This window comes from Salmo salar, chromosome 01 (genome assembly GCF_965601325.2).
Source record: "Salmo salar chromosome 01, fSalSal1, whole genome shotgun sequence".
Classification (NCBI taxonomy): domain Eukaryota; kingdom Metazoa; phylum Chordata; class Actinopteri; order Salmoniformes; family Salmonidae; genus Salmo; species Salmo salar.
This window is the reverse complement of record NC_138291.1, coordinates 50,324,079-50,468,257: the sequence shown is the minus strand read 5'-3', so window position 1 is coordinate 50,468,257 and position 144,179 is coordinate 50,324,079. Positions and strand designations below refer to the sequence as shown.

General features: G+C 42.4%; 1 protein-coding gene and 1 non-coding gene across 2 annotated transcripts; one reads left to right on the top strand and one right to left on the bottom strand.

The window, feature by feature from the left end:
- The first annotated feature begins 35,241 nt into the window (after positions 1 to 35,241).
- On the top strand, positions 35,242 to 35,316 carry trnaa-ugc (transfer RNA alanine (anticodon UGC)). The gene has a single exon. It is a non-coding gene; the product is annotated as a tRNA-Ala (tRNA).
- A 23,348-nt stretch (positions 35,317 to 58,664) lies between these two features.
- LOC106604225 (stromal cell-derived factor 1) lies at positions 58,665 to 100,749 on the bottom strand. Its single transcript, XM_014198685.3, has 4 exons — positions 100,587 to 100,749; positions 78,917 to 79,034; positions 75,058 to 75,141; positions 58,665 to 63,628 (listed from the first exon to the last, which is right to left on the bottom strand). Exons 1-4 carry the CDS (start codon positions 100,651 to 100,653, stop codon positions 63,601 to 63,603), a joined length of 297 nt encoding a protein of 98 aa, XP_014054160.1. The 5' UTR covers positions 100,654 to 100,749; the 3' UTR covers positions 58,665 to 63,600.
- Between the last annotated feature and the right edge of the window lie 43,430 nt (positions 100,750 to 144,179).

The following is a 144,179-nucleotide window of genomic DNA, read 5'->3' as shown; positions in this document are numbered from 1 at the left end:
AATTTCAGTTTATGTGACAAAACAAGCAAGTTGTCACATCCTGACCAGTAAAGGGGTTATTTGTTATTATAGTTTGGTCAGGACGTGGCAGGGGGTATTTGTTTTATATGGTTCGGGGTGTGTGTGTATGTAGAGGGGTGTTTGGTTTATGTATTCCGGGGTTTTTGTCATTGTTCTATGTTAGTGTATTTCTATGTTCTGTCTAGACATTTCTATTTCTATGTTTAGGTAATTGGGGTTGGGGCCTTCAATTGGAGGCAGCTGTCTACCGTTGCCTCTGATTGAAGGTCCTATAAATAGGAATGTGTTTGTCATGGGATTTGTGGGAGGTTGTTCTTTGCATAGCTGTGTGTTGCCTGCAAGACTGTTTGTCGTCCGTTTATCGTTTTCTTGTTTTGTTTATTAAGTGTTCACATTAAAAGTTAAATATGAGCACTCAACCCGCTGCGCCTTGGTCCATCCATTACGACGACCGTTACAGAACCTCCCACGGACCAAGCAGCGGGCCCAGGAGGAGGAAGGATCCTGGGCCAGGGAGAAAAGAGAGTGGAGGACATCGTGGACATGGGAGGAGATAATGGCAGGGGACAAGACCCTGCCACAGAGATAGGTGGAGACAGCAAGAGAGGAACGGAAAAAGTGGAACGAAGACTGGGACTGTTACAGGGGTACACGGTTGGCATTTAAGCCTGAGAGGCAGCCCCAATAATTTTTTGGGGAGGGGCACACGGGTAGTTTGGCGGGGCCAGGATTAAGCCGCAAGCCAACTCCCCGTGCTTATTGGAGGCAGCCTATTACTGGTCAGGTCCCGTGCGTTGGAGTGATGTGCACGGCGTCAAGGCCAAGCATTTACAGGCCGGTGTGTGCGGTGCCAGCGCCCTGCATTTGCCAGGGGGAAGCGGGCATCCAGCCAGTAAGGGTGGAGCCAGTACTGCGCTCGAGACTGCCAGTGCGCCTTCACGGTCCAGTGTATCCTGTTCCCGCTCCTCGCACTAGCCGTGAGGTGCGTGTCTCCAGTCTGGCACATCCCAAGCCAGCACCACGCACCAGGCTTCCAGTGCATCAGCCCAGTCCAGTACATCCTGTTCCCGCTCCTCACACTAGCCTTGGGGTGCGTGTCTCCAGTCTGATACCTCCAGTACCAGCCGCACGCACCAGGCTTCCAGTGCGTCAGCCCAGTCCGACCCATCCTGTTCCTGCTCCTCGCACTAGCTCTGGGGTGCGTGTCTCCAGTCTGGTACCTCCACTACCACCCCACGCACCAGGCCTCCAGTGCGTCAGCCCAGTCCAGCTCGTCCTGTCCCTACTCCTCGTACTAGCCCTGTGGTGCCTGTCCTTAGTCTGGCGCATCCTAAGCCAGCACCACGCACCAGGCCTTCCGGCAACAGTGCCTCGTCCAGAACTTCCGGCAACAGTGCCTCGTCCAGAACTTCCGGCAACAGTGCCTCGTCCGGAGTGTCCGGCAACAGTGCCTCGTCCGGAGTGTCCGGCAACAGTGCCTCGTCCGGAGTGTCCGGCAACAGTGCCCCGTAGAGAGATTGCCCACTGTCCGGAACCAAGTGAGACGGCCCACTGTCCGGAACCAAGTGAGACGGCCCACTGTCCGGAACCAAGAGAGACGGCCCACTGTCCGGAACCGAGTGAGTCGGCCCTCCAGTCCGGAGCTCCCAGAGTCGGCCTACAGTCCGGAGCTCCCAGAGTCGGCCTCCAGTCCGGAGCTCCCAGAGTCGGCCTACAGTCCGGAGCTCCCAGAGTCGGCCTACAGTCCGGAGCTCCCAGAGTCGGCCTACAGTCCGGAGCTCCCAGAGTCGGCCTACAGTCCGGAGCTCCCAGAGTCGGCCTACAGTCCGGAGCTCCCAGAGTCGGCCTACAGTCCGGAGCTCCCAGAGTCGGCCTACAGTCCGGAGCGCCCAGAGTCGGCCTAGAGTCCGGAGCGCCCAGAGTCGGCCTACAGCCCGGAGCTCCCAGAGTCGCCCTACAGTCTGGAGCTCCCAGAGTCCAGTCCAGGGTCTACAGTGACAGGCTTCAGGTCGAGGTATTCAGTGGGGGTGGACTGGTCAGATAGGGGACTAAGACCTAAGTCTAAGCCACCTCCACTATAGGAGGTTTGGGGAGGGGGGGTGTAGCACGGGAGTCGTCGGTGACGGCAGCCACCCTCCTTTCCCTCGCTTTAGTTTAAGGGGTTTCTTTTTGTAAGATTTTTTTTTTTAGGTGCATCCGGGGTCTGCACCTTTGGGGGGGTACTGTCACGTTCTGACCAGTAAAGGGGTTATTTGTTATTACAGTTTGGTCAGGACGTGGCAGGGGGTATTTGTTTTATATGGTTCGGGGTGTGTGTGTATGTAGAGGGGTGTTTGGTTTATGTATTCCGGGGTTTTTGTCATTGTTCTATGTTAGTGTATTTCTATGTTCTGTCTAGTCATTTCTATTTCTATGTTTAGGTAATTGGGGTAGGGGCCTTCAATTGGAGGCAGCTGTCTATCGTTGCTTCTGATTGAAGGTCCTATAAATAGGAATGTGTTTGTCATGGGATTTGTGGGAGGTTGTTCTTTGCATAGCTGTGTGTTGCCTGCAACTGTTTGTCGTCCGTTTATCGTTTTCTTGTTTTGTTTATTAAGTGTTCACATTAATAGTTAAATATGAGCACTCAACCCGCTGCGCCTTGGTCCATCCATTACGACGACCGTTACACAAGTATAGTGTAGAGGATATATTTTCCATAACCAAAAATATTGTATTTTCAGCTGTTTGAAGCTGGTGTACAAAACCGAAAGTAAAAAAACTAAAACAAAGCTTAAGAATGGGAGGCATAGAAATAGTGCACATAGAACATATCTACCAGTCCTTAGACTTGCGTTCAATAAGAACGACAGATCCATAACACACATTACTACTTGGTACCCTGAGCTACATGTATGGAAAGCACTTCAATAAAGTTATTGATAGGACAGACAGGTGAGAAGGGACAACCAACTTCAATAAACTGTCAAGTTGATGATTAATAGACTGTGGTGTGAGATACAGTGGTTCTAAAGTGAAACACTCTTATTGTTCCTACTCTGTGGCTGACCTGGAGAGATTAATCTAAACAACCTTCCTGCATATAGCTCATATCATGCCCCCATCCACTTTGATGGGGCTGCAGTGGAGAGGGTTAAAAGCTTGAAGTTCCTCAATGTGCACATCAAAGAGGACCAAACATTGACCCATCACAATGACACCGTTGTGAAAAAGCCTCTACTACCTCAGGCCACTGAAGAGATTTGACATAGCCCCTCTGATCCTCAAGAACCTCTACAGATGCACCATCGAGAGCATCATGTCTGGCGGCATAACCACCCTGTATGGCAACTGCACTGCCCTCAACTGCAAGGCTCTACAGATGGTGATGCGGACGGCCCAGTCCATCACTGGGGGCAAGCTCCCAGGCCTGGAAGATATTTACACCAGGTGGTGTCTGAGCAAGGCCCGGAATATTGTCACGGACTTCAGTCACCCGAGCCACAGACTGTTCACTCCTTTACCATCTGGTATTGGGGCATCAGGTCTCAGGCCAACTCACACACATGGTCAACGCTTCTGTATTTGTTACAATTTATGTAAGCTGCTCAGTCAAGACTCTGTTCACTTTATCACTTGTAAATAACAGTCATACTGTATCTTATTGTGTAAATATTCTACCACAACCAGTTGTATTACTATGTATACTACTCTTTATTACTTACTTATATATTTTAGTTTGCAATTGACTTTGATATTTTAAGTTTAATTATTGATATTGTACTGCACTGTTGAGGAGAACTTGCGAGTAAGAATTTCACTGTACTGTGTACACCTGCTGTATCCTGTGCACGTGACTAACACACTTTGATTTGATTAAAGACTCTCACCAAACAATGTTACGTTGTCATGACAAACTGACAATGTAAGCTTTCAGTGAGAAACCCATTTTGATTGGTACAAGCAGTGGAGGCCGCTGAGAGGCAGAAGGCTCTTAATAATGGTTGGAATGGCACAATTGGCATAGAAACCATGTGTTAGATACCATTCCACTCCAGCCATTACCACGAGCCCGCCCTCCCCAATTAAGGTGCCACCAACCTCCTGTGGTACAATGTAAGTTGCTTACACTGTAATTTCAGCATCAGTAAATTGTGACAACGTTATGTATTTAACTTGTTATGGATAGGGGGCAGTATTTTCATGGCCGGATAAAAAACGTACCCGATTTAATCTGGTTATTACTCCTGCCCATAATCTAGAATATGCATATAATTAGTAGCTTTGGATAGAAAACACTCCAAAGTTTCTAAAACTGTTTGAATGGTGTCTGTGAGTATAACAGAACTCAAATGGCAGGCCAAAACCTGAGAAGATTCTGTACAGGAAGTACCCTGTCTGACCATTTCTTGACCTTCTTTGTCATCTCTATCCAAAACAGAGGATCTCTGCTGTAACGTGACACTTTCTAAGGCTCCCATAGGCTCTCAGAAGGCGCCAGAACGTTGAATGATGACTCTGCAGTTACTGGCTGAAAAACAGTAGCGCATTTGGTAAGTGGTCGATCTGAGAACAATGAGACGGGGGCGCGTGTGCACATGAAGAGTCCATTTTGAATTTTCAGTCTTTGAACGAAAACAATGACTCCCGGTTGGAATATTATCGCTATTTTACGAGAAAAATCTCATAAAAATATATTTTAAACAGTGTTTGACATGCTTCGAAGTACGGTAATGGAATATTTTGAAATTTTTTGGCACGATACGCGTCCGCGCGTCACCCTTCGTTACCCTTCGGATAGTGTCTTGAACGCACGAACAAAACGCCGCTATTTGGATATAACTATGGATTATTTGGAACCAAAACAACATTGGGTGTTGAAGTAGAAGTCCTGGGAGTGCATTCTGACGAAGAACAGCAAAGGTAATCCAATTTTTCTTATAGTAAATCTGAGTTTGGTGAGTGCCAAACTTGGTGGGTGTCTAAATAGCTAGCCATGATGGCCGGGCTATCTACTCTGAATATTGCAAAATGTGCTTTCACCGAAAAGCTATTTTAAAATTCGACACCGCGATTGCATGAAGGAGTACTGTATCTATAATTCTTAAAATAATTGTTATGTTTTTTGTGAACGTTTATCGTGAGTAATTTAGTAAATTCACCGGAAGTTTTTGGTGGGTATGCTAGTTCTGAACGTCACATGCTAATGTAAAAAGCTGGTTTTTGATATAAATATGAACTTGATTGAACAAAAGATGCATGTATTGTATAACATAATGTCCTAGGAGTGTCATCTGATGAAGATCATCAAAGGTTAGTGCTGCATTTAGCTGTGGTTTTGGTTTTTGTGACATTATATGCTAGCTTGAAAAATGAGTGTGTGATTATTTCTGGCTGGGTACTCTCCTGACATAATCTAATGTTTTGCTTTCGTTGTAAAGCCTTTTTGAAATCGGACAGTGTGGTTAGATAAAGGAGAGTCTTGTCTTTAAAATGGTTTAAAATAGTCATATGTTTGAAAAATTGAAGTTTTCGGATTTTCGAGGAGTTTGTATTTCGCGCCACGCCCTATCATTGGATATTGGAGCGGTGTTCCGCTCGCGGAACGTCTAGATGTAAAAGGTTTTAACTCTTAGTGCGAAGATCAAATTCGACAACATTCGGTGATATTGGAGCGCGCCAAATTCAAAATACAAAATCGTAATATTAAACATTCATGAAAATACAAGGGTCATACAGGATTCTTTAGCTTAGAATCGTGGTAATCTAACTGCGTTGTCAGATTTCAAAAAGGCTTTATGGCGAAAGCATAGCATTCGATTGTCTGAGGACAGCGCCCCATGTCAACATATCTTTCAAACCAGCACTGGCAACACAAAATCATAAATAGCGATAAAATAAATCTCTTACTTTTGAAGGTCTTCCTCTGGTTGCAATCCCAAAGGTCCCAGCTACACAATGAATGTTCGTTTTGTTCGATAAAGTCCTTCTTTATATTCCAAAAATGCTGTTTAGTTGGCGCAATTGAATTCAATAATCCAGTCCTTCAGCATGCATACAGGATTCCAAAAAGTTACCAGCAAAGTTCGTCCAAACAAGTCAAACAATGTTTTTTATTAATCCTCAGGTTGTCTAATATCTAAATAATCAGTAATATTTCAGACAGAGAATAGTATGTTCAATAGCAAAGGAAAAGAACGAAGAGCATGCCCACATTCACGCGCGCAAAAAGACTACTTTTGCCCTCAACTTGGAACGACAACAAATACTTCTTCATTTAAAAAAAAAACAAGCCTAAAACCTTGTGTAAAGACTGGTGACATCTAGTGGAAACCATAGTAACTGTAATCTGGGAGGCGGAAATTAGATCTTTCAATAGCATTGCATTGGAAGTCATTCCAATTTCAAAAGAAAACATTTCCGGGTCGATTTTCCTCGGGTTTTTGCCTGCTATATCAGTTCTGTTATACTCACAGACATTATTTTAACAGTTTTAGATACTTCAGATTGTTTTCTATCCAATTCTACCAATTATAGGCATATCCTAGCTTCTGGGCCTGAGTAACAGGCAGTTTACTTTGGGCAAGTCAGACAGGCGGAAATTCAGGAAACTAGTCATACTCGCAGAGAGGTTAAAGTTGCCTATTCTTCATTTGCTAACCAGCATTGCAGGTATTTGGTTATATTGGACTGGCTATTTTTGCACTAGCAAAATGAGTCCACCAAGCCCACCTGTTGACTTCGGTCCACTCCTGGTCCACTCTCATGGCACTGAAGGAGATGGCTGCCGTTTTACGATCCCGTAACCAATTGTGTTTTTTTGCGTTATTTGTAACTTATTTTGTACATAATGTTTCTGCCACTGTGTCTTATGACTGAAAAGAGCTTTTTGATATCAGGGCAGCGATTACTCACCCCGTACTGGAGGAATTCTTCTTCTTCAATGAGTTGGACGAGAAGGATTTACTTCAGACACCCGACAGGGCCCTCATCCACATAATTCGCAGGAGGAAAAGAAGGAGATATCGTTTGCTAGTGCCTTGTAAGGATCCGTCGCTGAGAGGGTCATCTACCTTTTCCATCGGTCCTATTAGCCAACGTACAATAAATCAGTAATAAAATAGACAAACTACGAGCACGTACATACTACCAACGGGACATTAAAAACTGTAATATCTTATGTTTCACCGAGTTGTGGCTGAAAGATGACATGATTAACATACAGCTGGCGGGTTTTAAGCTTTTTCAGCAGGATAGAACAGCGGCCTCTGATAAAACAAGGGGTGAAGGCCTATGTATATTTGTAATCCACAGCTGATGCATGAAATCTAAGGAAGTCTCAAGGTTTTGCTCGCCTGAGGTAGAGTATCTCATGATAAGCTGTAGACCCCACTATTTACCAAGAGAGTTTACATCTATATTTTTCGTAGCTGTCTATATACAACCGCAGACCGATGCTGGCACTAAGACCGCATTCAATGAGCTGTATACGGCCATAAGCAAACAGGAAAACGCTCATCCAGAGGCAGCGCTCCTAGTGGCCGGGGACTTTAACCTGTTGGGTCTAGGGGGCAGCATTTGCACGTCTGGATAAAAAAAATGTACCCGATTTAATCTGGTTACTAATCCTACCCAGTAACTAGAATATGCATATACTTATTATATATGGATAGCAAACACTCTAAAGTTTCCAAAACTGTTTGAATGGTGTCTGTGAGTATAACAGAACTCATTTGGCAGGCAAAACCCTGAGACATTTTCTGACAGGAAGTGGATACCTGATGTGTTGTATTGACTTTAAACCTATCCCATTGAAAAACACAGGGGTTTAGGAATATTTTGGCACTTCCTATTGCTTCCACTAGATGTCACCAGCCTTTACAAAGTGTTTTGAGTCTTCTGGAGGGAGATCTGACCGAACAAGAGCCATGGAACGATGATGGCCCATTAGACACCTTGCGCGCGAGTTCATCTTGGGTACCCTCGTTCCAATACGTTATAAAAGAGTATGCATTCGTCCACCTTGAATATTATTCATGTTCTGGTTAAAAAAGGCCCTAATGATTTATGCTATACAACGTTTGACATGTTTGAACGAACGGAAATATATTTTTTCCCCTCGTTCATGACGAGAAGTCCGGCTGGCTTACATCATGTGCTAACGAGACGGAGATTTTTGGACATAAATGATGAGCTTTTTTGAACAAAACTACATTCGTTATGGACCTGTGATACCTGGAAGTGACATCTGATGAAGAGAATCAAAGGTAATGGATTATTTACATAGTATTTTCGATTTTAGATCTCCCCAACATGACGTCTAGTCTGTATCGCAACGCGTATTTTTCTGGGCGCAGTGCTCAGATTATTGCAAAGTGTGATTTCCCAGTAAGGTTATTTTTAAATCTGGCAAGTTGATTGCGTTCAAGAGATGTAAATCTATAATTCTTTAAATGACAATATAATATTTTACCAATGTTTTCTAATTTTAATTATTTAATTTCTGACGCTGACTTGACTGCCGGTTATTGGAGGGAAACGATTTCCTCAACATCAATGCCATAGTAAAACGCTGTTTTTGGATATAAATATGAACTTGATAGAACTAAAAATGCATGCATTGTCTAACATAATGTCCTAGGAGTGTCATCTGATGGAGATTGTAAAAGGTTAGTGCATCATTTTAGCTGGTTTTATGGTTTTGGTGACCCTGTCTTTGACTTGACAAAACATTACACACAACTCTTGTAAATGTACTGTCCTAACATACTCTAAATTTATGCTTTCGCCGTAAAACCTTTTTGAAATCGTAAAACGTGGTTAGATTAAGGAGATGTTTATCTTTCAAATGGTGTAACATAGTTGTATTTTTGAAAAATTTGAATTTTGACATTTATTTGGATTCAAATTTGCCGCTCTTGAAATGCACCTGCTGTTGATGGAGTGCACCACGGGTGGCACGCTAGCGTCCCACCTAGCCCCAAGAGGTTAATGCAGGGGAAATTAATTCCGCTTTACCTAATCTCTACCAAGAAATCCTGCTATATCCTCCGACGAACAATCAAACAGGCAAAGCGTCAATACAGGACTAAGATTGAATCGTACTACACCGGCTCCGACGCTCGTCGGATGTGGTAGGGCTTGCAAACTATAACAGACTACAAAGGGAAGCACAGCCGTGAGCTGCCCAGTGACATGAACCTACCAGACGAGCTAAATCGCTTCTATGCTCGCTTCGAGGCAAGTAACACAGAAAAGTGCATGAGAGGACCAGCTGTTTCCAGACGACTGTGTGATCATGCTCTCCGTAGTTGATGTGAGTAAGACCTTTAAGCTTGAAAGGGCTGGTAACTGTGACAGCATGGAATTCAAATGAGGAGATAGACAGATGGGTCAGGGGAGAAAGAGAGAATGTCCACTTGGGAGAGATGAGGATTCCAGTGCCACCACCCCGCTGGCTCGATGCTCTAGGGGTATGCGAGAACACGTGGGCAGACGAAGAGAGAGCAGTAGGAGTAGCAGTGTTATCTGTGGTAATCCATGTTTCCGTCAGCGCCAGGAAGTCTAGGGACTGGAGGGTAGCATAGGCTGAGATGAACTCAGCCTTGTTGGCTGCAGACCGGCAGTTCCAGAGGCTGCCGGAGACCTGGAACTCCACGTGGGTCGTGCGCGCTGGGACCACCAGGTTAGAGTGGCAGCGGCTTTATACTCCTTTATGCAACCGCTGTGTCAGATTTTAAAATAGCTTTACAGAGAAAGCACATTTTCAATATTCTGAGTACATAGCTCGCCATCACAGCAAGCTATACAGACACCCGCCAAGTTCGGGGTCACCTAAACTCAGAATTGGTATTATAAATATTCTTTTACCTTTGCTGATCTTCATCAGAATGCACTCCCAGGACTGCTACTTCCACAAGAAATGTTGTTTTTGTTCGAAATAATCCATATTTATGTCCAAATACCTCCGTTTTGTTCGTGTGTTCAGGTCACTATCCAAAGGCATAATGCGCGAGCGCAATTCGAGACACAAAAAGTCAAAATGTTCCATTACCGTACTTAGAAGCATGTCAAACGTTGTTTAAAATCAATCTTTATGGTATTTTTAACGTAAAATTGCAATAATATTCCAACCGGACAATAGCGTATTCATTCAAGGAGAATAAGAAGGAACAGCGCGCTCGTGGGACCGCACATAACCAATCTCTTTGTCCCCAGGCAGTCCACTCAGTGACTGAGCTCCTATTATCTGCCCAGTGACAGGAGAATGTTGAAAGAACTTTCTGAAGGCTGTTGACAGCCAATGGAAGCCTTAGGAAGTGCAACATGACCCCACAGACACTGCAATTTCGTAAGGGACTAGAAAGAAGAACTACAATTCCCAGATCCTCCACTTCCTGGTTGATTTTTTCTCAGGTTTTTGCCTGCCATATGAGTTATGTTATACCTAGATACCATTCAAACAGTTTTAGAAACTTTAGAGTGTTTTCTATCCCAATCTACTAATAATATGCATATTCTAGTTTCTGGGCAAGAGTAGTAACCAGTTTAATTTGGGTACGTCTTTCATCCGGCCGTGAAAATACTGCCCCCTATCCTTAACAGGTTTTAAGTTGGAGGCGTGCGTGGCCATGCAGTCATGGGTAAACAGAGTGCAAGAAGGGGATGAACACGCACTGTGTTGAGGATCAGCAAAGTGGAGGTGTTGTTGCCTACCTTCACCAACTGGGAGCAGCTCGTCAGGAAGTACAGGACCCAATTGCACAGGGCGGGGTTCATACCCAGGGCTTAATGTTGAGTTACTACGTTGTTGAAGGCTGAGATGTAGTCAATGAACAGCATTCTTATGTATTCCTCTTGTCTAGATGGGATAGGGCAGTGTGCAGTGTGATTGGCGATTGCATCATCTGTGGATCTATTGGGGCGGTATACAAATTGCAATGGGTCCTAGGTGTTGGGTAAGCTGGAGGCCATATGATCCTCAATAACTAGCCTCTCAAAGCACTTCATGATGACAGCGAGTGCTATGGGACAATAGCCATTTAGTTCAGTTACCTTCGCTTTCTTCAGTACAGGAACAATGGTGGACATCTTGAAGCAAGTGGGGACAGCAGACTGGGATAAGGAGAGATTGAATATGTCTGTAAACACTCTAGTCAGCTGGTCTCTGAGAACACGGCTAGGGATACCATCTGGGCCGGCAGCCTTGCAAGGGTTAACACGCTTAAATGTCTTACTCACGTCGGCAAAGTCCTTGGGAGCGGCCCGGATCGGGGGCATTGTGTTATCCTCAAAGCTGGCGAAGGAGGTGTTTAGCCTGTTAGGGCTAGGGGGCAGTATTTACACCGCCGGAAAAAAAACGTACCCGATTTAATCTGGTTACCACTCCTACCCAGTAACTAGAATATGCATATACTTATTACATATGGATAGAAAACACCCTAAAGTTTCTAAAACTGTTTGAATGGTGTCTGTGAGTATAACAGAACTCATTTGGCAGGCAAAAATGTGAGAAGGTTTCATTCAGGAAGTGGCCTGTCTGACAAGGTGTCGTTCTTCTTGTCTCTGTTTATTGAAGAGTGAGGATCTTAGCTGTCCCGTGACACTTCCTACGGCTGCCATAGGGTCTCAGAAGGCGGTAAAAAGCTGAATCGTGGCTTTGCAGGCTCTGGCTGAAAAAAAGTAGCGCGTTTGGGTAGTGGCTGGTTACAGTACTGTGAGACTCAGGCGCGTGCCCGCGTCGACCGAAAGCTTTGTTTACTTTCCTCTGTCTAGCTAAATGGACATTCCCGGTCGGAATATTATCGCTTTTTTACGAGAAAAATGGCATAAAAATGGATTTTAAACAGCGGTTGACATGCTTCGAAGTACGGTAATGGAATATTTAGATTTTTTTTCTCACGAATTGCGCCATGCGCACGACCCTGATTTACCATTTCAGATAGTGTCTGGGACGCACGAACAAAACGCCGCTATTCGGATATAACGATGGATTATTTTGGACCAAACCAACATTTGTTATTGAAGTAGCAGTCCTGGGAGTGCATTCTGACGAAGACAACAAAAGGTAATCAAACTTTTATAATAGTAAATATGATTATGGTGAGTGCTAAACTTGCCGGGTGTCTAAATAGCTAGCCCGTGATGCCTGGGCTATGTACTTAGAATATTGCAAAATGTGCTTTCACCAAAAAGCTATTTTAAAATCGGACATATCGAGTGCATAGAGGAGGTCTGTATCTATAATTCTTAAAATAATTGTTATGCTTTTTGTGAACGTTTATCGTGAGTAATTTAGTAAAATGTTAGCGAATACCCCGGAAGTTTGCGGGGGGTATGCTAGTTCTGAACGTCACATGCTAATGTAAAAAGCTGGTTTTTGATATAAATATGAACTTGATTGAACAAAACATGCATGTATTGTATAATATAATGTCCTAGGGTTGTCATCTGATGAAGATCATCAAAGGTTAGTGCTGCATTTAGCTGTCTTCTGGGTTTTTGTGACATTATATGCTAGCTTGAAAAATGGGTGTCTGATTATTTCTGGCTTGGTACTCTGCTGACATAATCTAATGTTTTGCTTTCGTTGTAAAGCCTTTTTGAAATCGGACAGTGTGGTTAGATTAACGAGAGTCTTGTCTTTAAATAGCTGTAAAATAGTCATTTGTTTGAGAAATTGAAGTAATAGGATTTTTAAGGTTTTGAAAATCGCGCCACGGGCTTCAACTGGCTGTTACGTAGGTGGGACGAATTCGTCCCGCCTAGCCCAGCGAGGTTAGCTTGTCCGGGAGCAAGACGTCAATGTTTGCGACGTGGCTGGTTTTCCCTTTGTAATCTGAGATTGTCTGGAGTCCCTGCCACATACATCTTGTGTCTGAGCCATTGAATTGCGACTCCCCATTGTCTCTGTACTGATGTTTGCCTGTTTGATTGCCTCTCGGAGGGCATAACTGGACTGTTTGTATTCAACCATATTCCCAGTCACCTTGCCGTGGTTAAATGCGGTGGATCGCGCTTTCAGTTTTGCCCGAATGCTGCCATCTATCTACTTTTTTTGGTTAAGATAGGTTTTAATCGTCACAGTGGGAACAACATCCGCTATAAACTTCCTGATGAACTAAGTCACCATGTCAGTGTATACTTTTATGTTATTCTCAGAGGCAACCCAGAACATATGTCAGTCCACGTGATCAAAGCAATCTTGAAGCATGTTGCTTGGGAGCTAAAAACAGTCTATCGGCACCATCTTGTTCCGTTACTGAATTATCTCTGATAAATGATTTGGACAAAACCAAACCACGGTCATTCTACCGGCATGTCACATTTGTTAAAACTGTTTAGGCCTTTACTTAATAAGAATCTGACCCCTGTAATTGTCATATTCGTGTATGTAGGTGGCAGGGAAGTCAGGCGCAGGAGAAACCAAATTGGTTAATCTGGAGTATTTAATGAAAAAACAAACTCCAAAACCAAAGTCCAAAATAAATGGCTAAAGTATACCCGTCGCACACCGATACACAAACCCAGGTAACATAACATCACAAACAATCACCGACAAGGACATGAGGGGAAACAGAGGGTTAAATACACAACATGATTAATGGGATTGGAAACAGGTGTGTAGGAAGACAAGACAAAACCAATGGAAAATGAAAAACTGATCAATGATGGCTAGAAGACCGGTGACATCGACCACCGAGCATCACCCAAGTAAGGAGGGGCATTGACTTCGGCAGAAGTCGCGACAGTAATATAATTAAATCCTCTTTGAATTTATTATGTTATATTATATTTTGTGAATCTTTGAGCATTTCCCAGACAAATCGCTAGCAATAAAGTGCAGATGTCCAAACTGATATGTAAATGTGGGAGTTTTCTGTAAGCATGAACGAGGCCACTGGCCAATATAATGTACAATACTTTTATGTGGCATCCGACCACACCCACATGAAAAATACAACAGTTTACTATAAAATACTACAGTACTTAATATAGAATTTTGTAGTAAATTGTAGTATACTGTAGAATACTATACTACACACTGTAGTATCCCTCGATCATGTGTAGTATTTACTACAGAATGTTGTATTATACTGTAGAATACTATAGTAAATATTAGAGTATTATTCACAAAAAACACTAGTAAATACTACAGTAATGTCTGCAAAAACACTACAGTCTGCAAAAACACTACACTTTTTTAACTATAGTAAATACTACAGTATTTAATAGGCATATATCCTGCCTATTGCCCTCCCCCATATCCAGATTTGTTCCAGCCATAAGTGAGAAACGTACATGCCAAGTATAGACCATATATTGTGTTCCATACAGGTTATAGAAAAGAGCAGAAGCTCTGAACTATCCGTTCAGACTCCAATCCAACCTACAGGTTATGGAAAATTAGCTATTTTAGTATTTCAGTAGGTTCCCTTAAGGAGAAAGCCTCCACTTCTACATCAAAGATAATAAAATAAAAACACTATAGTAAATACTACAGTTATGTCAGCAAACTGACATACTACAGTATACTGCAATCCACAAAAACAGAACATGAATTACTCTAGTATATACTACAGTTTTCATTTACTACAGTTAACTGTAAATGCCACAGTATACAGTACTTCAGTGAATACTACAGTAAAGTCTGCAAAGACACTACAGTGAATACTATAGTATTTATACCATAGTATACAATAGTGTTTTTTTCATATGGGCAGTGCTAGTAGGCACTGGGTTTCTAATAAAGACCATGAGGAATTGTAAAGGTATTGTTGTTTTTTGAGTGGGCTGGACATTGGCCAAATGTATACGCTTTCGTTGTCAGGATTCATTTACACTTCAAGGATATGCTTGTAACATGCGTCTTCGACTACCTCCGGAGGTGGTCAGGAAAATCTAATCACAATTATTTCACAATGCATCTTGATTGTCTACACCTGTAGACAAATGTGGGTACAATCAGAATGTGGACAAGATCTGGACAACAGACGCATGTTTGAACCAGGTATAAACAGGGCTTTAGGTCTAGGCCAGTCTGTAGGGAGAGACCGGTCTGTCACGCCCTGACCTTAGAGATCCTTTTTATTCTCTATTTTGGTTAGGTCAGGGTGTGACTAGGGTGGGTACTCTAGTTTTGTATTTCTATGTTGGCCTGATATAGTTCCCAATCAGAGGCAGCTGTATATCGTTGTCTCTGATTGGGGATCATATTTAGGCAGCCTTTTCCCACCTGTTGTTTGTGGGATCTTATTTTGAGTCAGTGCATGTAGCACATCTGTCGTCACGGTTTGTTTGTTGTTTCTTTTTTTTTCTTTTATTTTCACAAAAATAAAATGTGGAACTCCGAGCACGCCTTGGTCCTTCTCTACACACAAATGTGATATGGTCGGGGGTGAGATACTGAGACACAGACAGGAAGACATTCAAACCAAGTTATCCATATTCACTATTTAGCACTATTTAGCAAAGGCTCCATGATTGACCATCTCCAGACATCTAGTTATCAGATGTCAAGGGCCATTATTCTGTGTGAGTGCCCATTCCCTAAAAATTAAAGTGAAAGCTGCACACTCTTGGAGCTCCGATGCAATAACTTATTTTTCACCTACGTTTCAACAGCCAAGGTATCTTCATCAGGGTCCCATTCTCTGTCATTAGAGTCAACTACATGACAGTACAATCATAATATAAAAACTATTTTCATAGACTGTTAGGAAGTAATGACTTCCTATCTTTATGAAGCACTCTATATCCAGAAGGACAAAGATACTCCTCTGATAATTACTTTCATGTAAAGCACATTCCACTGACAGGAACATGTTTTCAATGCTGTCCCGAAGACGTGTTGCCAACATGGGGACAAAATGGCCTGTACAACAACAACCTACTGTAACCTACTGTAGTAAGGGGTTCGACCTGTGGACTGAAGAATGGTTCAGAAATAGAAAGAGCAATGAGAAGTTTGTCAATTTTTGACTGAAAAAATGATGACCTTTCCCACTTAGCTTCAGACCCATACATGTCACAGCGTGGGAGGAAGAGAGAATGTTTTGCTTTGGACTTGACCCTGAACTCCCCACCACCCTCATTTCTCATTCCCCTAAACATCACCTATTTATGCCTGGTCCTGTGAACCTCTCACCCCATGCCCCTAATCCTGTTCTGACCTTAGTATTGTGTACTCAACAGGAAATCAAGGCAACTCCTTGAGGTCCAGGGTCCAGCTTTCCACAACATCTAGTCAAAACAAAATCGTAAACTGTTTGTAACTAATTTCCTCCCCCATCAGGGACTGTTCACATTGTGCCACCCAGACTACTGTCTAGACTACCTGAGTGTAACACCACAGCTCTGTATGAAGGAAGTAAAATATATGCTGAAACAGGGACCACACTGTTGCAGAAATGCACACACTTAAACGCACAAACACGTGCACCTACACACACTCTTGCATACACACACACAAAACATGCATGCACACACACATTAGCAGAAATAGAGCCATTCTCCTGTGGTGTGTGTGTCTCAGTGCTCTAAAATATCTTATTTCAAACAGGGATATTTTTATGCTCTTATAAGGTCCGGAACATCCCATAAACATAATGGCCTAGTCAGAAAGGGCTCACTGTTAAACAGTTGTGTTCAGCTTCGTTTTCCACTGCGGACCACATGATTGTAATTAAATCCAGAACAATCACAAACAATAGAGCAGTTCTATTGAATTGTGTTCCAGACAGCTCTATTGGGCAAAGTAAATACCTAACATACCTGCAAAACCACACAGCTACAACATACACACCACCAGAGAAATGACTCAGGCTGTTTCAAAGACTACAGAAAACTGACTTGAAAAGTCCAAAAGAATTAAGAAACAGACGGTAACATTGTGACTATAACTACTGTTCCCTGAAGCAGGGAAACGAGGTACAACATACTATGGGGAGTTGCACTTTCGTGACTTCGGTTGAAGGATCTACTCTGAACAAAAATATCAAATGCAGCATGCAACAATTTCGAGTTACAGTTCATATAAGGAAATCAGGCATATTAAATTAATTAATTTGGCCCTAATCGATGGATTTCACATGACTGGGAATACAGATATGCATATGTTGGTCATAGATACCTTAAAAACAAAGGTAGGAGTGTGGATCAGAAAACCAGTCAGTATCTGGTGTGACCTCCATTTGCCTCATGCAACACGACACTCCTTCGCCTAGTTTATCAGGCTGTTGATTGTGGCCTGTGGAATGTTGTGCCACTCCTCTTCAATCGCTGTGCAAAGATGCTGGATATTGGCACGAACTGGAACACGCTGTTGTACACGTTGATCCAGAGCATCCCAAAAATGCTCAATGGGTGACATGTCTGGTGAGTACTGCATGCAGGCCATGGAAGAACTGGGACATTTTCAGCTTCCAGGAATTGTGCACAGATCCGTGCGACATGGGGCAGTGCATTATTATGCTGAAACATGAGATGATGGCGGCGGATGAATGGCACTTCAATGGGCCTAAGAATCTCATCACAGTATCTCTGTGCATTAAAATTGCCAAGGATAAAATGTAATTGTGTTTGTTGTCCGTAGCTTATACCGGCCCATACTATAACCCCACTGCCACTGTGGGGCACTCTGTTCACAATGTTGACATCAGCAAAATGCTCATCCACACAATGCCATACACGCCATCTGCCATCTGTTCAGTACAGTTGAAACTGGGATTCATCCGTGAAGAGCACACTTTTCCAGTATGTCAGTGGACATCGAATGTTTCTGAAATTCTTGTGCAGAAATTCTTCGGTTGAACAAACCCAGAGTTTCATCAGCTGTCCAGGTGGCTTGTATCCAATGATCCTGTAAGGTTAAGAAGCCGGATGTGGAGGTCCTGGGCTGGCGTGGTTACACACTTCTCTAAAACAACGTTGGAGGTGGCTTATGGCAGAGTCAACATGTCAATTGCACGCTCCCTCAACTTGAGACATATGTGCCATTGTGTTGTGTGAAAAAACGGCACATTTTAGAGTTGCCTTTTATTTTCCCCAGCACAAGGTGCACCTGTGTAGTGATCATGCTGTTTAATCAGCTTCTTGATATGATACACCTATCAAGTGGATGGATTATCTTGGTAAAGGAGAAATGCTCACTGACAGGGATGTAATCAAATTTGAGAAATAAGCCATTTCTGCATATAGAACATTTCTGGGACCAACACATTACATTTTGCATTCATATTTGTTTTCAATGTAGAACATGAAAAACGGTTTGGTACTAGAATTTTTGCTACTTTCGGTACATCTGTCAAATGTGTCTCAGATGTCAACGGTCTATCAACTCAGCCGATGTCCCCTTTATAGCGCAAAGCACCATGCCTGCTCCGATTAGACAGCACTGGGAGTCTGGGCTGCATCATGTTAACAACCCACTCATGCTGCACAGAAGTTAAGGCACTTGAATAATCCGACACGGCATGTAGAAATATTGAAATTGTTAATTACTATTCGCAAAACAATGTCTACACACGCTAGAACACTTTACAATGCAAGAAGATACCCGGGAGCTTCCAGCTTTGTATGCTAACTTTTCTTACAGTTGAAGCTACCATCAATACCCTGGTACTTTGTTTTTGATTATATGCAAATCATAATGCAAAATATGCTGATATCAAAGCTGATTACCACCAAAACTTTATTCATTCACTTAATCAGTCTCTCTCTCACATTTCTCCCAAACTGACTCTCCCACCCCCCCTTGCCTCGTGAAATGAATGATGTCATTACTGATTATAGAGACAGCACACACTTTTATAAAACAAGCTACTTATATGCAAATATTTTTTATTAGTAGATTAAAATAAGTCCCACATGGAAGGGAAAGACATTGTCATCTATATCCCTATGAAATCAGCCAAAACAAGCGCAATACCTCAATGCATGCACACACTACTATTGAATATGCATTTATTTGAATGGCCTAGGCTACATCTTGACTTACTCAGTTTATCAATAGAGATTTACCATTCAAATAAATGATTACCATTATGTTGTTATGTAGTTAGATTGGTAAAAACAAAGACAAATGGATATATGATTGTATAATTGATTCATTAATGCACAGGTGTCAAACTGTGCATTATGTAGTTTATGTGTCGGGGGGCTAGGGTCAGTCTGTTACATCTGGAGTATTTCTCTTGTCTTATCCGGTGTCCTGTGTGAATTTAAATATGCTCTCTCTAATTCTCTCTTTCTCTCTTTCTGTCTTTCTCTCGGAGGACCTGAGCCCTAGGACCATGCCTCAGGACTACCTGGTATGATGACTCCTTGCTGTCCCCAGTCCACCTGGCCGTGCTGCTGCTCCAGTTTCAACTGTTCTGCCTGCGGCTATGGAACCCTGACCTGTTCACCGGACGTGCTTGTTGCACCCTCGACAACTACTATGATTATTATTATTTGACCATGCTGGTCATTTATGAACATTTTAACATCTTGACCATGTTCTGTTATAATATCCACCCTGCACAGCCAGAAGAGGACTGGCCACCCCTCATAGCCTGGTTCCTCTCTAGGTTTCTTCCTAGGTTTTTGGCCTTTCTAGGGAGTTTTTCCTAGGGAGTTTTTCCTAGCCACCGTGCTTCTTTCACATGCATTGCTTGCTGTTTGGGGTTTTAGACTGGGTTTCTGTACAGCACTTTGAGATATCAGCTGATGTACGAAGGGCTATATAAATACATTTGATTTGATTTGATTTTGAAACTCATTGCATGTAGGGCCGAGGGTCTGTGGGTTTTTTGCTCCTCCCTTGTACTTGATTGATGAGTTAAAGTCACTAGTTAGTAAGGAACTCCCCACGACTGGGTGTCTAGGATGTAATTGAAAGGAAAAAACTAAAACCTGCAGACACTATGCCAGGTATCATCAACTAGATTCAGCCGAGGGACAATTTTTTCTTGCGCGGATGGTCGGGGGGCCGGACCATAATAAAACAAATATTTTTAGATTGCAAATTGACCGCAAGAAGCCTAAACAGATGTAATATTTGACTTAAACATAATCATTTCAAACCTTGATTACATTTGGGGATATTGCCCTGCGTAGGGTGCCGTCTTTCGGATGGGGCTTTAAAATGGGTGTCCCAACTCTCTGTGGTCATTCAAAATCCCATGGCACTTATTGTAAGAGTAGGGGTGTTCCAGTGGTGTAGTGGTGCCTGGAGAAGTGGCTATACTCTAATTTTGAAACAAAAAAAAATGGCTGCCTGGCGAAGAAAAGGCGCCCTGTGTGAAAAATTATATGAGAAACAGTGACATACACTCTGAATGACCTAAACTTATGAATCCCATATTGGTCTTTCAGTCAGGCCAAACCAAGCTGTACTCTGCAATATGCTAATAGTATGCCTACTATTGAAACAGAAATTTGTGCCAATTTTTCAGGTTTTCATTCTCAAAGTTACACTTTTTTTATAGACAAAACACCTAATTGTATTTTCTACACCTATAACAATGCTTAAACCACATCAGGAGACCACTTTTGAGGTCTGTGAAAAATCAAAGAAATGTAGATTCTGGAGAGTAGTTACCCTTTAATTGAAGTGAGCAGGCACCTACCACTATTGTTTGATTAGCATTGTTTCCGTAGCACATGAGATGATGTTTGCAAAATAAATGGCCACTGGATTGATGCAAATAATCATCATGATATCATTCTGAAAGGTAGGCATGGGCTACAATCTAGCAGAAGATGATTAAGTCTATGGCATTGCTATATTTTTCCTGTTCCTTAATTGTTTGAAACCTGGATGTTTGACTTCATATTATGAGGCATGTCTTACCTTGCTTCAAAGAAGCCTATAGCCAAAATCCCACCATAGAAACATGGAAGCAATACTTTTTTATAGACTTACTCAAATGCGTTCTCCTGTTCTATTGGTTTTCTTTCAACTTTCTTCATTGTCTAGCAGTCAAAGGAATTACCCTAATCATATTAGAGACCCACGATAGTTTTTGAATCTTTAAATCCCCCCTCTTTCTAACGGATATTTCCATCTCAGTCCATGAAACTGCTTGCATGTGCGATGTGCATTTTAGAATGGTGTTTTCCCACAAATTGCATATTGGAACATTCACGCTTAAGCCTACTGCCGTGTGTACATTGCTGCGCCTAAAATGTGAAAAAATAATAGTTTATCAACATTTTAAGCTAAATATTCCGATCTGTTTTTTCAGCCCTATAAATTTATACGGTGTATAACTCCACTACACTACTTTGATATGTATCAGTGGTGATTAAGTGAGAATACACAATGCCCACTGAAAAATAAGTGGGTATATTGTGTATACCTGCATATACCCTCCACTACACCACTGGGGTGTTCACCCGGGTGTCATGACTAAATTCCCAACCTGGCCACATTCCATCATGGCCACCTAAGCATCCCCCTCATTCCTAATTGGCATACTGTATATCACTCCTCACCTCTCCACCTAATTGCTGATGTGTGGTGAGCATTCTGGCACAAAAAATGGTTGCCATGCATCACTGAGGTGGGTGCTACACATTAATGGTGGATGAGGTGAGTTTCCCCCTAGTATGTAAAGCGCTTTGAGTACCTACTTTGGTACAAATCACTTGGAGCTGGCCGCCAGTTAGGGAACCCTGCACTAGGCCCACCATGGAATGAGTATGACCCCAATGCGTACATGACTGTCTGAAAAATGTAGACATAAAAAATTTGAAATGTAGTAATATTGAACTCAAAAGATGGCAACAATTTGGCACAATTTTCATGCAGAAAATCTCTTGTTTTCACAATGAACACACTGCCATTCAAATATGCACACTGACTCATCACATGGGCAAACACCCGTCACACAGTTTTACAATTAGCAGTCAGAGCTTTAGCATAAAAGGGCAACAGGTGAGCTCTTCTGTTTTGGAGCAATGGATGCCAACATTGGAAACAGAGGCAGAGCCAGAGGAGTGAGAGTAAGAGGAGGAGGACGGGGAGGACAAGGACGAGGACGAGGAAGGCCAAGGACCGAGCCACTTTGGTTGATCATGTGGTCAACCACGGTCTAACAATGAGGGAGGCTGGGCAAAGAGTACAGCCAAATTTGAGCAGGTACACTGTAGCATCCATCATCCGGACATTCCGAAATGAGAATAGGTAAGAAATCTACTCTCACTAGAAAATTGCAGTACTGCATATCAATACAGTACTCAATGAGTACAGTAGTGAGCTAGAGGTGGCTGCAGTGGAGCACCAGTTCATCTTCATTGATGAGGTTGGATTCAACCTCACAAAAAGACGAAAGAGGGGAAAGAATATCATCGGCCAGCGTACCATTATTCAAGTCCCTGGCCAGCACGGAGGGAACATCATAACGTGTGCAGCGATTACCCACCACGGCGTCATCCATCACCATGCTACCCTTGGCCCCTACAAGACCCCCCATCTGATCACATTCCTGGACACCCTACACAACACACTCATTCCACCAGATCAGGTAGATGGCCCAGAGCAGCTCAGGTACGTTGTCATTTGGGACAACGTAAGTTTCCACAGGGCTGCTCTGGTTCGTAACTGGTTCACTGCCCACCCACGCTCTTTAGTTGTTTATCTCCCTCCATATTCTCCATCCCTCAATCCTATTGAGGAATTCTTTTCTGCCTGGAGATGGAAAGTGTATGACCGAAATCCACAAACGCGTATACCTCTTCTCCAAGCTATGGAAGACGCATGTGGAGACATATCAGCTGATGCTTTTCATGGCTGGAATCGCCATGCTAGGCGATATTTCCCCCGCTGCTTGGCCAGGGAAAACATTGCTTGTGATGTGGATGAGGTGCTGTGGCCAGACCGCAACAGAAGAGAGGATGTTGTTGTTTTTTACTGTAACTGTATACATTACATTCTTCTGTTTTGTATGTAGACCACTGTATGTGCAACTTTGTGTTGGTTGGGAATGGGATGTACACTGTGTACATTGTTTTTGTGGGAAAAATAAATATATTTGTTACCGTGTATTTGTGTGTTCTGAGTATAAAAACAATATTCTCAAATATTTTACAACACACTTATGTATGTACTGTCTGTAGTAATGGCAACACTGAACCAAAAAAAGGTCTAAGTCATTATGATGAATGGAGAAGAAGTGTTTTCCATTTATCATAGTGTTTTACATTGAGCAAATCAGTGTTCAACTGGTTCTTATAAATGTCTATTCATATGATGGTTTGTGTGTGTCATTTGAAAACAAAATACCATTTTGATAAGAAATAACATTGCTTTGAATGTAAAGTTTCATTTTGCTGGAGAATTGAGGGGTTTTGCCCATTGTGTGTGTGTTTTTTGATTTGTGTGTAGAGTTCTGAGAATATGAGGCATGCTTTCAGAAAATGTGTGTAAACAATCGAGAAACTGTAATATGCCTTCTTTTTTGCAGTGGTGTCGTTTTGGTATTGAGTATCATGATGGTATCGAGAATCGTGATATTCAACCTGGTATCGGTATTGTCACGTTCTGACCAGTAAAAGGGGTTATTTGTTATTGTAGTTTGGTCAGGAGGTGGCAGCGGTGTGTTTGTTTTGTGTTGTTGGGGTTTTTTGGGTATTGTTCTAGGTTTTGAATTTCTATGTTCGTATTTCTAGTATTTGTATTTCTATGTTAGTTTTGGGAACGACCTCGAATTAGAAGCAGCTGGTTGTCGTTGCTTCTAATTGGAGGCCATATTTATATGGGTTTACTTTCTATTGTGGGTGTGGGTGATTGTTCCATGTATAGGCAAGGTTACCTTACAGGACTGTCGTGCATTGTCTTGTCTTGTTTTGTTTCAGTGTTCACGTATGAATAAAATTATAAGTACGGACACTTACCACGCTGCGTATTGGTCCAATATTTCTTACTCTTCATCAGAAGACGAAACGTATGACAGGTATACTAATGCAAATCCATATGTTACATGTGGTTACGTTTATGCAACCTGCTCCTTAATAGTGGCTTCCCCAATTGAGCCCAAAAAGCAGTCAATAACTCAGGAGGGATTCCATCGCAGCCTGGTGATTTTTCTATGTTCATGTTTTGTACTGCCTCTTTAAGCTCAGCCAAAGAGATTGGAGCATCTAGTTGAGATGTTGAAGGATTAGAGCGATGTCAGAGTGTAAATTATTTGGTGCAATTGTTATTGTTATATTTAACCTGTGATGAGTACAATTCAGAGTAAAAAGCATCAAATGTATTGTTAATTTGCTTTTGGTCTGTATGGACTATACCCTCTGTTGATTTGACTGCTGTAACGTTTGCAAAGCCCTTCATAGCCAGTAACCGACTGGGGAAAGCGCTGTTGAAGTAACCATTTTGCAGAGTTTTGTGACTAATAAATTCTGCGCGTCGACTGAAGCCTTTAATTGCATCCTAAAGTATACGTGGATCGTCAATGAATTCTGCAAGATCTATTGCAAATGTTTGAAACTCTCATTTTGTAGGACAGTTGTATTGAAGCGCCAGCGAGCTGCATGGTTCCTGTCAGTGCATAAATCAGTCATACACAAAACTATATTATGGTCTGACAGAATATTTGTGGCTAGCATGAAGGTTCCTGTCTTTTTTAGTGGCTAAACCAACAAGGCTAGTAATTTAACAATTTTATTTGTATTTATAGATGGCATACACGTTTGTTATTAAGGCACATGAAAATGTACATGTTCCAGAAGGCATTTCTGCCCCCCCAAAAAAATATTACCTTAAAATGCCTCTACGTGCAGCATACGCCTAGCTTCTTGAAACGGTTCACATTTGGTATATTTTCTGTTTGGACATTGTAAAACAGATTCTTTGACATAGAAATACAGTACCTTTGGAAAGTATTCAGACCCTTTGACTTTTTCCACATTTTGCTATGTTACAGCCTTACTCTAAATCTTCATCAATCTACACACAATACCCCATAATGACAAAGCAAAAACAAGTTGAGAAAATGTTGCTAATTTAAAACAATGTTCAAACTGAAATGTCACATTTACATAAGTTTTACATACTGACCCTTTACTCAGTACTTTGTTGAAGCACCTTTAGCAATGATTACAGCATCGAGTCTTCTTGGGTATGACTCTACAGTCGTGGCCAAAAGTTTTGAGAATGACACAAATATTAATTTTCACAAAGTCTGCTGCCTCAGTTTGTATGATGGCAATTTGCATATACTGCAGAATGTTATGAAGAGTGATCAGATGAATTGCAATTAATAGCAAAGTCCCTCTTTGCCATGCAAATGAACTGAATCCCCCAAAAACATTTCCACTACATTTCGGCCCGGCCACAAAAGGACCAGCTGACATCATGTCAGTGATTCTCTCGTTAACAGAGGTGTGAGTGTTGACGAGGACAAGGCTGGAGATCACTCTGTCATGCTGATTGAGTTCGAATAACAGACTGGAAGCTTCAAAAGGATGGTGGTGAATGGAATCATTGTTCTTCATCTGTCAACCATGGTTACCTGCAAGAAAACACTTGCCGTCATCATTGCTTTGCACAAAAAGGGCCTCACAGGCAAGGATATTGCTGCCAGTAAGATTGCACCTAAATCAACCATTTATCGGATCATCAAGAACTTCGAGGAAAGCGGATCAATTGTTGTGAAGAAGGCTTCAGGGCACCCAAGAAAGTCCTGCAAGCGCCAGGACCGTCTCCTAAAGTTGATTCAGCTGTGGGATCGGGGCACCACCAGTACAGAGCTTGCTCAGGAATGGCAGCAGGCAGGTGTGAGTGCATCTGCATGCACAGTGAGGCAAAGACTTTTGGAGGATGGCCTGGTGTCAAGAAGGGCAGCAAAGAAGCCACTTCTCTCCAGGAAAAACATCAGGGACAGACTGACTGGACTGATTTTCTCTGATGAATCCCCTTTCCGATTGTTTGGGGCATCCGGAAAAAAGCTTGTCCGGAGAAGACAAGGTGAGCGCTACCATCAGTCCTGTGTCATGCCAACAGTAAAGCATCCTGAGACCATTCATGTGTGGGGTTGCTTCTCAGCCAAGGGAGTGGGCTCACTCACAATTTTGCCTAAGAACACAGCCATGAATAAAGAATGGTACCAACACATCCTCCGAGAGCAACTTCTCCCAACCATCCAGGAACAGTTTGGTGACGAACAATGCCTTTTCCCGCATGATGGAGCACCTTGCCATAATGCAAAAGTGATAACTAAGTGGCTCGGGGAACAAAACATAGATATTTTGGGTCCATGGCCAGGAAACTCCCCAGACTTTAATCCAATTGAGAACTTGTGGTCAATCCTCAAGAGGCGGGTGGATAATACAAAAACCCACAAATTCTGACAAACTCCAAGCATTGATTATGTCAGCATGTGGCCCAGAAAATCATTGACAGCATGCCAGAGGGGATTGCAGAGGTCTTGAAAAAGAAGGGTCAACACTGCAAATATTGACTCTTTGCCTCTCCTTCATGTAATTGTCAATAAAAGCCTTTGACACTTATGAAATGCTTGTAATTATACTTCAGTATTCCATAGTAACATCTGACAAAAATATCTAAAGACACTGAAGCAGCAAACTTTGTGGAAATTAATATTTGTGTCATTCTCAAAACTTTTGGCCATGACTGTACAAGCTTGGCACATCTAAAGAAAGATGTGTATCCATAGAGGTACTATATGTATTCTTATTCAGTTCCTTTGTGTTTATCCTCCTGGACATGAGGAGTTTTTTAAATCTTGCACAGTGTTGGAAGCCCGGCTGACATTGTAAATAATAATTTGTGTAATAATAATGGACTCGTCTGGATAAATAAAATGTTTTAAAAGTATAAGAATTATTATTTTTATTTTTTATTTTTTCACAGTTAACTGTTATTACCACCCGTATAACCCTTGTGTGGTTTTGAAGTGATGTGAGATGGCCGCTATGAGGCAGCTGGTTCTGAGCCAGAGAGACAACAGACACTCCAGTGTTTCAGATAGTCCATTATAAATAAAAAGAGACCTGGGTTTTCTGAAATGTCCTGAAGCTACCCCAGGCTCTTTTCTATTGTTTTGCAGTATAATTAACCACTATCTCCATTAGCCTAATGTTCTTATAACTTGAACAGGCAGAGGAGAAATGGATTGCTTGTTCCTCCACAGTTCAGGTTTAGTTAGTTAGTTAAACAATTAAAAACAACACTTGTTACTCCACAGTTCAGGTTTAGTTAGTTAGTTAAAAATTATTTCAAAATTATTAAGAGTTATTAAGCGTCACTTAGGCAAGTTCATAAGCATGTGCCTCTCAGTGTGGGGTCCCACCTGCTCACTGACTAAGACACTTACTGTAGGTTCCATCTGGTATCTGTTGTTGGGATGCAGAATATTTTCTGAGTGTAAATATTTAAACGTTAAACTGACAACTCTCTGGCGTGTTGAGAAAGATGAGACACGTGTGTTCACTATTTAGGTTTCTCCTTTGTGTTCTAATATTCCCCTCTCCTTCTGCTCATCACTTGATATTTGCTGGTGAGTTTGTGAGTGCCTAAAGTGCTGATTTTGCTGACATGGCTCTCTAAAGAATAATTGAGCATAATGTCTATCGATAATGTTTTTGATTGTTTGTAAGATTGTTTCCTTTGATTTCAAATGAAATACTCTGATTCTCTCTCTTCCCTCCTCTCCCTCCCTATCTCTCCCTCCATCTCCCCTGGCTCCCCTCCAGGGCATCTCTCTCTCTGTGTCTCTCTGTATATTTCTCTCTCCCATCCTGTTTTCTGAATGGAGACTCTAATGCTAATGTTAGTGGCCATGGTCTGATGCAGAAATCACACACATGCTTAGTCGTGTTGAGTAACGTGTAAGGAAATGTTCTAAACACAGAAACTCTACACCTAGGCTTATTCTGATTGGTGCACATATGAGGGGGACCGATGATGTGTCATAGGACAAGAGGAAGTCACACAGCGTGGGTGTTGGAGTATATCCTTGGAATGACTCTAGACGCCTGGTTCAACAAAATGTGTACATGTCTGCTTGTCCTGAAACAAGTGTCACATTTCTGTATCAACAAAGTAAAATGTAGGCAAGGCTGAAAAAGTAAGCAAGGCTCTCTCTCTCTCTGTGTGTGTGTGTGTGTGTGTGTGTGTGTGTGTGTGTGTGTGTGTGTGTGTGTGTGTGTGTGTGTGTGTGTGTGTGTGTGTGTGTGTGTGTGTGTGTGTGTGTGTGTGTGTGTGTGTGCGCGCATGCATGTTTGTGTGCATGTGTGTACGCGGGAATGTTTGTTTGTGTGTGAACTTTAGTATAAACCACTTCAAACCCTTAACGCATCACCTCCATTTGATAAGCCTTCACATGGTCTGCTACCTTGATTACTCGCAGCACTTCTGATGAAGTGGGCGAAATATATAGCAACACAGAGAAATATAGAGCAGCACATTATTATTTATAGCAACACTTTTCCCGCCTGAATGAGATGCACACTTTACTTACTCTAGATAGGGGAGATGTATGGCAGTGTAATGTTGAGAATATATTGTTTGCACCATTGCCTCTCTCCATCTCCTAGCTACGTTTCAGATTTTTTTGTTGACATTTCAAAAGTTCTCATTGGTAATAGGTAGGTGATGGTACGTGGGACACATGATGTCATCACGTAACTAAAGCTCAACTCTGCATTTCATTCTAAATGCCTACTACTTGCTAAATCAAATTGTGGCGGTCAAGAATCCCGCTTCCTGAGTCTGTTTTCTACCTGAGCTGCCTGTTTTTCTGTTTTGGAGTGGTTTCCTGAGGGTTCTGAACACACCCTGTCTGGTTGCCGGGCGACGAAGCTAGGCGGGAGATCTCTTGATTAACCGCACCTGCATCTCATCAGCCATCTGCACACCTGGTCCTGATCATCACCTCTTCTCTTCATAAGCTCTGACCTGACATCCATTCCCTGCCGGATCGTTAGCAATGAACAGTATGTTGTATCAGCGTATCAGCCTCATGTTTCCAGAGTTAGTTTTGTTGTTTTGTACTTTTTGCCGGTTACTCACTCCCGTTTACTCTGTCTACAGTCATCCTCCCGGAACATTCAACCCCCTTGCCTGGTCGTCGGTGTTATCAGTGACATCATTGGATCTGCCTACTCACTCTCATCAACTCACCTCCGCTGCTGCTCCGTCTCCTGGATTATTCTATTTTTCACCACGAGTCTGTAAATAAATACTCACCTTCATTTACTCACCTTGTCCTGGTCTGCTTCTGGGTTCAGCTTTAGAGAATCGTGACAGTGGCATTCTTGCATTCTATCCATGCTGGCTTTTGCAGGCTACCTGAGACTTGAAACAGATACGTGGGAGGGCATACAGGCTGTCGCCACTTTATTCATGCGCAATTTGGCTAAATGGATAATGGAAACACTTCAACCACTTGGTGTGATGTCAGTGACACAAGACAGTTCAACTGAAACACACCGTAGGCAATTGTCGCATCTATTTTCAATTATTCTGCAATCATAATTTATTAAAAAAACACATTTTCCATTTGTCGCAATGAAAGTTAGACAAAAGAAAAATCCACCCCTGTTGAACAGATCTTTAGAACATTTCTCCTATAGCTGCCATTTCCATTACACATCGCAAAGTTTGGTAGAATACACCTGGGTCAATGGAAACTCTCTCTGCTGTAAGTCATTCTTACTGGGACATAAAACATTGAAAGGACATGTCTGAATAGTTAGAGCTCTCATTGTGATAGAAGAAAGGTTTTAGAGGGGTTGCAGTTCTACCATGTAAGGTTGTTTTACATTAATAAAAACGGAATAAACAGCCAATTAACTTTAACAGTGGAGTCAGTGTGTGGTAGACGGGGAGTATTTAGGAATGTTGGTCTCTCTCATTTCCATCCAAGCTACTTCTACTCACAGAAACAGGGTGACATTTTCATAGTCCAAAATAATTGTGCAAAGTGCACAATTTACAATAAACCTCATGATACTATATTATTATATTATTACTTTTATTCAACAACTGTCACACCCTGACCTGAGAGCCGTTTTTCTCTGTTTGGTTAGGTCAGGGTGTGACATGGGGTGGGCATTCTATGTGTTATATGTCTGTTGTCTTTTTCTTTGATTGGCCTATTATGGTTTCCAATCAGAGGCAGCTGTCTATTGTTGTCTCTGATTGATGATCATACTTAGGCAGCCCTTTTTCCCCTCCTTCAGTGTGGGATCTTGTCTTTGTGTTGCATGTGTTTGCACGCCTAGCTTTTTGTTCGTTGTATTGTTTATTCTTTTTGCTGGTTCACATTGAAAATAAAGTATGATGAACCCAACTCACGCTGCGCCTTGGTCTACCTTTAACGATGAACGTCACAGAAGATCCCACCACAAAAGGAACAAGCAGCGTGGTCAGGAGGACTGGATCAAGCATCGTGCCTGGGAGGAGATGGCATCCTGGTCTCTGGAGGTGTTGGAGGAAAGGATAGACTGGACTTGGGAGCAGGTATTGGAGAGATACAACAGCCTGCCGGGGAAGCAGGTGGAGGCAGTGAGGGAGTCACAGCAACGACGGAAGCCCGAGAGGCAGCCCCAAAAATGTTTTTTGGGAGGGCACACGGGGAGATTGGCAGAGTCAGGGTGGAGACCTGAGCCAACTCCCCGTGCTTACCGTGGGGAGCATATGAACAGTCAGGCACTGTGTTATGCGGTGATGCGCACCGTATCTCCGGTGCGCACCGTATCTCCGGTGCGCATTCATAGCCCGGTGCGCTCTGTGCCTGTGCCCCGCATTTGCCAGGTTAAACTGAGCCAGGAAGGATTGTGCCAGCTCAGCGCTCCTGGTCTCCAGTATGCCTCCTCGGTCCAGGATATCCTGCTCCAGTTCTACGCACTGTGTCGCCAGTGCGCCTGCACAGCCCAGTTCGTCCTATGCCCGTGCCCCGCACTCGCCAGGCTAAAGTAAGCATACAGCCAGGACGGGTTGTGCCAGCCCTAAGCTCCAGACCTCCAGTGCGCCTCCACGGCCCAGTATACCCTGTGCCTGCTCTGCGCACCCAATCTCCAGTGCGTCTCCCCAGTCCGGCGAGACCTGTTCCAGCTCCACGTAAGAAGCCTCCAGTGATGATCCATGGTCCGAAGCCTCCAGTGATGATCCATTGTCCGAAGCCTCCAGTGGTGATCCGTGGTCCGAAGCCTCCAGTGGTGGTCCGGAGCCTCCAGTGGTGGTCCGGAGCCTCCAGTGATGATCCGTGGTCCGGAGCCTCCAGTGGTGGTCCGGAGCCTCCAGTGGTGGTCCGGAGCCTCCAGTGGTGGTCCGGAGCCTCCAGTGATGATCCGTGGTCCGGAGCCTCCAGTGATGATCCGTGGTCCGGAGCCTCCAGTGATGATCCGTGGTCCGGAGCCTCCAGTGATGATCCGTGGTCCGGAGCCTCCAGTGATGATCCGTGGTCCGGAGCCTCCAGTGATGATCCGTGGTCCGGAGCCTCCAGTGATGATCCGTGGTCCGGAGCCTCCAGTGATAATCCGTGGCCCGGAGCTTGTAGGGATCATCCATGGCCTGGAGCCTGTAGGGATGATCCATGGCACGAAGGCTCCAGTGATAATCCATGGCCCAGAGCCTCCAGCGGCGGTCCGCGGTCCGGAGTCTCCACGGTCCGGAGTCTCCAGCGGCGGTCTGCGGTCCAGAACCTCCGGCGATGATCTACGGTCCGGTTCATCCAGCGACGATACACGGTTCAGAGCTTCCGGCGATGATCCACGGTCTGGTTCCTCCGGCGACACAAAAGCAGAGGGATCAGTGGGCGGAGTGGGGGCTACGCCCCGAACTGGAGCCGCCACCATGAGTAGATGCCCACCCGGACCCTCCCCGATAGGTTCAGGTTTGCGGCCGGGAGTCCGCACCTTTGGGGGGGAGGGGGGGGGGAGGTACTGTCACGCCCTGACCTGAGAGAGCCGTTTTTCTCTGTTTGGTTAGGTCAGGGTGTGACATGGGGTGGGTATTCTGTGTTATATGTCTATGTTGTCTTTTTCTTTGATTAGCCTAGTATGGTTTCCAATCAGAGGCAGCTGTCTATCGTTGTCTCTAATTGGGAATCATACTTAGGCAGCCCTTTTTCCCTCCTTCAGTGTGGGATCTTGTCTTTGTGTTACATGTGTTTGCACGCCTAGCTTTTTGTTCGTTGTATTGTTTGTTTTTACTGGTTCACATTGAAAATAAAGTATCATGAACCCAACTCACGCTGCGCCTTGGTCTACCTTTAATGACGAACGTCACAACAACATGAGTTGTAAAGAGGTAAATATATTTCCCATTGCTCAATTTACAAAACTAGCTAAATAATTGCCTCCTTATAATGCACATTGTTCTTCCAGAATATCAAATTAAATCACACTGGAAGGTTAACTGAGTTTTTTTGCAAAATGTTTCACCATGAAAATGTTGCCCACTGTGTTAATGCTGAGTATTAAACTCCGTCTCTTTTGAGCAGATCTAATAAAGGTAAAATAAAAAAAAGATCAAAATGTTTTCAAATTCTCACAAACATCCACAAGCACATGCAATATTCAACATATCCAGTAAACTAAATCGCGTAACCTTCTTACAAGCTCACAATATGTTTGTCACGTGTGCTACCTCTGCGGCCTCTAGGTCACCAGGCTGCTGATTATTGTGCACACCTGTCACCATTGTCACCCGGATCAGCGCCTCATGACACTCACCTGGACTCCATCACCTCCTTGATTACCTGCCCTATTTATGTCACTCCCTTTGGTTCTTTCCCCAGGCATTATTGTTTCTGTTTCAGCTTCATATCTGTGTGCTGTTAGTGTTTCTTGTTTTGTATTGCATTCTGTTTATTGAATAAATGATTCACGCCCTGAACTTCCTTCCCGACTCCCAGAGCACATCGTTATAGAATAGCACCTCACCAAAGGGAAGCATCAGGGAGTTTTTTGTGTGTTGGTGATGTTGGGTCTGTGTTCCGCTGCCAGAGCAACCGAGGATGCCTCAGCCGGCTCTTTAGGCTTTCATGCCTCAGCCGATACATCGGGGTGTCAAGACTTGGTTGGCGGGTCAAGCGTCTGTTGCCGAGGATGCCTCAGCTAGCTCGTAAGGCTTTCATGCCTTAGATAGCTCGTCAGGTTTTCAAGACTCGGTAGGCTCGGCAGACTCCCATGCCACAGCTGGCTCGCCAGGCTCCGGAGCTTCAAGCTGCTCGTCAGGTTCCTGTGCTTCGTCAGGTTCCGGTCCGCTCCTGATCCCCAGGAAACATCCCTCTTCCAGGTAGAACCCTTTTGGGTTTCTTCTATGGGAACAGCCAAAGAACCCTTTCAGGTTCTAGATACACTCTTAGAAAAAGGTGCTAAGTATTTACTTGTATTTTTATTTCACCTTTATTTAACCAGGTAGGCAAGTTGAGAAGAAGTTCTCATTTACAATTGCGACCTGGCCAAGATAAAGCAAAGCAGTTCAGCACATACAAAAACACAGAGTTACACATGTAGTAAAACAAACATACAGTCAATAATACAGTAGAAAAATAAATCTATATACAATGTGAGCAAATGAGATGAGATAAGGGAGGTAAAGGCAAAAAAGGCCATGGTGGCAAAGTAAATAAAATATAGCAAGTAAAACACTGGAATAGTAGATTTGCAGTGGAAGAATGTGCAAATTAGAAATAATAATAATGGGGTGCAAAGGAGCAAAATAAATACAGTAGGGGAAGAGGTAGTTGGTTCGGCTAAATTATAGATGGGCTATGTAAAGGTGCAGTGATCTGTGAGCTGCTCTGACAGCTGGTGCTTAAAGCTAGTGAGGGAGATAAGTGTTTCCAGTTTCAGAGATTTTTGTAGTTCGTTCCAGTCATTGGCAGCAGAGAACTGGAAGGAGAGACGACCAAAGGAGGAGTTGGCTTTAGGGGTGACCAGAGAGATATACCTGCTGGAGCGCATGCTACAGGTGGGTGCTGCTATGGTGACCAGTGAGCTAAGGCATGGCTTTACCTAGCAAAGACTTTTATAGATGACCTGGAGCCAGTGGGTTTGCCGACGAATATGAAGCGAGGGCCAGCCAACGAGAGCATACAGGTTGCAGTGGTAGGTAGTATATGGGGCTTTGGTGTCAAAACAGATGGCACTGTGATAGCAAATTGGATGAAGTCTGAGCAGAGTGTTGGAGTGTTGGATTTTGTAAATGACATCCCCGAAGTCAAGGATCAGCAGGATAGTCAGTTTTACGAGGGTATGTTTGGCAGCATGAGTGAAGGATGCTTTGTTGTGAAATAGGAAGCCCACTCTAGACTTAATTTGGGATTGGAGATGTTTAATGTGAGTCTGCAAAGAGAGTTTACAGTCTAACCAGACACCTACGTTTTTTTAGTTGTCCACATTTTCTTTGTCAGAACCGTTCCGAGTAGTGATGCTGGACGTGCGGGCAGGTGCGGGCAGTGATCGGTTGAAGAGCATGCATTTAGTTTTACTTGCATTTAAGAGCAGTTGGAGGCCACAGAAGGAGAGTAGTATGGCATTGAAGCTCGTCTGGAGGCTAGTTAACACAGTGTCCAAAGAAGGACCAGAAGTATACAGAATGGTGTCGTCTGTGTAGAGCTGGATCAGAGAATCACCACCAGCAGCAAGAGCGACATCATAGATGTATACAGAGAAAAGAGTCGGCCCGAGAATTGAACCCTGTGGCACCCCTGCAGAAACTGCCAGAGGTCCGGACAACAGGCCCTCCAATTCGACAAACTGAACTCGAGGCAGTCATTTAAGAAACCAAGGCTATTGAGTCTGCCGATAAGAATACGGTGATTGACAGAGTCGAAAGCCTTGGCCAGGTCAATGAATACAGCTGCACAGTATTGTCTCTTATCGATGGTGGTTATGATATCGTTTAGGGCCTTAAGCATGGCTGAGGTGCACCCATGACCAGCTTGGAAACCAGATTACATAGCGGAGATGGTACGGTGGGATTTGAAATGGTCGGTGATCTGTTTGTTAACTTTGCTTTCAAAGACCTTAGAAAGGCAGGGTAGGATAGATATAGGTCTGTAGCAGTTTGGGTCTAGTGTCTTCCCCTTGAAGAGGGGGATGAGCACAGCAGTTTTCCAATCTTTGGGGATCTCAGACAATACGAAAGAGGTTGAACAGGCTAGTAACAGGGATTGCAACAATTTTAGCTGATAATTTTAGAAAGAGCGGGTCCAGATTGTGCAGCTCTTTCAGGACATCAGCTATCTGGATTTGGGTGAGGGCGAAATGGGGTAGGCTTTGGCCTCCCTGTGGCTCAGTTGGTAGAGCATGGTGTTTGCAACGCCAGGGTTGTGGGTTCGATTCCCACGGGGGGCCAGTACAAAAGAAAATAAAAAAATGTAATAAAAAAAAGCATGAAATGTATGCATTCACTACTGTAAGTCACTCTGGATAAGAGCGTCTGCTAAATGACTAAAATGTAAAATGTAAAAATGTAAGTTGCTGTGGGGGGTGCAGGGCTGTTGACCAGGTTAAGGGTGTCCAGGTGGAAAGCATGGCCAGCTGTAGAAAAATGCTTATTGAAATTCATCAGGGGTGACAGAGTTTCCTAGCCTCAGTGCATTGGGCAGCTGGGAGGAGGTGATCTTTTTCTCCATGGACTTTAGTGTCACAGAACTTTTGGAGTTTGTGCTGCAGGATGCAAATTTCTGTTTGAAAAAGCTAGCCTTTGCTTTCCTAACTGCCTGTGCATATTGGTTACTAACTTCCCTGAAAAGTTGCATATCACGGGGGCTATTTGATGCTAATGCCATATGCCACAGGATGTTTTTGTGCTGGTCAACGGCAGTCAGGTCTGGAGTGAACCACGAGCTATATCTGTTCCGGGTTCTAGATTTTTTGAATGGGGCATGCTTATTTAAGATTGTGAGGAAAGCACTTTTAAAGAACAACCAGGCATCTTCTACTGACGGAATGAGGTCAATATCCTTCCAGGATACCCGGGCCAGGTCGATTAGAAAGGCCTGCTCACTGAAGTGTTTTAGGGAGCGTTTGACAGTGATGAGGGGTGGTCGTTTGACCGCGGACCCATTACAGATGCAGGCAATTAGGCAGTGATTGCTGAGATCCTGGTTGAAGACAGCAGAGGTGTATTTGGAGGGCAGGTTGGTTAGGATGATATCTGAGGGTGCCTGTGTATACAGATTTGGCGTTGTACCTGGTATGTTCATTGCTAATTTGTGTAAGATTGAGGACATCAAGCTTAGATTGTGGGATGGCCGGGGTGTTAAACATGTCCCAGTTTAGGTCACCTAACAGCACGAGCTCTGATGATAGATGGGGGCAATCAATTCACATATGGTGTCCAGGACACAGCTGGGGGCAGAAGGTGGTCTATAGCAACGGTGAGAGTCTTGTTTCTGGAAAGGTGGCTTTTTAAAAGTAGAAACTTAAATTGTTTGGGCACAGACCTGGATAGTAAGACAGAACTCTGCAGTAGATTGCAACTCCGCCCCCTTTGGCAGTTCTATCTTGTCGGAAAATGTTATAGTTAGGGATGGACATTTCTGGATTTTTAGGCCTTCCTAAACCAGGATTCAGACACAGTTGGACATCCGGGTTGGCAGAGTGTCCTAAAGCAGTGAATAAAACAAACTTAGCGAGGAGGCTTCTAATGTTAACATGCATGAAACCAAGGCTTTTACGGTTACAGAAGTCAACAAATGAGAGGGCCTGAGGAATGGGAGTGGATTAACCTCTACATTGCAGGGCCTGGATTAACCTCTACATCACCAGAGGAGCAGAGGAGGAGTAGGATAAGGGTACGGCTAAGGGCTATAAGAATTGGTTGTCTAGTACGCTCGGGACAGAGTAAAAGGAGCAGGTTTCTGGGCACGGTAGAATAGATTCAATGCATAATGTACAGACAAAGGTATGGTAAGATGTGAATACAGTTGAGGTAAACCTAGGCATTGAGTGACGATGAGCGAGGTATTGTCTCTAGAGACATCAATTAATCCAGGTGAGGTTACCGCATGTGTGGGAGGTGGGACAAGAGGGTTAGCTGAGGCATATTGAGCAGGGTTGTAGGCTCTACAGTGAAATAAGACAGTAATCACTAACCAAAACAGCAATGGACAAGGCATATTGACATTAGGTAGAGGCATGTGTAGCCGAGTGATCATAGATTTTAATGAGTAGCTGGACGGGCTGGAGACACGGCGATTCAGACAGCTAGCGGACCGGGGCTAGCAGGCTAGCAGAAGGGCCTTAGAGGGACGTCGCGACGGAAGAAGTCTGTTGTTGTAGCCCCCTCGTGCGGTTACGTCGGCAGACCAGTCGTGATGGATCAGCAGGGTCCGTGTAGTAAAAGGGTCCAGGCCAATTAGCAAAATAGGTATAGTAGCCCAATAAATTGACTGATGGACCACTTCAGCTAACAGTCCGGTATGCTCTAGACAGCTAGCGGGCAGCGGCTAGCAGGCTAACCGATGGGCATTTAGGGGACGTCGCGACGGAGGCTGTTGAAAAAACCCCGGATAACATCGGTAGTCCAGTCATGATGGATTGGCGGGGCTCCGTATCAGCAATTAAAGGGATCCAGGCCAATTGGCAAAATAGGTATTGTAGCCCAAGGATGGACCTCTTCAACTAGCCGGGAGATGGGCCTAGCATAGGCTAGCTCCAGGCTAATTGGTGTTTGCTTCGGGACAGGGATGGTAGCCAGGAGAAGCCAATTGGATAGCAGCTAGCTAGCTGCGATGATCCAGGTGAAGAGGTTCAGAGCTTGCGGTAGGAATCCGGTGATATGGAGAAAAAGGAGTCCGATAAGCTCTGGGTTGAAACACGCTGTACAGACTGGCAGGAGTTGTCCTGGCTGAAGGTTAGCTGATGACCGCTAGCAGTGGCTAGCTGACTAGATTGATAGATTGTGTAGTGTGTAGATTGATGATTAATGTAATAGTTTGATTAAAACATTTACAGGCTTTGCAAGAATAATAATCATGTTTACATGGACATCTCAAATCAGGCCACCTGATGGGCCTTTGGTGATTTTCTGTATTTATCAATCAAAGTAAACTTTTGGTTTTTGGGAATCTAATTTGATTCTGAGTTCGGACATGTATGTGAAAACAATTTCTAAGATACATACATTCAGTTTTTCTGAACTTGCAAAAAAGAGGGAGGTTCTAACACTTTTGGAGAACAAATACAACTGGAACTCTGATTGTACTTGCTTCCCGACTCCCAAGTGTACATGTTACAGAGAGTGAAAATGTATAAATAAATGAACATGGAACAAAACAAGAAACACGAAAAGCGTACAGATATGAAATAGAAGCAGAGTGAATAACGCCTGCGGAAAGAACCAAAAGGTGTGACAGATATAGGGAGGTAATCAGGAAGGTGATGGAGTCCAGGTGAGTCTCATGAGGCGCAGGTGCGATGGTGACAGGTGTGCGTAATAATGAGTAATCTGGGGACAATGAGCGCCAGGTAGGAGGAGCGGGAGTAGACATGACACCAATTAAGCTGCTTACACGTCCTAATAATTCTAAAGATTGTTCAGAAATCCAGGTGATTTAATTGTTGTATGCTTACAATTATGACCTAACACCAATTAAGATAAGCAGAGTAAGGTGTTTACATGACTAATGCCATACTCGGCCTACTGCTATAATCCGTTTAATATTGAATTATTTGTGTGCATGTTACACTCATTGTGATATAATAACATTGACTTTAGATGTAGTATAACGTTAGCTAGATAGCTAAGATTGAGGGGAGACCACCGGATTTTAGCATTGCTAGGTATTTTTGACAAACTTTGCTAGCCAATACAATATTGCCATCTATCTAAAGTAAATTTGACGACATCATAATGTTGGCAAAGTTGTTTCCTACTAATTATTTGCCTACTTTAGCAATTTCAGCATATTTCCAGGCCACTATAGTGTAATTTGAATGACTGGGCACCACTCGTCTTTAGAATCTTCACAACAATGGCTTGACTCGACCGAGTGATGGAGGTGCAACCCATAAATAGTGTATATTTGTATTGATTATGGATCCCTATTAGCATACTCTTCCTGGGGTCCAGCAAAATGAAGGCAGTTGTATATAGTAAATAAATTACATTACATTTCACAACACATTAAGTGTGTGCCCTCAGGTAAATACTCTACTACCACATACTGTATCTACAACACAAAATCCATGTGTGTGTGTATAGTGCATGTTTTCTTGTGTTTGTGCATGTGTGTGTCTCTTCAGTCCCCACTGTTCCATAAGGTGTAGTTTTCTGTTTTTTTTATCAGATTTTACGGCTTGCATGAGTTACTTGATGTAGAACAGAGTTCCATGTAGTCATGGCTCCATGTAGTACTGTGCGTCTCCCATAGTCTGTTCTGGACTTGGGGCCTGTGAAGAGAACTCTGGTGGCATGTCTTTGTGAGGTATGTGTGTCTGAGCTGTGTGCTAGTAGTTTAAACAGAGCTCGGTACATTCAACATGTCAATACTTCTCAGTCTCTTCATCTCAATTTCTACATTATTCAATACAAGATTTAATTTGTTTAGGGTTTAGTTAATGATTTGTCCCAAAAACAATGCTTTTAGTTTTTTAAATATTTAGGAATAACTTATTTCTTTCCACCCATTCTGAAACTGAGTGCAGCTCTTTTATAACCTGTTATGGCTAGGGGGCAGTATTTTCACGGCTGGATAAAAAACGTACCCGATTTAATCTGGTTACCACTCCTACCCAGTAACTAGAATATGCATATACTTATTACATATGGATAGAAAACACCCTAAAGTTTCTAAAACTGTTTGAATGGTGTCTGTGAGTATAACAGAACTCATTTGGCAGGCAAAAACCTGACAAGGTTTCAGGCAGGAAGTGGCCTGTCTGACAAGGTGTCGTTCTTCTTGTCTCTGTTTATTGAAGAGTGAGGATCTTAGCTGTCCCGTGACACTTCCTACGGCTCCCATAGGGTCTCAGAAGGCGGTAAAAAGCTGAATCGTGGCTTTGCAGGCTCTGGCTGAAAAAAAGTAGCGCGTTTGGGTAGTGGCTGGTTACAGTACTGTGAGACTCAGGCTCGTGCCCGCGTCGACCGAAAGCTTTGTTTACTTTCCTCTGTTTAGCTAAAAGGAGATTCCCGGCCGGAATATTATCGCTTTTTTACGAGAAAAATGGCATAAAAATGGATTTTAAACAGCGGTTGACATGCTTCGAAGTACGGTAATGGAATATTTAGATTTTTTTTGTCACGAATTGCGCCATGCGCATGACCCTGATTTACCATTTCTGATAGTGTCTGGGACGCACGAACAAAATGCCGCTATTCGGATATAACGATGGATTATTTTGGACCAAACCAACATTTGTTATTGAAGTAGCAGTCCTGGGTGTGTATTCTGACGAAGACAACAAAAGGTAATGAAACTTTTATAATAGTAAATATGATTATGGTGAGTGCTAAACTTGCCGCGTGTCTAAATAGCGAGCCCGTGATGCCTGGGCTATGTACTTAGAATATTGCAAAATGTGCTTTCACCAAAAAGCTATTTTAAAATCGGACATATCGAGTGCATAGAGGAGGTCTGTATCTATAATTCTTAAAATAATTGTTATGCTTTTTGTGAACGTTTATCGTGAGTAATTTAGTAAATTCACCGGAGGTTTGCGGGGGGTATGCTAGTTCTGAACGTCACATGCTAATGTAAAAAGCTGGTTTTTGATATAAATATGAACTTGATTGAACAAAACATGCATGTATTGTATAACATAATGTCCTAGGGTTGTCATCTGATGAAGATCATCAAAGGTTAGTGCTGCATTTAGCTGTCTTCTGGGTTTTTGTGACATTATATGCTAGCTTGAAAAATGGGTGTCTGATTATTTCTGGCTTGGTACTCTGCTGACATAATCTAATGTTTTGCTTTCGTTAAAAAGCCTTTTTGAAATCGGACAGTGTGGTTAGATTAAGGAGAGTCTTATCTTTAAAATGCTGTGAAATAGTCATATGTTTGAAAAATTGAAGTTTTTGTATTTTTGAGGAATTTTTAATTCGCGCCACACCTATCATTGGATATTGGAGCAGGTGTTCCGCTAGCAGAACGTCTAGATGTAAGAGGTGTTGTAGTGATTTCACTTGCTGTGATATCTGACGTGTTGAGTCATCACCATACGTAGACACACAGGCTTTACTCAGAGCCAGTTGCAGGTTATTAGTAAAGATTGAAAAAGGTAAGGGGCCTAGATATAGGTGATGTAAAACCAGAACACATACACTTTTCCAGCAGCAGATAATGATCAATAATATCAAAAGTCTAACAAAACAGCTCCCACAATCTTTTTATTATCAATTTCTCTCAGCCAATTATCAGTCATTTGTGTAAGTGCCGTATGTTTAAGGCCCTTCCCTATAAGCGTATTGAAAATCTGTTGTTAATTTTTTTATTAAATGAATAGCTTTTTTTTGTGGGTAGATCAGCTTTAATATTATATTCACTACCGGTCAAAAGATTTAGAACACCTACTCATTCAAGAGTTTTTCTTTATTTTGACTATTTTCTACATTGTAGAATCATAGTGAATACATCAAAACTATGAAATAACACATAGGGAATCATGTAGTAACAAAGTGTTGAACAAATCAAAATATATGTTATATTTGAGATTCTTCAAAGTAACCACCCTTTGCCTTGACAGCTTTGCAATCTCTTGGTATTCTCTCAGCCAGCTTCACCTGGAATGCTTTTCCAACAGTCTTGAAGGAGTTCCCACATATGCTGAGCACTTGTTGGCTGCTTTTCCTTCACTCAGTGGTCCAACTCATCCCAAACCATCTCAATTGGGTTGGGGTCGGGTGATTGTAGAGGCCAGGTCATCTGATGCAACACTCCATCACTCTCCTTCTTGGTCAAATAGCTCTTACACAGCCTAGAGGTGTGTTGGGTCATTGTCCTTTTGAAAAATAAATGATAGTCCCACTAAGCGCAAACCAGATGGGATGGCGTATCACTGTGGTAGCCATGCTGGTTAAGTGTGCCTTGAATTCTAAATAAATCAGTGTCACCAATAAAGAACCATCACACCTCCTCCATGCTTCACGGTGGGAACCACACATGCTGAGATCAACCATTTACCTACACAGGGAGACAAATTCCCCTTTCAGCAGGACAATAATGTAAACAAAATGCCAAATATACACTGGAGTTGCTTACCAATATTGACATTGAATGTTTTAATTACAGTTTTGACGTAAGTCGGTTTTGAATTAAATCGGCTATGGCAAGACTTGAAATGCTTCAGTCTGGTTTTAGAACCCATCATAGCACTGAGACTGCACTTGTGAATGTGGTAAATTATCTTTTTATGGCATCAGACCGAGGCTCTGCATCTGTCCTCGTGCTCCTAGACCTTAGTGCTGCTTTTGATACCATCGATCACCACATTCTTTTGGAGAGATTGGAAACCCAAATTGGTCTACATGGACAAGTTCTGGCCTGGTTTAGATCTTATCTGTCGGAAAGCTATGTTTGTCTCTGTGAAGGGTTTGTCTTCTGACAAATCAACTGTAAATTTCGGTGTTCTTCAAGGTTCCGTTTTAGGACCACTACTGTTTTCACTATATATTTTACCTCTTGGGGATGTCATTCGAAAACATAATGTTAACTTTCACTGCTATGCAGATGACAGACAGCTGTACATTTCAATGAAACATGGTGAAGCCCCAAAATTGCCCTCGCTGGAAGCCTGTGTTTCAGACATAAGGAAGTGGATGGCTGCGAACTTTCTACTTTTAAACTCGGACAAAACAGAGATGCTTGTTCTAGGACCCAAGAAACAAAGAGACCTTCTGTTGATACTGACAATTAATCTTGATGGTTGAACAGTCGTTTCAAATAAAACTGAAGGACCTCGGCGTTACTCTGGACCCTGATCTCTCTTTTGATGTACATATCAAGACTGTTTCAAGGACAGCTTTTTTTCCATTTACGTAACACAATCTGAAATTTTCTGTCAAAATGATGCAGAAAAATGTATCCATGCTTTTGTTACTTCTAGGTTAGACTACTGCAATGCTCTACTTTCCGGCTACCCGGATAAAGCACTAAATAAACTTCAGTTAGTGCTAAATACGGCTGCTAGAATCCTGACTAGAACCAAAAAATGTGATCATATTATTCCAGTGCTAGCCTCCCTACACTGGCTTCCTGTTAAGGCAAGGGCTGATTTCAAGGTTTTACTGCTAACCTACAAAGCATTACATGGGCTTGCTCCTACCTATCTTTCTGATTTTGTCCTGCCGTACATACCTACACATACGCTACGGTCACAAGACGCAGGCCTCCTAACTGTCCCTAGAAATTCTAAGCAAACAGGTGGAGGCAGGGCTTTCTCCTATAGAGCTCAATTTTTATGGAATGGTTTGCATACCCATGTGAGAGACGCAGACTCGGTCTCAACCTTTAAGTCTTTATTGAAGACTCATCTCTTCAGTAGGTCCTTTGATTGAGTATAGTCTGGCCCAGGAGTGTGGAGGTGAACGGAAAGGCACTGGAGCAACGAACCGCCCTTGCTGTCTCTGCCTGGCCAGTTCCCCTCTCTCCACTGGGATTCTCTGCCTCTAACCCTATTACAGGGGCTGAGTCACTGGCTTACTGGTGCTCTTCCATGCCGTCCCTAGGAGGGGTGCGTCACTTGAGTGGGTTGAGTCACTGACGTGGTCTTCCTGTCTGGGTTGGCGCCCCCCCCCCCCTTGGGTTGTGCCGTGGCGGAGATCTTTGTGGGCTATACTCGGCCTTGTCTCAGGATGGTAAGTTGGTGTTTAAAGGTATCCCTCTAGTGTTGTGGAGGCTGTGCTTTGACAAAGTGGGTGGGGTTATAACCTGCCTGTTTGGCCCTGTTTGGGGTATTATCAGATGGGGCCACAGTGTCTCCTGACCCCTCCTGTCTCAACCTCCAGTATTTATGCTGCAGTAGTTTGTGTGGGGGGGCTAGGGTCAATCTGTTATATCTGGAGTATTTCTCCTGTCTTATCCGCTGTCCTGTGTGAATTTAAGTATGCTCTCTCTAATTCTCTTTCTTTCTCTCTCTCGGAGGACCTGCGCCCTAGGACCATGCCTCAGGACTACCTGGCATGATGACTCCTTGTTGTCCCCAGTCCACCTGGCTGTGCTGCTACTCCAGTTTCAACTGTTCTGCCTGCGGCTATGGAACCCTGACCTTTTCACTGTGGTAACTATTATTTGACCATGCTGGTCATTTATGAACATTTTAACATCTTTGCCATGTTCTGTTATAATCTCCACCCGGCACAGCCAGAAGAGGACTGGCCACCCCTCATAGCCTGGTTCCTCTCGGGTTTCTTCCTATGTTTTGGCCTTTCTAAGGAGTTTTTCCTAGCCACCGTGCTTCTACACCTGCATTGCTTGCTGTTTGGGGTTTTAGGTTGGGTTTCTGTACAGCACTTTGATATATCAGCTGATGTAAGAAGGGCTTTATAAATACATTTGATTTGAAAATGGCTGTCTATGATAAACAAACTTGACAGAGCTTGAAAAATTCTTAAAAGAATGTGCAAATATTGTACAATCTAGTTTTGCAAAGTGATTACAGACTTACCCAGAAGTACTCACAGCTGTAGTTGCTGCCATAGGTGACTAACATGTATTGACTCAGGTGTGTGAAAAGTTATGTAAATGAGAATTCTGTTAATTCAAAAAAAAAATATTCTCCATGTTGAATTCCAGCTGTAACGAAATAATTGTGGAATAAGTCAAGGGGAATTAATACTTTCTGAAGGCACTGTAGCTAAAATGTTCCATATTGTGATTCGAACACACAGCCAAATGTTTCTTAAAACCTCTTTGGGGTAGGGTGAAGTATTTTCATGTCCGGATGAAAAGCGTGCCCAAAGTAAACTGCCTGTTACTCAGGCCCAGAAGCTAGGATATGCATATAAGTGGTAGATTTGGATAGAAAACACTCTAAAGTTTCTAAAACTGTTAAAATAATGTCTGAGTATAACATAACTGATATGGCAGGCGAAACCCTGAAGACAACCCATCCCCAAAAAATAATATTCAGCCTATCACTGTTTCCAATGGATTTCATGTTTATTATGAGGCTAAATCCTCCCAGATTGCAGTTCCTAGGGCTTCCACTAGATGTCAACAGTCTTTAGAACGAGTTTCAGGCTGTTTTTTGGAAAAATGAGCTAGAAGTTGTAGTTTTTCAAAGTGGCTCCCATTTTGGCTGTAGTGTTTCCATGCGCGTGGATGAAAGTGCGTTCTTTGTTATTTATCTCCGGTAATGAACAAAATATTCTCTGTCTTAAATTTTATCGTTTATTTACGTATTAGGATACCTGAGGTTTGATTATAAACGTTTTTTGGATAAGTTTATTGGTAACGGTTGGGATTCATTTTGTATGCATTTTGAAGGAGGGAAACAATGGATATAAAGGACTTTATCGAACAAAAGGACTATTTCTGATGTAACTGGGACCTTTTGGAGTGCCAACAGAAGATGATCTTCAAAGGTAAGGCATTTATTATATTGCTATTTCCGACTTTCGTGTCGCACCTGCCTGGTTGAAAAATGTTTTTCATGCTATTGTATGCGGGGCGCTGTCCTCAGATAATTGCATGGTGTGCTTTCACCGTAAAGCCTTTTTGAAATCTGACACAGCGGCTGGATTAACAAGTTAAGCTTTTTTGATATATTACACTTGTATTTTCATGAATGTTAAATATTTATATTTCTGTAATTTGAATTTCGCACTCTGCAATTTCACCGGATGTTGTCGAGGTGACCCGCTAGCGGCACGTCTAGCCGTAACAGGTTTTAAACTCGTGAATGTAATGATATCGTCTAAGGACCAGACATTGAAATGGGTTTATAATATGTATTGAGGAAATGGAATGAATGAGAATTCAAAATGGGAGTGAGACTGAACCAGGTGAGGTAGAGGGCTGCAGATGAAGGATCTGTGGGGTGGACTCTAAAGTTTGGCTTGTAGTCTCAGGTAGATGTCATCATCAGGCTGTGGTAGTTAGGCTGTTGTGGTGAGATCCTTGGTAGAATATTGGATAGAAAGGGGCTAAGGGGATGCGGGCTGCAAAACTTTGAGGCTAGCAACGCAACATGCACTGCAGAAAATTGAGGAGGAATGTTAGTTTGGTCAGATTTAAGTAGAGTGTCAGTGTTGTTTAAGGAGAGAGAGGACAGGTGTGGAGGCTGATTAGCAATGAGTTGCTGCAAATGTTTGTTAAGGATCTGCTTTCAAAGCAACTAGTTAAAGTGTTGCAAACAGACGTGGAGGCTGATTGCAATGAGTAGCAGCTGGTGCTTGTTGAATTGCTACAGATCTGCATTCAAGGCAACTAGTTAAAGTGGCCACATTTAAGTCTTGTTCTCTCTACTGACCTTTTTTAAATTCTTAACACTATTATCTGTTGTTGTTGAGGTAAAGTGTGGCTTTCATTTGTGCCATGTATAATAGATTGTTTGTGGTGAGGTTATTTTGTTTTCTCCTGCATGTTGTGATAGATCAAGGCTCTCCAACCCTGTTGCTGGAGTGATACCATCCAGTAGGTTTTCGCTCCAACTGTAATCTAGCGCACCTGATTCTAATAATTAGTTGTTTGATAAGCTGAATCAAGTTAGTTACAACTGGGGTTGGAGTGAAAACCTACAGGAGGGTTGCTCTCCAGGAACAGGGTTGGAGAGCCCTGTGATAGATGTTATTCCAGAATAAACAGAGATCCAGTGAGGTCAGCCAGGAGAATATAACTAAAAGATGTTACAACTAACAGACTTGGCTGCAGGCTACCGGGTGGAAATACATTTCAGGTTCTTTTGATACACTTTTACATGTGTTACTATTAAGAGAGTGTTATGAGAAGGCTATGACTGTTATGGGTAATGTTGGGAAAAGCAGGTATAACCATGACCAGGTGTAACCATGGGGCAATGGATGCTGGAGGTCTAGAGATAAAAGGATGTGTAGCAGGCTGCTGAGGGACGTGGGATAGTGTTTGGACCTGCATGTGCCATGTTTGTTGCCTTGGCTCACGGTTGGCTCAGTGTTCCCAGAGTTTCTGATTGATACTGGAATTTTGTCTATGAACTGGCTATGTGAAGTATCATGTTGGACAGAGCAGGTTTGGATCTGATTTTGACTAATACCCAGGCCTCTGTTTTATTTTTGAGCAACACACACAGGAAACTTGAAATGTCTAAATGTTGATTTGTACACAGGACAAATGTGACAATGTTATTACAGTAATGTGCTGCATAGTGTGAATCACAAGCGGAGGAATGTAGGTAACTTTCATCTAGACACGCAGTGGTTAAAGGACATATGAGGGTGAATGATGCTGGAAGTCAAAACGTTGTCAACCATGTGAATCATATGAATAAATGTGTTGGTTTCTTACCACACAAGGTTTAAGAACACCAATCTAAGGAGAGGAGTAAAGATTTATCAGAGACCTCCCTGTCAGTCTCTGGACCGTGTGTGTGTGTGTCCGTGTATGCGTCCGTCTGTACGTATGTGTGTGCATATGTGCGTGAATCACCAGGGGTCTCAGACAGGTGCCAAAACTCCATGGAAAGGGGTTCATTAAAACTATGGCTTCAATACGTCACATTATCAAGTCCAATCTCCAGATGTACTTATGGTCATTTTGAGGGACCAGAGACATGGAATGAGACAGGGGTACTTTAACTTCAGTGGGCCCTACAGATAGAGCCCTCCCACTGGACACTGAGTCACCTCAAACAGCCAATGTCCCTGCTTCATCTTAAACTACATCTCTACACTGCTCCTAGTCAGTGAATGGAGTTGTGGGTTTGGATAAGCCGTCTGAATCACACCAAAGGAATCTGGGCCTCCACGCCACCTTTGTACTGAGACCAGGCCCCATGGTGTCACGTATGTGTGTGTGTGCTGAGACCGTGGAGACCGTACTCTGTGTGTGTGTGTGTGTGTCTGTCTTAATATCTGTATCTTTCTGTGTTTAGTTGGATGGCGTGAGGTCTCATAACCCAATTGCTCATACTATACTTACTCTGAAGGGTTATTAACACATGAAAAGTAGACAGGCTGCAGGAGGGCTATTTTCTCCTGTTTAGGAGGCCCCTCTATTAGATCCCCTTTCACACACACACACACACACACACACACACACACACACACACACACACACACACACACACACACACACACACACACACACACACACACACACACACACCACACACGGACTCGGACTCTGCTCACTCTTCACATCCGTCTCTGTAACAAACTCTAGAGACATTCAGCTGAATTATTTTGTCATGAATGTGATTTATGTCCTAGTGGGTCACTGGCTGTGCGAATGCAATTAACGCTACACACACACACATATACAGTCTCAATTCTGTACAATCAGTGTGGGTCAATAAAGGTTGATTTAGTAACTGCACAAGCACACATACTTACAGACAGAAACTTACACACACACACACAGATGTAAATTTGATATCTCCTCCATTATAAAAAACCCCTCTCGTAATGAATTCCCCTGTGTGCTTCTACACATCTGGGAACCTTTTAGAGCCTATGATAGATGGAGTGAGCCAGCTAACTGAGTGTGTATGCTTTATTTGTCCTCCATTCCTGTCATTCCACACATTTTAGATGACAAATCTATCCTTTGTCCCTGTGTCACTAAGTCCTAATCATTACAATATGAAAAGTACCTGTTACTTTCCCGATTCATGTTTCCAATACATAAGATATAGAAAGCCTCAGTCAGATAAATGTATAACATTTTTAGAGTAGAACATTGAGATTAATGTTCATAAAAACTTGCTTATCAAACATCTGTATGTCATGTATTGTACCTCTGCCCAGCTGCTCTCTGGTTTCAGGCCATGGCTTTGGAAAGGCATCATTTTTGTTGGTTGATTTTAACAGTTTAAGATTATCACATGGGCCAAGGAATACAAAACATACACATTCTGCCAAGATGAATCCAGGCCACAAATATACCTGCCTCTTTTTTTTGGTAAGTTTTTCTCTTTATTTTTTACAATATAAAAGACCGCATACAAACATCAACGACATCACCCCCCCACCCCCCCCAACCATAGCGCCTCTTACCAGCCTCCACTAACCGGTTTCATCAGAAGTCTCCGATCAAAGAGACTATCGTTCTGCCTCAGTTCCCCCACTCAGTGTTCCAAGGTCAAACCTGTTTACTTTGTGTTTGTAATGACCAGGGGTTCAGTTAAATGTCCAGTGCAGTCACAAATGTGATTCTCCTATGTTTTATACACTGGCTTCAGAAAGTATTCACACCCCTTGACTTTTTCCACATTTTGTTGTGTTGCAGCTCGAATTTAAAATGTATTACATTTAGATTTTGTGCCACACAATACTCCATATTGTCAAAGGGGAATTATGTTTTTAGACATTTTTACAAATTAATAGTATTCAACCCCTTTGTTATGTCAAGCCTAAATAACTTCAGGAGTAAAATTTGCTTAACAAGTCAGATAATAAGCTGGATGGACTAACTGTGTGCAATAAGCATGATTTAGCCACAAAGGATCATTAGCTTCTTTAAAGCTGTGAGTTGTTTCACATCACAAGCATGTAGGCCTATATGCCTAGTTGGGAACCCTGTAATTTGGGCAGCGCGCATGGCAATAGGCCTAGCTATAGGCATAGCTATCTAAAATATGTGTGAAGATAATGTGTCTTCAGTATAATTTGAATTTCACGAGTAAAAATTTGCTTAACAAGTCACATAAGTTGCATGGACTCACTCTGTGTGCAATAATATTGTTTAACATGATTTTTGATATATTCAGTGCATTCGGAAAGTATTCATACCCCTTGACTTTTCCACATTTTGTTACGTTCCAGCCTTATTCTAAAATGTAGTAAATTGCCCCCCCCCCCCCCCAATCTACACACAATAATTCATAATGACATAGCAAAAACAGGTTTTTCAAGCATTTATGCAAATGTACCAATTGTTTTGTTGTTGAAATATCACATTAACATAAGTATTCAGACGCTTTACTCAGTATATTCTTGAAGCACCTTTGACAGCAATTACAGCCTCGAGTCTTCTTGGGTATGACGCTACAAGCTTGGCACACCTGTATTTGGAGAGTTTCTCCCATTTTTCTCTGCAGATCCCCTCAAGCTCTGTCAGGTTGGATCGGGAGCGTCGCTGCACAGCTATTTTCAGGTCTCTCCAGAGATGTTCGATCGGGAGAGTCTGGCGTCTGGCTGGGCTACTCAAGGATATTCAGAGACTTGTCCCAAAGCCGCTCCTTGGCTGTGTGCTTAGGGTTGTTGTCCTGTTGGAAGGTGAACCTTCGCCCCAGTCTGAGGTCCTGAGCGCTCTGGAGTCATTTTTCATCAAGGATCTCTCTGTGCTTTGCTCTGGTCATCTTTCCCTCGATCCTGACTAGCCTCCCAGTCCCTGCCACTGAAAAACATCCCCACAGCATGATCCTGCCACCACCATGCGTCACCGTAGGGGTGGTGCCAGGTTTCCTCCAGACGTGACGCTTGTCATTCAGGCCAAAGAATCTTGTTTCTCATGGTTTGAGAGTCTTTAGGTGACTTTGGCAAACTCCAAGTGGCTGTCATGTTCCTTTTACTGAGGAGTGGCTTCCGTCTAGCCACTCTGGAGTGGCTAGACGGAATAAAGGCCTGATTGGTGGAGTGCTGTAGAGATGGTTGTACTTCTAGAAGGTTCTCCCATCTCCACATAGGAACTCTGGAGCTCTGTCAGAGTGACCATCGGGTTCTTGGTCACCTCCCTGACCAAGGCCCTTGCCCCCCCATTTCTGAGTTTGGCCGGGCGGCCAGCTCTAGGAAGAGTATTGGTTGTTCCAAAATTTCTTCATTTAAGAATGACGGAGGCCACTGTTTTCTTGGGCCTTCAATGCTGCAGAAATATTTTGGTACCCTTCCCCAGATCTGTGCCTCGACACAATCCTGTCTCGGAGTTCTACAGACAATTCCTTCCACCTTATGGCTTGGTTTTTTCACTAACATGCACTGTCAACTGTGGAACCTTATATAGACAGGTGTCTGCCTTTCCAAATCATGTCCAATCAATTGAATTTACCACAGGTGGACTCCAATCAAGTTGTATACACATCTCGATGAATGAATGAAACAGGATGCACCTGAGCTCAATTTAGAGTCATAAGACCCTAGCAAAGGGTCTTATGTAAATAAGATATTTCATTTTTTTTGTTGTAATAAATGTGCTAGCTGTGTTTGCTCTACTGTTGTCTATAAGGGCACGAGGCGAGACCCAGATGCAGACACAGGAGGCAGATGGTTAGTCTTTGTAGTTTATTTAGAATCCAAAAGGAGTAGGCAAGAGTGGTCGTGGACAGGCAAAAGGTCAAAACCAGATTCTGAGTCCAAGAGGTAAAGAGTCGACAGTAGCTATCACTGCATGTGGTGCAGCTCATGAGACCGCTGCAATCAATTTCAGTCAACGTGTTTATTTATCTGCAGCAGTAGGTTCAGGCTCTGATTTATTAGCCATGTTCTAATCCTGTGTCATGCATTTTAAATAGGTGGTCCTGCCTGTCAGTCCATCTTTGCATTATCGTAGTATTATTCTAGTGACTGTTCTTATTTTATCATATGGTATTGTAGCAATGACTTCATTCTAGTCATCACGAATTAGTACTGTCATTAATTAATCTTCTGCTTGCATTTTGTTGTCTTAGTTCTATCATATATTTTAGGCTGCAACTCTTGTGTGGTGAATGCTCGCACAGTGATATTCTTTGCTTCATTTTCTATACACAGTATACCTAATGGCATGGCTGCACGTGCATGGTTAGGTTCTGTATCCATCACCTTACAGAAGTGAATGCTTGTGCTAATTCATGCATTGATTGTTATGTTCTGTATCATCTGCACATAGTCGTTATGGCATGGTTGCTATTATTGCTATTGCCAATAGAACACAGTGAGGTGGTGGTGACAGAGGCCAACACTAGCTATCCCTTCCACAGCATCTGCTTGGAGCATTGCGGTACGACGGCACACCATTTTAGGGTGGTAGTAAGCAAGTTTACGTGCGTTATCATGCATGCTTGTACATAGTGCATGCATTTTATACCCTGAAGCAGCTCACTCGGCTACAGTGAGTAGCTACTTGAATGGCGTTAGTCTTGTCAGTTAAGGAATACCTAGGATAGGATAAAGTAATCCTTCTAACCCCCCCCCCCCCCCCCCTTAAAATATTTAGATGCACTATTGTAAAGTGGTTGTTCCACTGGATATCATAAGGTGAATGCACCATTTTGTAAGTCGCTCTGGATAAGAGCGTCTGCTAAATGACTTAAATGTAAATGTAAATATGCAGGCTTATTCTAGTATGGGGTCTATTTCTCTCATTATGAGGTCATTTATTGTTCTCTCGTGGCTTTTCGGAATATTCTGTTAATTAACCTTCAACTCAGGTCAACTATATTGTAGGTTTTGATTATCTGGTCACTATCTGTGTATGCTGTGCATGCTGCAGATGCAGAGCATTTTAGTAGGACTTTAGATAGTGATGGTGGATTAGGCTATTTAGATAGTAATGGTGGTTACGTAGCTAATGTTTAGTTGCGTTTTTTGGGGGGGTATACTGTATGTTTTATGCTATGTGATGGTCATGTCATGGCTGAGCTGTGCCGCTCTGCAGCAGTCTACTGTATGCTCTAGTCTCTGTACAATGTATTCTGATATATAACAATGTATGCCTCTTCTGTTCCAATTTCAGTCAGGGAAATGCAGCCTTATCATGCTCCGATAGTAGGGATTCAGTTCATATTGGGCGTCAGGACCCTTCAGCGTGCAGTCTTCTCAGGAATCCATCTGTCTGCCTACTCTTCATAGTCTATGGAGAAGCAACAAACACGCATATCAAGTATCTCTCCTGTCTCAGTAGCACAAGTTTGAGTTAAGGCAGCGGTGTTGGGTTAACATTACACTTTTCCAGAGGCAGTCCATATGATGGCTTTTTGGGTTCTTCAGTCTGGAATGCACTCACTGTTCCTTCCCTTTAATTTTGCATGATCTTTTAAGTTCTGTTTGCACATGTTAAATGTATTCTCATACACCAAGACGTCAGGGCTTCAGGCAATGTCAAAAGATTATCCATCACCCTCACTCTATTGCAAAAAAATGGGTTCACATTAAGGAACGGGTGTTTTGGCTTCTATAATGATATTTTATTTAAGGCAGTCTGTTTTACGTGTTTTTACAGTTGGGGAATACACTTCGTATTCATTTCTATTTAATCATAAGATCTCACGATTCCTGATTTAATTATGCACACTCACATGTTCACCGTGTTGGTAAAACGTTCTTAAACTGATTGGAAGGGTAAAGATACTCCAGTTGTCATTGCTCAAACTAACACTACTATCTGTCCTCTTTTGTTAAACTACCTGCAATACTGACCACTGGCCATGCCGGGCGATCCATTAATCAACACTGATGTGGCAAACCAATGACGAGATACTGGATTTCATCACGCTCTGTCTTCTCTGCCAACGCTGTGGGCTATCTCCTGAGCTATACGGAGCCAATTCATTTTGCAGCGGCGCTGCTTCAACAGCTTCTATATCTGTCCCTGCATCCACACTGAAGATCATGGGGAGTTGATCCTCTGCTTCCTACGAATTATATATTAGATTAAATGCAAAGGAGATTTTGGATGCCCAAAAGTGAGTTAATCTGCGACTTCCTTACAATATATATATATATATATATATATATATATATATATATATATATATATATATATATATATATATGTCAGTGTTCAGGCCAAAGTTAATAGCATTGCTTTGGTGGTTATCATAATAAAGCTATATGCAGCCCATTCATTTCGCATCGGCGCTGCTTCAACAGCTTCCTTATCTGTCCCTGCATCCACACTGAAGATCATGGGGCGTTGGTCCTCTGCTTCCTACGAACGCTATTTTAGATTAAATGCTGTGGTGGCTAATTTCTGCATTACCAAATGAGGAGAGTTACAAACTTCACACACCAGTCAGAGTTATACTTAAACTACATCTTTAATATACATCAATGTATATGTATGCTTAATTGAACATGCGTTACCCTTAGATACAATTATCGTGGTATCATTACTAGACCAATGTCCAACAAATATGAGATAGCTTTTTCTCCTTTGGATTGTTCCTGTTACCCCACTAAATGTAAAAAAATTCTGTCGCAAATGTAGTACATTTCTCAGCGTAAGGAATCAGTGATATTTAATCCCAGGCTGTCACGGTTGTCGTCGGTGAAGGAGGACCAAAACGCAGCAGGTATGTGCAGGCTCATCTTGATGTTTATTTGCTTTCAAAATGAACGTACAAAAATAACAAAACACGAACGATCAACAAAAACAGTCTGGTAAGGCACAAGGCGAAACACAGAACAATCTCCCACAAAATACAAGACAAACACACCCAACTAATATAGGACTTCCAATCAAAGGCAACACCAAACAGCTGCCTTCAATTGGAAGTCCAACCCCAATTAACTCAACATAGAACCAGACACACTAGACTAAACATAGAAATACCTAAACATAAACCAAAACCCGGAAATACTAAATCAAACACCCTTTTAACAAACACACCACCCCGAACCACATAAAACAAATACCCTCTGCCACGTCCTGACCAAACTACAATACTAATTAACCCTTATACTGGCCAGGACGTGACACAGGCATTTAATAAAAATGTAGACGTGTTCTCCTATGTCTCCTTTAACATATATACTTTAGTTGACTTCCATCCGTCCCGGAAGAAAGAATCCTACTCAAACACATCAGATAATACAATGTTTAATTAAGTGCAATCAACACCCAAAATAAACAGTAAACAATAAACAAACCCATAACCCCTTTCCAGTAATCAAATCATTTCAACCTGTTGCATAAATTTAGTAAAAACAAACATTTTGTTTAACAAATCTAAAACCTTTAAAAAGTTGGTGCTGTCTCATCAGCGTAAGAGTCAAAACTAACTTTTTTCCACATTGTCGTGTCTTTGGGTACCATTAAACGGAAGACATGTTTATCAATTAACTCCCTGTAATTATTATCATGCGATTAAACTGATTAATCGTTTAATTGTAATTAACTAGGAGATCGGGGCACCAATGAGAATATTCAGATTACAAAGTTATAATTTTCCTAACATAACTTTCCTATATTATTATATAGGCCGATTATCTTCTGGTTTAAATGGTGTATTTTACCTCTAGTCCAGTCTCATTCCAAACGTCGTAAATTGTTGTATCTGCACGAATCCCGTCTTTACTAAAATCATCCATACATCAATTGTCTTAAAATCATTTATTTACTACACTAAGTAATTAACAGAAAAACATACAAACAGTCATTATCGTCACAAAGGATTGGTAGAGGAATGTGCCCTTGTGGGCTAAACAGGCAGGTCGGCCTGTTGAACAATGGGTCATAAACGGTCTGCTGAGAAGTTACACAGAGTTCATTAATATTAACAATTGACAATTGAAGGCTCACTCATTCGGGAACAATTGCAATCAATATATATTTACGCTCAGTGTGTCATTCTGATGGAGAGTTTTGTCTGCGTTCTCTCTCTCTCTCTCTCTCTCTCTCTCTCTCTCTCGGTTAGAAATGGATCTTTCAGAGCGACATTCATTAATGTCGTCATAGAATGGTTGTTTCGTTGGTCTTCGCGTTCGATGATATAATTTACTTAGCTGCAGACTAATAATTAATATCAAAGACTTGTTCTTATTCTGTCGGTATCAATAGTCTAAAAGTTAACCACGTGGTATGGTTCACTTTCAGTAGAGGAATTGGAAGGTAAAACCTATTAGCCATGAGTGGAGGCCTGGTCTGGAGAAATGTAAATCAGGGGGTGTTTTATAGTGCCCATAGAACAGGCTTGTCAAATGACGCCTGGTCCTGTATGGGTCCCTGGGGGCGTGCCTATGACTGAGTTAGATTTGGTTACAGAAATACAATTCTATCACATTACATCAGTACATAGCATCATCGTCTTACAAAAGCTTTATCCTTATTAATACATTCTATACAACCATTATGATGCTATTATATAAACAGTTTTATGGTAATATGGCTATATTGTCTCTTCTGAGTATCACAAAATTGTACCAAGCGGATCAGTTCGTAGCTGGATTCTTCACCAATCTTCCATACCTTCTCCAGAACACAAAATGTCGCTTGGCTCTCCAATTCTATGAGTTGGAAGAATTTCCTGTGTCTCTCTATGGGCCATGTGGCCAGAGACTCTCCTGGAATTTTATAGTTTTTACAACCCTTTACACACAGGGTGGATTGGGGGGGGGGGGGGGTGGTAGGTTGGGTGGTGGTGCAAAAGGGAGGGGTCAACTGTCCTCCCTGTACCAAAAGAGGCCAACGTCATGACAACATCTACAATGTTTTCATTCCCCAAAGGTCAATACTGTTCAACTCGTACATTACTGATCTTCCTTCTGTCTGTACAGGGTCTGAAGTTCCAATGTATGCAGATGATACAGTGATAAATGCATGCAAATAACAAACTACCCAAGAACTCACTACTGTAATGGTTAAGATGACAAAGTTGCTCAGGGACCCATGTTTGTATCTCAATAATAAAAAATAAAAAACACAGTCTGCATGTTCCTCACAAAGAAAACAACTGATGCCCCTGAGACAGATGTCTATGTATCAGGGAAAAAGTTCCAGTTGGTATCTGATTTTAAGTTCCACGGCATCATACTTGATTCCAACCTGTCTTTTAAAAAGCAAATTAAAAAGGTAATTCAAATAACCAAATTCAACCTAGTTAATTTCCAAAACATATGAAATTGTTTTACTACAGAGGTAACAAAACTATACTTCAAATCTATGATACTCCCCCACTTAACATACTACTTTACTAGTTTGGCCCAAGCTTGCTTTGCAACATTAAAACCCATTCAGTCTGTCTGCAAACAGGCTCTCAAAGTGCTTGATAGGAAGCCCAATAGCTATAGAAAGCATAAGCTCCTGAGTTGGAAAAATATCTTGTGCAATACACTGTCTTGTATTCAAGATCCTAAATATCCAGGCTCCCCCTCCACTCAGTACTTTTGTTAAACAGAAAACCCAAACCTTATGGCACCTTTAGTCAATCTGCTTTCAGTGTGAGAGCTTCCCATGTCTGGAATACCCTGCCATTAGACACACACACACACACACAACTGTGATTAATTTGCACTGTCACTGTAAAAATAAAAATAAACTCAAACTGCAATCCACTTTAATAACCTGACATTGTTCCACGTAATGGAAACAGATTATAATGTTAGAATACATTAACTTCCTGTTCAAATTCACTGGTGTTTGTAACTCTCCTCATTTGGTAATGCAGAAATTAGCCACCACAGCATTTAATCTCTGTCAGTGCTATCTCATAGAGGCCCATCCTCAGTAGAACACACACACACAATAGTTAACAGAATACTCTATTCTGTCGAATATTACAACCATTATAATACAATAGAAGCATTTTTACAAAATCTTGCAATTTTCCACGACAATGCAAAGGAGATTTTGGATGCCCATGAGTGTTCATCTGCGAGTTCCATGCATTATATACAGTATCAGTAAAAAGTTTGGAGACACCTACTCTTTCCAGGGTTTTTATTTATCATGTATTAACCAAACAAGTGTTAAACAAATCAATGTATATGTTATATTTGAGATTCTTCAAAGTAGCCACCCTTTACCAAGAGTGTGCAAAGCTGTCATCAAGGCAAAGGGTGGCCACTTTGAAGAATCAGAAATATTAAATATATTTTGATTTGTTCAATACTTTTATGGTTACTACATGATTCCATATGTTATTTCATAGTTTTGATGTCTTTCATATTATTCTACAATGTAGAAAAAAGTACAAATGGAGAAAAACCCTTGAATGAGTAGGTGTGTCCAAACTTTTGACCTGTACTGTATATGTCTGCCCAAAGTCAATAGCATTGCTTTGGTGGTTATCATAATAAAGTTCAGTGCATTTAACTACAGGTGGTTGGCTGGGTGCTTAGGTTGTTTGTTCGATAGTATATATATATTTCATGTAGGCCCACAGTTGATTAGGCTACTCATATTTAGCGAGCGCCCCTAGCGGTGCGTCTCTAGAGCGGCTGTGTTCACACTGCTACATTGCTAAATTGTAATTATTTCGCCACTATGGCCTTACCTCCCTAATCTTACTTCATTTGCACACACTGTATATAGACTTTTCTATTGTGTTATTGACTGTACGTTTGTTTATTCCATGTGTAACTCTGCATTTGTGTCGCACTTCTTTGCTTTATCTTGTTCTCAACTTTTTATTTCACCAGGTAGGCACCAGGTAGGCACCTGGCAAGATGGGCAGATAGTTAACACATACTGCGCTCACTGCTTGTAGGCTATTTTATATTCAAGCTTTGCTTGGGCAGTGAGTTACCCTGAAGGAGCAGAACCTATTTCATCAAGATTTGCATGAAAAGAGCAGGTGTTCATAATGTTTTCTACACTCAGTGTAGATTAATAATGGCATGAAAGCAACTTAATTTGAGTGTTGCCAATCACCCCCCCCCCCCCCCCCCCCCCCACACTTACTTAAAAAATAATATGCAAACATAGAAATGTATATTTTTTATTCATGGTTAAAAGACTACATTTAACTCAACAATATACAGTTTAACATTGAAATGATGTTACATCTAGCTCCTTCATAAGAACGTTGTGTGTTTGATGTATAAAAGAGTACATGTTTGACCTATGGAAAGATAAAGGTTCAAAATGAAAATGTGATGCATCTCATGCTTAGATTATTTATATGAAAAAGTACATTAAAAGTACAAAAAAATGTAAAGTAAAAAAGTACAAAAACAACAGTTGACTAATGTGGATCTTGTTCTTCTTCTCATTATCACATTCTAAAGTTATGTATTGTTGCAAACTACTTTATTGAGGGATTTTTTGTTGTTGCTATGACTGTGATATCTGGTTGTGTAACCCAGCTATCTTAAAGGTCGACTTTGGGCACAAAAAAACGGTCCAACTCCGCTCCTTTCTCCATTTTAAAAACAGAAATGGGGTGTGCCTTTGGTGCGTGACGACCAATATAGCTAGTTTGTTAGCTAAGGTAGCCTCTGTAGCTAGCCAGTAACTTCTCCAGTATGTGTTGATGTAATTTCACAGGATTTGTTTTTGGATGGAAGCTGTAGAGATCGGTAAAAAATATCACTTCTGTAGCCAAATATCTTATTCATCAAGTTTTTTCAAGCATTAAATGACCTGGTATGATGGTGCGTTGATCAATTAATTGTTTAGACATTTTTATTTTATTTTGCCCAAAGTCGACCTTTTAAGACTCTGGATAAGAGTGTCTGCTAAAGGACTAAAATGTAAATGAAAATTAATGAATATGTTGGACATAAAGTGCATCGATATCCAAAATAAAATACAGTATATGACATTAATAGGTAGCCAAGCCACTAGATAAGGGATGGGCAACTTTGATGGGGGTGGGGGCCACACATTTTATTTTTACTCATCATGAGGGAACATAGTGGCTCGTGGGTCTGCATACCCTCATTTCATGCAATTCTACTTATTTCGCTGTGGGGCGGAGAGGAATTAACAGATTTACAGCTAATTTCCTGCAATAGGGTATGCAGTTTTTAGTATTATAACTGATGATCAATGGGCCCCACCCCGGTCTGTAATACGACCATGCTTACTACAAGTTTAGATAGCTGGCTGCCAGACTAACTTAGCAATAATTTAAAAAAAATTTAAGCGCTGACATGGGCTAACTGAGTGACTGCTAATGCACAAATTTCGAAATTGCACATTGTGTATGCTATTATTCTAACTCTCAACAGTGAGTTGAGACCCCAACTGAGTCCACCCCAATTAAAAAATGTAATCAAATTATTGGTCTGCAGGGCCCGTCCCTGCACTACTTCTACTATTACTATACTGCTACTAATACTATCACACTACAACTGCTGATGAGATTATGACTTGTTCTATATTACCTCCTATAACATTGATTTTCATAGTGTGTGGTTTGCTAAATATGATACTTTATAAATTCCATAATGTTTCATGACACATTTACATGGTAGTCTGGCTGACAACAAACATGATTTGGTTAACCCACTGCATGTGTTTGAGATTTTCATACAGTAATGTACTCTGGTCAATGTCAGAATTAAAGGGAAACCTGAACTACAAAATAATTTGTCATCTGAGTGAACTATCCCTTTTAAGTAATCTGGGTGAGCTATCCCTTTAATGTAATATGGATGCACTGTTATTTTAACAATCTGGGTTAACTGTTCCTTTAATAAAATCTGGACATACTGCTCCTTTAATGTTTCCCGAACTGTGACGGAGCTACGGACCGCTACCCTCTCATTGATCGCTCAATTAGCAGAGTTCTGACTCCAGATGTTCTAGAAATTTCAGAGAGATCGGAAATGCAACAGCAGCATATTATTCCACATTATCTCTCATTGACCATGTTCCCCTAACAGCTAAAACAGCCCACACGTACACGTACATACGCCCACACACAAACAAACACACACATGCAGTGACCGGGTCATACATGGTCTCACTACCAGAGTCACAGTTCCACAGTTATCAACCAACTGTTGGCACCAAACATGACAACAACATTGTAATTATAATTCTAACTAGAGAGTCATTATCTTGGAACTTTTAATGCCAATGTGTCGCTGACTGAAATTCTAAATCTCCAAGGAACTTTGGCAAACTGTGTATACCTGTGTCTCTTCTGAAGCTGCTCGGAGAATAACATCAAGATTTTTCACATTATGACTGTTTATATAAAATACTTCAACATGCAGCATGGCTGGAAACAAAACAAAAAGTATTGGTTGATTGGGTACTAGAACTGGATGTCCAATCACTCTGTGTGTAGACATAGGCAGACATAGGCTCAATCCCAATACCACCCTATAGCCCTCCCCCTCCATTTTGTGCAATCCCTCAATCCTCATCGAGTCGTAGTGCTGTCCCAATTCAACTTTAAGGGAGGGGTAGTGCCTTTTCAGCCCTCTAGTTTGGGGTGGCAGGTAGCCTAGTGGTAAGAGTGGTGGGCCAATAACCGAAAGGTTGCTGGATCAAATCCCTGAGCTGACAAGGTAGAAATTTGTCATTTTGCCCCTGAACAAGACAGTTAACTCACTGTTCCCCGGTAGGCTGTCATTGTAAATAAGAATGTGTTCTTAACTGACTTGCCTAGTTAAATAAAAATTATATAGTTGGCCCTCCAAATGAAGGAAATTGAGATGCATGATTACTTCATAATGAATCATGCAAAACATTTACAGTTCAGAGAAATATGTTAGTTAATCTAGAGACAAGTGATTATGCATATTTTTAGTCAAAGTTAACTCACGAAAATCTACTTATTAACAAGCTAACATTATCCAACTAGCTATACATTTAGCTTGCTATATGGGCGTTTGACATTTGTATGAATTGTAATTTGTGTTTAATGTTTTAGGGAATCCTGAGCAATCCAGCCTGTCATTTTGTGAAATCCAGCTGATGTAAAGAATCTAGCTAGCTAACTAACTACCTAGCTAACTTTGCTGCAAATTGAATGTAGAATTTTTGTAATTTTGTCTTTATTAAAAAATATTTCAAAGTCAGTCCCTTTATTGTAGTAACGTTAACGTTAGAGATTGAAGATATTTGCCAATGCAGGTAACGTGGCAGCAGGGCTTGGAACCGGTTCAGGGAACAGAACTGAAAAGTGGAGAAAATAAGTCAAGAAGCATAAACGAAACCTGGAACGAAAGTGATCCATACTGTTCCGAAACAGAAACATTTATTTTAAAAGCATTGGAACTGGTTAATAACGTTATTTACATTCCAAGCATTTTTTTTATAGTCCCACAACAAAGTGCCTGTGCAAAGCCCTCTCTCTTTCACTTATTTCAGTGTCTGCCTGCAAGCCAAAAATATTTGTGTGTGCTTGAGCTACCTGCCACTCACCCCACCGAAGCATAGACTACTGCACTGACATTACAAGCTTGATTCAGAAGATAGGGAGAGAGATTTTTAATTAGCTAGAGAATTGGTAAACTTTTTCAATGCTAGTTAAGGATACTATATGCCTAGTTATCATGTTTTATCAACTACAGAAAGATAAGACGTGTTTTTAATTCTGATGCCACTCTGCACACACAAGCGTGTTAGCTAGCTAGCTCAAAGGACATTCAATGTTTGTCCATAGACGTCGTTCCCGCTAGACATAATTCTGTGGAGATAATATAAATCAAAGAAAGGAACGATATAAATCGGTCCTTTCTTTTGGTTCAAACCGATTCAGAAATGTATTTTTCCAGTCGGAACAGTGGAACGAAACAAAAAAAAATGGTGGTTCAGAACGAAGAGATTAGAAAATAATTTTGGTTCCAGCCCCTGCGTAGCAGTAGCTAAATATTTTCTTCCTTATTGTGTAGTGGAGGATAAAAATACCTGTATGCTATGGATGTGTAGCTATGTAGCCGATCTGTGTATGGACCCTGAAAACGTTTGGTATAAATATTAGTTCAGAACAGTAGTTTTAATTGTTCTAGCTAAAGTGCCTTCACTGGTAATGACTGTGAAGGAAATGTGACTGTTAAACCGCTATGGAATAAAAGTCCTGCTTCTGTACTACTTCACATTGAACTGCAGCAAGAGGATGGGTACATTACGGGCACATTGTTGTTCTGCTGTTCTCATTTGTTGCTCATATGGTAAGTACATATTTGTTGCATGAGAAGTATAAGGAAAGTTATTACTGCAGCCAGTATAGGCATTCTGAAAAACACAAGGTTCATCGTCAATGACTTGCGTGGTGTCAGTGGCCATTTCTGATGTAGCGATGTCCCATTCCCAAGTGTTGTTATAGCTCTCACTACCACTAGTTGCTCCATTTTTGATTGCCAATCACCCACCAAGGGACACTCGAAAATGAGGGGGACGGTTAAGGGATTGAGCCATAGTATGTTCTAGTGGCTCTGCCATGCATGTGTGAACACCTCCATGCACCTTGGATCTTTCCCAGAATGTACTGTTGAACCTTGTACACTCCCCAGGACAAGCTGATATAGTTGGATTGTGAGGCTTGAATCCTGTCATGAATCCTCCCTCTCTCACCATCTCAGCCCCATCAATGCCTACTTTAAGACCAGTCCTAACTCCTAAATGACAGAGAAGCCAGTGGCCAAAACAGCAACAAAAAATTGCTGTTTACTGATGAAATAGGATAATAAAAAAATGGTATATACATAATTGATAAAAACATACACTCACACAGATATAATTGCACTTGGCGCTAGCAGGGGTGGAGTCCATAAGGGCTGCCGGTGGTGATGGTAACATAGGTAACAGACGTGGTGGTTTTGGAAAGCCGTGGGTTGGATGGTTCCGCGATGGACAGGCTAAGTGCTGTTCAGCGTGCGTGACGGGAGAGTACATGTTACATATTACAAGCTACACGTCTCATGTTACATATCTGTTGGTAGGTCTTCCTGCAGGCTCTCTAGTTGGTCTGCTTGGATTTCTTGATCCTGAAAGAACAAAACAGAGTATGAATATAAGACAGTTAACAGAGCCATCGATTTGTCTGTTCCCTCCCTGTGAGTTCAGGTCAAGCACTTGACTGTTGCGCCACTGTATTTAGATTAATGACTATTTGTTTTAGTTTGAGTCTGCCTCCCAGAGTTATACTTGTCACATCTGCTCCTGCTACGCCCTCTGGTGTCCTCTTGACCTGCAGCTCTCGCTTTCGCTGGGATTGTGTGGTTGGAGACAGGTGTGCTGGAGTCGGAGCAGATCCATAACAGCTGCAAATCGTTCCATAAATCATGATCTCTACAAATGCTCATTCCTGCCAATTCCACTCTGCCAGATTGTAATCACTGCTCAGTCAGTCATTATCCTAGCCTTTGTTAGTTCTGAAGATCCTGTTGCTTTGCTGTGCTTTTCCACAACTCACCACCCAACCACCTTGCCCTGGATATCATTCACCACCACTACCTTGGATTCCCCTCAGGACCTGTTCAACTCAGCCAACTCCAACCTCACTCTACACTTATGGTTTTTCTGCAACTCATGAGCTACCCCGGTTCTGCACTCCATATTTCTCTGTGTACAATAAACATTTTGGTTCATTCATCCTGGCTTCCTCTTCTGAGTCCGCTCTTGGGTTCCCCCATTTTGCTTCGTGTAACAATACTGAGGAGAACCAGGAAGGTACTGTCTCTCTCTGCCAAACCTCCTCTGTGATAACTACTGCTGTGGTCCACGGCCAAACACTCCTGAGTGTGTGTTTGTGTGTGTCATGTATTAATAAAAAAATTACTTGTTTCAATACAATAAAAAACGGAAAAGTGGTGCATTCATATGTATTCACCCCTTTGCTATGAAGCACCTAAATAAGATCTGGTGAAACCAATTACCTTCAGAAGTCACATAATTTGTTAAATAAAGTCCACCTGTGTGCAATGTAAGTGTCACATGATCTCTGTATATATACACACCTGTCCTGAAAGGCATGCAATACCACAAAGCAAGGGGCACCACCAAGCAAGCGGTACTATGAAGACCAAGGAGCTCTCCAAACAGGTCAGGGACAAAGTTGTGGAGAAGTACAGATCAGAGTTGGGTTATAAAACAATACCAGAAACTTTGAACATCCCACAGAGCACCATTGAATCTATTATAAAAAAATGTAAAGGATATGGCACCACAACAAACCTACCAAGAGAGGGCCGCCCACCAAAACTCATGGACCAGGCAAGGAGGGCATTAATCAGAGAGCCGACAAAGAGACCAAAGATAACCCTGAAGGAACTGCAAAGCTCCAAATCAGCGGAGATTGGAGTATCTATCCATAGGACCACTTTAACCCGTACACTCCACAGAGCTGGGCTTAATGGAAGAGTATCCAGAAAAAAATAAGCAAACACGTTTGGTGTTTGACCAAAAAGCATGTGGGAGACTCCCCAAAGATATGGAAGAAGGCACTCTGGTCAGATGAGACTAAAATTGAGCTTTTTGGCCATCAAGGAAAATACTATATGTGGCGCAAACCCAACACCTCCCATCACCCCGAGAACACCATCCCCACAGTGAAGCATGGTAGTGGCAGTATCATGCTGTGGGGATGTTTTTCATCGGCAGGGACTGTGAAACTGGTCAGAATTGAAGTAATGATGGATGGTGCTAAATACAGGGAAATTATTGAGGTAAATCTGCTTGTCTTCTAGAGATTTGAGACTGGGATGGAGGTTCACCTTCCAGAAGGACAATGACCCTAAGCATACTGCTAAAGCAACACTTGAGCAGTTTGAGGGGAAACATTTAAATGTCTTGGAATGGCCTAGTCAAAGCCCAGACCTCAATCCAATTAATATTGGACTTAAATATTGCATGTTCATCAGCGGAACCCATTCAACTTGAAGGAGCTGGAGCAGTTTTGCCTTAAATAATGGGCAAAAATCCCAATGGCTAGATGTGCCAAGGTTTATAGAGACATACCCCAAGAGACTTGCAGCTGTAATTGCTGCAAAAGGTGGCTCTACAAAGTATTGACTTTGGGGGGGGTGAATAGTTATGCATGCTGAAGTTATTTCTTGTTTGTTACACAAAAAACATATATTTTGTATCTTCAAAGTGGTAGGCATGTTGTGTAAATCAAATGATACAACCCCCCCAAAAATCTGTTTTAATTCCAGGTTGTAAAGGCAACAAAATAGGTAAAATGCCAAGGGGGTGAATACTTTCGCAAGCCACTGCACCTCAGTCAATTGGGCTCACAGGGAGAAAGAGAGATGACACAAAGTTGTACTGCTGCTATACAAGCTGCCAAAGAGCCCACTACTATTAAAGAACTTCACTCCTTCATGGGTTTGTGCAACTACAAAAGATGCTGGGTGGACTCCTTCGCCGAAATTGCACAACCCCTTTATGACGTCCTCAAGGGAAACCTTGATTCAAAAGACTCTGTAGCCTTCATGGAAGAACAGAACGAGGTTTATGGCAAACTTAAAACTAGCTCTGTCATCAGTGCTGGCTTTGGGCATTCTGGACCATTCAACATTTTTGTGGCTGAAAAAGATGACCTCAGTGCTGACACAAGACCATGATGATTGTCAGAAACCTGTAGGCTACTATTCGAAGAAACTGGATGATGTGGCATTGGGATGGGGTCCCTGTCTCAGAGCTATGTAGGCTACTTACGTCGCTGTGTCGATGGTGGCATCTTATCATCAAGTGTCCACATGCTGTTCATACTCGAGCTGCACAGGTCACAGCTGCTCGTTGGAATAAGTGGTTGACTGTGTTGGAAGGTCCTAACATCATCATACAACGTGGCACACCATGTAATCCAGCACCTCCGATGCTTCCTCCAGATACCACATTACTTGAACACGACTGTTGCGAGTTGGTTTTGGATCAGTTCTCTGATGGGTTTACTAAGAGTCATCCATTGGAAACCCCTGAGTTTATCTTATACACAGACGGTTCAAGCATTGTGGAGGGGGGTGTGAGGAAGTCAGGCTGGGCAGTTACTACAATGGACAATGTGATAGTGACAGGCACATTACCTGCAGGAACATCAGCACAGGTGGCGGAATTGGTGGCTTTGACTGAAACATGCAAACAGGCTGAAGGAAAAACAGCTAATATCTACACAGACTCAAGGTATACTTTCGGCGTTACCCATGATTTTGGAAAAATATGGAAAAACATCACTGGGATCTCCTGTGAAGAATGGACCAGAGGTGATGGCTCTACTGAATGCTCTCCAGTTACCTGGACAAGCTGCGATTTTGAAAATGAAAGCACGTGGAAAAATCTTTACAGATGAGAGTAAAGGTAATGACCTGGCTGACAGAGCTGCCAAGGCGGCTGCCAAGAGAACACCTCTGTCACCTAAACTGATTAGGAAATACACCTTGGATGTATTGCCTACGGTCTTATGTAGTATACGGGCAACACATAACAAAACCACAGGGTTGAGTCCGTTTGAGGTCATCAAAGGTCGACCCATGTCGCTACCAGGCACGTTATATTTGAGAAAGGCAGACATACACTTTCAGTGTCACAATGCTTAACTATTGCATACAACTATCTAATGCAGTAGGGGAAGCAGACAGACAAGTAAAAGGGGCGTGGGGAATAACTCCCGAGGGGGGACATGATGTAGTGCCAGGACAGTGGGTGATGGAAAAAAACAGACAAATTAGGGCCAAAATGGGAAGGTCCTTATCAGGTTTTGCTCATAATAAAGGTTAGCAGTGAAAGTCCAGGTAAAATCACGATGGATGCATGTCACTCAATGCAAGGTGGATCGTTTTGATGACAAAGGGGAACCTGGAGAATAAAGAACTGATTGATTAGCAGTCGGGGGCCAATCTCAGGGGAAGAAGCATAGTAAGATGATCAGAACCTGATAAGCTTCTATGTTGTACACCGCAGTCTTCATATTAGGGATATCTAGGTGAAATGTAAAAAAAAAATCCTGAAAATCAGGACATGCTTACTTAGGGAAATCTATGTGAAATATCAATTTCTCTTGAAATCAGGACATGTTACCTTCACTTTTTGTTTCCTTCATTACAGGTTATGAGAATCTACTGTCTGAAGCTGAAGCAATGTTCCTTGACCCAAGGACTGTACTTGAAACGATACAAGATCACCGGTGAAGTGTTCATTAGAGACATCCTTATCAACCAGTGGAACGGAAGAAGGATTTCTCACTTCCGGCAGACTGTCATAACATAATCTCTAATAGTCATCTATGTGGGACTGATACCGGTGCAGAACAGTTGATCATACTTAAAGGACTCTGTGAATGATTACCTTGCCAATAGGACTATTGAATATTATTGTCTTGTAGACAACACATATTTTTGTGAGTTTCCTCCTAATACAGGATGTGGTAGGAATCGTAAGGGTCATTACACCTGTTAATACCTATTTTCTAAAACTTTGTGTGAAATCTATTTCTTATTGCAACAGCAAGTAAAATATGCCCTTTGTGTTTTACAGAAATGCAAGGTGTTTAATGTGATTGATTTTATGCTCACTGCTAATGTTTTTTATACTGCCTATCTTTTCTAAAAATACATTTTAAGTATATTTCTTTTTAAAATGGTCTAGTGTAAGAATATTCAAAGATATATACACAGCCCAGAGGACTAAAGGTCGAGAGGGAATTAGCAATCAATGGAAATAGTTGTTTTTCTATAATAGGGAATTAATGGTCAAAGGAAATAATAGTTTTTCTGTAATGGGGAACGCAAGATTAATGGGTAAGGGACACGGGAGGAATTTCAGTCCAGGACTCATAGCTACATGTTCTCATTGGTCCGAATTGTCTATACATTGAGCCTGAAATGGGATACTTGTTATTTGGCCATTGGCCCAATTTTACTGCAAGGAATTCTAATTGGTCAACCACAAACTACATCCTGTCTCTTTGTTCAGAGGAGAAAAAACTGGGGACAGGGAAGAATGACCATCTACTATCTACTTTCCAGCATAACAACTATGATTTGTTCTCTTTGAATAAAAACATTTTTCTCCCCCTGGTTTACTTTGGGGTCTGTGATGTTGAAGAATAACATCAATTGCTAACAATAGTGAAGACATCAACACTATGAAATAACACACATGGAATGATGTAGTAAACAAAAAAGTGTTAAACAAATCAAAATATATGTTATATTTGTGAATCTTCAAAATAGCAACCCTTTGCCTTGATGACAGCTTTTACACTGTTGGCTGGCATTCTCTCAATCAGCTTTATGAGGTAGTCACTTGGAATGCATTTCAATTAACAGGTGTGCTTTGTTAAAAGTTAATTTATGGAATTGCTTTCCTTTTTAATGCGTTTGAGCCAATCAGTTGTGTTGTGACAAGGTAGGGGTGGTATACAGAAGATAGCCCTATTTGGTAAAATACCAAGTTCATATTATGGTAAGAACAGCTCAAATAAGCATAGAGAAAATACATCAGTCAATCCGGAAAATGTAAAGAACTTTGAAAGTTTCTTCAAATGCATTCGCAAAAACCGCCACAGGAAAGGAAACCCCCAGAGGACCGCCACAGGAAAGGAAGACCCAGAGTTACCTCTGCTGCAGAGGATAAGTGGATTAGAGTTACCAGCCTCAGAAATTGCAGCCCAAATAAATGCTTCAAGTAACAGACACATCTCAACATCAACTGCTCAGAGGATACTGCGTGAATCAGGCCTTCATGGTTGAATTGCTGCAAAGAAACCACTACTAAAGGACACCAATGAAGTTTAAGTATGTAGTACGCTAGTATCGGTATTTGGACACGACCAGAGACTGACCTTGACACCCAGACTGATACTGTATCTCAAGATGTCCTAGTCAGTGAGAGCATAATAAACCATTCTTCTAGCTGTCATCAGTCGTGTGCTGGCACATCCCTGTAACTGTCCTGTCTATTCATCTAAGTGTTTTGTATTTGAATGACCGCAAACAGATTGAGATATGCGTGACTAACTTAAAAGTCAGTGTTAATCGTGCACTGATGTCAGTGGGGTGCGTCGGAAATTAAGAACACGTATTCCCGATGATACAGTCAACCGAGTTCAAAGTAAAGGAAGGCAAAGTCCAGAACACATATACATAACATAGATGTCAGGTAGCTATATTTATAACATAGATGGTAACTGAATAACTGCAAACATGCGTGATGAACTTGGCATTTTGCATAAATCATGCACTGATGTCAGAGCAAGATTTGTGCTCAAGTTTGAGGAAGTTTGAATTATGTGGGTGCGTCTCTAATTAGTATTCCTCTCTTAACCCCTACAGAGGAATCAAACATATACATTGGGGTCCAAAATTATTGACACCCTTGTATTGACACCCTTGATAAAGAGCAAAAATGAATGTATAAAATAAATAATGAAAATACTGAGCTTTATACCATGGCATTGTTAAATATTCATTTCTGATTGGCTTGAAGGAAATTCTAGTGTGTGCATTATTTCCCTCTAACACACGGCATATCAGCACAATAGAATTCAATGGCTATAGTTAATTCTTACTTGTTTTGTTTAAGCTGCTTTTGAAAGCCAATGTCGATTTTTATTTTTAATTTTTGGGGGGTTATCGAAATCAATTTTCATAATTCGGAACTCCAATTTGAGCAGCAGCAGCTGAAAAATGAGCTCCTACAAATATTGAAATTTACATGGTTTTTAGAGTGAAGTACATCGGAAAAAAGCAAAAGAAAACTGCAAGACTAAATAGGAGAAAAAACAAGCAACAAACAAAGATAGGCTTTTGAAAAATAACTATTTTTCATAAAATTGTAGTTATCTTAGCTAGCTGAATTGTTTACCAGTTGCTAAGCAGTTGCTAGGGACTCTTTTGGAAGAAGCTAGCTAGCTAACGAAGAACAACAAAGAATATCTAGTTAACAGAAGAAAAGAAAGAGAAAATCAGGACAGAAGAAAAGGGATATCAAAGTGAAACAGTTCTCTAAAGACACAAGAGACAATAATACAAGAAACAACACTTCTGTAGCTTGTCAACTATGTGTCTGTCTATCCCTGTTCCCTCCCCTCTGCACAGGCCATACAAACGCTTCACACCGCGTGGCCGCTACCACTCTAACTTGGTGGTCCCAGCGCGCACGACCCACGTGGAGTTCCAGGTCTCCGGCAGCCTCTGGAACTGCCGGTAAGCAGCCAACAAGGCTGAGTTCATCTCAGCCTATGCTACCCTCCAGTCCCTAGACTTCCTGGCGCTGACGGAAACATGGATTACCACAGATAACACTGCTACTCCTACTGCTCTCTTTGTCTGCCCACGTGTTCTCGCATACCCCTAGAGCATCGAGCCAGCGGGGTGGTGGCACTGGAATCCTCATCTCTCCCAAGTGGACATTCTCTCTTTCTCCCCTGACCCATCTGTCTATCTCCTCATTTGAATTCCATGCTGTCACAGTTACCAGCCCTTTCAAGCTTAACATCCTTATCATTTATTGCCCTCCAGGTTCCCTTGGAGAGTTCATCAATGAGCTTGACGTCTTGATAAGTTCCTTTCCTGAGGATGGCTCACCTCTCACAGTTCTGGGTGACTTTAGCCTCCCCAACTCTACCTTTGACTCATTCCTCTCTGCCTCCTTCTTTCCACTCCTCTCCTCTTTTGACCTCACCCTCTCACCTTCCCCCCCCTACTCACAAGGCAGGCAATACGCTTGACCTCATCTTTACTAGATGCTGTTCTTCCACTAATCTCATTGCAACTCCCTTCCAAATCTCCGACCACTACCTTGTATCCTTTTCCCTCTTGCTCTCATCCAACACTTCTCACTCTGCCCCTACTCGGATGGTATTGCGCCGTCCCAACCTTCGCTCTCTCTCTCCCGCTACTCTCTCCTCTTCCATCCTATAATCTCTTCCCTCTGCTCAAACCTTCTCCAACCTATCTCCTGATTCTGCCTCCTCAACCCTCCTCTCCTCCCTTTCTGCATCCTTTGATTTTCTCTGTCCTCTATCCTCCAGGCCGGCTCGGTCCTCCCCTCCTGCTCCGTGGCTCGACGACTCACTACGAGCCGAGCGGAAATGGAGGAAAACTCGCCTCCCTGCGGACCTGGCATCCTTTCACTCCCTCCTCTCTACATTCTCCTCTTCTGTCTCTGCTGCTAAAGCCACTTTCTACCACTCTAAATTCCAAGCATCTGCCTCTAACCCTAGGAAGCTCTTTGCTACCTTCTCCTCCCTCCTGAATCCTCCTCCCCCTCCCCCCCCTCCTCCCTCTCTGCGGATGACTTCGTCAACCATTTTGAAAAGAAGGTTGACAATATCCGATCCTCGTTTGCTAGGTCAAACGACACCGCTGGTCCTGCTCACACTGCCCTACCCTGTGCTTTGACCTCTTTCTCCCCTCTCTCTCCAGATGAAATCTTGCGTCTTGTGACGGCCGGCCGCCCAACAACCTGCCCACTTGACCCTATCCCCTCCTCTCTTCTCCAGACCATTTCCGGAGACCTTCTCCCCTTCCTCACCTCGCTCATCAACTCATCCTTGACCGCTGGCTACGTCCCTTCCGTCTTCAAGAGAGCGAGAGTTGCACCCCTTCTGAAAAAACCTACACTCGATCCCTCCGATGTCAACAACTACAGACCAGTATCCCTTCTTTCTTTTCTCTCCAAAACTCTTGAAGGTGCCGTCCTTGGCCAGCTCTCCTGCTATCTCTCTCAGAATGACCTTCTTGATCCTAATCAGTCAGGTTTCAAGACTGGGCATTCAACTGAGACTGCTCTTCTCTGTGTCACGGAGGCTCTCCGCACTGCTAAAGCTAACTCTCTCTCCTCTGCTCTCATCCTTCTAGACCTATCTGCTGCCTTTGATACTGTGAACCATCAGATCCTCCTCTCCACCCTCTCCGAGTTGGGCATCTCCGGCGCGGCCCACGCTTGGATTGCGTCCTACCTGACAGGTCGCTCCTACCAGGTGGCGTGGCGAGAATCTGTCTCCGCACCATGCGCTCTCACCACTGGTGTCCCCCAGGGCTCTGTTCTAGGCCCTCTCCTATTCTCGCTATACACCACGTCACTTGGCTCTGTCATATCCTCACATGGTCTCTCCTATCATTGCTATGCAGACGACACACAATTAATCTTCTCCTTTCCCCCTTCTGATAACCAGGTGGCGAATCGCATCTCTGCATGTCTGTCAGACATAGTGTGGATGACGGATCACCACCTCAAGCTGAAGCTCGGCAAGACGGAGCTGCTCTTCCTCCCGGGGAAGGACTGCCCGTTCAATGATCTCGCCATCACGGTTGACAACTCCCTTGTGTCCTCCTCCCAGAGTGCTAAGAACCTTGGTGTGATCCTGAACAACACCCTGTCGTTCTCCACTAACATCAAGGCGGTGACCTGATCCTGTAGGTTCATGCTCTACAACATTCGCAGAGTACGACCCTGCCTCACACAGGAAGCGGCGCAGGTCCTAATCCAGGCACTTGTCATCTCCCGTCTGGATTACTGCAACTCGCTGTTGGCTGGGCTCCCTGCCTGTGCCATTAAACCCCTACAACTCATCCAGAACGCCGCAGCCCGTCTGCTGTTCAACCTTCCCAAGTTCTCTCACGTCACCCCGCTCCTCCGCTCTCTCCACTGTCTTCCAGTTGAAGCTCGCATCCGCTACAAGACCATGGTGATTGCCTACGGAGCTGTGAAGGGAACGGCACCTCCATACCTTCAGGCTCTGATCAGGCCCTACACCCAAACAAGGGCACTGCGTTCATCCACCTCTGGCCTGCTGGCCCCCCTACCTCTGAGGAAGCACAGTTCCCGCTCAGCCCAGTCAAAACTGTTCGCTGCTCTGGCACCCCAATGATGGAACAAGCTCCCTCATGACGCCAGGACAGCGGAGTCAATCACCACCTTCCGGAGACACCTGAAACCCCACCTCTTTAAGGACTACCTAGGATAGGATAAAGTAATCCTTCTAACCCCCCCCCCCCCCCCCCTTAAAAGATTTAGATGCACTATTGTAAAGTGGTTGTTCCACTGGATATCATAAGGTGAATGCACCAATTTGTAAGTCGCTCTGGATGAGAGCGTCTGCTAAATGACTTAAATGTAATGTAAATGTAATAATAGCAAGCTAGGACTGATGGTTTGGTTACCATGGCAACTACTGTAGCTATCTAGTAAACTTGCTAGCTACTTCAGTAGATGTTGAATCAATCAATCAATCAAATTGATTTATGAAGCCCTTTTCAGCCGATGTCACAAAGTGCTATACCTTAAACCCAGCCTAAAACACCAAACAGCAAGCAATGCATATGTAGAAGCACGGTGGCTAGGAAAAACTCCCTAGAACATATTTATACCGGCAAATTAAGACATTTCTAAAGGCAAATGTATTAAATTATAGTATAAAAGGGACAATCAACTCAGGGTTCTATGCGATCTCTGGAAACTAATGCAACTACGTGGAAGGTCAGTTCCACTCTGCTAGCGTGTCGTTGGACACACCTTCCACGTCGTTCATTATTTTCCATAGAACGCATAGCCCCTCATTGATTATCCCTTAAATAGTGCATGCAACAACAAAAAAAGAGGTGAAATAATATTATTTTGTACTAATACAATTGCTCAGAGAAAGATATTTTGTTTAACAAAATTATTGACACCCTGTTTCCATTACCTTTCAAGGGACCCAGGACCAGTAGAAGCAAATAACCCCATAACATCAAAGATCCACCACCATATTTTACAGTAGGTACCCAGCAAACCAAAATTGTTTCTGTGAAAGTTCCCAGAACGTTCGTTATTTTACAGCAAATGTTTTCATAACACAAAAACTGTTCAGGTGTGCTGGTGATTGTACAATGTTTGTATAAAACATTTGCCTGACGTTGCAAGAACATTTTCAGAACACATTTAGTCTGTTCTTTAAAAGGTTCACAGAATGCTTCATTAGGTTGTGGGAAGAGTCTGGTGGGAACATTTAGGGGACATCACGAACGATATCTTCCCAAAACACAAAAACTGTCAATTTGTGTGGAGGATATTGTTTATTTTAGGGTGCAAAAACATGTGTTCAAGCTATCCTGAATGTGACCAGTCCATCTGATTTAGTTAAATGTAAAATGTATTACTATTTTTGTAGAGCAGTCTGTGGCTGAGAGCCCAATCCTAATCATTTCATATTTGCACACATAACTCTGACTTTCCCCTGAATCATGTAGCCTAGGCCTATGAATGTCAATGGCAGACGTCCGTGAAAATGGGGATTTACACACGTATGCAGATCAAATCCAGATTCGGCCATGAGCGTGTACTACTTTACTACCATATGAATTGGAGAATAGGGTGAATGACATTTTCAGGAAGACTGTAATTTTCTGTTACTCTCAGATACCGTGTAACTGTGTAGACATGCAGAGAATACTTTTTAGGTTATAGGTTCTCTCAAAGCGTTTCTTACTTGTTGAGGGCGTTCTTCAGGTACTGCTGTAGCCACTTGGTCTCAGGGTTGATACAAATCTCCTTGTGGTTCTTCAGCTTGGCACTAAGAAGAGAAAAAAGTGAGAGGGGTAAGATTAATTGAGAAAGAAGAGAGGGATGAGATTGACAGTTTCTGGTGCCCTGTTCAATTCCAGCACAGACTGCCTCAATCTCACCTCCATTAAATCCACATTTATGTGCAGTAACATGGAAAGCTGTACATATGCACTGTAGAGGAGAGCTTGAGAGTAAGAATTTTACTGCCCGTTTTACTGCACCTGTATCCTGTGCACGTGACCAATAAACGTTGATTTGATTTTATAGCTAACATCTACATGTGCTTATCTCTTAAACCAACCCTTGAGCAACTGAGCTGCATTCAGACTTGGAGTTCTGAATGGGGGAGATATCTCTCTACATTAGCCATGGTTCTCGATCTCTATATACAGTAACTGACTTAGTCAATAAACGTTAGTGTTACATGAATTGGCTTTCGGAGATTATTTTATTTTATTTATTATTTTAGATTATTTTATTTTATTTTCAAATAGACAGGTATAAATAGATCTTATCTATTTTGCTAACTTTCTATTAAAATGTACTATACTGAGATCATTTCCTTCAATCGGGATATGAATACCGAATAAATCCACATCACCGTCTGACCATTTTATTGGTAAACGACACGGTAATGTAATTTTTTTTATTTTTTATGATCCAATATGTAATATAGTTCACTTGTCATAATTTGGTTTTAATCCAGAGAGGTTAGAAAAACTATCTAGATCCTTGATGAGGCTGTGGAGGGATCCAAATTGTGGATTTAAAAGAAAACATGAATCATCAGCATACAATGACACCTTTGTTTTTAAGCCCTGGATTTCTAGACCCTTGATTTTATTGTTGGATCTGATTTTAATAGCTAACATTTCAATGACCATAATAAATGTAAATATGCCGATAGTGGACAACCTTGTTTTAATCCTCTTGACAGTTTAATACGTTCTGAGAAGTAACCATTATTTACTATTTTAGACCTAGGGTTACTATACATAACTTTAACCCATTGTATAAGAGATTCCCCAAAATTTTTATATTTCAGGAATTTATATATGAATTCCAGTCGTACTTTATCAAAAGCCTTTTCAAAGTCAGCTATTAAATCCCAGATTTTTAATAGTGTTCTATTGTTTACAGTACTTGTCTTATATTATCTCCAATGTATCATCCATGTAGAAAACCTGTCTGATTAGGATTAATAATTTCAAACAATTTTTTTTTTTTAATCTATGTGCATATATATTTACCACTTGGGTCATGTTTCAGTAATAATGAAATCAGACCTTCTTGTTGAGTATCTAATTATCTACAATTTTATAGGAGTGGTTAAAACATGCTAATAACGGTCCTCTGAGTACATCAAAAAAGGTTTGGAATAGAGTGGCATGTGAATAGAGTGGCATGCACACTCTTTGTTGCCAAGAGTGTGCAAAGCTGTCATCAAGAATCTCAAATATAAAATATATTTTGATTTGTTTAAAAAAAAAAGTGGTTACTACATGATTCCATCTGTGCTATTTCATAATGTTGATGTCTTCACTATTATTCTACAATGTAGAAAATAGTAAAAATAAAGAAAAACCCTTAAATGAGTAGGTGTGTCCAAACGTTTGACTGGTACTATATATATTAAAAGATGTTTCATATGTTAATTTATTTCCACAATTAACTAATAACATGTGTAATAATGTAGGCAGGAGGATTTGTTCCCAGGATTGCAATTATTATTTTGGCAAACAATTATTGTGATTCATCCTATATTGTCCCTGACATCATTACCCCATAGCAACAGATGTGGGATACATATACACACACACACTCTCCACCCTTCCCCCATAAACAACCACAAGCTCAGATGTTCAACAGTTGTTCCATCCCCGAGCCCAACTCAAGAAAATACATGATGTGCGAATGCATATACACTTGTAGCTGATTGAGACGGCATGCAAAATTTGGCAAGTATGGGAAGATTTGATTAACCAATGCCAAGTCCTAGGTGATGAGCTCAGATACACCCCCTTCCCTTGAAACACACACACACGCTGGTACCCCATTTTGACTATTTCCCCAAGCATCTCTGTGCAGACAGAACTTTGATACATTTTTGCCACCAGGGCCACAATAATTTGCCCCCTCTCTGATTATCTGAGTGTGACCTCCTCCCCATGGGTTACTGCAGTTATTGTTGCCAGCACTGCTATGTTGTCCCCTTGATCGAGGCACTTAACCCCCCACAACAACAGTTCCCTGGGCGCCCTGCGTGGCAGACCCCCGCACCTCTCCAAAAACCTGTGTATGTATGTGTGTCTTTCGGATGGGTTAGAAGCAGAAGTCAATTTCAGTTGGACCTTGTGTGCAAATGACCAATAAAGTGATCTTAATCTTATAATGTTGAGCAGTACCAGACCCTGTGAGTTAGGAGTTAGAGAAAAGCCAGTGCGTGAGAACACAGACCAATTATTTAGAGAAAAACAAAACTGCATCCAATTCTCAACCCCCCTCACTCACACACACACTCACTCTTTTTCACAAAAATGCTTCCTGTGGATGTGTTTAATTATGTGTGCATGGCTTACAGAATGGACAATGAGATGGGCATCAGCAGTGTGTGTGTGTGCGTGTGTGCCTCCTTTCACTGGCTGTCAGCTCCATGAGATTAATGGTATGAAATGTCCAAACAGAAGGAGAGACCTGTCACCCCTTTCAGAGCCAGAAGGTCTTGGGTGTGTGTGTGTGTGTGTGCATGATTTTTCAAAATGTCGAGTTTTTGTAAGACCCCAGGACATGGGGAGATGGCATCAAATCTGTCCACTACGGGCAACATTTAAAAAAAATTGTGGTGAACCTGGGTCTATAAAAGAACAGTCAGCTGCTTAGACCACCGGTACATCCATCCATAAGGACTTTGCAAACAATGGAGTTGTTTTTCTGAACTTAAGCAATCAGAATGAATGCCTGAATAAAATTAACCCTATCCCAAACCTTAACCCTAACCAAATGGAATTAATGCCTGACTGTTAACCAATCGGAATTAATGCCTTTCTGTTTTACTTAAAGCTGCAATATGTAATTTGGGCGACCCGACCAAATTCACATAGAAATGTGAGTTATAGATATGTCATTGAAAGCAAGTCTAAGAAGCGGTAGATCTGGTCTATGTGCACAGTTTCTATGCTGCCCATGCTTAAGTTTAATTTTTGCGTCTTTTACTTTCGGTCGGTTTTGTACACCCACTTCAAACAGCTGAAAATACAATATTTTTGGTTATGGAAAATATATTTCACAGCTGTTAAGATGGTACAATGATTCTCCACACAATGACTGCTTTTTTTTCACATAAACTGAAAGGAGGCAAACTATTAGAATTTTAGCAACCAGGAAATGGCTTAGCAATTTCTGCATATTTCATCTTTAACGAAGTCAGAATCAATGCCTAAATCAAGGCATTGGTCACAACGGGACTCCCATGTTGAAATAAAGGTAAAACAAAAACAAAATAAATCAAAGATGGTCACTAGGTGCAACAGTGAGCACTACTATCATGAAGTAGGCTTGGCTTTTGCTAGGGTGTTGTGGGTGGCAGATGGGCGGATGCTGGATTCAAAGGTCATGTGTTCAATCCCAGTGACAGGCACTGCGGTATCAACAAACACTTCAAATTTTGACGTTTGGTGCAACTTCAAATGTTGACGTTTGGAGAAATGTCTATTTTGCAGTGAGACTCTGACAGCTTGTTGTGTGATCTTGTCCATACATGTCTGTGTTGGGGAGGTACTCACATCACTTGGAAGGGGCAGTTGGGTGTGTGTAGGAACTTTAGTTCTCGGATGTTGCGCTGGGGGACGGTGTTGACAGTAGAACGACACCAACACCTCTCCACCAGACTGATGGGCTTAGCTGAAAAGGGGGTTGAACAGAGAACATGAATGTAATGTAATGTAATGTACAGTAACATGAATATAATATCCCTAAACTACACATTTTTGCCATGGGGAGTAGAGAAATTGTTGCAGTTTTAAAGCAAACTTTCTGCAATTCTACACATTTTTGTCACAGGGCGGAGAGAAATTAAGCAGTTTTAAAACTAATTTCCTGCAATTCGACACATTTTGTCAAGATTTATGCCATCTTAATGATATCTGGGTGAGAGGGATTAACCAAATCAAGGGGGGCCTCCTGGAGGTCAGGGCCCCTGGACACATGCCCTGCATGCTCGTTTAGATAACTGGCTAGACTAATTTACCAATCCCAAAAAAGTATAGCTGGCATGGCTAATTGAGTGACGGTCAGTGACTGACTTAACAAGAGAAAAATTGCTGATGCACAACCAAATTTGTAACTTGCACCTTGTGTATTCTACTATTCTAACACACAACAGTTATGATCAGAACCTGAATCAGTTCCTAAAATATATACAGTACCAGCCAAATGTTGACACACCTACTCATTCAAGGGTTTTTCTTTATTTTTACTATTTTCTACATTGTAGAATAATAGTGAAGACATCGAAACTATGAAATAACACATTGGAATCATGTACTAACCAAAAGTGTTAAACAAATCAAAATATATTTTAGATTTTAGATTCTTCAAAGTGGCCACCCTTTTCCTTGATGATAGCTTTGCACATTCTTGGCATTCTCTCAACCAGCTTCACATGGAATGCTTTTCCAACAGTCTTGAAGGAGTTCTCACATATGCTGAGCACTTGTTAGCTCCTTTTCCTTCACTCTGCAGTCCAACTCATCCCAAACGAGTTGAGGTTGCGTGATTGTGGAGGCCAGGTCATCTGATGCAGCACTCCATCCCTCTCCTTCTTGGTCAAATAGCCCTTACACACCCTGGAGGTGTGTTGGTTCATTGTCCTGTTGAAAAACAAATGATAGTGGGACTAAGCGCAAACCAGATGGAATGGCGTATAGCTGCAGCATTCTGTGGTAGCCATGCTGGTTAAGTGTGCCTTGAATTCTAAATGAATCACTGACAGTGTCACCGGCAAAGCACCCCCACACCATCACACCTCCTCCTCTGTTATTCACGGTGGTAACCAAATGTGCAGAGATCATCCATTCACCTACTCTGCGTCTCACAAAGACAAAAATTCAAAAATTTGCACTCATCAGACCAATGGACAGATTTCCACCGGTCTAATGTCCATTGCTTGTGTTTCTTGGCCCAAGCAAGTCCTCTTCTTATTATTGATGTCCTTTAGTAGTGGTTTCTTTGCAGAAATTCGACCATGAAGGCCTGATTCACAGAGTCTCCTCTGAACAGTTGATGTTGAGAGGTGTTTTTTACTTGGACTCTGTGAAGCATTTCTTTGGGCTGCAATCTGAGGTGCAGTTAACTCTAATGAACTTATTCTCTGCAGAAGAGGTAACTCTGGGTCTTCCTTTCCTGTGGCGGTCCTCATGAGATCCAATTTCATCATAGCGCTTGATGATTTTTGCGACTGCACTTGAAGAAACTTTCAAAGTTCTTGACATTTTCCAGATTGACAACCTTCATGTATTAAAGTAATGATGGACTGTCGTTTCTCTTTGATTATTTGAGCTGCTCTTGCCATAATATTTACATTACATAATTACATAATTACATAATATGGACTTGGTCTTTTACCAAATAGGGCTATCTTCTGTATACTACCTCGGATTGGCTCAAATGCATTAAGAAGAAAATAAATTCCACAAATTTACTTTTCACAAGGCATGCCTGTTAATTGAAATGCATTCCAGGTGACAACCTCATGAAGTTGGTTGCGAGAATTCCAAGAGTGTGCAAAGCTGTCATCAAGGCAAAGGGTGGCTACTTTGAAGAATCTCAAATATATTTTGATTACTACATGATTCCATATGTGTTATTTCATAGTTTTAATGTCTTCAATATTATTCTACAATGTAGAAAATAGTAAAAATAAAGAAAAACCCTGGAATGAGCAGGTGTGTCCAAACTTTTGACCGGTACTGTACATATATTTATTTTTTGTCAGGGGGTCCCTAGCAGCCGGGGGCCCTAAGCAACTGCTTAAGTCAATGAGAAACATCTACAGTAAGAGATAAGTGGAGAATATAAATACAACCTCTCATTGTCTCAGAAACCAGGAGAGAACCCAAGGCCTAGTCAAATAATACTATCAGAGATGAGCAAGGCAACATGAGTACCCCCACTGTCAAGTAGAACATGGAGAATGTTGATATACTAAACCCCTCACTTTCTTACTTTCTCTCTCACACGTATATTATGCAGTGAGTGTGTTTGTTTAGTAAATCATGTTGTTTGGTAGGCTTTGTATTTTCTTTAACTTGGTGATGCGGTGGATGTTTGAAATCATTTAACAGAATGTCCCAATATCAGACCGACAGTAGGCTACTGTTCTGTGGTTAATCATACCATTTTCTTGACAAGGACATTTAGATTTGTGATTAGAAATACAAAGTCGATAATTTACTAAACAACATAAACATATTGTGATAAATAGGCTTTAATAGCCCATTATTTGTTGAACATTTCTGAAGTTAAAAGGTAATTTAATGAGAGTAGGTCTAGTCCTAATTCAATTTCATACCACATTAAGCTCAGTGTTTAGGGCGTTCACACAGCTCTAGAATGTAGAGAATAACGGGGCAATTCAATAGCGATACTATGAAAGTAATGTCAAAACATTGTTTTCTTTTGCCCTATGTCATTATAAATCACATTGAATGAATCATTAGATTGTTCTCTACAATATTAGGACAGCAGAGTCAATCACCACCTTCCGGAGACACCTGAAACCCCACCTCTTTAAGGAATACCTGGGATAGGATTAAGTAATCCTTCTACGTTGCAAACTTCTCTTGCTTGGCTAATCATTTGGACCAACGACAAATATGGCCACGGGGATTCCCCCAATGGCATAAGGCGAGGGTATGTCTTTTATGAGTTTGAAAGGGCTAAACTAGCATGTCTGTTTGGTTACCATGGCAACTACTGTAGCTATCTACTAAACTTACTAGCTACTTCAGTGGATGTTCAACACATTTCTACCGGCCAATGTTTTCAATTATAACCATTGTATGAAAGAGATCAACTCGGCGCTCTATGCATTCTCTGGAAAATAATGCAACTCCGTGGAAGGTCAGTTATTTTCCATAGAACGCATAGCCCCATGTTGATTATCCCTTACATGACCAATGCTAGTTTAGACCGTGCCGCTCTTTGTTGTATCTCTTCTACATTTGTGCTTGGGAGGTGGTACCATTTGGAGGTATTTCCGCAGGATGGACAAATCAAAATTAACTTAATAACCACATCATTTTGATCTCCAGATCCTTGTCTGTCATTGGCTATATTGGCAATCAATATCCGCCGAGAGGGGCTATTTCTATGGCGATTTAAAGGGAAAGAGTCAGAAATACACAATGAAAACAGGAACATATCGTCTTTGCGGAGGTTGGATATTGAAATTCAGTCTGTTAGCTTTGTAAATAAACATATATTTAGTCCCTATTTTGTTTGTATTCTGCAGATTTCATTTTGAAAACAGGGGATTTTTCTATCACAAAACTGCAGCCAATAGCTTGTCTATTGACGTTCGAAGGGCTCCTGGTGGCGCAGCTGTCTAATTTGTTCTTAACTGGCTTGCCTACTTAAATAAAGGTTCAATAAAAAACATTTTAAAAGTTAGCAGCATTCTGCCGTGGTGTAGCGCCACAGAGTTCTATAGAGAAGTGACCACTTTTTGATCATGTCCGTGATAGACATTCCATTCACTCCAAACATGCAAAATTCTCAGAGTATATCGTCTGGAACTTTTGAACCATTCACTGAGTATACCCAGTGTTGCCAACTAATTTTCAGGGCAAGTTGCTAAATGACGTTGTGATGTCATTGAGTGATAACGTAAAACTGCGTCATTACGTAGAATACACAATAACGTTTAATTTATTTTATTTTTTTATTTCACCAGGTAGGCAAGTTGAGAACAATTTCTCATTTACAACTGCAACCTGGCCAAGATAAAGCAAAGCAGTTCGACACATAACAACACAGGGTTACACATGGAGTAAAACAAACATACAGTCAATAATAAAGTAGAAAATTAAGTCTATATACAATGTGAGCAATTTTTTGTATTTATTTGTTTCACCTTTATTTAACCAGGTAGGCAAGTTGAGAACAAGTTCTCATTTACAATTGCGACCTGGCCAAGATAAAGCAAAACAGTTCGACAACATACAACAACACAGAGTTACACATGGAGTAAAACAAATATACAGTCAATAATACAGTAGAAAAATAAGTCCAATGTGAGCAAATGAGGTGAGATAAGGGAGGTAAAGGCAAAAAAAAGTCCATGGTGGCAAAGTAAATACAATATAGCAAGTAAAACACTGGAATGGTAGATTTGTAGGAGAAGAAAGTGCAAAGTAGAAATAGAGATAATGGGGTGCAAAAGAGAAAAATAAAATAAATAAATACAGTAGGGGAAGAGGTAGTGGTTTGGGCTAAATTATAGATGGGCTATGTACAGGTGCAGTGATCTTTGGGCAGGCTTCTACACTCTCTTTATTGAAAACTGAGGATCTCTGCTGTAACGTGACACTTCCTACGGCTCCCATAGGCTCTCAGAAGGCGGCAAAAAGCTGAATGATGTCTTTGCAGCCCCTGGCTGAAAAACATTAGCGCATTTGGTAAGTGGTCGATCAGAGGACAATGAGACTGAGGCGCGTGCACGAGGCGACACCATGTTTTTATTTTCTCTGTCTTTGAACGTAAACAGGGTTTCCCGGTCGGAATATTATCGTTTTTTTACGAGAAAAATAGCATAAAAATTGATTTTAAACAGCGGTTGACATGCTTCGAAGTATGGTAATGGAATATTTAGACATGTTTTGTCACGAAACGCGTCGGGCGCGTCACCCTTCGGATAGTGTCTTGAACGCACGAACAAAACAGAGGATATTTGAACATAACTATGGATTATTTTGAACCAAAACAACATTTGTTATTGAAGTAGAAGTCCTGGGAGTGCATTCTGACGAAGAACAGCAAAGATAATCCAATTTTTCTTATAGTAAATCTGACTTTGGTGAGGGCTAAACTTGGTGGGTGTCTAAATAGCTATCCCGTGATGGCTGGGCTATCTACTCAGAATATTGCAAAATGTGCTTTCACCGAAAAGCTATTTTAAAAAAATCGGACATAGCGATTGCATAAAGGAGTTCTGTATCTATAATTCTTAAAATGATTGTTATGTTTTTTGTGAACGTTTATCGTGAGTAATTTAGTAAATTCACCGGAAGTTTGTGGTGGGTATGCTAGTTCTGAACGTCACATGCTAATGTAAAAAGCTGGTTTTTGATATAAATATGAACTTGATTGAACAAAACATGCATGTATTGTATAACATAATGTCCTAGGATTGTCATCTGATGAAGATCACCAAAGGTTAGTGCTGCATTTAGCTGTGGTTTGGGTTTATGTCACATTATATGCTAGCTTGAAAAATGGGTGTCTGATTATTTCTGGCTGGGTACTCTGCTGACATAATCTAATGTTTTGCTTTCGTTGTAAAGCCTTTTTGAAATCGGACAGTGTGGTTAGATTAACGAGAGTCTTGTCTTTAAAATGGTGTAAAATAGTCATATGTTTGAGAAATTGAAGTAATAGCATTTCTAAGGTATTTGAATAACGCGCCACGGGATTCCACTGGCTGTTGAGTAGGTGGGACGATTTCGTCCCACCTACCCTAGAGATGATAAGGGAGGTTAAGGCAATAAATAGGCCATGGTGGCGAAGTAAATACAATATAGCAATTAAAACACTGGAATAGTCGATTTGACAGTAGATGAGTGTGCAAAGTAGAACTACTGGGGTGCAAGGAGCAAAATAAATAAATACAGTAGGGGAAGAGGTAGTTGATTGGGCTATTTATAGATGGGCTATGTACAGGTGCAGTGATCTGTGAGCTGCTCTGACAATTGGGGCTTAAAGCTAGTGAGGGAGATAAGTGTTTCCAGTTTCAGAGATTTTTGTAGTTCGTTCCAGTCATTGGCAGCAGAGAACTGGAAGGAGAGGCGGCCAAAGGAGGAAATGGCTTTGGGGGTGACAAGTGAGATATACCTGCTGGAACGTGTGCTACGGGTGGGTGCAGCTATGGTGACCAGCGAGCAGAGATAAGGCGGGACTTTACCTAGCAGGGTCTTGTAGATGACCTGGAGCCAGTGGGATTGGCGACGAGTATGGAGCGGGGGCCAGCCAACGAGAGCGTACCGGTCGCAGTGGTGGGTAGTATATGGGGCTTTGGTGACAAAACGGATGGCACTGTGATAGACTGCATCCAATTTGTTGAGTAGGGTGTTGGAGGCTATTTTGTAAATGACATCGCCAAAGTCGAGGATCGGTAAGATGGTCAGTTTTACGAGGGTATGTTTGGCAGCATGAGTGAAGGATGTTTTGTTGCGAAATAGGAAGCCAATTCTAGATTTAACTTTGGATTGGAGATGTTTTATGTGAGTCTGGAAGGAGAGTTTACAGTCTAACCAGACACCTAGGTATTTGTACACTGCTCAAAAAAATAAAGGGAACACTTAAACAACACAATGTAACTCCAAGTCAATCACACTTGTGTGAAATCAAACTGTCCACTTAGGAAGCAACACTGATTGACAATACATTTCACATGCTGTTGTGCAAATGGAATAGACAACAGGTGGAAATTATAGGCAATTAGCAAGACATCCCCAATAAAGGAGTGGTTCTGCAGGTGGGGACCACAGACCACTTCCCAGTTCCTATGCTTCCTGGCTGATGTTTTGGTCCCTTTTGAATGCTGGCGGTGCTTTCACTCAAGTGGTAGCATGAGACGGAGTCTACAACCCACACAAGTGGCTCAGGTAGTGCAGCTCATCCAGGATGGCACATCAATGCGGGCTGTGGCAAGAAGGTTTGCTGTGTCTGTCAGCGTAGTGTCCAGAGCATGGAGGCGCTACCAGGAGACAAGCCAGTACATTAGGAGACGTGGAGGAGGCCGTAGGAGGGCAACAACCCAGCAGCAGGACTGCTACCTCCGCCTTTGTGCAAGGAGGAGCAGGAGAAGCACTGCCAGAGCCCTGCAAAATGACCTCTAGCAGGCCACAAATGTGCATGTGTCTGCTCAAACGGTCAGAAACAGACTCCATGAGGGTGGTATGAGGGCCCGACATCCACAGGTGGGGGTTGTGCTTACAGCCCAACACCATGCAGGACGATTGGCATTTGCCAGAGAACACCAAGATTGGCAAATTCGCCACTGGCGCCCTGTGCTCTTCACAGATGAAAGCAGGTTCACACTGAGCACGTGACAGACGTGACAGAGTCTGGAGACGCCGTGGAGAACGTTCTGCTGTCTGCAACATCCTCCAGCATGACCGGTTTGGCAGTGGGTCAGTCATGGTGTGGGGTGGCATTTCTTTGGGGGGCCGCACAGCCCTCCATGTGTTCGCCAGAGGTAGCCTGACTGCCATTAGGTACCAAGATGACATCCTCAGACACCTTGTGAGACCATATGCTGGTGTGGTTGGCCCTGGGTTCCTCCTAATGCAAGACAATGCTAGACCTCATGTGGCTGGAGTGTGTCAGCAGTTCCTGCAAGAGGAAGGCATTGATGCTATGGACTGGCCCGCCCGTTCCCCAGACCTGAATCCAATTGAGCACATCTGGGACATCATGTCTCGCTCCATCCACCAACGCCACGTTGCACCACAGACTGTCCAGGAGTTGGCGGATGCTTTAGTCCAGGTCTGGGAGGAGATCCCTCAGGAGACCATCCGCCACCTCATCAGGAGCATGCCCAGGCATTGTAGGGAGGTCATACAGGCACGTGGAGGCCACACACACTACTGAGCCTCATTTTAACTTGTTTTAAGGACATTACATCAAAGTTGGATCAGCCTGTAGTGTGGTTTTCCACTTTAATTTTGAGTGTGACTCCAAATCCAGACCGCCATGGGTTGATAAATTGGATTTCCATTGATTATTTTTGTGTGATTTTGTTGTCAGCACATTCAACTATGTAAAGAAAAAAGTATTTAATAAGATTATTTATTTCATTCAGATCTAGGATGTGTTGTTTAAGTGTTCCCTTTATTTTTTTGAGCAGTATAGTTGTCCACATATTCTAAGTCAGAACCGTCCAGTGTAGTGATACTGGACGGGCGGGCAGGTGCAGGCAGCGATCAGTTGAAGAGCATGCATTTAGTTTTACTTGTATTTAAGAGCAGTTGGAGGCCATGGAAGGAGAGTTGTATGGCATTGAAGCTCATCTGGAGTTACTCAAATTGACTGGCCATCTCGGCAAAAAATACGATTTGACATTTGTTCAGGTACAGACTCCCACTCTTTGCTGTACTTCTGGCTGTACAATTTTGATTGAGACATGTTGATTGATGTTGTAAGTTCTGTTCACGATCAAACATTCGTGACCAACTATTTTCATTGGGTTTGGCTTGTCGAACCCGTACTACTGCTGCTGCAGTCAGCCAACAATTATTTGCAATTTGCTGAAATTGCTGCTGGCCTGCTGCTGCCTGTGCACGAGCTGAGCGCCTGCTGCTGACATCACTCACAATGCACTTTTGCAGCCAGGCACGTGTGTTGTGACTGAGTGTGTGACAGAGTAAATCTTTTTTGTGTTATTTAGAGGGAAAATGCGTTCATTTTAGCATTTGAGTCACTTTTCAAAAGTTACTAAAAGTTCCAAATACATTTTTTAAAGTAACTAAATTTGTTGCTAGGTGCTGTTTGGAAAAAAAAGTTGCCAGGGTAGTCTGAAAAGTTGCTAAATCTAGCAACAAAATTGCTAAGTTGGGATCACTGAGTATACCAAACATTAGGAACACCTTCCTAATATTGACAAGCACCCCCCCCCCCCCTCCATGTTGACTCCTTTGGAGGACCAAACCTGCCTTAATTACAATTAAATGAAAAAATGCACACATAAATAGAACTAAAACAATGCTTCTTTGTAATATCTAATTATTTAAATATTCAGAATTTATTTATGCTTTCTTGCTCCAATATGATAATGAAGGAGTGTCAATCAAACGTCTGTGGGTGGTATCTAACTCGCCATTGGTTGAACAATGTAATGGCACGTTGCTTCGATAGCTTTTGCACCAGCTATGTGAAGCTAGCCACAATAACGAATAGCCACAATAGTATAATTTGCCTTCAAAATAAAAGTCACTCATTGACACTGATACAAATAGTGGAATCATGCTACATTTGGACTAGATAATGGGGGTGTATTGCATGCATTGTAAAACCTTGCCAATAGATCTTGGATCCATGAAATATTCACAACTGTGAAGAGTTTACACAAATATTAGCATCATAGCGCTTATTGCAGGACTTTAACTGTGGGAAATCACCTCACTATTCAGCCTATATACCTATGGATCTTGGGTCCATGAAATTAGGGTATCAGCCTACTCAGTGACACCGAGAGAACACAACTGTGAAGAGTTTACAAATATTACGTTGTCGCTCATATTGCAGGACTTTGACTGTGGGAAATCACCTCACCAGTCAGTCTGTTGTGCGTATTGGACATTCATATTGCAATGTACAGCCTTACCTATGGATCTTGGGTCTATGAAATGGAGTATCAGCCAACTCAGTTACGCCCACAGAACACAACTGTTAAGATTACAAAATATTAAGTTCATAACTCTTATAGCAGGACTTTGTTGGGTGCATTTCCTGTTTGTTTCGGTTGTGTTTCAGATTATTTTGTGCCTAATATAAATTAATGGTAAATAGTGTATTGTGTCATTTTGGAGTCGATTTTATTGTAAATAAGAATATAATATGTTTCTAATGTAGATGCTACCATGATTATGGATAATCCTAACTGCATCGTGAATAATGATTAGTGAGAATGCGCTGTTGGCTAGAGAGCACATGCCAATTCCAGAGTTGTCACACTCATTAGGTAACGCAACATTTTTTGTGAGAAAACTATCAGTAGAGTTGAAAACGTGATGGAAACTCTGAACAATTTTTTTTTTTTATCGGGTACATGGGAATTTAAACTATGCCTTTTTATGTGCACTACGTCATCATGCAGAGCCATTTATCTGCAACAAGTCAATTTGATGGAAACATCTCTGGTGGGAAAATGCGCATATTGTTTTTATACAGATTTTAGAATATTTGGATGAAAATGTGTCACCAATTGGATGGAAACCAAGCAAATGACACTAACAAAAAGTGTTGAATTGTTCAGCAACATGCGTAGTAAATTCTAAAATGACTTTCGTGATGAAAGGTATATAATACACTTGTCATCTCCCTATCACTGCATGCTATGACATGGGCCTGGATGGTGACAAATCTACAAGCTGCCTGACTGTGGCCTAAGGGCCTTACTGGGAAGTACAGCATCAGTCTCTCTCTGTCTCGCTGCCATTCTGTCAACATGAAACTTAGCAAAAAAAGAAACGTCCCTTTTTTCAGGAACCTGTCTTTCAAAGATAATTCGTAAAAATCCAACACTGTTTCCCATGATTGTTCAATGAACCATAAACAATTAATGAACATGCACTTATGGAACGGTCGTTAAGACACTAACAGCTTACAGATGGTAGGCAATTAAGGTCACAGTTATGAAAACGTAGGACACTAAAGAGGCCTTTCTACTGACTCTGAAAAAGACCAAAAGAACGATGCCCAGGGTCCCTGCTCATCTGCGTGAATGTGCATTAGGCATGTTGCAAGGAGGCATGAGGACTGCAGATGTGGCCAGGGAAATAAATTGCAATGTCTGTACTGTGAGACGCCTAAGACAGCGCTACAGGGAGACAGGACGGACAGCTGATCGCCCTGGCAGTGGCAGACCACGTGTAACAACACCTGCACAGGATCGGTACATCCGAACATCACACCTGCGGGACAGGTACAGGATGGCAACAACAACTGCCCGAGTTACAAAAGGAAGACACAATCCCTCCATCAGTGCTCAGACTGTACGCAATAGGCTGAGAGAGGCTGGACTGAGGGCTTGTAGGCCTGTTGTAAGGCAGGTCCTCACCAGACATCACCGGCAACAACATCGCCTATGGGCTAGGGCTGGGCGATATATCGATATAAAAAATATATCGATATATTTTAAATGTGATATGAAATTAGACCATTTCGCATATATCGATATAGTTCAAATTTGCGCTTTGATCCTTGCTCCAAGCAAGCTGCAGACCCAGAGCTCTCTGCGCTTCTCCCCGCGCCCCGCCACTCCTCTTTCATGCACAGAGGGGGGAGGGGCAGGAACAGACACTTCAACAAACATGGAGGAAGCAACAGCGTCTGCAGAGCGTTTTGAGGAGGAATTGGTTAGTAAAAGAAAAAGCATTGGCTCAGTAATTTGGAGATGGTTCGGATTCAAAGTATCAGATGAGCAACAAAATCACGTTATATGTAGGCAGTGCCATAAAAAAGTTACAGCCAGGGGAGGAAGCACTACAAATCTTTTTCACCACCTAAAACAGTGGCACAAACTGCAATACGAAGAGTGTGTGAAACTACGCGCTGCAGAAGCCCCAGCCGCAAGCCGTCGACAACCCGAAAAAGCTCCAGCCCCGAAACAAAGTTCACTGCAAACTTCATTTTCCCGCAGTGTGCCTTATGAAAAGAAAATTGGCAAGTGGTGTACTATAACTAAAGCGGTGTCCTATCACATTGCTAAAGATATGGTCCCTGTTGCAACTGTGGAACAAGTCGGATTCAAAAAGCTACTGAAAACTATGGACCCGAGATATGAGCTTCCCAGTCGCAACTACTTTGCACGAGAAGCACTGCCACAAATGTACACTGAAGTCAGGCACCTTATGGAGCTTTGATTTCAAAAAAGGTACTCCTGTTGTTATACAGTGTTTATGTTTACATGTTATTGTTATTTGAACAGCTGAGCATTTAATCTGAACCAGGTGAAGAGCCCTGTTTATTATTTATTCATTTGATTTTTCAACTGTTTACTGTTCACTGAAATAGCCGGTTTCAATAAAACTACTTGAGACATGTCATATCTGGCTTTGACTTTGACTGAACATTTGCTCTCACTTTGCGGAAAAAATATCGGGATATATATCTTATATGGATATTCAGCCTAAATATATCGGGATATGACTTTTGGTCCATATCGCCCAGCCCTACTATGGGCACAAACCCACCGTCGCTGGACCAGACAGGACTGGCAAAAAGTGCTCTTCACTGACGAGTCGCAGTTTTGTCTCACCAGGGGTGATGGTTGGATTCGCGTTTAATGTTGAAGGAATGAGCGTTACACTGAGGCCTGTACTCTGGAGCGGGATTGGAGGTGGCGGATCCGTCATGGTCTGGGGCGGTGTGTCACAGCATCATCGGACTGAGCTTGTTGTCATTGCAGGCAATCAGCACTGTGCGTTACAGGGAAGACATCCTTCTCCCTCATGTGGTACCCTTCCTGCAGGCTCATCCTGACATGACCCTCCAGCATGTCAATGCCACCAGCCATACTGCTCATTCTGTGCGTGATTTCCTGCAGGTGCCTTGGTGGAAGAGTGGGGTAACATCACACAGCAAGGACTGACAAATCTGGTGCAGTGCATGAGGAGGAGATGCACTGCAGTACTAAATTCAGCTAGTGGCCATAACAGATACTGATTGTTACTTTTTACAGTTTTAACCCCCCCTTTGTTCAGGGACACATTCCATTTCTGTTAGTCACATGTCTGTGGAACTTGTTCAGTTTATGTCTCAGTTGTTGACTCTTGTGTAAATATTTGTATGAACATAACATGTTAAGTTTGCTGAAAATAAACGCAGTTGACAGCGAGTGGACGTTTTTTCTTTTTTTGCTGAGTTTATTATATGTAACCACTCAAATTCATATGAACTGCTACGGACACAATCACTGACTTATATTCACTTTGTCTTCTTGCCCCATTCTTCAATCTTTCCTGGGATATACACACTGCTCAAAAAAATAAAGGGAACACTTAAACAACACATCCTAGATCTGAATGAAAGAAATAATCATATTAAATACTGTTTTCTTTACATAGTTGAATGTGCTGACAACAAAATCCCACAAAAATAATCAATGGAAATCCAATTTATCAACCCATGGAGGTCTGGATTTGGAGTCACACTCAAAATTAAAGTGGAAAACCACACTACAGGCTGATCCAACTTTGATGTAATGTCCTTAAAACAAGTCAAAATGAGGCTCAGTAGTGTGTGTGGCCTCCACGTGCCTGTATGACCTCCCTACAACGCCTGGGCATGCTCCTGATGAGGTGGCGGATGATCTCCTGAGGGATCTCCTCCCAGACCTGGACTAAAGCATCCGCCAACTCCTGGACAGTCTGTGGTGCAACGTGGTGTTGGTGGATGGAGAGAGACATGATGTCCCAGATGTGCTCAATTGGATTCAGGTCTGGGGAACGGGCGGGCCAGTCCATAGCATCAATGCCTTCCTCTTGTAGGAACTGCTGACACACTCCAGCCACATGAGGTCTAGCATTGTCTTGCATTAGGAGGAACCCAGGGCCAACCGCACCAGCATATGGTCTCACAAGGGGTCTGAGGATCTCATCTCGGTACCTAATGCCAGTCAGGCTACCTCTGGCGAGCACATGGAGGGCTGTGCGGCCCCCCAAAGAAATGCCACCCACACCATGACTGACCCACCGCCAAACCGGTAATGCTGGAGGATGTTGCAGGCAGCAGAACGTTCTCCACGGCATCTCCAGACTCTGTCACGTGCTCAGTGTGAACCTGCTTTCATCTGTGAAGAGCACAGGGCGCCAGTGGCGAATTTGCCAATCTTGGTGTTCTCTGGCAAATGCCAAATGTCCTGCACGGTGTTGGGCTGTAAGCACAACCCCCACCTGTGGACGTCGGGCCCTCATACCACCCTCATGGAGTCTGTTTCTGACCGTTTGAGCAGACACATGCACATTTGTGGCCTGCTGGAGGTCATTTTTCAGGGCTCCTCCTGCTCCTCCTTGCACAAAGGCGGAGGTAGCGGTCCTGCTGCTGGGTTGTTGCCCTCCTACGGCCTCCTCCACGTCTCCTGATGTACTGGCCTGTCTCCTGGTAGCGCCTCCATGCTCTGGACACTACGCTGACAGACACAGCAAACCTTCTTGCCACAGCTCGCATTGATGTGCCATCCTGGATGAGCTGCACTACCTGAGCCACTTGTGTGGGTTGTAGACTCCGTCTCATGCTACCACTAGAGTGAAAGCACCGCCAGCATTCAAAAGTGACCAAAACATCAGCCAGGAAGCATAGGAACTGAGAAGTGGTCTGTGGTCTCCACCTGCACAACCACTCCTTTATTGGGGGTGTCTTGCTTATTGCCTATAATTTCCACCTGTTGTCTATTCCATTTGCACAACAGCATGTGAAATGTATTGTCAATCAGTGTTGCTTCCTAAGTGGACAGTTTGATTTCACAGAAGTGTGATTGACTTGGAGTTATATTGTGTTGTTTAAGTGTTCCCTTTATTTTTTTGAGCAGTATATTTTAGTTGACACACCTGTGTGATGTATCTGATATACAGTGAATTTGGAAAGTATTCAGACTGCTTGAATTTATCCACATTTTGTTACGTTAGTCTTATTCTAAAATTGATTAAATATATATTTTTCCCTTATCAATCAACACACAGTACCAAACAATGGCAAAATGAAATTTTTTGCAAATGTATTAAAAAACAGAATTCCTTATACATAAGTATTCGAACCCTTGCTATGAGACTCAAAATTGAGCTCAGGTGCATCCTGTTTCCATTGATCAACCTTGAGATGTTTCTACAACTTGATTGGAGTCCACCTGTGGTAAATTCAATTGATTGGACATGATTTAGAAAAGCACACACACCTGTCTATATAAGGTCCAACAGTTGACAGTGCATGTCATAGCAAAAACAAAGCCATGTGTTCGAAGGAATTGTCCCTAGAGCTCCAAGACAGGATTGTATTGAAGTATAGATCTGGGGAAGGGTACCAAAAAATGTCTGCAGAATTGAAGGTCCCCCAGAACAAAGTGGCCTCCATCATATTTAAATGGAAGAAGTTTGGAACCACCAATACTCTTGGGAGTAAAGGGTTTTGGTCAGGGAAGTTCCTCTGTGGAGATGGGAGAACCTTCCAGAAGGACAACCATCTCTGCAGCACTCCACCAATCAGGCGTTTATGGTAGAGCGGCCAGACGTAAGCCACTCCTCAGTAAAATGCACGACTGCCCACTTGGAGTTTGCCAAAAGGCACCTAAAGGACTAAGAAACACGATTCTCTGGTCTGATGAAACCAATATTGAATGCTTTGGCCTGAATGCCAAGCATCACGTCTGGATGAAACCTTGCACCATCCTTACAGTGAAGCATGGTGGTGGCAGCATCATGCTGTGGGTATGTTTTTCAGCGGCAGGGACTGGGAGACTAGTCAGGATCAAGGGAAAGATGAACGACACAAAGTACAGAGAGATCCTTGATGAAAACCTGCCCCAGAGCATTCAGGACCTCAGACTGGGGCGAAGGTTCACCTTCAACAGGACAACGACCCTAAACACACAGCCAAGACAACACAGAAGTGGCTTCGGGAGTTTCTGAATGCCCTTGAGGCCCGGACTTGAACCTGATTGAACATATCTGGAGGTTCCTTAAAATAGCTGTGCAGCGACAGTCACCATCCAACCTGACAGAGCTTGAGAGAATCTGCAGAGAAGAATGGGAGAAAGTCCCCAAATACAGGTTTGCTAAGGTCGTTGTGTCATACCCAAGAAGACAAGGCTGTAATCACTGCCAAAGGCGCTTCAACACAGTACTGAGTAAAGGGTCTGAATGCTTATGTAAGCGTGATATTTAGGTTTGTTCAAAATTTCCAAAAACCTGTTTTTGCTTTGTCATTATGGGGTGTTATTTTGATGATCTTTTTTTTTAAATCCATTTTAGAATAAGGCTGTAACATAACAAAATGTGGAAAAAGTCAAGGGGTCTGATTACCTTCCGAATGCACTGTGCATTAATACAAATGTATTCACCCTGGACTTGCATTGCCTTTAGACTTTTTGAATCACATTTTACATTACATTTTAGTCAATTAGCAGACGCTCTTATCCAGAGCGACTTACAGTAGTGAATGCATACATTTCATAAATTTTTCCTTTTCTGTGCTGGCCCCCCGTGGGAATCAAACCCACAACCCTGGCGTTGCAAACACCATGCTCTACCAACTGAGCTACAGGGAAGCTCCAAGTGTTGTCGTTGTCTTTGTGTTTAAGTTACAACAGAAGTTAGTGAAAGGTAGTGTGAAGACCCAACGTTACGAACATGCTACGAAAAAGTAATATTGTAATCCAACAATAAAATGCGTTTATACAAAACTCATCCCCAAAATGTATCCTTTGAAAGCCTTGATACTGTAGTTGCATCCTTCCACAGGGAACTGTCTGCAGATAGCTGACAACAGGGTGGCAGGTCTTTTGATGTGCTGCTCTAAAGTTCCATAGCCCAGCAGACTCATCTGGGGATAGGGGGATGGACACATGTTAGTTTTGATAAATGTCTGGGAGATTTTTACAGAGAGGGGAGAGCAAGAGTTTTGGCGTGAGTACAGTAAATCCAATCCAACCAGCGGCCCTTGATAATATGCTATGTTATCACACAGGCAGAACTACCATAGTGAAGTAGGTTTACATAGTGCATTGAGTATACTAATATGAGTGTAGCCTACTTCTCTGTGCTCTGGAAAGATCGCAGTTAGTTAGTCAGAAGGCTCTGGAGGTCCATGGACCATTCTGTCTCTGTAGCACCTGGAGAGATGGATAAGGGTAGTAAGTGCTAGAAAGAGAGCCAGCCCTCAACCCTGACCTCCCACTGGCCCAGGGCCTCCTCCCTAGTTTCATGCAATGTAAAGGAAAACAATATCATGACTCACTGACAGAGAGCTCCATGTTCCTGCTGGTAGCAAGCCTCAACCTGGATGCAGAGGAATGTCCTGCTGGTAGGTTTGCATCTATCTCCACCAGGCTCCAAGAAATCAGTTGACAACCCTGCCAAGATTAACAAAATAACATTTTCTGTATTTAGGATTAATTTATCAGTTTGCCTACTTGACATTCATGTCTCTAAATGACAACATTAGATCTGATTAAAAGTATACATGCCATTTGTGATAACAGCTATGACAAATTACATGGCATACATGTGAATTTATAGCGAACTAAGATATTTATATTATGGCACCGCGTCTCATCTCACTAACAATCACTAAGGCGAACAGCAAATTTCACTATTATGGCTAATCCTTATTGTGGCTAGCTTCACATAGGTGACTTATTCCATCATGACAACATGCTCCTCCTTATTTGACTGTAGTTAGCTAGCTGCGAGCTTAGATGTCGGTCATTGATGACACCGAATTTTGCAGCCAAACTGCTTCAAAGATGGATGATGTCAAGAATTATCAAATGTAGTTAGCTAACTAAATGATAACCATATTAAGTATCCACTCTATTGCTTAATAAGTTATCTAGATAATGTGAGCTAGCCAACATGAATTGCCTCTTACACATGCCACAATACTGCTTGCTTTACATCTGACAGATATTTATCTACCATAGCTAGCTAGATAATAATGGTTTATGATACTTGCAGTTTAGTTCCTTATCTAGCTACCTGTAAAACTGAGAGTCTGACTGTAAAACGCAGCTAGCTGGCCACCTCGACTTTATCAGTTGTAGCCAAGCTAGCTAGCTTGATACTCACTCAGTAACGTTAGCTTACCATGCTTTTCTGGCCAGCTGGACATTCCTCTCGCACATCCCGGTCGACTACTTCTTGCCTACTCCCATTTCTTCTTCTGTGGGTTTTATGGCGGACTACAACCCAAAAAGGTGTATGGTGGACACCAACTGGACAGGTTGAAAAACCAAAACAAGGTAAAAAGAAAATCCATATGTGATAGGGAAACTAACGTAATCCAACTAAATAAAAAGAGTACATTGGCAAAAACAAAACTCTCACTTCTTACTTCTTTCAAATCTCCATATCTCCCTTCTCAGGCTCTACTGACAATATTCCATGTAACTTCTCTAGCTTGACAGTGCCATTAATTACCATAGCTATAAAGGCCACAAAGCCCACCTTCTTAACCTTTAAAATGTCAGGGTACTGCGGGTGAAAGGCAGCCCCTGCAGCCTGCAGTGAAGGCCTATCCACCACCATGGACTCATCAGGAGCACCATTCAAATCCTCAACCCTTTCAAAAGCTGCTGCATATGAAATGCTCTGGACAGCCCTGACTTTGGCCACCTCATTCTCTTTTACCCTTGTCGGGCAATTGAAAGATGTAGCTTCATGGTTCCCATCACAATTGCAACATTTCCCTCACTTTTAAAACACATGATATTATCTTTTCCACAAGTAGGACATATCGGCTTCTCCCCTCTGCAAACCCTTTACAACGATCACACTGCATTGGTCTTGGGATAAATGTTCTGACTCTGTAGTTTATTTAATCCAACTGCACATGAGTAGGGAGAGACTCCATATCAAAAAACGAAAGAACAGATAGACTCTAGACTCTTCACTTTTCACCATTCACCACACGATTCATCCGGCGTGCATCAATCACTCCAGGAATATTTTTCATCTCTTCAAAATCGACTTCCCTCGAAACGCCACCCTTGAGGGGTGCTTTGTTCCAAAGAGACACACATGACACTTATCAAATTGGGTGAGACGCAATGTACGTTCCTTCTGATCAGCAGAAGCACCAAAAATCTAAACAAGCCCAATCCTGAAACCCTTCACTTTACCCAGCACTCTCTTCACCAGTTTGGATATCTCAAATGGTTTCTTCAAGATTGGTAATCTGCTCAGCTGCTCCTCATTAACAAACCCTACCTCCTACTAGATACAAAGGGACATTCTCATCACTGTACACTAATTTGCTCCGTTATCCATTCTTTTGGACAATATTCCAATTCTCCTTGATTCTACCGCCATTGGATTCAGAATCCACTTCATCGTGCGCTTCCGTCATCTTTTTTCGCCTCCACACGAGTAGGCCACCACTCCCATCTCTTGGTCTTCTTCTATGTTTAAAACGATATGGCTGTAGTCCGGTGCCTTATTGTCAAAAGCAGCCCACTCGTAACACAGCCACCTAGTGCAGGCAGTCAATGGCACAGTGTTCCAAAACTGTTGATCTGTTTCTACATCAAGCAAGGACAATGTTCCATTTGTTGTTTTTGTGTGTTTTTATTGTGCGCCTGCAGCACAGCAACATATAGATTTTATCTGCTATCCCCCCCCTAAAAAGGGACATATTATATTGAGACATAGCTATACGCTACACATTATTGTTTGGGGGGGATGGAGGGGGGTGCTAATGTGAAACATGGCCTTTAAACATTGAACACCATTCTGTAATACTGAACGCAGCCCAGGCAAATTCAATCGAGTAACGTACTGTGGCATTGATCAACCAATGATGTGTTAGATTCCATCCACATACATTTGCTTGACACCCTCTCGTTATCATATTGGAGGAAGAAATACAGAAATAATTACCCCTTTCAAAGGCACTTAAATATTTTGTCTTCCCCATTTACCCTCTCTGAATGGCACAAACTCAATCCATATCTCAATTGTCTCAAGGCATCTACACTGATTGAAGTGGATTTAAGAGGTGACATCTGTATTCACCTGGTCAGTCTGTATCATGGAAAGTGCAGGTGTTCTTATTGCGTTGTATTCTCAGTGTATATGGTAAAGACATGGGGTTTGGACCATTGTTTTTCCCTGTGGCTCAGTTGGTAGCGCATGGTGTTTGCAACACCAGCATAGTGTGTGCAAAGCCAGGGTTGTGGGTTCGATTCCCACGGGGGCCAGTACAACAAAAAAAAATGCATGAAATGAAATGTATGCATTCACTACTGTAAGTCGCTCTGGATAAGAGCATCTGCTAAATGACTTAAATGTAAATTGTTTTTCTGATGCAATTCTCTATTGAATTGAAATATTTGTATAAACCATTAATTAAAAAAGAATTTTATGGGTGATCACGTTATGCAGCCCAGGCAAATGACAGCATTCAGACATTTTTTGAAAAGGGTTTAGTAGGCTATATCCTGTCCCTAAATCTCACACATATTTTCTGTGAAATTGTGCAAACGGTAGGCCTATTGCAGCATTTCGTTCATGTTGGTTGTTCGAGGCGCATGTGTCTTCTCGTTTCATTTGTAGCTTTGTCATGACTGAGATCTCACAAAAATGCACAATATTTTGCAATAGTTTTTACTCGATTTTACTCGAAATCGGTGAGATCACGTTGCCTGTCCAGATACAATCTCGGGGTATTTGCATATTTTCAGCCTGTTTAATAGATTATCTTTATTAAGAGACGCAACGAATTTTATAGAGCAACTCCAGGGAAAGATAGAAAATGCAATTAAATAATATTTTATGTAGTTCTGCTATTGCACAATTTAAAAACGTTTCAAGTTTCAGTTTCAACCCTCTTCTTCATCGACAAATTCTCACTATAGCCCCGGTGCTTAACGGTCATCAGGTGAGGTGATAACAACCTGGATAACCCTCTCCGTCCACAAAAGAAGTACCCTGAGGTCATTGTAATGATGCGACACCTGAACCAGCTGCATTACCAAGAGAAAGAGGCCGCAGTAGAGTGATGTCGACAGCACCGCTATCGCACTGGCTTTGTGTTGGAGGCTAACTTGAGGGTAATTAAATGGTAACAAAAGGGAGGACAAATACACATTAATCAGCAATCCGACTGAGGTCTGCTGCGCTACAGACAGCCTATATGCACACACTGCTAGAGTTATAGTGTCCTGGTGGTGTTGCTTTACGCACGACGGGTTGGATATACATGCGCTATGCCACTTGTTATTGCTCCTCATGGGGAATATAACTGGAAATATATGATATTCCGAGGGGAAATTCAAAGAGCCATTCATCGAACAGTTTAGTTGAAAATACAATTATGTGCATAGGCTATAGCAAAGTGAACATAGGAACTAGACTATAATAATCAATAATCAAATAAAGCATATTGGTTGTTGGTGATGCCACTCTTTCAGTGATTCAAAAAAGACGTAATAAATTCCATAAAATAGTTTACACTATATTTAATTGCACCGCGATCAGACAATTGGTTAGGCTAGGGCTAATACAAATCAAATAGACTAGATTATTTTAATTACGAGTGACTAATGTATATCTGATAGTGGAATAAACAGTAGAATGACAAATCATCAGGTGCATCTCACTAGAACAACCTTTTAACATGCAGCGCCTCGGGCACACACAGAACCACCACACGGGGGCATAAAAACATATCCAAACAATTACAAGAATGCTTTATTTTAATAACCAAAAACATGTATAATATCTAAACTCATCCACCGTAGCCTACCTTGTGAGAAAGGAGAGTATGTCGCCACAGTGAGCACAGCCATAACCGCCAAATATTTCAAATCCATGATTAACGATACCTGTCCGATAATCTGTTCAATGTAGAGTCCAGATCGCACTGTGAAAGTGTGTCGGAGTGTTGAAGTTATGCACGGTGCATACAAGGCACGCTGCAGAGGAGGAAAGAGAAAGTGGGAGTGTCTGAGGATGAACAAATGTACCCCTCCCCCCACACACACGAGCACGCACACATGCACGCACGCGGACTCATACGCGTTCTCAAAAGCTGGAAGTGTGTGTGTGTGTGTGTGTGTGTGTGTGTGTGTGTGTGTGTGTGTGTGTGTGTGTGTGTGTGTGTGTGTGTGTGTGTGTGTGTGTGTGTGTGTGTGTGTGGATTTCATTTATGACCCCCTGGCAAGGCGAGTTTCCTCTATCAGACATCTCTGGACGTGAATCAAAGTGTTCCAAAGATCTTTGCAAACTTCCCATGCTTTACCGCAAATAAAATGTTATTGGTCACATACAAGTGATTAGCAGATGTTATTGCGAATGTAGCGAAAAGCTTGTGCTTCTAGCTCTGACAGTGCAGTAGTATCTAAGAAGTAATATCTAACAAATTACACAACATATACCCAATCAGTGGCGGTTCTAGCTTGTATGGCTCCCTGGGTGAACCCCCCCTTCAGCGCCCCCCCCACGCCAACAACAAAAAAAGCACCATTCTGCACTAACTGTAATTTTTATTCAGACATTTGGAACAACACAAATAAATAATTCTAACATTTAATACTATATAAAAATATAAACAAAAATAAGACTTAATGTTGAATTCAGAAGTTTACATACACTTAGGTTGGAGTCATTTAAAACTCGTTTTTCAACCGCTCCACAAATTTCTTGTTAACAATCTATAGTTTTGGCAAGTCGGTTAGGACATCTACTATGTGTATGACACAAGTAATCTTAACAACAATTGTTTACAGACAGATTATTTAACTTATAATTCACTGTATCACAATTCCAGTGGGTCAGAAGTTTACATACACTAAGTTGACTGTGCCTTTAAACAGCTTGGAAAATTCCAGAAAATGATGTCATGGCTTTAGAAGCTTCTGATAGGCTAATTGACATAATTTGAGTCAATTGGAGGTGTACCAGTGGATGTATTTCAAGGCCTACCTTCAAACTCAGTGCCTCTTTGCTTGACATTATGGGAAAATCAAAAGAAATCAGCCAAAATTGTAGACCTCCACAAGTCTGGTTCATCCTTGGGAGCAATTTCCAAATGCCTGAAGGTACCATGTTCATCTGTACAAACAACAGTACGCAAATTTAAACACCATGGGACCACGCAGCCGTCATACCACTCAGGAAGGAGACGCATTCTGTCTCCTAGAGATGAACGTACTTTGGTGCGAAAAGTGCAAATCAATCCCAGAACAACAGCAAAGGACTTTGTGAAGATGCTGGAGGAAACCGGTACAAAGTATCTATATCCACAGTAAAACGAGTCCTATATCGACATAACCTGAAAGGCCGCTCAGCCTTTACAGTATAAATAAATCATTCTCTCTACTATTATTCTGACATGTTACATTCTTAAAATAAAGTGGTTCTCCTAATTGACCTAAAACAGGGAATTTTTACCGGGATTAAATGTCCGGAATTGTGAAAAACTGAGTTTAAATGTATTTGGCTAAGGTGTATGTAAACTTCCGACTTCAACTGTAAATATAAAAAAGAAGTAACAAAGACAAATAGAAACCAATTGTAGTATAGAAATACATATAAAAAAGAATCAAATTATTACACCATTACCCTATTGCTAACAAAAAACACAAATAAAACTAATTTGCACAAATACACAAATAGAATAACACACTTATAAAGAAGAGAACCTGATTATTGCACTTCAAACAAGAAACACAGAAACTGAATTGCACAACTATTTGCATTACTAATTGCATTAGTACTGTACAAAGTTAAAGGTGCGCTATTTGATAGATTCCCCTGCTCCCCCACCTCAGGCTTCCAATGGGGAGACCTGAGGTAAACCTACCCCCTCCCCATCTCGTACTTCTGAGTGGGAGACCTTCGCAGGCAGCAGCATGCCTTGCTCACAAACTAGAATCAGGGCGCCCACTCCAACAAGGTTAATTGTCCCACATGGTGACATGATATCATTGACATGACGTGCAAATGAGCGATAGAAAACAGATCGCGCAAATGTCACCATTCGGAATATTATTATTATATTTTTTTTTTTTTGTGCGGCGCCCCGGCAAGATGCCACCCTGGGCGGCTGCCCATGCCGCCTATGCCTAAATCTGCCACTGTACCCAATATACACAAACCTAAGTAGGAATGAATTAAGACTATATACATATGGACGAGCAATAACGGAACGGACTAAGATACAGTAGAATAGTATAGAAAAACAATGTATACATATATGTGTAATGCCAGATATGTAAACATTATTAAAGTGACTAGTGTTCCATTCAGTGACTCCTAGTCTATGCCTATAGGCAGCAGCCTCTAATGTGCTAGTGATGGCTGTTTAACAGACTGATGGCCTTGAGATAGATGCTGTTTTTCAGGTTTCGGGCCAAGCTTTGATGCACCTGTACTGACCTCTCCTTCTGGATGATAGTGGGGTGAACAAGCAGTGGCTCTGGTGGTTGATGTCCTTGATCTTTTTGGCCTTCCTGTGACATTGGGTCCTGTAGGTGTCCTGGAGGGTGGGTAGTTTTCCCCCGGAGAGCTTTGCGGTTGCGGGCGTTGCAGTTGCCGTACCAGTCGGTGATACAGCCCGACAGGATGCTTTCAATTGTGCATCTGTAAAAGTCTGTGAGGGTTTTAGGTGACAAGCCAAATTTCTTTATCCTCCTGAGCTTGAAGAGGCTCTGTTTGCGCCTTCTTCACCATACTGTCTTTGTGGCATAATGGCACATTTTGTATCTTTGGCTTTGGGGAATGGAATTGACAGTGTTTAGTGGGACTGTGCATTTGATACAGTATGATACAGAGAAGAAAACACTTTACTCATAAATTAGCTATGCATTCTGCTCTGTCTTTTACAGTATATGGTCTTCATGCTGCATTCAGAGAAATGGCAGGATACATTTGACACATGTTTATATTAAGTTCTGCTGTGTTAACTTTTCCCATAAGCCTGCATCACCCCAAATTAACTAACAGCCAAAATATGGAAATTACATTAGAGTAAAAACACACCAAGCTACAGACTTACTTTATATTACAACACGTGTGCTAATGAATATAGGAGAAACAGTAACCACAGGAAGAACATATGGTCCTGTTAGAAAGGAATGATCTGTGCTATTCTCAATTTAAGTGAATCTCTAAACAATTGTCTTTAGCTCAGGCTGGAACTTTCCAGTTTGGGATGGGGGGACAATGTGTGTCCAGTGTTGTGTTTTGGAGGGGGTTAATAGTGAGTTTAACAGGATGCAGATGTGAAGTCCACTTCCAGACATTTGGCTTTAGCCCACCAGAGCAAATGTGTGTGTGTGTGTGTGTGTGTGTGTGTGTGTGTGTGTGTGTGTGTGTGTGTGTGTGTGTGTGTGTGTGTGTGTGTGTGTGTGTGTGTGTGTGTGTGTGTGTGTGTGTGTGTGTGTGTGTGTGTGTGTGTGTGTGTGTGTGTGTGTGTGTGTGAGTGCACATGTTGTGTGTTTGAGTTCCTTGAATGCCAGAACTGTCAGTGGTACCGTAGAGACAACAGTATGTGTGTGTTTGATGTGTGTGAGAGTGTGTATGATTGTAGAGGTTTGTGGGCAGTGAAATTAATTGAACCAGGGAGGCTGATGAGCACTGTTTACACTGAGATCTGAATACAGAGAGAGGAATATCACACAGACACATGTTGACTTTTCTCACACAGATGGATACTGAGCGAGAGAGAGAAAGAGAGAGAGTGTTTAATGTGGGCTGTCTGTGAGTTTTTGGTGGAGAAGGAAAGAGCTGAGCAAGAGGGACTGTGATATGTGTGTGAAAGCCGAGTTGTTGCAGTGTGTGAGTGAGGTGTAAAGTGTGCAATGACACGTTAAAAATGCCGTGTGTGCAGTTATTGTGATGTGTCTGTGAGGTCTTTGTGCCTTGACCGCTTTTTGCTTTTCATGTTTGACTACTGATGAAACAGTCATTGAAGGAGCAATAGAGAGCTTCTAACTACACCTGAACACTTCTGTGATGTGTCAGATAGGGGCCAGCCATTATCTGTATTGAGTCCATGGGCTGTTGTTGTGTCTCTTTGGGGTGATGGTGGTGTTTTATCATGTAATGACTACTGTCTGTAAGTGACCTAACTGCCCTGAATCAACAAGCTCTTACAGTCTCACTGCAGAGTTAGACATTTTTGCACTTTTCTCCAAACATCACATTTCAAAGTGTTTTTGACACCCTGGGTTGCTCCTTCTACCACTGGGATTGAACACATGACCTTCGGAGCTGGAGTCATGGGATTATGTTATGCCAATCCACCACCCCTGTTCACAGAGCCCTAGCGAAACCCAAGCCTACTTGATGCTAATAGCGCTCACTGTTGCCCCTTGTGGTCAGTTTCAAGGCATTTCTGAGCAGATGATTAATGTTACTGGTTGATGTTTATCTGCACCATGTCTTACTGTCTAGAGATCGGGTGTGTCTGACAGTGTGTCTGGGTCTCTCGGTCGGTATGTGTGTTCTGTGGTATTTCTCACTCCAGGGGTCCAAATCTTCCTCTTAGTGTGAGTCATTAGTTAAAGTGCTTTCAAATTACAAGACAGCCGAATCTCTTGTGTGTGTGTGTGTGTGTGTGTGTGTGTGTGTGTGTGTGTGTGTGTGTGTGTGTGTGTGTGTGTGTGTGTGTGTGTGTGTGTGTGTAAATCAGAGGGAAGTAAATGTCTGTATGTTTGACAGTGGGGCAGAGGCACAGCGTCTTTCATGTCTTTTGGAGAAAACTGTAACAAACAACTTCGAGGACACACACACACACACACACATATACTGCCCTTTGTTAGCGTTTACGACTGATGATCAAACTGTAAATCTACAGACAAGTTACACAAACCACATCACATTGGAAAAATCAAAGACTCAAACAAACATTTGGATTATTCTTATTTCATCTCAGAAATGACTGCTTCCCTAAATATTTTAAACATCCACCGAGGTGAATCTTACCACACTCCATATAACATCAAAACATGAAGAATTTCCTGGCAAATGAAGAGAGAATGTCTCATTCCTAACCATTGCAAACCATTCCTTAACTTATCATTCCTTTTGGTATTTTCTTCATCAAAGGGTATTATATTATATTCAAGGTATTATAATGTCACAGGAGGAGATGGCTGCCGTTTTATGGGCTCCTATTGTGGACCACCTCTAACATCAGTCCTATTAGCCAACGTGCAATCATTGGAGAATAAACTGAATGAGCTCCGATCAAGTCTATCCTACCAACGGGACATTAAAAACTGTAATATCTTATGTTTCACCGAGTCGTGGCTGAACGATGACCTGGATAACATACAGCTGGCTGGGTTTTCTGTGCATCTGCAAGATAGAACAGCTGCCTCCGGTAAGACAAGGGGTGGCGGTCTGTGTCTATTTGTCAAAAACATCTGGTGTACAGCTATGTACATGAAGTCTCGACTTATTAATGAAGTCTCAAGGTATTTCTCGCCTGAGGTGGAGTATGTCATGATAAGCTGTAGAGCAAACTATTTACCAAGAAAGTTTTCATCTATATTTTTGGTAGCTGTCTATTTACCACCAAACCAATACTGGCACTAAGAACACACTCAATGAGCTGTATAAGGCCATAAGCAAACAAACAAAATGTTAATCCAGAGGTGGCGCTCCTAGTGGCCGGGGACTTTAATGCTGGGAAACTTACATAATTTCTACCAGCATGTTAAATGTGCAACCAGAGAAAAAAAAAATTCTACAACACCTTTACTCCACACACAGAGATGTGTACAAAGCTCTCCCTGAGCCTCCATTTGGCAAATCTGACCATAATGATATCCTTCTGATTCCTGATTACAAGCAAGAACTAAAGCAGGAAGTACCAGCGACTCGCTCAATACAGAAGTGGTCAGATCATGCAGATGCTAAGCTGCAGGCCTGTTTTGCTAGCACAGACTGGAATATGTTCCGGGATTCGTTCGATGGCACTGAGCAGTACACCACATCAGTTACTGGCTTCATCAATAAGTGGATCAATCCCCACAGTGACCTTTAAGAGTGTGCTCCTAATCTCAGCTCGTTACCTGTATAAAAGACACCTGGGAGCCAGAAATCTTTCTGATTGAGGGGGTCAAATACGTATTTCCCTCATTCAAATGCAAATCAATTCATAACATTTTTGACATGCTTTTTTTCTGGATTTTTTGTTGTTGTTATTCTGTCTCTTACTGTTCAAATAAACCTACCATTAAAATTATAGACTGATCATTTCTTTGTCAGTGGGCAAACGTACAAAATCAGCAGGGGATCAAATACTTTTTTCCCTCACTGTACCCAACCAGAAGCCATGGATTACAGGCAACATCCTCACTGAGCTAATGGGTAAAGCTGCCAATGAACCATTAAACAGGCAAAGCGTCAATACAGGATGAAGATTTAATCCTACTACACTGGCTCTGATGATCGTCAGATGTGGCAGGGCTTGCAAACTATTACGGAATACAAAGGGAAGCACAGCCGCGAGATACGCAGTGGCACGAGCCTACCAGACGAGCTAAATTACTTCTGTAAGCACTTCGAGGCAAGCAACACTGAAGCATGCATGAGAGCACCAGCTGTTTCAGATGACTGTGTGATCACGCGTCATTCCGCTTTCTGAAGGCTTTAGAGAGCCAATGGAAGCCTTAGAAAGTGTCACGTAACAGCACAGATACTGTAATTGCGATAGAGATGCCACAGAAGGACAACAAATTGTCAGACAGGCCACTTCCTGCATGGAATATTCTCAGATTTTTGCCTGCCATATGAGTTCTGTTATACTCACAGACACCATTCAAACAGTTTTAGAAACTTTAGAGTTTTTTCTATCCAAATCTACTAATGATATGCATATTCTAATTTCTGGGCAAGAGTAGTAACCAGATTAAATCGGGCACGTTTTTTATCCGGCCGTGAAAATACTGCCCCCTATCCACAACAGGTTTTAACCTGTTAGGGCTAGGGGGCAGCATTTGCACGTCTGGATAAAAAAATGTACCCGATTTAATCTGGTTACTAATCCTACCCAGTAACTAGAATATGCATATACTTATTATATATGGATAGAAAACACTCTAAAGTTTCTAAAACTGTTTGAATGGTGTCTGTGAGTATAACAGAACTCATTTGGCAGGCAAAACCCTGAGACATTTTCTGACAGGAAGTGGATACCTGATGTGTTGTATTGACTTTAAACCTATCCCATTGAAAAACACAGGGGCTGAGGAATATTTTGGCACTTCCTATTGCTTCCACTAGATGTCACCAGCCTTTACAAAGTGTTTTGAGTCTTCTGGAGGGAGATCTGACCGAACAAGAGCCATGGAACGATGATGTCCCATTAGACACCTGGCGCGCGAGTTCATGTTGGGTACCCTCGTTCCAATACGTTATAAAAGAGTATGCATTCGTCCACCTTGAATATTATTCATGTTCTGGTTAAAAAAGGCCCTAATGATTTATGCTATACAACGTTTGACATGTTTGAACGAACGTAAATATATTTTTTCCCCTCGTTCATGACGAGAAGTCCGGCTGGCTTAGATCATGTGCTAACAAGACGGAGATTTTTGGACATAAATGATGAGCTTTTTTGAACAAAACTACATTCGTTATGGACCTGTGATACCTGGAAGTGACATCTGATGAAGAGAATCAAAGGTAATGGATTATTTACATAGTATTTTCGATTTTAGATCTCCCCAACATGACGTCTAGTCTGTATCGCAACGCGTATTTTTCTGGGCGCAGTGCTCAGATTATTGCAAAGTGTGATTTCCCAGTAAGGTTATTTTTAAATCTGGCAAGTTGATTGCGTTCAAGAGATGTAAATCTATAATTCTTTAAATGACAATATAATATTTTACCAATGTTTTCTAATTTTAATTATTTAATTTGTGACGCTGACTTGACTGCCGGTTATTGGAGGGAAACGATTTCCTCAACATCAATGCCATAGTAAAACGCTGTTTTTGGATATAAATATGAACTTGATAGAACTAAAAATGCATGCATTGTCTAACATAATGTCCTAGGAGTGTCATCTGATGGAGATTGTAAAAGGTTAGTGCATCATTTTAGCTGGTTTTATGGTTTTGGTGACCCTGTCTTTGACTTGACAAAACATTACACACAACTCTTGTAAATGTACTGTCCTAACATACTCTAAATTTATGCTTTCGCCGTAAAACCTTTTTGAAATCGTAAAACGTGGTTAGATTAAGGAGATGTTTATCTTTCAAAGGGTGTAAAATAGTTGTATGTTTGAAAAATTGGAATTTTGACATTTATTTGGATTCAAATTTGCCGCTCTTGAAATGCACCTGCTGTTGATGGAGTGCACCACGGGTGGCACGCTAGCGTCCCACCTAGCCCATAGAGGTTAAGGGCTTGTAAGTAAGCATTTCACTGTAAGGTGGATGAGCCCGTCCAGAGGTTAAAATAACATCAAATTGATCAGAAATACAGTGTAGACATTGTTGATGTTGTAAATGACTATTGTAGCTGGAAATGGCAGATTTTTTTAATGGAATATTTACATAGGCGTAAATAGTACCCGCAAAACACCAGTCTCAACGTCAACAGTGAAGAGGCGACTCCGGGATGCTGGCCTTCTAGGCAGAGTTCCTCTGTCCGGTGTCTGTGTTCTTTTGCCCATCTTAATCTTTTCTTTTAATTGGCCAGTCTGAGATATGGCTTTTTCTTAGCAACTCTGCCTAGAAGGCCAGCATCCCGGAGTAGCCTCTTCACTGTTGACGTTGTGACTGGTGTTTTGCGGGTCAAGTTTGCAGATGACACAACAGTAGTAGGCCTGATACTAACATTACTAACAACTAACAAACGAGAAAGCCTAGAGGGAGGAGGTGAGGGCCCTGGGAGTGTGGTGCCAGGAAAAGAACCTCTCACTCAACGTCAACAAAACAAAGGAGCTGATCGTGGACTTCAGGAAACAGCAGAGGGAACACCCCCCTATCTACATCGACAGAACCGCAGTGGAGAAGTTGGAAAGCTTCAAGTTCCTCTGTGTACACATCACTGACAAACTAAAATGGTCCACCCAGACAGACTGTGTGGTGAAGAAGTGTAACGACCGTCGTCGCAATGAGACCAAGGTGCAGCGGAGGATGTGTTCATCATAAAGGATTTTAATAAACGAATGAACACTACAAACAAAACACGAAAAGAAACGACAGCCAAACAGTCCTGTCAGGATTAAAACAAACCTAGACAGAAAATATTCACCCACAAACCCCAAAGGAAAAACAGGCTGCCTATGTATGACTCTCAATCAGCAACAACGATCTACACCTGTTCCTGATTGAGAGCCATACACGGCCGAAACAAAGAAAACCACCAACATAGAAAAGGAAACCTAGAACGCCCACCCATGTCACACCCTGGCCTAACCAAAAATAGAGAACAAAAAACCCTCTCTATAGCCAGGGCGTTACAAGAAGGTGCAACAGTGCCTCTTCAACCTCAAGAGGCTGAAGAATTTTGTCTTGGCACCTAAAACCCTGACAAACTTTTACAGATAAACAATTGAGAGCATCCTGTCGGGCTGTATCTCCGCCTGGTACGGCAACTGCAGCGCCTGCAACAACAGGGCTCTCCAGAGAGTGGTGCATTCTGCCCAACGCATCACCGGGGGCAAACTATCTGCACTCTACGACACCTAGAGCACCCGAAGTCATAGGAAAGCCAAAATATCATCAAGGACAACAACCACCCGAGCCACTGCCTGTTCACCCTGTTATCATCCAGAAGGCGAGTTCAGTACAGGTGCATCAAAGCTGCGACCGAGAGACTGAAAAACAGCTTCTATCTCAAGGCCATCAGACTGTTAAATAGCAATCACTAGCAACTTAGAGGCTGCTGCCCTATATACATGGACTTGGAATCACTGGCCACATTAATAATGGAACACTAGTCACTTTAATAATGTTTACATATTTTGCATTACTCATCTCATATGTATATACTGTATTCTATTCTACTGTATTTTAGTATATGCCGCTCCGACATTGCTCGTCCAAATATTTATGTATTCTTAATTCCGTTCCTTTACTTTAGATTTGTTTGTATTGTGTGTATTTTTGTGAAATTGTTAGATATTACCTGTTAGATATTACTGCACTGTTGGAGCTAAAAACACAAGCATTTTGCTACACCCAAAATAACATCTGCTAAACATGTGTATGTGACCAATACAATTTGATTGGATTTGATTTAAGGGGTGCAGTGGTTTGACAGGCCCCTGGTGTTGTGGTGTTTAGTGTGGCACAGGAACACAACCCTGTGTCTATCACCTGTTGCTCTGATGTTACTATAGAAGACACCAACAGTTAATCTGGTCAGTCATGACGTGTTAGTTAAACTGATATACAGTTTTTTCTCAAGTTCTGTTGAACGTTCATATCTAAACAATGTCGCAAACGTTGAAATGTGGATCCTTCCATTGTCAGTTGTTGTTAAAGCTACTCTGTCTTTTGGCCTAATGCTTCTCTGTGTGTGTGGGTTGTGTGCCTGTCTCTCGTTGTGTTGTTTATACATGTTTGGCATAGATCTGGCAAAGATAGATTTAGACTTCCAGTAAAGTCCTGGGAGTCTGGCAAAGAGATACAGTAGGGTTGTCCTGATAATTATTTGCATCTGGATGAATGGAGAGGTTTAAGGCAAACTTTATAGTGAACATCCAATAAAGTTGCAATTACAGAAGTAGGGACATTACACACAAATAAACACACACACACACACATTCTCCCACTCAAGCATGAATAAACAACAAACTCCTCTTCTGACATAAAGTTTATTTTGTCACTGAAACCTAAAACCTCAACACAAACAATGAGCCTCAGGCTTGACTTCCAACCACAACTGTAAGACCTAACAAAGGTCTTGCACACCACCATCCCTCTCATTTCTCAACCTTTTACCCTCTGTCTCTTTCACTCCCACCTCTCTCTCTCTCCATCTTTCTCTCTCTCAAACTCTCTCTCTTTCTAACTCTCTTAACCTCTTACTCTCTCAGATTATATCTAGCAGACAGGATATGAGTGAAGATGGATTATGAAGGCACAACGCTGGTCTGAGATCAGTGGTAGCCAGTTCTCTCCTCACTGGGAGGTTTACTCTGATTGATATGTTCATGGTTTGGAATTTGCTCAAAAACAGATCAAAGAGACCTCAGAAAAAAATCAAATCAAATTGTATTTGTCATATGCGCCGAATACAACAACCTTATGCTTACTTACAGTACAAGCAATTAATCAACAATGCAGTTTTAAGAAAAAATAAAAAGTAGTAAGAGATAAGAATAACAAATGATTAAAGAGCAGCAGTAAATAACAATAGTGTGGCTATATACAGGGGGTACCGGTACAGAGTCAACGTGGAGGCTATATACAGGGGTACCGGTACAGAGTCAATGTGCGGGGGCACCGGTGTCGAGGTAATTGAGGTAATATGTACATGTAGGGAGAGTTATTAATCTGTTGGGGCTAGGGGGCAGTATTTGCACGGCCGGATAAAAACCTTACCTGATATAAACTGGTTACTACTCTTGCCCAGAAATTAGAATATGCATATAATTAGTAGTTTTGAATAGAAAACACTCTAAAGTTTCTAAAACTGTTTGAATGGTGTCTGTGAGTATAACAGAACTCATATGGCAGGCCAAAACCTGAGAAGATTCCATACAGGAAGTGCCCTGTCTGACCATTTGTTCTCCTTCTGTGGCATCTCTATCGAAAATACAGCATCTCTGCTGTAACGTGACATTTTCTAAGGCTTCCATTGGCTCTCAGAAGGCGCCAAAAAGTGGAATGACGTCTCTCCTGTCTCTGGGCGAAAAACAGCAGGAGATTTTGTGAGTGGTCAGGCTGGGAACAGTGACACTGGAGATGCGCATTCATGAGAATTCTCAATTTTTTTCTTTCAGCCTTTGAATGAATACAACGGTGCCCGCTTGGAATATTATCGCTATTTTACGAGAAAAATTGCATAAAAATTGATTTTAAACAGCGTTTGACATGCTTCAAAGTACGGTAATGGAATATTTTGAATTTGTTTGTTACGAAATGTGCTTGCGCGTCACCCTTCGGATACTGACCTGAACGCACGAACAAAACGGAGGTATTTGAATATAACTATGGATTATTTGGAACCAAAACAACATTTGTTGTTGAAGTAGAAGTCCTGGGAGTGCATTCTGACGAAGAACAGCGAAGGTAATCCAATTTTTCTTATAGTAAATCTGAGTTTGGTGAGGGCCAAACTTGGTGGGTGTCAAATTAGCCAGCCTGTGATGGCCGGGCTATGTACTCAGAATATTGCAAAATGTGCTTTTGCCGAAAAGCTATTTTAAATCTGACACCGCGATTGCATAAAGGAGGTCTGTATCTATAATTCTTAAAATAATTGTTGTGTATTTTGTGAACGTTAATCGTGAGTAATTTAGTAAATTCACCGGAAGTTTGCGGTGGGTATGCTAGTTCTGAACATCACATGCTAATGTAAAAAGCTGGTTTTTGATATATGAACTTGATTGAACAAAACATGCATGTGTTGTATAACATAATATCCTAGGAGTGTCATCTGATGAAGATCATCAAAGGTTAGTGCTGCATTTAGCTGTGGTTTTGGTTTTGTGACATATATGCTGCTTTGAATATGGCTGTGTGATTATTTTTGGCAGGGTACTCTCCTGACATAATCATAATAATGTTTTGCTTTCGCTGTAAAGCTTTTTTGAAATCGGACAATGTGGTTAGATTAACGAGAGTCTTGTCTTTAAAATGGTGTAAAATAGTCATATGTTTGAGAAATTGAAGTTATAGCATTTTTGAGGTATTTGTATTTCGCGCCACACGATTCCACTGGCTGTTGATGCAAACGTCCCACCTTGCCCAGGGAGGTTAAAGTGACTATGCATAGATAATAACAGAGAGTAGCAGCATCGTAGAGAGGGGGGCAAGGCAAATAGTCTGGGTAGCCATTAGATTAAATGTTCAGGAGTCTTATGGCTTGGGGGTAGAAGCTGTTTAGAAGCATCTTGGACCTAGACTTGGTACTCCGGTACCGCTTGCCGTGTGGTAGCAGAGAGCAAAGTCTATGACTAGGGTGGCTGGAGTCTTTGAAAGTTTTTAGGGCCTTCCAGTGACACCGCCTGGCATAGAGGTCCTGAATGGCAGGAAGCTTGGCCCCAGTGATGTACTGGGCCGTACGCACTACCCTCTGTAGTGCCTTGCGGTGGGATGCCAAGCAGTTGCCATACCAGGAAGTGATGCAACCCGTCAGGATGCTCTTGATAGTGCAGCTGTAAAGCCTTTTAAGGATCTGAGGACCCATGCCAAATCTTTTCAGTCTCCTGAGGGTGAATAGGTTTTGTCGTGCCCTCTTCACGACTGTCTTGGTGTGCTTGGACCATGTTAGTTTGTTGGTGATGTGGACGCCAAGGAACTTGAAGCTCTCAACCTGCTCCACTCCAGCTCTGTCGATGATGGGGGCGTGCTCGGTCCTCCTTTTCCTGTAGTTCACAATCATCTCCTTGGTCTAGATCACGCTGAGGGAGAGGTTGTAGTCCTTGCACCATATGGTCAGGTCTCTGACCTCCTCCCTATAGGCTGTCTCATCGTTATCAGTGACCTGGCCTACAACTGTTGTGTCAATGGCAAACTTTTTAAAAATTATTATTTTTGTTTTGTCCTCTGAAACACAACCCAGCCAAGCCACACTGCTTCTTGAAACATTGCCAGCTTAAACCTGTTGAGGACAGACGTTCCACTAGCGGAACGCCTAGCCAACATCCAATGGAACAGCATGGCGCGAAATACAAAACCTCAAAAATCTAATAATTTCAATTTCTCAAACATACAACTATTTTACACCATTTTAAAGATACACTTCTCCTTAATCCAACCACATTGTCCGATTTCAAAAAGGCTTTACAGCGAAAACAAAACATTAGATTATGTTAGGAGAGTACATAGACAAAAATAACCACACAGCCATTTTCCAAGAGAGGATATATGTCACAAAAACCCAAAACACAGCTAAATGAAGCACTAACCTTTGACGATCTTCATCAGATGACACTCCTAGGACATCATGTTACACAATACATGTATGTTTTGTTTCGATAAAGTTCATATTAATATCCAAAAACAGCATTTTACATTGGCGTGTGATGTTCAGAAAATGTATTCCCACCAAAAACCTCCGGTGAATTTACAAAAATACTCATCATAAATGTTGACTAGATACAGTACTCCTTTATGCAACCGCTGTGTCATATTTTAAAATCGCTTTACGGAGATAGCACATTTTTCAATATTCTGAGTACATAGCTCGCCATCACAGCAAGCTATACAGACACCCGCCAAGTTCAGGGTCACCTAAACTCAGAATTAGTATTATAAATATGCTCTTACCTTTGCTGATCTTCGTCAGAATGCACTCCCAGGACTGCTACTTCCACAAGAAATGTTGTTTTTGTTCGAAATAATCCATATTTATGTCCAAATACCTTTGTTTTGTTCGTGCATTCAGGTCACTATCCAAAGGCATACCGCGCGAGCGCAATTCGAGACACAAAAAGTCAAATATTCCATTACCGTACTTAGAAGCATGTCAAACGCTGTTTAAAATCAATATTTATGGTATTTTGTACGTAAAATTGCGAAAATATTCCAACCAGACAATAGCGTATTCATTCAAGGAGAAAAAGAAGGAACAGCACGCTGGTGGGACCGCGCATATCCAATCTCTTTGTCCCCAGGCAGTCCACTCAGTGACTGAGCTCCTATTATCTGCCCAGTGACAGGAGAATGCTGAAACAACTTTCTGAAGGCTTTTGACAGCCTTAGGAAGTGCAACGTGACCCCACAGATACTGTAGTTTCGAAAGGGACTAGAAAGAAGAACTACAATTCTCAGATCCCCCACTTCCTGGTTGAATTTTTCTCAGGTTTTTGCCTGCCATATGAGTTATGTTATACTCACAGACACCATTCAAACAGTTTTAGAAACTTCAAAGTGTTTTCTATCCAAATCTACTAATAATATGCATATTGTAGTTTCTGGGCAAGAGTAGTAACCAGTTTAATTTGGGTAAGTTTTTCATCCGGCCGTGAAAATACTGCCCCCTATCCTTAACACAGTGTCCAAAGAAGGGCCAGAAGTATACAGAATGGTGTCGTCTGCGTAGAGGTGGATCAGAGATTCACCAGCAGCAGGAGCGACATCATTTATGTATACAGAGAAAAGAGTTGGCCCAAGAATTGAACCCTGTGCTACCCCCATAGAGACTGCCAGAGGTCCAGACAGTAGGCCCTCCAATTTGACACACTGAACTCTGTCAGAGAAGTAGTTGGTGAACCAGGCGACGCAATCGTTTGGGAAACCAAGGCTACTGAGACTGCCGATGAGGATGTGGTGATTGACAGAGTCAAAAGCTTTGGCCAGGTCAATGAATACAGCAGCACAGTATTGTTTCTTATCGTTGGCGGTTACGATGTCGTTTAGGACCTTGAGCGTGGCTGAGGTGCACCCATAACCAGTTCTGAAACCAGATTGCATAGCGGAGAGGGTGCGGTGGGATTCGAAATGGTCGGTAATCTGTTTGTTGACTTGGCTTTCGAAGACCTTAGAAAGGCAGGGTAGGATGGATATAGGTCTGTAGCAATTTGGGTCAAGAGTGTCACCTCCTTTGAAGAGGGGGATGACAGCAGCTGCTTTCCAATCTATGGGAATCTCAGACGACACGAAAGAGAGGTTGAACAGGCTAGTAATAGGGGTTGCAATAATTTCGGCAGATAATTTTAGAAAGAAAGGGTCCAGATTGTCAAGGCCAGCTGATTTGTAGGGGTCCAGATTTTGCAGCTCTTTCAGAACATCAGCTGAATGGATTTGGGAGAAGGAGAAATGGGGGAGGCTTGGGCGAGTAGCTGTGGGGGGTGCAGTGCTGTTGAATGCAGTAGGGGTAGTTAGGTGGAAAGCATGGCCAGCCGTAGAAAAATGCTTATTGAAATTCTCAATTATAGTGGGCTTATCGGTGGTGACAGAGTTTCCTATCCTCAGTGCAGTGGGCAGTTGGGAGGAGGTGTTCTTATTCTCCATGGACTTTACAATGTCCCAGAACTTTTTAGAGTTGGAGTTGCACGAAGCAAATTTCTGTTTGAAAAAGCTAGCCTTGGCGTTTCTTACTGCCTGTGTGTATTGGTTTCTAACTTCCCTGAAAAGTTGCATATCGCAGTGGCAGTTCGATGCTAATGCAGAACGCCACAGGATATTTTTGTGTTGGTTAAGGGCAGTCAGGTCTGGGGAGAACCAAGGGCTATATCTGTTCCTGGTTCTAAATTTCTTGAAAGGGGCATGCTTATTTAAAATGGAGAGGAAGGCATTTAAAAAAAATAACCAGGCATCCTTTACTGACGGGATGAGGTCAATATCCTTCCAGGATACCAGGGCCAGGTCGATTAGAAAGGCTTGCTCGTTGAAATGTTTCAGGGAGCGTTTGACAGTGATGAGTGGAGGTCGTTTGACCGCTGACCCATTACGGGTGCAGGCAATGAGGCAGTGATCGCTGAGATCTTGGTTGAAAACAGCAGAGGTGTATTTAGAGGGCACGTTGGTTAGGATGATATCTATGAGGGTGCCAGTGTTTGCGGCTTTGGGGTTGTACCTGGTGGGTTCATTAATAATTTGTGTGAGATTGAGGGCATCAAGCTTGGATTGTAGGATGGCTGGGGTTTTAAGCATGTCCCAGTTTAGGTCACCTAGTTGCACGAGCTCTGAAGGTAGATGGGGGGCAATCAGTTCACATATGGTGTCCAGAGCACAGCTAGGGGCCGAGGGGGGTCTATAGCAGGCGGCAACGGTGAGAGACTTGTTTTTGGAGAGGTGGATTTTTAAAAGTAGAAGTTCAAATTGTTTGGGTACAGACCTGGATAGCAGGACAGAACTCTGCAGGCTATCTCTGCAGTAGATTGCAACACCGCCCCCTTTGGTTGTTCTATCTTGTCTGAAGACGTTGTAGTTAGGGATGAAGATTTCAGAGTTTTTGGTGGACTTCCTAAGCCAAGATTCGGACACAGCTAGGACATCCGGGTTGGCAGAGTGTGCTAAAGCAGTGAATAAAACAAACTTAGGGAGGAGGCTTCTAATGTTAACATGCATGAAACCAAGGTTATTACGGTTACAGAAGTCATCAAAAGAGAGCGCCTGGGGAGTAGGAGTGGAGCCAGGCACTGCAGGGCCTGGATTCACCTCTACATCCCCAGAGGAGCAGAGAAGAATAAGTATGAGGGTACGGCTAAAAGCTATAAGAATTGGTCGTCTGTGACGTCCAGAATAGAGAGAAAAAGGAGCAGGTTTCTGGGGGCGATAAAATAGCTTCAAGGTATAATGTACAGACAAAGGTATGGTGGGATGTGAGTACAGAGGAGGTAAACCTAGGCATTTAGTGATTATGAGAGAGATATTGTCTCTAGAAACATCATTGAAACCAGAAGATGTCATAGCATGTGTGGGTGGTGGAACTGAGAGGTTGGATAAGGTATAATGAGCAGGGCTAGAGGCTCTACAGTGAAATAAGCCAAGAAACACTAACCAGAACAGCAATGGACAATGCATATTGACATTAAGGAGAGGCATGCTTAGCCGAGTGATCAAAGGGTCCAGTGAGATTCAGACAGCTAGCCGGGCCATAGGTAGCAAGCTGGTGGAAGATGGGAGGGAGGTCTGTTTTTAGCCACCTCGTGCGTTTCCGTCTGTGGGTTAGTGGGGTTCCGTGTGGAAGGGGGGACCTGTCCAAGTTGGCAAAATAGTTAGTTATAGTGGCCCAAGAAAAGTATCCGATAGACCTATTCAGATCGCAGCCGAAAAGACAGCTAACGATTAGCCGGCCGCAGATGGGCGATCAGGTTACGTCACAACGGAAGGGCCAGTTGGATAACTCCCTCGGGCAGATAACGTCGGTGGTCCAGTCGTGAAGACCCGATGGGGCTCCACATCGGCAGTAAAACGGGTCAGGATAGGTGAGTTGTTGCCCAGGAAACACTTCAGCTGGCTAGCTCAGGAATAGCCCAGGAGTGGCTGACGGAACACTTCAGCTGGCTAGCTGGCTAGCTCCGTTATAATGTGTGTTAATTCCGTGACCGACGTTGTCAATAGTCACTCAGGTAGCAGCTAGTTAGCTGCAAGATCCAGGTGTAAATGCCCAGAGCCTGCTGTAGAAATCGGGGAAAGGAGAGAGAATAGGTCCGGTATGCTCTGGTCTGAGTCGCGCTGTACAAAAACTGGCGATAGCTATTCGAGCTAATGGATAGCTGAGGACAGCTAACTGTGGCTAGCTGAACTTCAACGTTAGCCAGTGAAAATGGCTAACCTCTGGCTAGCTTCTGTTGTGGAATTCAGATGAGGTAAATAATACTTTCTTTTTTAAATTGGTGAGGCGGGTTGCAGGAGAGTGTTTTGAGGTTGAGTTTTTAGAATAAAAAATGTAAAAAGATAAGTGAAGAAAAAATATGTAAATATATATATACACGGGACACGACAAGAGGAGGGTAATGGACGTCTGAACTGCTACGCCATCTTGGATTATTTATGCATAGTCACGTCACCCCAACCTACATATACAAAGTACCTCGACCAACCTGTACCCCCGCACATTGACTCAGTACCGGTACCCCCTATATAGAGCCTCGTTATTGTATTGTTACTTTTATTATTTTTTACTTTAGTTGATAAATATTTTCTTAACTCTTTCTTGAACTGCACTGTTGGTTAAGGGCTTGTAAGTAAGCATTTCACGCTAAGGTTGTATTCGGCACATGTGACAAAGTTTGATTTGACATATTTCATAGTCAAATTCACATTTTAATTAATTAATTAAAAATAGAAAACGAAGATGTCTGAATTGCATATGTCTTCACACCCCAGATTTAATACTTGTTTGAAGCACCTTTTGCAGCAATTACAGTTGTGAATCGTGTTGAAAAAGATTCTCCCAACTTTGCACAACTCTTGGAGCAAAATATATCCATTGTTTTTGACAGAATTGCTCAAGGTCAGTCAATTTGGTTGGGGATCATTAATCGACATCAGTATTTAAAGTCTTATCGATCAGATTTATGTCAACCCTGATTGACACTGGACCACTCAGGGACCCTCAACACCTCTTGGAATGCCATTCTGGTGTGTCTTTAGTCTTAAAATGTGCATACTTGTATTTTTCAATGAAACAATTATCTCCTTACCATACTCAAAGGGATATTCAGTGTCTTGGAATTATTTTGTAACCTCCACTGACATGTGCATGCCTAAAAATGTATCACTAACATGTTTTAAAAGCATTGGTGGCTCTGAGATTTAATTATTGTTTGAAAGACAGAGGACGTTTTTATTGAATCATCATAACCACTATTTAGCCTTCCCTGTAGCTCAGTTGGTAGAGCATGGTGTTTGCAATGCCAGGGTTGTGGGTTCGATTCCCATGGGGGGCCAGCACAGAAAAAAACATGTGAAATGTATGAAATTGTATGAAATGTATGCATTCACTACTGTAAGTCACTCTGGATAAGAGCGTCTGCTAAATGACTAAAATGTAAAATGTAGTGTCTTCGGAAAGTATTCAGACCCTTTGAATTTTTCCACATTTTATGTTACAACCTTATTCAAAAATGGATAAAAAAATATAAAAAACTAAAATAAATCCTTAGCAATCTACGCGCAATACCCCATAATGACAAAGTGTAAAACAGAAATACCTTATTTACATAAGTATTCAGACCCTTTTCTATGAGACTCGAAATTGAGCTCAGGTGCATCCTGTTTCCATTGATCATCCTTGATGTTTCTGTAACTTGATTGGAGTCCACCTGTGGTAAATTCAATTGATTGGACATGATTTGGAAAGGCACACACCTGTCTATATAAGGTCACACTGTTGATAGTGCATGTCAGAGCAAAAACCAAGCCATGAGGTCAAAGGATTTGTTCGTAGAGCTTCGAGACAGGATCGTGTTGTGGCACAGATCTGGGGAAGGGTACCCAAACATTTCTGCGCATTGAAGGTCCCCAAGGACACAGTGGCCTCCATCATTCTTAAATGGATGAAGTTTGGAACCACCAAGACTCTTCCTACAGCTGGCCGCCCTGCCAAACTGAGCAATCGGGGGAGAAGAGCCTCGGTCAGGGAGGTGATCAAGAACCCAATGCTCAGTCTGACAGAGCTCTAGTGTTCCTCTGTGGAGATGGGAGAACCTTCGAGAAGGACAACCATCTCTGCAGCAGTCCACCAATCAGGCCTTTATGGTAGAGTGGCCAGACGGAAGCCACTCCTTAGTAAAAGGCATGACTGCCAGCTTGGAATTTACTAAAAGACACCTAAAGACTCTCAAACCATGAGTAACAAGATTCTCTGGTCTGATGAAACCAAGATTGAACTCTTTGGCCTGTAGGCCAAGCGTCACGTCTACAGCAAGCCTGTTACCATCCCTACGGTGAAGCATGGTGGTGGACTCCCAACAGTGAACTGCATCATGCTGTGGGGATGTTTTTTAGCAGCAGGTACTGGGAGACTAGTCAGGAGTTGAGGGAAAGATGAACGGAGCAAAGTAGAGAGATCCTTGATGAAAACCTGCTCCAGAGCGCTCAGGACATCATACTGGGATGAAGGTTCACCTTCCAACATGACAACGACCCTAAGCACACAGCCAAGACAAAACAGGAGTGTCTTCGAGACAAGTCTCTGAATGTCCTTGAGTGGCATAGCCAGAGCCCGGACTTGAATCTGATCGGACATCTCAGGAGAGACCTGAAAATAGCTGTGCAGCAACGCTCCCCATCCAACCTAACAGAGCGTATCTGCAGAGAAAAATGGGAGAAACTCCCCAAATACAGGTGTGCCAAGCTTGTAGCGTCAAACCCAAGAAGACTCGATGCTGTAATGGCTGCCGAAGGTGCTTCAACAAAATACTGAGTAAAGGGTCTGAATTTTTTATATAAATGTAATATTTAGATTTATATTTTTATTTTATTTGTATTACATTTGCAAAAATGTCAACCTGTTTTTGCTTTGGCATTATGGGGTAGATTGATGTGTAGATTGATGAGGGGAAAAAAACTATTGAATCAATTTTAGAATGGCTGTAACGTTAACAAAATGTGGAAAAAGTCACTGTATATAGGCTTAGTGCTTATAAATATTTGCTCCTTAACTTGTTTAGATGTCCCACAGCAAGGGGTGTGAAGACTTTTTATTTATTATATTTCAGAACATTTCTAGATTTTTTTCTTACACTTTGAAATGCCTAGATCATGTGTAGACCGTGATACACAAACTCTGGTGGTTGGGTTATACATAGGACATATGTACTGCCTTTTCAGTGCGATGCTGTTGAAGTTAAAAGAAAGTTTGGACTAGTGCTTGAGTCTGGTCTAGTGGTAGCGCTGCCGACTCCAGACTATATATCCCCTCAGGTGACAATGGTTTGAGCCTAGAATAATATAATCTCTATGGGTTTGAGCCCCATCACTGCCACTTTCATATCTGTGCCCCTCTGCCTTGTGTATATCCATTTACATTTTAGTCATTTAGCAGACGCTCTTATCCAGAGCGACTTACAGTAGTGAATGCATACATTTCATACACAACCCTGGCTTTGCAAACACCATGCTCTACCAACTGAGCCACACGGGATATCCCATTATTATGAACAAAATACAGTTTAGGCTTCCCACTTATAGCGTAGCTCCTTGAGGCTTTTAATTAAACAGGGGAGAACCTAATCTCATTGCCTTGAACCATATTTCTCACAGATCAGCATCATGACTTTGCGGTTGTTTGAGCACCTAATCCAGAAACCCAACCAGCACATCCTCCACAGCTTGGTGCTACGCAGCCTGGAGGAGAGGAACTACCTAGAGAACAAGCCCCAGGAGAAGGAACCCCTGGAGAATAGCCAGCCCCACGACACTGTGTAAGGGATACAACGAGACTATCCTCAGAGCTGGCTACATGAGCTCTGGGGTCTAACTATCTAACTGCATTTATAGAAGCAAATTTATTTGTAGAAGCAAAATTAATAAAAAGTGTTTTTGTTCCTTATGCAACAATACACAATACTTCACAGATATTTATTTTTTGTTGTTGTGCTGTCCATAACTTGGAACCATGAATAAAATGGCAATGCACTACAACAACCACAAAAAAATGTAAATGAATATCATCATAGTGACATAAACGTCATGGAATGTGAATATGTGAAATTAATTTGCATGGTTCCTCAGTATGTTGGGGCCTAGTCCCTCGGGACAGATGAAACATTAGCTGCCCTGGCCAGTGCACATGATTTGAGATTTGGTTCTGGGTGCCGAGATTAGTTTGGCCCCCTAATGAAAATGTCATGGAAAATCACTCCTTAGTGAATTATGGCAACAACAAAAACATCAATCGGTTAACAAAATGACTAATAAGAGAGACTGCATCTCTCTGTGTGATCCACTGTCTCTTTGAATTAGAAAATACATTACCCATGCCTAGTATCCAAACATTAGGTTGAAATTCACAATAATGTGAAAGCATATAGGCATATTGTCAGAAACTCCTCCTTTTGATATAAGATGGCTATCAATTTTACATCCCTAAGCTAAATGTAGCCAATATCCTTAGTGTAAAATGTAATGCGTTTTATAGTGAATGTGTAAACTGAGTGTTTTGTTGTCTTTTTCAGAGACCTTGAAGAGGACCCTTTGTTCGGGGACGACCTCTCTGCCAACAACAGGTTGTCCAGGCCTGATTGGTTGAGCAACTCCTCGACACTTAGCCCTGACCATGATAAGCCTGATGGGAAGACTGAGGTTCACAAGATTGTAAACAGGTCCATAAGTCTTTCCTATGTAACATGGGCCATCTTGTTACATATTTAAAACAATTTTTAGCAAGTATTTTACAGGCATCATATAACCCTATTCAGTTTTAATTGTGTTTACTTCAGTTTCCTGTGTTTGGTGCCTGATGAGGCCAAATCCTCATCTCATGTGGAGGGAACTGGTTATGACACATACCTAAGAGACGCACACAGACAGGTGAGTTCTCTCCAGGTCCTGCATGTTTCCTAACTTTCACTTATTCACTGAACTCAATAGACATCTGGGTTGTGTTCATTAGGGTACACCGTTGGAAACCGTTTTGCACATGTTTCTAATTGTTCAGATAGTATCTGCCCAGATAGTATCTGGCTTCTGATTCGAGCCTAATGAACACTGCCCTGGATCTCTGATTTGTAACTAACACTGAAAGGATGGTGCCCGAGAAAAGGATGGTGCCCGAGAAGGCAGACTTTTACGTGTCCCCAACCGATTGTGTTTTTTTGTTCTTTTATTTGCAACTTATTTTTTTAACTTATTTTGTACATAATGTTGCCGCTACCGTCTCTTATGACCGAAAATAACTTCTGGACATCAGGACTGCGATTACTCACTACGAACTGGCAGAATCCTTTAACGAGTCTGAATAGCCCGACGCGAAAGATATACTGCTTTCTCGGGAACAGGCCCAGATCCCCGTGATTTGCGTGAAGTGGAGGCGGAGAAAAAGGGTCTGGAGGGCAGGCTGCCTTCTGAGAATTTGTAGGCGATCGAGAAAAAAACACTTCCTTCCATTCTGCTAGCAAACGTGCAATCATTGGAGAATAAAATAGATGACCTACACGGAAGATTAAACTACCAATAGGTCATTCAAAACTGTAATATCTTATGCTTCATGGAGTTGGGGCTGAATGACGACACTATCAACATTCAGCTGGCTGGTTATACGCTGCACCGGCAGGATAAAACAGCGGCGTCTGGTAAGACAAGGGGCGGCGGACTATGTATTTTGTAAAAAAACAGCTGGTGCACGATATCTCTATTGCTCGCCTGAGGTAGAGTATCTCATGATAAGCTGTAGACCACACTATCTACCTAGAGAGTTTTCATCTGTATTTTTTGTAGCTGTACCACCACAGTCAGAGGCTGGCATTAAGACAGCATTGAGTGAGCTGTATTCCGCCATAATCAAACAAGAAAATGCTCACCCAGAGGCGGTGCTCCTAGTAGCCGGGGACTTTAATGCAGGGAAACTTAAATCCGTTTTACCAAATTTCTATCAGTATGTTAAATGTGCAACCAGAGGAAAAAAAAAACTCTGGACCACCTCTACTCCACACACAGAGACGCATACAAAGCTCTCGCTCGCCCTCCATTTGGCAAATCTGACCATAATTCTATCCTCCTGATTCCTGCTTACAAGCAAAAATTAAAGCAGGAAGCACCAGTGAATAGATCAATAAAAAAGTGGTCAGATGAAGCAGATACTAAGCTACAGGACTGTTTTGCTATCACAGACTGGAATATGTTCCGGGATTCCTCCGATGGCATTGAGGAGTACACCACATCAGTCATCAGTCATCAATACAGGACTAAGATCGAATCGTACTACACCGTCTCTGACACTCGTCAGATGTGGCAGGGCTTGCAAACCATTACAGACTACAAAGGGAAGCACAGCCGAGAGCTGCCCAGTGACACAAGCCTACCAGACGAGCTAAACTACTTCTATGCTCGCTTCGAGGCAAATAACACTGAAACATGCATGAGAGCACCAGCTGTTCCGGAAGACTGTGATCACGCTCTCCGCAGCCGATGTAAGACCTTTTAAACAGGTCAACATTCACAAGGCTGCAGGGCCAGACGGATTACCAGGACGTGTACTGTGAGCATGCGCTGACCAACTGGCAAGTGTCTTCACTGACATTTTTAACCTCTCCCTGTCCGAGTCTGTAATGCCAACATGTTTTAAGCAGACCACCATAGTGCCTGTGCCCAAGAACACTAAGGTAACCTGCCTAAATGACTAACAACCCGTAGCACTCACGTTTGTAGCCATGAAGTGCTTTGAAAGGCTGGTCATGGCTCACATCACCATTATCCCAGAAAACCTAGACCCACTCCAATTTGCATACCGCCCCAACAGATCCACAGATGATGCAATCTCTATTGCAGTCCACACTGCCCTTTCCCACCTGACAAAAGGAACACCTATGTGAGAATGCTATTCATTGACTACAGCTCAGCGTTCAACACCATAGTGCCCTCAATGCTCATCAATAAGCTAAGAACCCTAGAACTAAACACCTCCCTCTGCAACTGGATCCTTGACTTCCTGATGGACTGCCCCCAGGTGGTAAGGGTAGTTAACAACACATCCGCCACGCTGATCCTCAACACAGGGGCCCCTCAGGGGCGCGTGCTCAGTCCCCTCCTGTACTCCCTGTTCACTCATGACTGCACGGCCAGTTACAACTCCAACAGCATCATTAAATTTGCCGGTAACACAACAGTGGTAGGCCTGATCACTGACAACGACGAGACAGCCTATGGGGAGGAGGTCAGAGACCTAGCCGTGTCGTGCCAGGCCAACAACCTCTCCCTCAACATGATCAAGACAAAGGAGATGATTGTGGATTACAGGAAAAAGAGGACCGAGCACGCCAGCATTCTCATCGACAGGGCTGCAGTGGAGCAGGTTGAGATCTTCAAGTTCCTTGGTGTCCACATCACCAACAAACTAACATGGTCCAAGCACACCAAGACAGTCGTGAAGAGGGAACGACAAAACCTATTCCCCCTCAATAGACTGAAAAGATTTGGCTTGGGTCCTCAGATCCTCAAGCGGTTCTACAGCTGCTGCATCGAGAGCATCCTGACAGGTTGCATCACTGCCTGGTATGGCAACTGCTGAGCCTCCGACCGCCTCGCACTACAGAGGGTAGTGCGTACAGCCCAGTACATCACTGGGGCCAAGCTTCCTGCCATCCAGGACTTCTATAGCAGGCGATGTCAGAGGAATGCCCTAAAAATTGTCAAAGACCCCAGCCACCCTAGTCATAGACTGTCCTCTCTGCTACCGCACGGCAAGCGGTACCGGAGCACGAAGTCTAAGTCCAAGAAGCTTCTAAACAGCTTCTACCCCCAAGCTATAAGACTCCTGAACGCCTAATCAAATGGCTACCCAGACTATTTGCATTGCCCCCCCCCCCCCTTTTACACCGCTGCTACTCTGTTGTTATCATCTATACGTAGTTACTTTAATAACTTTACCTACATGTACGTATTACCTCAACTAACCGGTGCACCCGCACGTTGACTCTGTACCGGTACTCCCCTGTATATAGTTTTGCTATTGTTATTTTACTGCCGATCTTTAATTACGTGTTACTTTTATTTCTTAATCTTATCCATATTTTTTTAAACTGCATTGTTGGTTAGGTAAGTAAGCAGTTCATTGTAAGGTCTACACCTGTTGTATTCGGCGCATGTGACTAATAACATTTGATTTGCTGTTGTCTAGCGCTCCAGGTTGTGACTCTGCGACCCTTTGACTTTTCTGTGCGAGTAAAAAAATGTATTGGTCGCATCGGTGCAAGCTGCATATTCTGCATGGTCACCTCAATCAAAACGTCCTATTGTTTAGGACGCTAAAACCATGATTTGGTCAAACAGTAAAGTAGCCTATATTATCCTCATGAAAGTGTCTGCCCCCTTTACCTGTTTCGCTGGGGCCTGCGCTTTGTCGAGCTAGCCACTCTGTCTTCTTTCCTAGGGAAGAAAATGCCCCGGGAGAAAAAGAGATGTTCTGCAGACCTGCGCGTATTTAGCATTCCATGCAGTCAATTTATTAAGGTCAAAGTACGCTGGTAGAAAAAACTACCCCAAAATATGCAAAAATGGGCTTCTAGTTGGCACATTGTGGTTTTGAATCAACTGTCTGAGGTTGAAGCTGAGCCAATCTGACGACTTGGGCGAGGAAAGAAATCTCTAGCTCTCCACTCCGATCCAGACATCAAAACAGAATTCAACAATATTCAACAATTTATTGAACTTAGTAGGAAAGTCAATGTATTGAACCAAGTTAATCATAAGACATGAACAAAATGCGTCAGTGATTTGTATTTTCCTGCAACTTCAGGAATGCCTGTCTGTATGTGTGCGGTGCACGCGTATGTCTACACTTTGTGTCGCCATTAGCGATGATGCTAATGATGAACTTCTTCTGGTAGAGATGGAAAGGCTTTCCGTAAAACCTTCTCAATTAAATGTAACCTGTTGTCTGCCTACCTGGTGTCACAACGTGGCCCTTTGGGTCGTATATCATGGCTCCCCCTCTCGAATGAGCAGCCGTTCATGTTCAAAGTATTAGCATTTCAATGGATCTAATTATCAACTGTGTTTAGTAAATCCATTTTGTCTTTCCCGCTCTTTCTCAGTCCCCACCCCTTTCCTTTGTCTACCAAGCCATCATATCGGCTTCGTCCCCTAGGGAATTTTTCTTTGTATCATGTAGTAATACAAATAGCTACTGTTTGTTTAATTCTGTGTGATTATTTAGTAAAAACCAACTTGTTTATCGCTGATTCATGATTTAGGCTAGGGTTTGTGCAGATATCCAAGGGTTTGCGACGTTCAGTAATGAGAACTTATGAGGTAATAACAATACATTAATGAGAATGACTAATCGATGAGATAAAATATCTGAGGGGTTATATTCGGGAAATTGACACTATATAAAGACATTTCCGTGGTGCCTCGACTTCCTAGTTAGAGTTTACATGATTTAGTTTAATCACGTAATAATAATTACATGTAGAATTGATTTGATAAAATAAGTCTTCACATTTATTGATAGTTCAGACATGACACTGGCATAATGATATCATGATTATTTGCATTAATCCTGTGGCCATTTGTTTAGCAAACTCTGCAATCACGTGAGCGCTACAGAAACATCACTAATCAAACAAGGTCTCTTGCTGGTGCACACTTGCATTAATTGGTCAGTACACCCAAAAAGCAACATTTCATACTTCTACATTGTTTTTAAATTGTAGCTTTATTTAACTAGGCAAGTCAGTTAAGAACAAATTCTTATTTTCAATGACGGCCTAGGAACAGTGGGTTAGCTGCCTTGTTCAGGGGCAGAACGACAGATTTGTACCTTGTCAGCTCGGGGATTCGAACTTGCAACCTTTCGGTTACTAGCCCAACGCTCTAACCACTAGGCTACCCTGCCACTGACAGCCCTTGTCATTTTTTCATTGAGAAGTGCCTAAATTGGAACGCATTGGCTGTACAGTAACATGCTATACAAGGCTCAATCTCTCATCTTTCAGAACACATCGACCCAAACGATTTACAGCATTTCCCTCTCTCAGACAACAACAAATGTGCAAAAGTAGACCAATTAGCGGGAAGGATGGGGTTCAGAACTCAGGTTCTCCGCTTCACAGCGCTGGATGGGTTTGGACTGAAAGCTGTTATAAACTTGAGTACAGCACGTGACAAGAAGATTCCCCCATCCTTCCCGCTAATTGGTCTACTTTTGCACATTTGTTGTTGTCTGAGTGAGGGAAATGCTGTAAATCGATAGGGTCGATGTGTTCTGAAAGATGAGAGATTGAGCATTATAATAAATACCACTTTGATGTCATACATGCAAACCACACACCCATGAGTCCAAATGTGCACTTCACATTTCCATATTTGAAAACTCATGTAATTTACACTATCAACCTTTATGATCGCCATGTTTGATCCACAGTTACAAGGATGACTTCCGTTATACCCTTGATTGTCCTGAACAGAATGAGCCTATGTTTGTTATATTGTGAAGAAAGTTTGCCGCGGAACATGCACTTGATTGCACTCATGACTCTATTCTATGCGCACCAAAATTACAATCTTTGTCTTTAGTGCCTTTTGAAAGCCTAATACTGTAAGATTGTATGTTATAACTTAGCTAGCGATGTTTGTAATATAATACGTTTTCAAATTATGCCCATCTGACCCAGATTGCGATTTATACTGGAACGTTTTTGGATTGAGTAAAAACAACAACAGTAATTGTAAGTGTGCTTGCTTCAGTTCCTCAATGGCAAAGCTAGGAGAGCTCAAAAAGCACCTTTATAGTTGAAGGCTCTTTCCTTGAGTCATAAAAGTGCATTGACATTACTTAGGAACTGTGTACAGTTTGGATGGGTGTGTGGCCTCTTAGGGACACCAGTTAGACCACTTCTAATAGTTTTTTCTTATCTTGCACCTCCTCCAAAATGTCTATGAATATTCTTATTATGTTACTGAATGTATCCAGAGTATTTTCAGATTTCGTTATTGACAAATGCTGTAAAAAGTACAATAAATGTAAAATGCATGTACAATCAAATGTATAATGTTTGTATTCAGTCTTGTCTCACCTTTTGGTATGGTAATTTCCCCATAATCTCCAACGTTTTCTCTTTCAATTGCTACCATGGTCATGCATATGTTTTTTATATTTTTTTCTGTTAGAAACATACAAATGTGGCCCTATCCATATAGGCAAATTTCAATGATTGTAAGGGATATAAAAAAAAGGATGATTTTAAGAGCAAAAAACAGAAACCTGGAATAAGTAAACGGAATCGGGCAAAAAATAAAACAGATTTTATAGGGCCCCAGCATTGGCCATTGCGATTGCATAGGCCTCATTGGGTGGTAGGCTACACCTGCAAAGTTGTTTTAGGACATTACATTTATTGTTAGATTAATACATTGCTACTAGCAGTGGGTATTATATTTACAATTTGCAATCTAGCTAATGTGTTTAAAGTTTCCACTTACTCGGATGGTGAATTAACCCCAAATACATTTTCCTATTATATTAGTACACATAAAGATGCAGGCAAATTCACCTCTATTGAACCCCAAAAAATACTGAAGCACTATTTTAACAGTAAAATATAACAATAGCCTAATTGTCAACCCAAAATGCATGACAATCACTGGATTAGGTTGCACATGAAAATATACTGCTCAAAAAAATAAAGGGAACACTTAAACAACACAATATAACTCCAAGTCAATCACACTTCTGTGAAATCAAACTGTCCACTTAGGAAGCAACACTGATTGACAATACATTTCACATGCTGTTGTGCAAATGGAATAGACAACAGGTGGAAATTATAGGCAATTAGCAAGACACCCCCAATAAAGGAGTGGTTCTGCAGGTGGTAACCACAGACCACTTCTCAGTTCCTATGCTTCCTGGCTGATGTTTTGGTCACTTTTGAATGCTGGCGGTGCTTTCACTCTAGTGGTAGCATGAAACGGAGTCTACAACCCACACAAGTGGCTCAGGTAGTGCAGCTCATCCAGGATGGCACATCAATGCGAGCTGTGGCAAGAAGGTTTGCTGTGTCTGTCAGCGTAGTGTCCAGAGCATGGAGGCGCTACCAGGAGACAGGCCAGTACATCAGGAGACGTGGAGGAGGCCGTAGGAGGGCAACAACCCAGCAGCAGGACCGCTACCTCCGCCTTTGTGCAAGGAGGAGCAGGAGGAGCACTGCCAGAGCCCTGCAAAATGACCTCCAGCAGGCCACAAATGTGCATGTGTCTGCTCAAACGGTCAGAAACAGACTCCATGAGGGTGGTATGAGGGCCCGACGTCCACAGGTGGAGGTTGTGCTTACAGCCCAACACCGTGCAGGACGTTTGGCATTTGCCAGAGAACACCAAGATTGGCAAATTCGCCACTGGCGCCCTGTGCTCTTCACAGATGAAAGCAGGTTCACACTGAGCACATGTGACAGACGTGACAGAGTCTGGAGACGCGGTGGAGAACGTTCTGCTGCCTGCAACATCCTCCAGCATGACCGGTTTGGCGGTGGGTCAGTCATGGTGTGGGGTGGAATTTCTTTGGGGGGCCGCACAGCCCTCCATGTGCTCGCCAGAGGTAGCCTGACTGCCATTAGGTACCGAGATGAGATCCTCAGACCCCTTGTGAGACCATATGGCCCTAGGGTTGGCCCTGGGTTCCTCCTAATGCAAGACAATGCTAGACCTCATGTGGCTGGAGTGTGTCAGCAGTTCCTGCAAGAGGAAGGCATTGATGCTATGGACTGGCCCGCCCATTCCCCAGACCTGAATTCAATTGAGCACATCTTGGACATCATGTCTCACTCCATCCATCAACGCCACGTTGCACCACAGACTGTCCAGGAGTTGGCGGATGCTTTAGTCCAGGTCTGGGAGGAGATCACTCAGGAGACCATCCGCCACCTCATCAGGAGCATGCCCAGGCGTTGTAGGGAGGTCATACAGGCACGTGGAGGCCACACACACTACTGAGCCTCATTTTGACTTGTTTTAAGGACATTACATCAAAGTTGGATCAGCCTGTAGTGTGGTTTTCCACTTTAATTTTGAGTGTGACTCCAAATCCAGACCTCCATGGGTTGATTAATTGGATTTCCATTGATTATTTTTGTGTGATTTTGTTGTCAGCACATTCAACTATGTAAAGAAAAAAGTATTTAATAAGATTATTTCATTCATTCAGATCTAGGATGTGTTATTTAAGTGTTCCCTTTATTTTTTTGAGCAGTGTATATCTCAGTAGTCTATTACACTTATTAATAAAGCACTGTGAATGACTTTATAAGATGATACACATTTTTTTCTATTGCGTGATGCCGTGGGAAAAAATGTGTGTAACCAAATCATGGGCTTGTGCCAAAAACTGAAAAACTTAGGGGACAATGTTAATTTGAAGCCCTGCCAAAGGCACGTTCACGCAGATGAGCAGGGACCCTGGGCATCTTTCTTTTGGTGTTTTTCAGAGTCAGTACAAAGGCTTCTTTAGTGTCCTAAGTTTTCGTAACTATGACCTTAATTACCTACCATCTGTAAGCTGTCAGTGTCGACCGTTCCACAGGTGCATGTTCATAAATTGTTTATGGTTCATTGAACAAGCATGGGAAACAGTGTTTAAACCCTTTACAATGAAGATGTGTGAAGTTATTTGGGTTTTTATGAATTTTCTTTGAAAGACAGAGTCTTGAAAAAGGGGCGTTTCATTTTTTGCTGAGTTTATTTACCACTTGGATCCTGTTTCAGTAATAATGAAATCAGACCTTGTTAAGTGTCCGATAATCTACCATTTTATATAGGAATGGTTAAAAAGTGCTGATAACGGTCCTCTGAGTATATCAAGGTTTGGTATACCTCCACTGGTATGCCATCCAGCCCTGGAGTTTTCCCAGACTTAAAGGCTTTAATTGCATAATAATGCATAATTTTACATTTTACATTTTACATACAATTAGCTTTGGTTAGTGGAGATGGAGGAAAAGATGTAAGCATTTTGTAAGCATAGTTTTGATGCCTTCACTATTATTCCACAATTTAGTAAAAATAAAGAAAAATCCTTGAATGAGTAGGTGTGTCCAAACTTTTGACTGGTACTGTACATATACACTTACATATACCCCTCCCGTAATTGGAGTAAACTAATGAACAACAACATTTAGGCTTCTACATACTATATACATTTTATGTACACAAGAGACAATAATACAAGAAACAACACTTCTGTAGCTTGTCAACTATGTGTCTGTCTATCCCTGTTCTCTCCCCTCTGCACAGGCCATACAAACGCTTCACACCGCGTGGCCGCTGCCACTCTAACCTGGTGGTCCCAGCGCGCACGACCCACGTGGAGTTCCAGGTCTCCGGCAGCCTCTGGAACTGCCGGTCTGCAGCCAACAAGGCTGAGTTCATCTCAGCCTATGCTACCCTCCAGTCCCTAGACTTCCTGGCGCTGACGGAAACATGGATTACCACAGATAACACTGCTACTCCTACTGCTCTCTCTTCGTCTGCCCACGTGTTCTCGCATACCCCTAGAGCATCGAGCCAGCGGGGTGGTGGCACTGGAATCCTCATCTCTCCCAAGTGGACATTCTCTCTTTCTCCCCTGACCCATCTGTCTATCTCCTCATTTGAATTCCATGCTGTCACAGTTACCAGCCCTTTCAAGCTTAACATCCTTATCATTTATCGCCCTCCAGGTACCCTTGGAGAGTTCATCAATGAGCTTGACGCCTTGATAAGTTCCTTTCCTGAGGATGGCTCACCTCTCACAGTTCTGGGTGACTTTAACCTCCCCACGTCTACCTTTGACTCATTCCTCTCTGCCTCCTTCTTTCCACTCCTCTCCTTTTTTGACCTCACCCTCTCACCTTCCCCCCCTACTCACAAGGCAGGCAATACGCTTGACCTCATCTTTACTAGATGCTGTTCTTCCACTAATCTCATTGCAACTCCCCTCCAAATCTCCGACCACTACCTTGTATCCTTTTCCCTCTTGCTCTCATCCAACACTTCTCACTCTGCCCCTACTCGGATGGTATTGCGCCGTCCCAACCTTCGCTCTCTCTCTCCCGCTACTCTCTCCTCTTCCATCCTATCATCTCTTCCCTCTGCTCAAACCTTCTCCAACCTATCTCCTGATTCTGCCTCCTCAATCCTCCTCTCCTCCCTTTCTGCATCCTTTGATTTTCTCTGTCCCCTATCCTCCAGGCCGGCTCGGTCCTCCCCTCCTGCTCCGTGGCTCGACGACTCACTACGAGCTCACAGAACAAGGCTCCGGGCAGCCGAGCGGAAATGGAGGAAAACTCGCCTCCCTGCGGACCTGGCATCCTTTCACTCACTCCTCTCTACATTCTCCTCTTCTGTCTCTGCTGCTAAAGCCACTTTCTACCACTCTAAATTCCAAGCATCTGCCTCTAACCCTAGGAAGCTCTTTGCTACCTTCTCCTCCCTCCTGAATCCTCCTCCCCCTCCCCCCCCCTCCTCCCTCTCTGCGGATGACTTCGTCAACCATTTTGAAAAGGAGGTTGACGATATCCGATCCTCGTTTGCTAAGTCAAACGACACCGCTGGTCCTGCTCACACTGCCCTACCCTGTGCTTTGACCTCTTTCTCCCCTCTCTCTCCAGATGAAATCTCGCGTCTTGTGACGGCCGGCCGCCCAACAACCTGCCCACTTGACCCTATCCCCTCCTCTCTTCTCCAGGCCATTTCCGGAGACCTTCTCCCCTTCCTCACCTCGCTCATCAACTCATCCTTGACCGCTGGCTACGTCCCTTCCGTCTTCAAGAGAACGAGAGTTGCACCCCTTCTGAAAAAACCTACACTCGATCCCTCCGATGTCAACAACTACAGACCAGTATCCCTTCTTTCTTTTCTCTCCAAAACTCTTGAACGTGCCGTCCTTGGCCAGCTCTCCTGCTATCTCTCTCAGAATTACCTTCTTGATCCTAATCAGTCAGGTTTCAAGACTGGGCATTCAACTGAGACTGCTCTTCTCTGTGTCACGGAGGCTCTCCGCACTGCTAAAGCTAACTCTCTCTCCTCTGCTCTCATCCTTCTAGACCTATCTGCTGCCTTTGATACTGTGAACCATCAGATCCTCCTCTCCACCCTCTCCGAGTTGGGCATCTCCGGCGCCGCCCACGCTTGGATTGCGTCCTACCTGACAGGTCGCTCCTACCAGGTGGCGTGGCGAGAATCTGTCTCCGCACCATGCGCTCTCACCACTGGTGTCCCCCAGGGCTCTGTTCTAGGCCCTCTCCTATTCTCGCTATACACCAAGTCACTTGGCTCTGTCATATCCTCACATGGTCTCTCCTATCATTGCTATGCAGACGACACACAATTAATCTTCTCCTTTCCCCCTTCTGATAACCAGGCGGCGAATCGCATCTCTGCATGTCTGTCAGACATATCAGTGTGGATGACGGATCACCAGCTCAAGCTGAACCTCGGCAAGACGGAGCTGCTCTTCCTCCCGGGGAAGGACTGCCCCTTCTATGATCTCGCCATCACGGTTGACAACTCCCTTGTGTCCTCCTCCCAGAGTGCTAAGAACCTTGGCGTGATCCTGGACAACACCCTGTCGTTCTCCACTAACATCAAGGCGGTGACCCGATCCTGTAGGTTCATGCTCTACAACATTCGCAGAGTACGACCCTGCCTCACACAGGAAGCGGCGCAGGTCCTAATCCAGGCACTTGTCATCTCCCATCTGGATTACTGCAACTCGCTGTTGGCTGGGCTCCCTGCCTGTGCCATTAAACCCCTACAACTCATCCAGAACGCCGCAGCCCGTCTGGTGTTCAACCTTCCCAAGTTCTCTCACGTCACACCGCTCCTCCGCTCTCTCCACTGGCTTCCAGTTGAAGCTCGCATCCGCTACAAGACCATGGTGATTGCCTACGGAGCTGTGAAGGGAACGGCACCTCCATACCTTCAGGCTCTGATCAGGCCCTACACCCAAACAAGGGCACTGCGTTCATCCACCACTGGCTTGCTGGCCCCCCTACCTCTGAGGAAGCACAGTTCCCGCTCAGCCCAGTCAAAACTGTTCGCTGCTCTGGCACCCCAATGGTGGAACAAGCTCCCTCACGACGCCAGGACAGCGGAGTCAATCACCACCTTCCGGAGACACCTGAAACCCCACCTCTTTAAGGAATACCTAGGATATGATAAAGTAATCCTTCTAACCCCCCCCCCCCCCCCCTTAAAAGATTTAGATGCACTATTGTAAAGTGGTTGTTCCACTGGATATCATAAGGTGAATGCATCATTTTGTAAGTCGCTCTGGATAAGAGCGTCTGCTAAATGACTTAAATGTAATGTACATATATTTTTTTATTGCACACGAGACACACCTGTCTTATTCGCACCCATCTCAGTGAACTAATACATTGTGGAGGCCGAGACTAATCCTTTGCGGAGGCCGCAGGGATAGCACCGTTCAAGAAGAAGGGGAGTGTGGCTAAAATGCACAATGCACGTCTCTCTCCAGAATGCGACCTCCCCCGCCAATTTGTGCACATTCATTGTTTCGTAACTTCACTGTGTGAAGTGTTTGCGCTTGATTGTTAGTGTCTATCAATTCCCCATTACATACAGTACCAGTCAAAAGTTTGAACACACCTTATCATTCTAGGGTTTTTCTTTATTTTTACTATTTTCTTCATTGTAAAATAATAGTGAAGACATTAACGCTATGAAATAACACACATGGAATCAGGTAGCAACCAAAAAAGTGTTAAACAAATGGAAATATATTTTATATTTGAGATTCTTCAAAGTCATTTTTTTTGTCATTTTTATTAGGATCCCCATTAGCTAACGCCATAACGCTAGCTAATCTTCCTGGGGTCCAACACCAATTAACAAGACATTACAAACCACAAATCAAGACTTCACAAACATTCAACAACATACAGACAATTAAAATACCTGACAGGAAACACATTTAACAGTTGATGCTTTCTATTTCCTGGTCTATCACATTAGATATTCTTTTATTTTTTTGTTGAAGTTGGATTTACTTTTTGCCTGAGAAATATGGATTGGTAAAGAGTTCCATTCAGCTATGTCTCTATATAAAACTGTAGATTTAGGGCGATTTGTCCTTGGTTTAGGTTGTCTTAGCTGCCCTGAATTTGCCTGTCTGGTTTGGTGGTTTTGCGTGTTGCTAGTAACTGGCCTGAAAAATTTAGCATTCCCAAAGAAAATCAGAAGACTGGATAGTAATTTGTTTTTAATGTGAAGCCATGAGAGATTGTGATGCATTTGGATAATATTCATACAGATAGAGCAATGAAGAGCTAATCTGGCAGCCCTGTTTTGAGCGATTTTGAGCTTTTTTATATCTTTCTTTGCTGTAGATGTCCATATAACCGGGCAGTACTCTAAGTGTGATAGGACCAGGGATTGAATCACTTGATTCAGTGTGCTAGATGTTACATACTCTGAACATTTTCTTGTGACAGCAATTCCCTTACCCATCTTAATAACAATATTATCTATGTGTTCTGACCATGATAAAGCTGCATCCAACATGACATCTAGTAGTTTTTTTTTTCACTTGCTCTACATGCGTTCTATTCATCGACAAATTTAATTCGGGATCATCAGCAAGCATATATCTTGAACCAAATACAATACAATTCATTTTAGAAATGTTCAACACCAATTTGTTCATATCAACCCACTCAGACACCGTTCTTAGTTCACTGTTCAGTACATCTGTTAGCTCATTACATTCGGATGCTGCGCTATACATTGTAGTCATCAGCATACATGACCACTCTTGCTTTGTTCATTACTAAAGGTAAATCATTAGTAAAGATAGAGTAGAGAAGTGGGCCTAGGCAACTTCCTTGAGGAACACCACAGTGTAAATCTTTACTGTTTGAAAGCTACCATTTAAGAACACTTTTTGCCTTCTCCTGGATAGATAGCCTTCCATCCAGGATAGAGCTATAGACTTAAAACCATAACATTTGAGTGGATTTCATAATCAATTACATCAAAAGCAGCACTGAAATCTAGCAAGACTGCACCAACTAACTTCCTGTCATCCATACTCTTTAACCAATCATCTGTCATTTGTGCTAAGGCCGTACTTGTAGAAGTACTCGTAGAATGCCCTTCTTTATATGCATGCTGGAAACCCGTTATCAGACCATTATGTGAGAAATAATCCTTGATTTGTACAGATACATTTTTTTCAAATAATTTACATAACACACACATATAGGACGACTATTAGGACCAGTGAATGCATATTTTTTTATCATTAGGTAGTGGAATAACCTTTGACTCTTCCCAGACTTCTGGGCACATCCCATACATCAAGCATTTATAAAAAATATGTGAGATTGGGGTAGATATTTGGTTAGCTGTAACGTTAAGCAATTTGGCGTCAAGATTATCTGTACCAGGTGACTTGACATCCAAAAGAGAAAACAGCATCCTTTTTTCCCTCTTGATAAAATTCAAACATGCATTGCCTTCTCCTTCATGATACAATCTTTTATAAGGGTATATGACATGAAGACATCAGTTGGAATCATAGCATTCCTCAACTTGTCCACTTTGCCTGTAAAATATTCATTAAAGTAGTTTGCGATGTCATGTGGTTTTGTAATAAATATACCCTCTGATTCAACAAAAGAGGCAGACATGTTCGAATTCCTACCCATAATAGTGTTCAACGTTCTCCACAGTTTTTCCCCCATCACCCTTTACTTAATCAATTTTGTGCTGATAGAATCCCTTCTTTCCTTTGTTTAGCTTGGTCACAAGATTTCTTAATTTACAATAACTTAGCTTATCAAACAGTGCACCAGATTTATCTGCTACTTTTTTGACATCATAACATTGAGTCATTAGATTTCTCAGCTCATCATCAATCCATGGGGCACCGTTTGACCTCACAGTGCATTTCCTTTAAGGGGCATGCTTATCAGCTATACTCATAAATCATATTGATTTATAAAGCCCTTCTTACATCAGCTGATACCTCAGTGCTGTACAGAAACCCAGCCTAAAACCACAAACAGCAAGCAATGCAGGTGTAAAAAAAAACTCCCTAGAAAGGCCAGAACCGAGAAAGAAACCTAGAGAGGAACCAGGCTATGAGGGGTGGCCAGTCTTCTTCTGGCTGTGCCGGGTGGAGATTATAACAGAACATGGCCAAGATGCTCAAATGTTCATAGATGACCAGCAGGGTCAAATGATAATAATAATAATCACAGTGGTTGTCGAGGGTGCAACTGGTCAGCACCTCAGAAGTAAATGTCAGTTGGCTTTTCATAGCCGATCATTCGGAGTATCGCTACCGCTCCTGCTGTCTCTAGAGAGTTGAAAACAGCAGGCCTGGGACAGGTAGCACGTCCGGTGAACAGGTCAGGGTTCCATAGCCGCAGGCAGAACAGTTGAAACTGGAGCAGCCGCACGGCCAGGTGGGCTGGGGACAGCAAGGAGTCATCAGGCCAGGTAGTCCTGAGGCATGGTCCTAGGGCTCAGGCCCTCCAAGAGAGAGAGAATTAGAGAGAGCATACTTAAATTCACACAGGACACCAGATAAGACAGGAGAAATACTCCAGATATAAGACTGACCCTAGCCCCCCGACACAAACTACTGCAGCATAAATACTGGAGGCTGAGACAGGAGGGGTCGGGAGACACTGTTGCCCGATCCGACGATACCCCTGGAAAGGGCCAAACAGGCAGGATATAACCCCACCCACTTTGCCAAAGCACAGACCCCACACCACTAGAGAGATATCTTCAACCACCAACTTACCATCCTGAGACAAGGCCGAGTATAGCCCACAAAGATCTCCGCCACGGCACAACCCAAGGGGGGGCGCCAACCCAATAAATAATTTCATAAACAAATTTAGTGACATTTCAGGATCATCCTTACTACACACTTCTAACCATTGCACATTCTTAATCTCATCCACAAATGAGTCCTGATTGAACCCTCTGTAGGACCTTCGGTAGATTACCTTAGGCAAAGCATCCACCCTTTGCCTTGATGACCGCTTTGCACACTCTTGGCATTCGCTCAACCAGCTTCATGAGGTAGTCACCTGGAATGCATTACAATTAACAGGTGCACCTATTGTTAAAAGATAATTTGTGGAATTTCTTTCCTTAATGCGTTTGAGCCAATCAGTTGTGTTGTGACAAGGTAGAGGTGGTATACAGAAGATAGCCCTATTTGGCAAAAGACCAAGTCCATATCATGGTAAGAACAGCTCAAATAAGCAAAGAGAAACGACAGTCTATCATTACTTTAATACATGAAGGTCAGTCAATCTGGAAAATTTCAAGAAATGTCAATGTTTCTTCAAGTGCAGTTGCAAAAACCATCAAGCGCTATGATGAAATTGGTTCTCACGAGGACCGCCACAGGAAAGGAAGACCCAGAGTTACCTCTGCTGCAGAGGATAAATTCAGCCTCATAAATTGCAGCACAAATAAATGCTTCACAGAGTTCAAGTAACAGACACATCTCAACATCAACTGTTCAAAGGAGACTTCATGAATCAGGCCTTCATGGTTGAATTGCTGCAAAGAAACCACTACTTAAAGACACCAATAAGAAGAGACTTGCTTGGGCCAAGAAACATGAGCAATGGACATTAGACCGGTGGAAATATATCCTTTGGTCCAAATTTGAGATTTTTGGTTCCAACCTCTTTGTGAAATATGGAGTAGGTGAACGGATGATCTCCGCATGTGTGGTTCCCACTGTGAAGCATGAAGGAGGAGATGTGATGGTGTGGGAATGCTTTGCTGGTGACATGGTCAGTGATTTATTTAGAATTCTAGGTATACTTAACCAGCATGGCTACCACAGCATTCTGCAGCAATACACCATCCCATCTGGTTTGGGCTTAGTGGGACTATCATTTGTTTTTCATCAGGACAATGACCCAACACACCTCCAAACACACCTCCAAATCTAAACTTTCATTTAGATTTGGATAGAATTTTGTTTTACCACGACAACGATTTTGAGATACGACGATGTTATTATAAATGAAATGAAACTGTTCCACGAAAATGTGCATATCAAAACCATAACTGGCAGGCAAGATCAGTAGAAATGGTAAGATAAATTGGAATTCCAAATAAGAATGGTTGCCGACTCCTCATGTAGCCTATTACCGGCAACTTCAGGAGAGCAACTGCAGTATTTGCCAAGCCAGTAGGAGTGGGAGGAGGATGGTTAGGTTAAAGTTTTTTTTCTTTTAGTTATCTTGATCTATGGCTCCCTCTTGAGTAATTGGAGTCTTATTTCATCAAACAGTGTGCAAGCTCAGTGCATGAATAGTTGATTTTATTAAAATGCATATAAACTCAGCAAAAAAATAAACCCTTTTCAGGACCCTGTCTTTCAAAGATAATTCGTAAAAATCCAAATAACTTCACACATCTTCATTGTAAAGGGTTTAAACAATGTTTCCCATCGAGGGTGGATGGTCCGTCATGGTCTGGGGCAGTGTGTCACAGCATCATCGGTTTGAGCTTTTTGTCATTGCAAGCAAATCTCAACGCTGTGCATTACAGGGAAGGCATCCTCCTCCCTCATGTGGTACACTTCCTGCAGGCTCAACCCTACGTGAACCTCCAGCATGCCAATGCCACCAGCCATACTGCTCATTCTGTGTGCGATTTCCTGCAAGACAGGAAGGTCAGTGTTCTACCATGGCCAGCGAAGAGCCCGGATCTCAATCCCACTGAGCACATCTGGGACCTGTTGGATCGGAGGGTGAGGGCTAGGGCCAATCCCCCCCAGAAATGTCCGGGAACTTGCATTTGCCTTGGTGGAAGAGTGGTGTAACATCTCACAGCAAGAACTGGCAAATCTGGTGCAGTCCATGAGGAGGAGATGCACTGCAGTACTTAATGCAGCTGGTGGCCACACCAGATACTGACTGTTACTTTTGATTTTGACCCCCCTTTGTTCTTTCACGTTATTCCATTTCTGTTAGTCACATGTCTGTGGAACTTGTTCAGTTTTTCTCTCAGTTGTTGAATGTTATGTTCATACAAATATTTACACATGTTAAGTTTACTGAAAATAAATGCAGTTTACAGAGAGGACGTTTATTTTTTTGCTGAGTTTATATGGAAAAATTCTAGTTTTCAAATGTCTACCGTTCGATTGGTCAAAAGAACAGACGGCTTTCGGTCGACCAAGCTTTTTTTGGGGTGGGCACAGCCCTTTTTACAATCATATAATTACATGGAATAGAACAGTAATTTAATTTATATTTGAGTATAATGATGTGACAGTGGTTGACAGTGTCCCTTTTGTCCCCTGTGTAGGTCGGAGGTGGGCATCCTGACCTCCACAGCTCTGCTGAACAGGATCATCCGCCAGGTGACCTCAGAGGCCCTGCTGCAGGAGATGGTCTACTTCCTGCTGGGGGAGGAGAAGGGACCAGAGACCCTCGCCACCATTGCCCAGAACCCCCTCCGACACAGACTCATCGAGCTCTGTGACCACCTGTCAGACGAGGTACAGTGCCTAGTGATTGACAGTTGTCACATTTTGCAGCCTAATATTTAAATCTAAAAAGGGATTACATATGTTTTTTTCCTACTGATCTATACAATCTACTTCACATATTTGTATCATGTAGAATGGCGCAGAAGAGGATAGCTGATGTTTTACGTGCTCCTAACCAACTGTGCTATTTTGTTAGTTTTTTTGCATTGTTTGTAACTTTATTTTAAACGTATTTTGTACATAATGTTGCTGCTACCGTCTCTTATGACGAAAATTACTTCTGGACATCATAACAGCGATCATTCACCTCGAACTGGAAAAAGATTTTTCCTTTAACGAGTCCGTGTCCGACGCGAAGGATATAGTGCTTTCTCGGGAACAGGCCCAAATCCCTGTCATTTGCCTGAAGAAAAGATGGAGAAAAAGGGGGCGGAGGTCGGGCTGCCTTCTGAGAATTCGGAGACGAGCGAGTAAACTCTCTCTGCCATCCGTTCTATTGGCCAACGTGCAATCATTGGAAAATAAAATCGATGACTTAAGGTCAAGATTATCCTACCAACGGGACATTAAAAACTGTAATATCTTATGTTTCACCAAGTCGTGGCTGAACGACGAAATGGATAATATAGAGCTGGCAGGATTTTCCATGCACCGGCAGGACAGAGAAGCTACATCTGGTCAGACTAGGGGTGGGGGGGTGTCTATTTGTCAATAACAGCTGGTGCACGATGTCTAATATTAAAGAAGTCTCGAGGTATTGCACGCCTGAGGGGAGAGTACTGTCGTGTCTTTGGGGGTACCATTAAACTGAAGATATGTTTATCAATTAGCTCCCTGTAATTATTATCACGCGACTAAACTGATTAATCGTTTAATTGTAATTAACTAGGAGATCGGGGCACCAAGGAGAATATTCAGATTACAAAGCTATAATTTTCCTAATATAACTTTCCTGTACTATAATATTATATTCTATTATAGTATAGGCCGATTATCTTCTGGTTTAAATGGTGTATTTTACCTTTAGTCCAGTCTCATTCCAAACGTCGTAAATTGTTGTATCTGCACAAACCCAGTCTTTACTAAAATCATCCATACATCAATTGTCTTAAAATCATTTATTTACTACACTAAGTAATTAACCTCTATGGGCTAGGCGGGACGAATTCGTCCCACATACGTAACAGCCACTTGAAGCCTGTGGCGCGATTTTCAAAACCTTAAAAATCCTATTACTTCAATTTCTCAAACATATGACTATTTTACAGCTATTTAAAGACAAGACTCTCGTTAACCTCTATGGGCTAGGTGGGACGCAAGCGTCCCACCCGTGGTGCACTCCATCAACAGCAGGTGCATTTCAAGAGCGGCAAATTTGAATCCAAATAAATGTCAAAATTCACATTTTTCAAACATACAACTATTTTACACCCTTTGAAAGATAAACATCTCCTTAATCTAACCACGTTTTACGATTTCAAAAAGGTTTTACGGCGAAAGCATACATTTAGAGTATGTTAGGACAGTACATTTACAAGAGTTGTGTGTAATGTTGTGCCATTTCAAAGACAGGCGTCACCAAAACCATAAAATCAGCTAAAATGATGCGCTA

Bases quoted from the DNA above. Each gene is read 5' to 3' on its own strand.
- LOC106604225 (XM_014198685.3), bottom strand. From the start codon at position 100,653: ATGGATTTGAAATATTTGGCGGTTATGGCTGTGCTCACTGTGGCGACA. The intron at 79,035-100,586 runs GTAGGCTACGGT...CCCCCTTTTCAG, and splicing joins ATACTCTCCTTTCTCACAAG to CTAAGCCCATCAGTCTGGTG. The intron at 75,142-78,916 runs GTGAGTACCTCC...TTCTCTTCTTAG, and splicing joins AACTGCCCCTTCCAAGTGAT to TGCCAAGCTGAAGAACCACA.